The sequence below is a fragment of the Lutjanus erythropterus genome, chromosome 19 (genome assembly GCF_056507025.1).
Source record: "Lutjanus erythropterus isolate fLutEry1 chromosome 19, fLutEry1.hap2, whole genome shotgun sequence".
Classification (NCBI taxonomy): Eukaryota; Metazoa; Chordata; class Actinopteri; order Lutjaniformes; family Lutjanidae; genus Lutjanus; species Lutjanus erythropterus.
In genome coordinates this window covers 18191718-18312500 of record NC_139335.1, presented here as the reverse complement: position 1 = coordinate 18312500, position 120783 = coordinate 18191718, and the positions used below count along the sequence as shown (strand labels likewise).

Genomic DNA, 120783 nt, shown 5'->3' with positions numbered 1-120783 from the left:
GCACTTTAATTGTCAAGTCATTAAGCTTTTCCTTGATTAGCCTCTGAAGTCAATATAGCCGCCTGCTAGGTCAGTGCATGGCTGATTAGCACTAATTACTTGAATGCATAAGTGAGTGTTTTCTTCCTTAGTCAGAGAGACGGGAGAAGACGAGTCCTGAGTGCCGGGTGATGCCTTGGATCAGTGTGAGCGTGTGCAGACGTCATCATCCTGAAGTAGTGGAGCAGCACAATGTAGACAGATCCGATACACTGATGTCAACTAAAAATGGCATACAAGCTTCGTTCCATTTGAGATTACTTTACGCATTAAAATGTCAAAGAACCACTAGACCTATGTTCTAAATTTTGTTGAGCTGTGGACTTAATTATTACAAATGTTTACAACAATGTTCAAACCAAAGGAATCTGTAATTTTATTCATGGTAACGATGCTTTACTGGTTGCCTTTATCCCCTCTAGTTGCTATAACTTCCCGGGACACAAGGGAAAACACCAGCTGACACACCTGAGAGTGAAGAAGGAAGTTGGTAAATATGACTAACATTAATAAAACTTTCATACATTTCCTTAATTGTGAAAATGCTTTCTGCCTGAGTCATATCATGTAGATTTTCATCAGCAATGACATAACAATGTAGACAACTCTTCATGATACCACACTACTTCACAGAATCATCAAAGTCAGCCTTGAGAACGACCACTCCCCACTTGGGGTGAAAAAAAGCACTGTACCATAAAACCGCTGTTTTTAGAATGGAGTCTGTTTTCTTGTTTTATGCAAAGACCTCAGAATTTGTGTTGACCACCTGTCAAATTAGAGTAGTTGTTTTCACCAAAAAAGGGGCGACAGCATGACGCAGGAGCAAAGTACCCAGATTGGTCGCTCTCAAACTCTCAAAGTTTAAGTATTTGGCAACCTGTGAATGAGCCTGAAAGTCAACAATCTTCAAGTGCATGCTGTCATGTGACCAGACAATCAGTCAATCATCAGTCAGCCTCTCTATGATTAGATCAGTGGTTCTCAACCTTTTCGAGTCACGAACCCCCAAAATAATCAGGTTGGCGACCCCGACAAAAAATCCATATTGCAGAAAGTCAGGGTGATGTTTCTGAAGCTTGATGGGAGCTCAGGGCTGTTGGAAGCACTGGAGCCTTGAATTTCTCAGTTGGTGCTGTTGCTGTCAGACTCCCATGTGACCCACCTAGGGACACAATATCCATCTCTTGTCCAGTCTCCTGTTGGCCTTAGTTTTGAGAAGCCATCACTCCACAGCAGTTGTTCCATGTGATAGCTAAAACTGGCTACAGCTGCTTGGCTAAGAATAATATTGTGGCACAAGAGCGCCACATTGAGAAACTGTGCATTCCAGTACCCATACTACCATAATATTTGTTATGCCAGAAAAAGATTTATTATGTCCCAACAAATGCAGTGTGTCAAAAATACCAGGGTGAGGACTACATCTGCATCTGATATCATACAAACCAGCACGCTTTTCTGGTGATTCTGACTCACAGTCCTTTGTGATGGGTGCATGAGCAAGAGGGTCAAAGCTCAAGGCGCATTGTTATGAAGCATATAGTGTGACCACTCTCCACAATATTATATATTATTCTCTCAACCATCTGGAGACTCTCTGAAATTATCTTGCAGCCTCCTTGGGGTTTCTGAACCCCAGCTTGAGAACCACTGGCTTAGATGTTTGCATTAGCCGAGGTTCGTTTTTCTGTTTTATTAATTCCCATATTCCCCATGCAGAGTACTTCAAAATGGCGACTCCCTGCATCGCTCCTTCAAAATGGCGTCTGCCATCCCCGATCTTCCGCAGTATTAAGATGGCACGCGCCGGCTACACCCATGGCCCCCGACCCTCAAGCAAACCCGTACCCTCAACTCAGAAGTTGAGACCCCCACATTCTCATACTCCTTTTCTTCAACTCTCTCCATCTCCCCTGGGAACAACTGGGAGAGAAGCAGCTGCATCTCTGCTCAGCGCTGGCCGCTGCTCGTCCCCTCTCTGCACGCCACCCAGCAGTCGTCCTGTTGGCAGCCACCCAGCGCTTCACCGCCTGCCTTAATGACATTCATTAATGAGCTGCATTCTTTCTGGATACTAATGAAGTCAGGCGACTCAGACAGGCTATTGGTTTGCTCAGTGTTTGCTTATATGTAGAGGTGTACAGTGGTTGTATTTCAGGTTTAATGCCACACACAATGTTTGGACATTATATGTCAGCTTGGATACATATTTAGTTTTACACACAGAGTACATCAACTTGCTCCAGATCGCACCACGCCAGCTGATTTAACGCAGGTTTGCCACTCTGCTGCCAGATTGCACTGCAGATTCAAGTATGTCATCCAACCTAGACAGACACACCACTCTAGGCATTATGGGATGGGTATTAATATACAGGAGCTTGCTTATTGGTCAGACCTGGCACAGTGTGATGGACGGGACCTATCAGAGCAGAGCAAGCCCTCTGGACAGGAAGCATTTTGATAAATACTCCTCCTGGTTAATGTGTGACTGCATGAATATGCAAGAGGTGGTTACAGTACTGTACATATCAGTATATTTGGTGCACACACCTGAACTATAGGAGGATTTTTACTTTGTGTGAAAATCAGATGTTTTTATATCACAGATGACAAAGAAAGTTTAATGCCTTTCTTCATGAGTATTACTGGTAAACCATACTCATGTGGGCTAATATAAAAGTTTTGTGTGGTGCACTGACCTGGAAAAAAAGAAGAATGAATTCTCGAATATTGATGTTGTACAGCCACATTTGATTTGACTGAAAAAATTCTCAGCTGGGGACAACGATGCATTGCGCCTCATCGCTATGTCTTGTTATCGAATCTGCCCAGCTCATCTGCATACTGTAGAACCAACGTGCCACCAATTAACACCCGTTTGTAACACGAGTATTCTATTTAGCATGCACCACGCCATTTTTTCCCCTCTGATTTATTAATTAGCTAACTTGATAGCAAAATCTGTGGAGATATTTGTGCCAGTGTGATGCCTTGTGTGTGTGTATGTGTGTGCATGCATGTGTGTTGGAGATCATGTTGTGCATACATTTGTTTTTTTGTGTGTGTGTGTGTGCATGTCTACCTCGCTTACTCTCCCATCTCATGGCATGAGTTGTTGTTGTTTGCCCCCATTTGTCTCCTCCTTCCCCCCATCTGCTGTTTCTCCTCTTCTCCTTTGTTGGCAGACACCTCACCTTCTCCTCCTCCTCCATCCATTCCTTCCTCCCGCCTTATTTCTCCCTCTGATGTCAGTTTCCACCCCTGCTCTTGGCTCTGTGCCAGGCACTCAGACATGTAGGGGGGAGGGGCTGCAGACCATATGCAAATGATCCGACTTTATGCAAATCAGCCCTGCTCTTAATTAAAAGTCAGCTGCAAATTCAATTAGCCGACTGAACAGAGAGTGAGGAAGTGGGTTCGCTTGGATGGTGTGATGTGGGTTTGGTGGAAGAAAATTCCCAAAAACATTGCGTGGGTGGGGAGTCGGAAAAACAAAGAAATCACGGCTGGGTGGTTCTGGGGGAGATGAGATTTTTTAAAAGGGTTCAAAGGGGTTCAAAGGGTCACTTCATCGTGGAAATAAACTCTTCAAGCGGTCTAACTGATGCCACTGGTCATAATAAGATAATGCAGGAGTGTATGGTACTATATACAACACTGGCATGCCAGTTGACATACACACTGCTAGAAAGCACTTGAGAGAGAACGATCCAGACAGAGAAGGAGGGAGGTGAGACTGAGAGAGAGAGAAGAGCATCGAGGGTAGCTCCTGCCTCTGGCTAATTAATGTGAGTAATTAAACTAGTCAGAGATGTGTGTCAACGATTATGCTGCTGCAAGCGATCATGTGAATGTACTGTATGTATATGCGTACTTGTAACTGTGCATGCTCATGTGTATAATGTACAGAGGCTCATGTTTTCCCGTCTGGAATCTGTAGGCTTCGTGAGTTTTTGGTCTTCATCTGTTATGCTGCTCTCAACTTGGCATGGACAAAAGCGTTGATGTTTAGTATCATGGTCAACTCACTAAACTGCACAGACAAGAATTAAAGGGACAGTTTTCCCCAAAATCAAAAATGCATATTTTTTTTTATCTTATCTGTAGTGCTATTTATTAATTAGTAGCCCTTTTCCATGTATGAGTGATGGCTTGGCTTGGCTTGGTTTGGCATGTAAGCTTGACACAGCAAGGGTTTGCATTTCCATTACAGCAGGGTTACCCACTTGAAGGTGAGTCCTTTAACCTAAGACAAGCTTAGCTTGAGTTATGCGTCTGTAAAACAGCAAACACTTAATGTCCTATACACTGTTCACATTGTCAAGTCCCCATGTTTTATTGTTATCTAAAAACAGCAAAATCAGGCTGTTGGTTTTCATCATCATCAAACATGACTCCTATCCACATGAAAGCAAACATGAAACAGTAAAATTAAGCAGATAAAAACAGCGATGCTGAGAATCACCACAGCCTACGTTGAGGCAGACCCAGCATGCTTTTGCCCCACTCCAGTGAAGGTCCGTCTCAGACACAACTTGGCACAGCTTGGCGTGTTATAAGTGGTAATGAAAATGCAAATCAGCATGGCACAGTGACTGAGAAGTCAGCCATAAAGATGTCTGCCTTCTGTTGAATATAGGGAAACTAAATGATACTCAGCTTGTGGTGCTTGAAGTGCCAAAAAATTAATTTAAACAACTCCAAAAATCAGACCCTGATGGGAGCATTTTCATGTAGGAAGTCTTTTCTGTCCACTGGACTGCACCTGCCAATCGTATCACCGTGCAGAAAGAATTGTGCATCTAGTCATGGATGAAAGGTTGAGGACGCTATTAATGTTTAACTTCTACTTCTGAGATAGACAGTACAAGAAGCTGGGTGATATGACTGATTGAAAGATTGCTTTTATTATTTTTATTACTTGTAATATTAAATTTTTTCTCTGGTTTTATTTTCTCCCGCAAAGCACTTTGATGATTTTCCCTTGTATGAAAGGTGCTGGATAAATAAAGTTTATTATTATTACTATTATTAGTAGTAATAATATTATTATTATTATACGAATCATCATCAGGCAGTGGCTGATGGGTTCTGAGATTTTGAATTGTAGGACTGAATGCAAGGAAAAGCCCAGTTTGTCTGTTCTGAGCTCATCTGTAGTTTATGTGTGTGGGTGTGTTTGTGTACATCATCTGCATGCAGGACTTACCGCACACCAAAAGATCCAATCAGTGTGTATATGCGCCTGGGGACAATCCTAAATGTGCTCCTGTAGAAAGGACACGCTCGCCAGATTGGTGTTTGACTTTCCTGCTCAAGTCTCCTGACAGCCTGCAAATTTCATCAGAGATAGCACGAATAAAGCCGGCCAGCTCTCTGGAAAAGAGGGTTTTAAAGCCAGTTTGATGTATGCAGCCAGGTGAGACTGCAGGTGAATAGTAATGGATAGAAATAGGATGGAAATGATGCAAGCCAGAGCTGAAAACGGAGAGGTTGTTGACAAATGGAGTCCAGCAAAACAGTGTTTTGTATGTACATGTTGCAACAATGGAAGCTGTGACTGGACAAGGAGGTGGAAAGCAGGTTGAAGGGGAGATTCAAGTAATAAGAAATTAATTTTCCCCATGGTTGCACATCAGTTTCAGCACTGATACGGAGGAGGGAGGTGCATGAACACACACACACGAAATACTTCAGCTACATAGAATCAGCCCTTCCTCCACTTGGGTGCCGATAATTTGAAAAAGTAGATCAACATGAAAAAAAACGAATGCAGGAAAGGAAAGTGTGACAGGAAGCCTGATGGCAAAGTAGACTGAAAACTGTCTTGAGTGAGTAATCAGATACAGCAGGAAAGAAGAGAGGTAGAGGCAAATAGATGCACAAGATGAAACTGAGAGCAGAGAAGCGCCCTCGATCAATTCCAACCTCTGACCTCAAAGCTGACAACAATCCAGGGCCTGGTTACATCAAATGGACGTACACATTGTCTTAAACCCTCTTTTCAGTCAGAACGGGAGGAAACTTTAAACCTAGTTAGAAGCAGGCATAAAGTCAAAATCTAGGCTGCGTAATACAGATGTGCGTCCTTTTTTTTTGCACACAAAGACTTAAATAACTAACCTAAAGCAGTAGTAGTTTAAGTAGTAGTATATGTAATGCATAACTTTTGTAGTAGTAATGTATAAGTTTTGCCAACTATATAATAAGGCCTAAACAATTAAGATTTCACATCAGCCTGTCTATTTTATCTGAACAGCCATTCAACTCTGTAATTATTTCTCTCCGAGTCGACTGCATCTTATGAAAAGGATAGTGTACAGTAAGCAGGTAATTATTGCAGAATAAACCCTGACATGGTGATGGCAGAGGGGTTATGAATCACCCTGAAGTGGTTTACTACCTGCTCACTATACTTTAACCTGCTTATGAAGGCTACTTACTTAAAAATCTCAATGGTTAAGCATAAAACATTGATTTAAAAATGATTTCTCAGGCAAGATCGGCACTTATATCTTCAGATATAAGATATTTATATTTAAGATATTTATATCAGATATTTTGCTCCATTTTTCTGGAACAAAATTTACAAAATAGACCGCCACATTGACACATTGATACTGACAGGGCAGTTAAAAATTCTGGTTAGAGAATTTATTCATTTTATTTGTGATTGTTTTAGATAATATACTTGTCTTTTCAAATTCTTTTATACAGATGCCAAGGATATTTTAAAATGTAATATTTGTTATTTATTGTGCTGTGTCTATATGAATCTATATTTAAAATTTTAGTATTTTATTTTTATGTATTTTTCATACGTCCAATACTACTCCATTTTTATTAAGATTTTTATCATTTTATCCTACTTTTCAGTCTATACTCAGGTCTCACTTATAAATCAGATCTTGATCTCAGTGTGATTTCCTGATTAAATAAAGTGTATATTTTAGTTCTCCTCTAGTCCACAGGAATAGTCTGCAACATGCTGCATCACTAAGATCAGGATTTGTAAACTGCTGTGGAGATGACGTATTTTTGTATCCTAATCTGGAAGTTAGCATCGTTCTGGTTCCCTCCACAGAAAGCCAAAGGTATTTTTTTTCACTGGATTTTGGATTAATGCAGACAATAATCTCTGTGGCAAACAAAAGTTTCTGATACTTACATATTTTGCAGAGATAATCTTAACAAATGAATACCACTTTAATAGGGTCGTCCCATTCAACCACTTGTTAGCAGCCACCTTTTTTTAAGACAAATAAAACCTTCAAATTTACAAGTGGAGTATTTACTGACATATTTCATATAGAACAAAACATGAAAATCTCTTAAGTTTGTGGTAACCACAGACTTTATTTCAGGTATCTATCCAAAAACCCATTCAAAAAAAATGCTGAGACATAGGAACTGAAAGACCAACTCAGCAGTTTGGACCAGGCTTAATAAAGACCAGTTGGTGCAACCAGCTCCAGGTGGCACCTCCAACTTTTAACATCAAGTCTTGGTTGATTGTCTGTCAAACTTTTTGTCTCCCAGGTTATGGAACTGCTATCAGGCGACTACAGAGACACTGAGGACAAACACATCACAAACAGCACAGCACAGGTAGGTGCCTGTGTGTGGATGTTAACTTTAATTTCCCCACTGGTTGTCAATCATAAACAGCCAAGATGACTGGCATGATAAACCCCTCACAAAGCCTCCAGTACCCATCTAATTAAACAAATCTCGCCGCAGGAAGTCAATTGGGATATTAAAGGAGATATTCCTTAAGCCTAATCCTTAAACTAAGCCACTTTCACCTCCTTGGCCCCTATTATGTCAAAAATGCCGTAAGATTACCTGAAAAAGTAAACTGCTTTATTGCCATGTGCACATCTGCCCTCAGGGCTTTTGCTCCCACTCCATCAACTTGTATGAAAGGTTTGATATAGTGAGGGTTTAATATCATGTGAATGGTGACCACCCACTACACAAACATACACACACACACACACACACACACACACACACACACACACTCTCCCCCTGTGGCTGCAGCAGTCAGTCAGTCAGATATGAACCAATAAAGCCAGCCTCTCTAAGCCTGCAGTGAGAGGCACAGGGAGAACGTGCTCTTTATTAGAGCAGAAATGTTGGCACAAAGTCCCTCTGTAAATTCACTCTGCGCTGCTCTACTGATTCTCCGCCTTCACTTCGTCTCCACGGCACCTCTGTCTCCACTTTGTTCCTGTCTCTGTCTCCGCTCTGATATATTCAATATTGTTAGGCCTGGTGTTTTTTTGGTTTTTTTTGGTCTTAGTTTTCCACATGCAGCTGTGAGGTTTCCACCCACTATACTGTTGACAACAAAAGCGTTTCTGTGTTGGCTGCATTCCACTGTGAGAGGTGGGTGTAGAGCTTTCTATTGATCGATGACTGTCATATCAGGAGAGATATATTTAGATACCTGATGTTGCGCAGACAATCAGAGGAAAGGCGTTGCGCGTGCGAGTTTGCATGTATGCATATTTGACAGAAACCATGAGCAATTATGATGTTAAATAATCAGCAGTGTGTTATTGCTCATAATTAGAGGTCCTGTGATTCACCGGATTAAAAGCACAGTATGTAAATAAGTGAAGCCTCAAGTCTGGCAGTGCAGGGGTTGCCTTGGTGTGTGTGTGTGTGTGTGCGTGCGCCTTGGTTTCCTGCAACCTGAGTGTGTGCAGGCAAGAGAAGAGTGTGGAGCTGCTGAGTGACGAACTGAAACTTGGGTGGTGCTTGGTTTTGACTCGATCATCAGAAAAAGTTTGTACAACATGCACAATGGCAAAACAATGTGTGCAAATCATGCAAGAGTCTCACAAATATTCCAGCCATGACCCAGTTCTACTTGTAAGCAGTTTATAGATGTATTGGTAACACAGTTGAAAACTGAGTTACAGGTATCAAGTTCAACAGTCAATGTTGATACATTGTGAGAATCAAATGAAATGTATAATTGAATATCATCTGCATAAGAATGGTGGGAGATCCCTTTAAAATTACTTACTAACCGCCCAAGAGGAAGCAAGTACAAAGCAGACAGCAGTGGATCCAGGATAGAACCTTGGGGAACACCAGAGAACAGAGCTCCAGTCGGTAAAGCATGATAATAAGCAGTGACCAAGAAAGTCCTGTCTGACAGGTACCGATCTAAAGCTGATCCAGAGATACCCACCCACTGTCTGAGCCTCACAACAAATATATGGTGGTTTAGAGCATTAAAAGTAAAATTGTGATCCAGTTGAACCAGTTCAGAGCCAACTCCTGCATCACCCCACAGTAAAAGATCATTTGAGATTGTTTCTGTTGTGCAGAAATTAGACTGAAACTTGCCGAAAATGTTGGGCTCATCTAACACAGCTGTTAGCTGCTTTGCTACCACTTTTTCTAAGACCTTGGATAGGAAAGGCTACTTTGACATCCACCTGGAGCCTGTAGGCTTGGAGATTATGCATCATAGAAACAATGAGACTGTTTGTGCAAGAGGATTTCTCCTACTCTTTTCTATTTTTTACATTTTATCTCTGTCCATTGATTTGACTGTTGTATGTCTCATCATTATTTGGGTGTTGTTTGTCTCCTCCAGGATGTTCAAGGTGTCCCTCTCTATAAAACCAGGCTACATTTTTTATGGGACCTTGATTGTCTTGGTGGTGTTGCCAAAATGTCTGTTACATTTAATTGTGTGTGTGTGTGTGTGTGTGTGTGTGTGTGCGCGCGTGCTACATTGGCAGCCTATCCATTAACCTGGTGCTAATCTACACACTGCAGAAACAAGTGGATTAGAGGTTGCCAGCCTCAGCAGCCAATAGCATTTGACAGATGGTATCCTTCACTCAAACACAAACACATGCACAGGCATACACACATATACACACATTCACACCATCACACAAGTAGTCTCGGTTTGTGCTGTAATAATATTATAGAGTATACTCCCACATGAAATTAGATTTGTCTATTATGACTCGAAGCTGTGTGTGTGTATGTGTGTGTGTGTGTGTGTGTGTGTGTGTGTGTGTGGGTGGGTGGTGCATATTTACACCTATTTGTCTGTTTTCTCTCTGTCACCAAGACGCCCCATCTCAACAGTGTCAGCCACTGAAAAACACCCAGCTCCTTTCTGTCATTCATATCACAGGTTTTTACAGCCGTGCTAATGACATAAAAGAGAGAGAGCGGGGGAAACGCTGTCCCTGTAATCCCTGTTCAACTCCAAATGAGACTGCTTTATTAAGGAAGTGTGTGGTTTTATAATTTTAGCTATTTTCAACTGGCCTGCTCCGATGCCATTCATTACAGGACCCCTGGATGGTTTCATTCATTAAGGAGCATGCCTGTGTTCAAAGAGACACAAAAGGAGGCCACATTGTGCTTTAAAGATTGTTGGAATTGATGCAGAGATGCTGTGATACAGAGAATGAAAGCAAAAGGGCCTAATGTTCTTTATTCAGTGGATGGAAATCTACATCCTATTCGCGGCACGGCTAAAAGCATGCTGCTTAGTCAGTTAGACATTTTTCTGAAACCATGACACCTACGCACAGTATTTTCTCCTCCTTTTAATTAGATTGCTGTATTGAATAGTTTGCAGCGTTTAGATGATAAAGGTAACAAGAAACATTATGTTCTGTTTATTTTAATTAAACATACTACAAGGAGTTTATGCATGAAACTTTTATACTGATGCCTCTACATGACCTGCATAAACAAAACGTGACCATCAGTGAAAAGATCGGCTATTTCTAAACAGTTATTCCTAACGACTGCCACCATGTTGGATTCTCCTTGAAATCTGATTAAAATAAGCCTGTGTTTATATTTTCCCAGGCAATGTTACAGTGAGTCGTATGTCAGCCAGGTAAAATGAAGCAGGAGGAGATTTTTCTTGACATAATTTTATTTTTGACAGTATGTTTTTAGGTTCTGGGGTAGGAACACTGCCATTTCTGTCCACAGGAGCCTCCAGAGTCAACAAAATATGAAAGTTCCCTTTAGCACCAGAATGTTTTTTTTAGGAAAATCCACTCCACTTGTATGGGTCTGCTTCACCTCAAGTTATTTGCACAAAATAATCAATTCACTTTACATTGTGACGATGTCACAGATTTTTGAATTGCTTTTCTCAGCTCAAAGAAACTTATGGACAAATTACAGTTACAAATACAAAAAATCCATGGATCAAAAATTCATCAAAGAAAGAGTCATATTTGACTTTGTTTGCAGTCTGAGATGTCCCGTCAACAGTTTCTCAGATGTTTCTTTTATAACAGCAGCTTATTGGGAAAATGCTTTTGCAAGACCACAAGTAGGAGGAAAAACTGGACGCAATGCCCTTTCTACATCTGTCAGAGACTCCAGGAAGTTACTCAACAAGAAAACAAATAAGCCCATTTCCCAAAATGTCAAGCAATTACTTTAAATCATAACTACTGGAGTTTCCTACCACACTGTGATAATGTTAAAAAAACAAAAACAAAGCAAGTTTCATTTGGACAGATTATCTCAAGTAGGCCTCAAGTTTCACATTAATTTTCATTCCATAGTGTGATGATCTGAAACCAGTAGAGTGCATTATTCAGTACTGTAGTGCTGCAGAGATGTCCTGAACCACAGATCTTGTTCTCCAGATGTAAAAAATATATTTGTTTGGTACTGACCCCAACAAATATCACATCGTCACAATTTTAATTTTTTTTTTTTCAGTGAAAATAGAAATTGTGGTATTTGTGTTGTTTATTTTTTTTACCGTACTGTGCAGACTTAAATGATAAGAATGAATTTGATCATTATTTGCAGTTAAAGCTACTAATATTAACTTTCATATTTTGTTGATTTTGGAGGCCCTTGTGGACAAAAGCGGTAGTGTTTCCACTGTAATAACCATGAAATATAACATTAAAAATAAAATTCTCCTCTTGCTTCTTTTTGACTGACTAATGTACTATTCACTAAGATTTTGAGTGGGAAAATATATACTCAGACTCAAACTTCAGTGGCAGGCTTAACGCCAGACTATCTGCAAAAAGATCTGTTATTTCTATATAGTTGTTTATAATAAACAACAGAAACAACGGGTCTTGTTAAGTTACATATGTTACTGACAGGCATCTATAATTATTTTCTTAACAACTTGCTGTAGCTGTAAGTATAAGTAAAGCATATAAACCAAAACCACCTCATGTTTTTTAGTACCTGAATGGTTTCACTGTAGCTCTGAAGCACAGAAAGCTAATGGGCTGGTGCCGTTCTGACAGCAGTGTGTTGCAGCGTCTGTCCAACAGGACCACATGAAAGAAGTCAGGCTTTGAGAGCTCTGAAGGATGCAAATCTCTATAAAGTCAGAGAGGGGTTTGCAGAGCACTAATGTCTTGCTGTGGATTTATCCAGGATTTGGGAATCTTGTAAAGAGTGAAAGAGGATTTTCTGGCTGAGATTACGAGAATCTGAACAGGGAAGAGAAAACGTACCTCTCCTTTCTCTTCTCATCCTTTATTCACCTTCCTCTTCTTCTCTCTCATCTTCTCTAGATCTCTTGATCTTACACCGTAGAATAAAATCCCCCACACAAAAAGAATTTTACAAAACAAAGGAGTACACATGTAAGGTAAAAAAAAAAACACCTTTGTTTTGAATCTTGAATCTTTTATCCAAGCTGCATCAGCTCTCTCGTCTGAACACTACTGTAAAACTGTAGAAATCCACAGTGTGTGTGTGTGTGTGTGTGTGTGTGTGTGTGTGTGAGTCAGTGACAGTCAAGCTAAAAGACATAATATGACTAAATGGGAGCTGGTGGTTGAACAGTGTGTCTAAGATGTGCTGTGTGGGGAGCAGACTGAGGCCTGAGAGAAGTGTTTATCCTGTCTTGAAGCTGACAATATAGAGGCTTTCTCCTCAGACTTAATGGCCATGTTGGGCCTTGCTGCTGGGATACACGAACACAAACCCTAGTAAAATTAATACAGTCACAGAGGAGCAAAATTAATTAATTAAACAGACTAAATGACAGAAGAACACAAACACACACACAAAAAGGTTTGGTTAGCTAAAAAAATAACTTGGTTAGATTTATCCATAAAAACATTATGTATGTCACGTGACAAAGTTGACGTCATGTAATGGAAGTGACACGACAGAAGTCACACACAAAACAAAACTTAGGTAACTTAAAACTTTGAATACTGCTCCTATCATACTTACCACTAGAGGTTGTGACAAGAATAAATTGAAATACAAGTGGAAAGAAGTGTTTGCCCATTTGATTTAAATGGCCGTTTTCCTGGTGAGGATGAGTTGTATCATTAGATGGTATCAAACTAGCTGTTTCCCCCTGTTTCCAGTCTTAGTACTAAGCTAAGCTAACTGGCTGTTGGATGTAAGTTTCATATAAGGGACAGATACAAGAGTGTTATCAGTCTTTTTATCTAATTCTCAGCCAGCAAGTGAATATGCTGAACTTTTGCTTTGACCTTTAAAGCGCCCTGGTTCAAATCAGTGCCCTGCTCATTTTTATGGCTGAATCTAACCAAGTACATTTTTTTAATGTCGTTTTTGATGTTTTTAAGAGAAACAGCAAAAGGTAGCCACAGTACAGCTACTATAACCATATCTTTAGAAACCACTGTGACTGCAGCTGTAGCCCTGGCAATAACCACGTTCACACACAGCCACAGCCTCAACCACCGCAGCCAGACAGAACAGCTACAACTCTTTCAACATCTGGCTCCACACATAAACTGTTCCTGTGAATCAGGACAAAAGCAAGAGGCATTGTAAGTGAATGCACACCCCATTTTATGATTAATATTTGTATTTAATTTTGCGCCAACAAGGTGTTTCACAATGCTATTATAGGGTAACAATGGTAACTACTAGAGATACAAATGTTTCTAGCTGTTGTGTAAAATAAGTTTCTGTACAGTATAAGGACACCTTAATAATTACAGGCATTACACGGAGCTGCAGTCAGACACTATGGAACAACACTGATAGTGTGTATTGTACAGTATATACAGGCAACATTAAATGACCTTTACCCTCTGTCTCCACTGAGACAGGGGTCAGCTTCTTAGAAAATGCCAGGGCACAAGACAAGATGCAAGCACATAGAAACACACACGCACGCACACACACACGCACGCAGGCACACACAATATATGTACATACAGACACACACCTCCGCACCAAGGTGTAACTCAGATTCTCCAGCTTAATTAAGAGCAGCCCACTTTGGAGCTGCCATCTCGTTTAGCTAATTAGTCATGAATATGAAATGCCAGGAGTTTAATTAGCTTGCCATTGTCAGAGGGGGAGAGAGAGAGAGAGAAATCACAGAGTAATTTTCTCTCCTCGCTTGGTCACACTTTATATAAAAAAGGCCTAGTAGGAATGTGATTTGACTCCTTTGAAACAATCAGTAAGTTGTAGGCGAGTGCATGCCATTTCATTTTCACTTTTTTCATTGCGTATTTAACAACAAGGATTTTTAAATTAATGTTAATATTTGGTTCCATTTTGATGAAACTTTGATGAAAACTTGTATATTAGCTTTTGACAACATATTTTATAAATAATTCTACAATAAGCACTCAACTAATCCACAAACATGCAATAATAATGTCGATTATTGGACACAATTTGAAAAGTATTAGAAAAGTACAACATAAAAACATGTAGGAGTTAGTATGGATAGTATCGTTAAACAAAGCCAACAACCCAATTTTCCAATAAAATAATAACTAAAACTAAAAACTAAATCTAAATGTGCCTTCTTAAAATTTTGTCATCATTTGCACAACAAAACTAGAAGAGGTCACTCAGTAGAGTGCATATGCCAGCCAGGCAGCAGATGGTGAAGCACCTACTGCAATGCTACCACAACTGCCAGTCAGAGCAGTTAAAACAGAGTTACTGCCCTGCAGCTGAATGCTTCCACCACCAGTGAAGTTGCCATTTAAATCCACGTGTGCCCATAATCAAATAATTTATGTTGTGAAGTTTTCATGAAACGTGAAACATATTGTCTCCATTTAGCGACTATTTTTACAGAGGAGAACAGAGAACTGAAGTTGACCATTGACCTTATGGATATGAAATGTCATCACCTCATCATTTTATGCTATTAGATATTTGTGTGTATTATTTATTTGTGTTTGTGTTACCTTGACCTTTGACCCTTGATCACCAAAATCTAATCAGTTTATCCTTGAGTACAGGTGGACATCTGTACCAAATCTGATGAAATTCCTTGCACGCGATCCTGAGATGTCACGCTCATGAGGATGGGATGAACATGAGGTCACAGTGACCTTGACCTTGAACTTTGAACATTTACCGCACAAATCTAATCACTTCCTTCTTGAGTCCAATTAGAAGCTTGTACCAAGTTTGAAGAAATTTCTTTACAAGAACAGGATGATCTGAAAACATAGTGCCTCTGGCCGCAGCTGTTGCCAACACTGAGTCATAAGAACAGTTTTTTCAAGATTTTTAAAAAAAAATTAGGACTCACTGAGGTCCTTCAGCGTACAGACATGAATGCGTACATAAAATATAGTAACAGAGATTAGCTGTGGACAAACTACAAGGCCACTGATCACACAAACACGCACACACATCCAAGGGATTGCATAATTGATTTAAAAAAAAAAAAAAGCAGATAAACAGCAAAAACGTATAAATGTTCATTTCACCTTTCCAAATGCCTAGAATTATAAAACCTGCTCTTATTTGTGAAATCCTGCCGTCACTCCCTATCTATTTCCTCTTATTTTCACCGTAAAACCATCAGGGTGCTTTTTAATCAAGCCATACTGGAGGGGAGAGGGGTGAGCGAGATGTTTAGAGCCAATGCACTGAGAGGGTCTGTAAGGTTTTGCAGACAGGTAGATGGGTCTGGGGTCCATTCTGCGGTTGGTAATTAGATTGATTAAGGCTGAGCTGGTGCAGGAGACACGACGACAGGGAGTGGGAAATGGAGATGGATGAGCCTGCAGGGCTGCGGCTACGAGATAGGAATGGTGAATAGAGCTCATCTCGGCTAGCCGGCTGGCTGTCTGGCTGGTTGCTGTGGAGAGAAGAATGGGCCGTTCGTCTGTAATCCCCTCTCCATCCCCAGGTTGTGCCTTGACTCGACCGGACACAGATTCATTCCCACTCATGTGTCATTGGACAGTTTGTCCTTTTTCGATCAGTGGATGGACTTTTCTTTTGTGTTTGCTCTATATTTCATGCTCCATCACTGCTGTATAGACCCTTTTAGTGCCGACACCATGTTTATGTCATGGTATTAGCTGGAGGTAAAACAAGGAAACAACTGGAGACAAACACATATCACCTCAGAGTAGTACGCCACATAACCAAAAGAAAATGTTATCTCACTTCAGTTATTTCTGATATATTAGCATGAACACAAGTAAGCGTGAAGTACACGAATAGGATTTGGTGTAAAAAAATAAAAAATAAAAAATCCCACACCACAGAGCTGTACTGTAACATCAGGATTCATGATCAAAAAGTTTTTCTATCATGTGGACACCTCCGTCCATATTCACATGCTCCCTCTTTCTCTCCCTCCCGCTCTGCTGTAAAGAGTCCACACACTTTCTTTGTGCTGCAGCTCCACATCTCCTGTCCATGCCTTTTCTTTTATTCCTTTTAGCTCTCTCCAAAGAGGTCATGCGGCTGCAGAAAAAAAAACTTTGATCCTCATTTGATGCTTGTAAATCGAAACGGAGTAGCCTCAATGCGCTTTTAGTGCGCGTTCTGCCATTTAAAATAGAAGGTGTACTTCAACACAAGTGACAGGTCCTTTTAGTGCATTTGGGCCTTGAGTATCACAGAGTACTGGCTGTCACTCATATACACCATTAAATAAGCAGAATAAAATGATACAAATCTCCCCAAAACAGGGTGCCGCTATGGCTCAGTTGGTAGGGTTTGTGCACCATGTGTTGAGGCTATCAGTCCTTTGCAGCGGCTGCTGGTTCGATTCCAGCCTGTAGCACATTTGCTGCGTGTCATCCCCTCTCTCTCTACCCCTTTCTTGTCATATCTTCACCTGTCCTATCTGAATAAAGGCAAAAAGCCCCAAATATAATCTAAAAAAAAGAAAAAATCTCCCCAAAAAACAATCATCTGTAGCTGATATATTTGTCCAACCCTATTGCAATTGTCGTTGTTAAGAAACATGGCGACAAAACACTTGCTAGCTAGTGTCAGCTAATGTGTTGTGTGGGAATTTTTTTTTTGCATCCACCTAAGCTCCACCCACAAAAAGTCATAATGTTAACCAACAGAAAGGAGTCTGTGAGTGTGTATTTCTCTTGCTCTCTTGATTGCAGAGGCCAGCTGCAGTTCAGCATCTTTACAGACACACACACACACAGTGCTGTGACTGTGCGGTGAGAGCACAGGTGTGCTCAGTGTGTGTCTATCTCTCCCCGTGGAGTTAATGTTTGATCAGGAAGAGAATGAGAGAGATGAAGTATAACTCACTGTGATTACTTTCTGTCTACAGGAAGAGCTGCGACCAAACCACAGCTTCCTCAGTCAATATCAGCTTTCAGAGTTGCGACTGTTAGGTGTTTTCCACACATTTCAGACAACACAGTGGCATTTCACCCAGCTAACACAGTCAACCATCAAACGTGTGTTTACCTGTTGGGCATTTAATGTCGGGTGTTTAATGTGGGTTACCAGGGAAACAGCTCTATTTTGCATGCAGTCTCTGTCGTGGTGCCAAAACGAAATGGCAATTAATTCACTGGCCACCCAGGCCTCAGTACATTAGGGGTTAGGCAGAGCACAGAAGATCATGGCAGTACTGATTGGAGGCTGAGCGGTGCGGCATACGCTGCGTTAATAGGTTTTGTTGATGGAGGTAGATACACGGGAGGCTCATAGTCAAGTCCTTATGTCCAACAGAGACAAGACGTGACCTCGGGAAGTAGATTAGCCAAATCAATAAGAACACATTCTGTTCTTTCTATTTTTGAGACATCAGCATGATAACATGCTCACAGTGACAATGGTTTGTCATAGTTTAGTTTTATGTGAAACTGCTCCATGAACTACACCTCTCGTCTCACACAATATACCTCATCAACATCAACATTGCTGTCCCTTGTAACATTATGTTACATGAAGTTTTATCAAGCAACTCCTGGTCCATTTATCAGCTGGGAAGAGAGGGAACCAGGAAGACCCGTTGCTTGTGTGACTTCATCCCGGTATAAAAACACCATGGACATTGTAGCTTCAGCAGCTAAAGCTTTTGGAAGGAGAAAGTCATGACATCACTTACGCAACTTCTGGATGTGTAATCTTATTAATTACATACAGTATCTTTACAGTCTGATACTTTAACTGTTTCATGACAGTCTGCAACTTTCCTGTCATATGTGTAATTAATAGCACAATTCAAATGGGATCAAAAAATCATTTGTCTCTTGCCATTGACTTCATTCATATTTTTACATATATATTTTAGGGGAGAGGGGAGGGACTTCACCTCTGTATTGGACGAAATGGTGCCAAAAGTCTTTAGCTATCCTGTGGGGACACAAATATGTGTATAACATTTTATGGCAGTCCATTCAGTGGTTAGGAAGACATTTTACACTGAATCAAAAATGTCAAGCGGAGAGAAAACGGGTGAGAATGTGGATGCAGATGATCTTTGAGGGATTCTGGGTAAAAAAAAAAGGTAAAGTGAGAAAAAGCAGCTTAGAATGACTGACCACGTGCTGTCTTGAGTACAGGCGGCGTGTTTTTGCTCCAGCCTCTCTAACAGAAGTGGTGTGATATCAATCTAAATCTCTCTTAGGAACTCTTATTCAATCACCTGAGAGAGAGCTGATTTAATAGAAAGACTTCAGCCTTCCATTCATCACCAGAATGAAGGGCTGTGCAGCGCTGAAAATTAACACAAGCACAATGTGTGTGTGTGCATGTGTGTGTGTGTGCATGTGTGTGTGTTTGTGAGAGAGAGAGAGAGAGAGAGAGAGAGAGAGAGAGAGAGAGAGAGAGAGAGTGTGTGTGAGTGTACTCATTATCTGAGGGGAATACTGGTCCAAATATGCACTCCTTCTCCCACCCTTCCCCTCTCATCCTTTAACACGCACACACACACACACACACACACACACACACACACACACACACACACACAAACACACACGTGCAAACCTCTGTTGCAATGAAATTAAAACTGTAATGGGTATTGATCTGTGGCTTATAAATAACACCCATGTTCTTCATCTTCTTCACACCCTACCCTACTTTTTCACTCTGTACCACTAAAAGCCCTCTCTATAACTGCACATAGACAATCAGCAAACCGCTGGGCTATGCTGCTGAAAAGCCCCAAGGTTTGAATCATTTAAGGAAAGTGTAATCAGTGTAATCAAAATAAATTTGGCAGTTGACAGCTACAGCAAAGACTCTTTGTATAAAGACATAAAGACAGCAGGGCCTTTTATTCCAGGGCTTAAAATAATTCAAAACTGTACCCGAACACTGGTTTGGACCAGCAAAGAAGAAGCTTCAGCGAGCTTAAAAAAAAAAAAAAAAAAAAGTTTTATTGTTTGCTAGCTAACTAAAAAAAGGGGGAAAAAGACTTATTTTGTTCAGTTCACCTCAAAAAACCTGCCATTTAAAAAAAAAAAATTAAGCCTCCTCATTGTAGGTTTAATGTTAATAGTAGATCACAATTTAAATTGGAGTGTGCAGTTTTGGTGCAACAGAAATAAATGAGGTCTAGGTTTAGAAAAAAAAATCATTCTTAATTTTAAGATAGTTTAAACGTTTGGTGTGACACAAGTTAAATCACAATTTAATCAGGGTTAAAAATTAATCCTTGTTGGTAAAACCCAGCCAAAGGGTTTTTCTGCCACAGTCCATCTTCTTCTACTCTCATTATTATTATTACCATAGTGATACATTATAGGAATGAATGAACCTTGCTTTGGGCAGTCTTCAAAGGTCGTCTGGCAGCCATATTGGTTATTGATCAGCTGTTGTGAAGGTTATAATGTCATAGGTTGTGTCTGGGCTGGTCTGTCTGAAGCCCTGACCTCTGACCTCTCCAGCGATTCCCATGGGAGTCTGGGATTGACAAGGTGAAAAGTGCCTTGTATTGGCTCATGTGCTCCTGCTGTTTAAATTTTCTCTCTTGAAGAACCGATGTGTAGGAGATTTCACCTCACCCTCCCCTTCCAAGTTTGTAGGAGTAACTACAGTGACTGTGAAATTCACGAAAATAATGTTTATTCACTTCCTTGGCTAGAATTAGAAGGGAAAACTGATGCCACTCTCCTTCTGACCATTAAATATAATGATACTGTACAGCCAGCAGACACGTAGCTTAGCATAAAGACAGGAAAGCACTTAGTCTGCATCCAACATTAAAATCAACTTAGCATCTGTAAAGCCTACTAATGATCAAGTTATATTTTGTTTGTTTTGTTATTACAAAAATCAAAAGTGTAAAAATGCCAATTCTGCATTTTATGGGGAGTTATGAGGCAGACAAGTAACTTCTGGAAGTCTGTCATGATTGGCTTACTACTGTCCAGTGTCACTGTTGGACAGAGCCAGGCTAATTCTCCCTGTGTTCAGTCTTTGTGCTAGGCTAGCAACAGACGGAACAACAGAGCTCAACAGAAACTCCAGTTGTTTCTTTCGTTTCCTTCCAGTCTGTCTCCCTTTTCCACTCCACTCTCCACGGTTATGAAGCAAACTCATAAATCCACTGAAAAAACATGAATATTACACTCAAGTTTAAACATTCTCAGCTCTCACAGACTCGACTTTGCATCATTTCCCACACTAATTGGCCTCCTACATATTTCCATTGATGTCATATGCAATTTCTCCGGCTCTAAAATTCACCTTGCAGTGTCTCTAGACCTCTGGACAGATTATCTCTCTACGTCAAAGGAAGTAAGTGTTTTTCCAAAATTAGTAGGAGCTATTCTTTTAAATATGACAGTCAAGTGGATTTTAAATTGAAACTGAAATTATCTTAGTAAGTGATTTAGGTGACTGAGTGTTTTTGTTTTTGCTTAGACACTTGTTTTAGCCTTGTAACACCATTTGTGTCATACTTCTACAACCTCTACAACATTAATATGATTAATAGTTTAATATATAATACTTTACAATAAAAACAGAACACATGTAAAACATTATATACATTATGAACACAAAGAGAGTAAAACTGGGGAAAGAAGTGAGTTTCTAAAAGTAATTTAAAAGATGAGACAGAGTTTGCTGCCCTGATCTCCTCGGGCAGGTAATTCTACAGTCTCTGAGCCCAAATCACAAAGGCTCTGTCACCTTTTTGTACAAAACATTATCTAAGAACACAGGGAACTAGAGGCTCAGCTGAATGACTACAAGCTAGGCCTATTTTAAAATCAGCTCTAAAAGCAAATGACATAGAAAAAATGTTTGGGAGAATTTTGTCGAAAAGTCCAATAAACATTAGAAATTTCTGGCACTTACATGATGCACCAGGTTTTTCAGTTTAGCAGCCATCCAAGTGATTCAACAGTTTGTGAACACAGTGTATTAATGTCTTTGACACATTTAAACTGTCTCTACACACACACTCACACACACACACACACACATTTATCCTATGTTGCCAGTACAGGAGGGTATTTGATAAGGGAACCTAGTAGGAGATGAAAGACGCATCAACGTACTGTTGAAAACTTGGGCTCATTGTCAATTCATGCTCCTGTATCTTAAAGGTCATGTCATCAAATAAAGCTCCCCGAAGCAGATAACAGTGAAATGAATAAAGCCCGAGGAACAAAGAGCGGACTCGTCTCCCCTCGCCCCCCTTCTTTCTTCTCCTCTGTCTCCTCCGCTCTTTATCTGTTAATGAAGCACAATCCTCTCAAGAGCACAGGCACTGGGATTTGTCAAGTTATCACAGGCTTGGTTCGTCTGCCCGGCTCAACACTCTGCTACTCTTTAATATTACAGCTTCTGTGTCTCAGTCTGTCTGCCCATCTGTTGGAATTTTAAGTTTCAGTTTTTTTTTCACATCCGTTCACGTATTTTTCTCTCCTTCAAAATACTCCTCTCTTGTAGTTCTCCATCCTGCTGTTTGACTCTTCATCACACCCTTCTTTTTGATCACCTTCTTCTCCTCTCCTTCTCTCTGCTGCAGTTGCAACTGCTGAGAATCAGAGTGTATGGCCAGGAGCCCACCATCAGGTCAAATTTAATTTTCTGCTAAAAGTCTTGTACACATTTTTTTTCTTCTGAATCCGTTTATTTCAAAACTATTCTAACAAAAACTCACTGTATAGGATTCCACATGCGAATGATGCATAATATTTGCTGCTAATAGTATTAACTACGGCCTATGGGAGATGTCTAATCACAGAAATGTGATTTTCATGGGCTGATTTCCATAAATATAAAATACTCTGCCATTGCACCTCACACACCTCATGAATTTGATTGAGGCTGGAAATGTGTAATTTCCAACAGATATTAAAAGATGTGAAATTGCGTAATTGCGTTGCTGGTGTAACAATAGTTTGGGCCCACGATGACAATATTATGAGCATCACAATCCACCTCAGGTCTCCCCTCACCCGCCGTAATACAGTATGCTAATGATGCTACGCTAACAGCCACAATAAAAGTAATGATGATTACCGAGGCGATGGGGGTAGTAACAATAACAAATCCTGTGATGTATAGTGAATTATAAACATCCTCCCTGCTGTAATTTCATAGTTAATTTATATTTTCATTCAGGGTTAGGAAAATTGGCTCCCTGTGCACAGTGCTGTGTGAAACGTGTGTGTGAATGTGGGGGGGTTTAACAGATTTTTTTATATTGCTGCATGCATGACTTCATCTGTTTATAGTCTATGCAGAAGCACATGATCCCTGTGTATTTTCTTGTCCAGTTTATATCTGATTGACTCTGTCAATAAGCATCCCCACCAGGCGTTAAGCTGAAGCTACTGTCTGCAGCCAATCCTGCATACTACAGGACCCACCAGCCTAACAAAACTACTACTACTGCTTTGTGTTCTTATCCTAAACCTACCCAAGTAGTTTTTGTTGCCTAAAACTAACCAAACTGTGACAATTTCACATTAACCACATGTTAAAAATGCTTTCTGGCAGCATCTGGTACAGCCACTAAAGGGTACCTTGTGCTTCAGTATGAGACACAGAAGGGCAGAGACAAAACATTGGTATTTGATGAGTTGGGATGAGCTCTACTGAGTGCACTCATGTTGTTATATGAGTATTAACATTTTCTTTGACCAGAATCAAATGTAGGATCTAAAATGACTGTGAATTTCATTTGTCATCTTTCTGATGACATTGTAGATGTTATTACTGGTCAATGTCAGGGGTGGATGCAATAAACTGCAACAACTCAAATTACTTTGAAGTCATTTTTTTGGGGTACTGAGCAATGAGTATTTTTTTCAAGTCTGTAAATTTACTCTTACTTAAGTAGACATTACACTATTTCATCTACTTAATTACTTTAAATTGATAGTTCACCCATGAATAGAAGTTTGAAATAATAACCAAACCTTTTATCTGCATTTTTTGTGGCCAAGATGACCTAACGGGCCAATGGAAACCATGACGTACAGATTCAAAAAAGAAAACAAAAAAAAAAAAAACAGCTGCAACAGGCAGAGGTTTGGAGATTCGATCATGACCACTGAACAGAACAGCTCAGGAGTTGGGAGAAATTTAGGCTGAAGTTTTGGAGAAACAGACACCCCATTTGATTGAGTAACTGCTATTGCTAATGCATTGAACATCAACAGTAAAAAAAGTAGCCAATACTCTGAGTAGTTTTTGAAAAGAACACTTGGTATTTTTACCTTAATTTTTTTAACAGCAGTAGTTTTACTTGTAGTTGAGTAATATCAGTTATATGACAATACTTCCATACTTGAGTACAGATTTTCAGTCCTCTGTCCACCACTCGTCAAAGTGTGACTCACCTGCGGGTGGCAGTGTGTCTCATTGTGTATGAATGTTAATACATGTCTGTATGTCTGCATCTATATGTGACAATTTTGGAGTGTCAATGCATCTGTGCAATTACACATTCATGCACAATGTGTGTGTGTGTGTGTGCAATGAGAGCATATGCTGTGCTACAGCCTCTCTCTGGTTGGAGCGTCAGCAGCTGTCTGATCGTTTATGCAGCCCAGCGACTGTTTTGTCATGTTGAATGTTCAGAGTGTCCCGAGAGGAAAGCGCTCATGACAGCCACTGAGGACTGTCCAGTTGACTGATCTGTGCTGGGACACATACACACACACACACACACCATCGCCTCACACATAGAGAGACGTATGTGTACACGCACACGCATCTCGCCTGAGGGTCTGTCACAGATCCCAGAAGAGGCTGCTGGGTTTGGTTTTATTGCCTGTATTGATCGCAGCTTGGGCCGAGTAGTGGGATCGATATGTGGATTATAGGGGGGGAGTTAACTCCTCCGTGCTGCCTTAGAAACCCCCCGGTTCTCTGACACCTCACTGACTATGTATGTGTGTGTCAGTGACAGGGGACAGATAGAGACAGATGGATGCTGTGTCCAGAAGAATTGTAGTTAAATGAAGGTGGGCACGTCTACTCAGTGTCTGCACACCCCTACCCGGATACCCCACACTCCCTGCCTATATCTGCATATCTACAGTAATTGACATTTTCCATTTGGCAGCTTCTGCATCTCCTTCCCGATATTTCTATGGCAACCAGCAGTGCTGAGTGAGTTAGCTGCGCCCCTTGGGCCAAGCTGTCAGACCAGCTGCCTGCTCCTAAAACCTAACAAGACAGCACAGGGGATTTTCTTACTGCTCTTTTAATAAGGTAAATAGTCACAACCTCTAATCGTGCCTAATTCCATTTAGGCTTGTAATTATTAGCCAGCAAGCTACACGGTGGGAAAAAAAATGCACTTTTTAACAGTAGCTGTCACACCTGGATACATCTGCCTTACTGGGGTCAATAAAAGTACAGTGGAAACCTACTATAGTGATCACGATTGTCCAGGTCAAACTCTGTTTTGCCTGGGGCCCTGACAGTATGAGTCCACTTCAGCGTTCAGGTACTGCAAGAAAACACAATATAATTTTTCCTTTGCCAACATATTTTCATCATACTTGACAAAAAGTGCAAACAGCAGTTTCTATACACTTTTATATACACTGGGGGATGACATGGGATTTCTCACTCTTGTCCCGTCCCACTCCCACAAAATACTCCTCTCCTCTGTCCCGATCCCATGCCAGAGTGAAAAAACAAATTCATGTTTCGTCCCAATCCTGCAAGAATGGCTCCTGTCCCATCCCGCTTCCATCAATCAACAGTCCACATGACATTACACGTTTTTATACACAGAAAACTGAACAACTGTACATGATTCTCGCTCCGGCCCTTGCCTTTTTTTCTGCCCCGTCCCACTCTTCTGTCAGTTCAAAATGCCTAACTGAGTATGTGGTGAAAACTTTACCTTTGTTGCATAACTGATCATAAATGTCAGATTCTACAGAATTTGATTAGGGGTCACTCCTTAACTAATGGTTAACTTGCATGTTAGTTCTTCATTCGTTCCCTGGTAACTACTTAATTTCTGTGTACCTTATTTTTGAGTGTTACCAGCCTTTCTCCTCCTTTGTGCTTTTCAGTGCATAATGACACATAGCATACTACCCAGACAACATATTAAGTGGATTTCTTTCAGGCTGATATGAAAATGAATATAGTAATAGCACGATGTCATTTGACTTTGGAAAGATGAAGAGAGATTTTCTTTTGTGTTTCAATATCAAGCTGTCATTTCTTTTCTATCCTCGCACATTTTTCTTGTTTTTCTCACAGATTCATACTTGATACTCATTACTGTCTCTCTCACATTGCATTTGTCTCCTCATTCTCTCTCTTTACTCCCTCCCACCCCCCTTTTCATCTCTCTGTCACTGTCTCCTCCTCTCTCTTTCTCCCTCTTCCCCACCTACACCGAAATGAGTGAAAACAGGGTGAGAGTTTAGCGGGTCTGTCCCAGCAGCTCTGGCTGTAGTGTAGCAATTAGGAGCCTGAGAGCTTGTCAAGATAACAGTGGAATGAATACACACATATACAAAACACACACACACTCACACTCTTAGTGCCCTCAGACTCCCAATGAAGACATTAAAGGCATTTGTATCTGAGAGGGGGAGATAGTTGAGGAAAGGGTGAGGCCTCAGTGAGTGGATGCATTATCAGCGAAACACTTGAGCTGGAAAAATAAGCTTTTGTAGGGTGCAGAGGGTGAGGGATAATGGAAGACTTAACAGCACTTGTTACTTCTCTCATACGCGACGCTTGTCATCTTGTGGCCTTTTGTGGTGTAATGGCTGCATTTGTCAGTGTGGATTTCACTTTTCCCTCATTCTCACAGCAGGATATCATCTACCAAGATGCGTCGGTGTGTGTGTCTTTGTGTGTATTTTGCCTGCGATGAGCAGCAAAAAACAAGTTTTTATGTTATTAGGGTTCATGACATACAGTATAAAGGGCCATGACAGAAATTATTGCAAATATGGTTGTGTGGTTATCATGCATAAGCTGTCAGCACAAAATCTCATGCAGTGCTTTTCCTGTATTGAACACGATGCCACACAAGCACTAGCATGCTCACCACAGCCTGTACAGACCGAAAGATCAACAATTCCTCGTTGTCATTTGCAGCTAATAAGCAAAATATTTTGCTTTTTCCTTGCAACTCTCTGGTACTTTCCAGCACTCATCTGACCATACCTGTCACACCAGCTGCTGGGTTTTCCTTTTAAATAAATGATGCTATGAAACAACCAGTCTGCAGAAGTCTATCTCAACTGTATTAGACAGATAAACAAATAATTACAGGCTGGGTTGCAACATCAGGGGTTCATTTTTGATTAAATCATGGCTTATCTTTAATTCATGTTGCGTCAAACATTTAAACAACCTTAAAATGAAGAGAGATTACATTTAAACTGCTCTTTAAACCTCAGTTTAGTTTTTACTCTAAACCTAGAGTAGATTTAATTCTGGTGCACCGTATCTTTAAACTCCAATTTAAACTGTGATCAGGTTCATTTTAAACTTACACTTGAGGATTTTTAACTTTTAAAATGGCTGTCTTTTTGAGATGGATTGAGCAAAATAATCAAGCTCCTTGAAGAAAGTTGGGGACAGACTTATCCCAGCTCAGTTTTATGATGAGTCTCTTCTTTCTTTCACCCCAGTTAATAATAAACTCTAATTTCTCTAAGGAGGAGAAATTAGAGCTTCTCTGCCGAGCCATTATCAGTGAGTTAACTAGGCTAACTATTTTTTTTTATCTAGATAGCAATAACAATAACAATATATCTTTTTTGTTTACTAGATAGCAAAGAATATAACATTTTGTTTTGTTAACTCTTTAGCTAGTTAGCTAGTAAACACTGTTACGTATATAGTAATAGTATATAGTACTTTAGTATTGTTTTATTAAGAAATACAGAGCAGCTGAGCATTCATGCCAATTTTACCAATCTGGGTCAGCAAGCATCTCTATATAACTTTTAAATTTCAGTTTACATCACAAAACCTGGATTTACTAAACTGAGATTAGTGTTCAGTTGTGCAAAAGAGCTCATCCCTGCTTAATATTAAACCCAGTTTCTCATTAGTCGCAGTGCCTCAACATGGCGGCTTATATAATGACATAAGTACTGATTGTCTCTTTTTCCTAACATGCCAGTACACTCATGATCAAATGCAGCGTGTGTGTGTGATAAATATGTGCCTTTTCCCTACTTTGGCATAGAGACAATTCAGCCAAATATCTTAAGGGACATAAAGGGTTGTATGATCTATTGGGACAATGTCACATTGGGTTTTTCAATTCTGCACATTTGGAGCATTTTGTGTTTTCTGAAATGAATATTTAGTGGTTTTTAACAGTGTCCCATCATGACTCAAGAGTGTTGCAACCAAACACTGCAGCAGCTGATTTAGCTGATTAATTTCCCCCAGGGGAAATGAGCTGGCGTAGCTGTAATGTAATAGTGCAATCCAAACAGCCCATTTTAATTTTACGGTTTTGATAGGTAAGTAAGGGTAAGAGAGAGAGGGTGGTGGAAAGAATGGAAAGGAGAGCAGAGGGGTTTTCACACAGGAGAAATGGAAAATCCATACAGAGCTGATGAAAGACGGGAGACTTTAACATGCTTTAATTAGGCGTCTGCCTCTCAACCTTCCAACTCAACTCTCCCACCGCTGATAATATCACAGACACAGGGACAGATTTGCTCTCCAAAAGAAATCAAGACGCTCCCTTTGACCATGTGTTTGCTTCTGTCACTGAGGCTTTGTGTGTTTTTTCAATCCTCCTGCTGCACCACATGGGGTGGTCTCAGGGGATGATAAGTGTATTACTAGCTGTATGATTTAGGCGCCTGCTGACCAGAGTTAGAAGAATAGATATCCTTAGGCTGCATTTAACAGATGCTGCTGTACACACAGGGCTGTTGCATGCCAGATATGATTTCTCTGTTCTGTCTGTTGTTCGAGACCAATATTGTCATGGTTACAGTTTATGATAGGTATTATTTTGGCTATTAAAAATCATTTTACATATATATTTTTTACATTTCAAGAGCATGAAGTGTTTTGGCCAATAGTATTATTTTGCAGTTTCAAAGATCTTTTTTTTTTTTTTTTTTTTAATTCTCCTTTAATCGCTGAAACTTTGATCTTCTACACCAGTGATTTCCAACCAGGGGTACTTTTACCCCAGGGGGTACTTCTGCAGCTGCCAGGAGCTACATGAAAAGATGTTCGAGTGTCTCACTGAAGTTATCACGCTTAAGATTAGTGGAACTGTCAAATCCAAATTTAAAATCTTTTATGTATTGGAACACTGGGATTTTGATAAGTTCTCTGAGTTGGAGAGAAAGTTTGTCTGCACAGCATGAGTTTGTAAAATACACCCACCAAAGGCTTGGTGGGGTTGAATATGTTGCTGTAGCCTTGAAAAACACTGTATTCATCTTGATCTTGTATTTGTATTTACTTTAGCATCATTCGGTCCTGCTTTGACTCCAAAAAGGCTGCAGCTCGATGTTCAAGATGAGCAGAGGGCAACACGCACCAGTTGTTTGGACCATGTATTCCATTTTAAATCCATTTCAAAGAAAAAATTCAATTCCTGCACACACGTATCACTCCTGCATTGATTTATTTAAAAAGTGCAGATGTTGCGCTGCTCCCTTAGCTCAGTTGGTGGAGCGTTCACCCCATGTGCTGAGGCTGTTGGTCCTCTGCAGCGGTCGCTGGTTCAATTCCCGCCTGTGACCCATTTGCTGCGTGTCATTCTCCCTCTCTCTACCCCCTTTCCTGTCATATGTTCAGCTGTCTCTATCCAAATAAAGGCAAAAACCCAAAAAATAATCTTAAAAAAAAAAAATGCAGATGTTTTGGTCACAGGAGCTTTTCTCAAAACATAGCATAAAGTGACATAGTGCTTAAACACATAATTGCATGATCCATAGATGTGTTGCAAAATCCTCTACTAATATGGTGCATCCACAAACCTATTAATACATTGAATAAGGGGAAGAATAAATAAAAATTAAATAAATATCCAAAATAGTGGTTTATATCCACAGGTAATGGGCCAAGTCTGCAGTATTAAACATAAATCTCAAACTTTGACTTTAGCCATTAACACATAAACCTTCAGCAAAAACATTTTTAAATAGACAGGCCTACCCACAAAGATATATTATATCAGGTATGATAGTAATGTACACTTTTAGAAATGAAGATGCTAACTAGAACCTCATAGTTCTTGGGCTTGTCCCCACAGGAGGACCCCCTATGATGAGCTACAGACAACCTTTCTAGGTGTAATGGTTCCACCCAGAACTCTTTCTGGGGGTTTTATTTGGAACTTTCCACAATCTTTGGGTGCTAACAAGAATCCACTGAGGGGGTTTTACTGAGAACCCTTTTGTATGCCACAGTTTCATCAAGAACCCAAGCAGGTGAATCTAAAAATAGAACCATGTATTTAACACATGAAGTGTAATTGATTAAGGGGATTCCAGACACATCTACGTTTAGAAATACCTTTTGAAACATGGGTAAACATTTGCATATTTGAGAGTGAGGCTCTTTACCCATGCTATGCACCAACTCTGAACAATCCCACAGAACAGCAGGAAGTCATCTCTATATCCAATAGTTCATACCATAATAGAATAATCTTCTGTGCAGAACATGCAAGTCAGTCGTAAAAAGTTCAACTCAGTGTTTAAACAGCTTAATTTCATGGAATTTTATGCATGAATAATGCCTGTATGGAAGCGTATAGACACCTCACTGAACAAAATGGAAACATTCCTTGACTTATTAAAAACATAAAATTATGTCATGCACTATATGAAAATTGCCCACATCACTTAATCAGACCTTATTAAATTGTCAAACGTCTTAACCAGCCTACACACAACATGCTTTAAATCTCTAATTTAATCTATTTTACTCTGTATTATCTTGCATCTTAAACCATTTAATTTCTAGCTTCTCTGTTATGACTCTCCTCTCTCTCTCTCTCATCGGTCTCCGCTTGTCTCACTGTCTGTCTGTCTCTCTGGGGAGAGGGCTGAGGGCATTATGTGCTGCTATGAATGATTCATCACCCTCTGTGGTGTATGTGCCTGGACTAGAAAACAAGGAGGCAAAGAGAGGCTAAGGTAGATGTTTTGCAGGAAGGGGAGATGAGGTGACAGAGGAGAGAGCACGGCCAGAGGTGGAGGACAGCAGCAGGTACTATGAAAGAGGAGCACATGAAGAAATTATAAGGTTTTGTACAACACAAAGAGGATTTTCTTTGAGCGTTTTCTTTTAGCTGACATATCCTACCTGTGCACAGGCTTGGGAGGGTTACTTTAAAAATGTGTTCTGATACTGATACTGTATTACCAATTACCTGTTAAAAAAAAAAAAACACAATCTAATCAAAGTAATGAAACTTTTAGTTACCTTTGCATTACTACATATGGTGTAATTGTTTAGCAACACTTTGTACTCAAACTTCAAATAAACTGACATCTTATTTTGGTTTTACCTGGTCAGCAGCAGTAGCAGTATTCACAGGCCAGCTCACTGGATTAGTAGTTGGTCTGTGATGTTGTACCACTTTTCTGATTTAAAGTCCTTGTAAAGGAAAAAGGGAGTTTTTCCTCTAAAACATTACACATGTTAGAACAAAGTTGCTGAAAAGAGAGGAGAGAACTATGTAGCACTGAATTGTGCAGATTTAGACAGAACACTGTTGTGTGTTCAGGACTTTTTGGGTGGACCTGGAACATCTGTGACGCATCAAAGCCATGGTCCCTCAACAATATATAAACCCCCCAAAACAGACACATGAACCACACTGCCTAACCCTCCCCTCACCTTCCCTAACCGTCAGTTACAAACATACCTTAAGTGGCTCTCTCAGTCCAAATCAGCCCAGCAGTTCACTTCAGCTCACTTCAGTTCCAACAACCAGACACATAAGAAAAGAAAATACCATTTTGTCACCGTCCTCTAGCTCTGATGCCTCAAACATGTCTGGACAATAAAACTGCTAGATGGAGCGTCCATGTTTCAGGTTCTTTTCAGGTCATAGTGGTGAAAACTGCTTATTTTTTCATGATTTGGACACCTTAGACTTAATATTTGTTTAATCAGTCATGGCTAGTATGGTTAATAACACGTTTCTGTGGTGTGACAAACACATTTATTGTTTCTCTACACAATGTTTTCTGACAAAATAATGTTGAAATTTCCACACAGTGCAGCATTTTTTCAGCAGAGGACATGACTACGAATTAATTGTAAAATCAGTTGGTTTCACTTAGACCAGGGGTGTTGTGAGACTCATGAAGTGTTGTCATGTGTGAGCAGTGCACATGGTAATATATCATTAAAAAATTGCAAATACATTTTCCTAAATGTATCTCTAATCTGATTACATCTTTTTTCTGAACTGTAATAGAATACAGTGTAATCCATTACGCCGACCTATGTCTGTGCCGAGTTCAAAATAAGCTCAAAACAGCACACTTACAATGACCATTATGCTATTTCATTAACGTGTTTATGTTGGTTTGCGTCTTAAGGACGGTCTTTACTTTCACTGACAGAAGATTTCTGAAATTAATGTTCTCATTACTACTTAGGCATTCACAGTCCTCAGGGTGCTAACTGTAATTCATCATCCTTGTAAAACCAGATTTGATTCTCCCATTAATCTAAATAGATCTCAGGCTTGTTTAGTTCTTTGTCTCATCGTTTTAATCCTTCCTCTCATTCCTTTTTTTTTTTTAACCAATAATGGAAATAATTCTCCCAAAACAATCTTTCCACTCTCTTCACCTCTCATAAATTCATAACCACTTGAGCAGGAAACACTCCACAGTGAGACCCTTGAAACAACGTTATCTTTCCTTATCTAATTTCCCACGACCTGGAATAGATTATCTGCCAGATGATTAAGACCTGCTGAATAATTAAGTGGACAATAATGCTAATTCATGAATAATATATCTGTTTATGATGGCAAAGCATAGATAGTGGTTGCTGCGGTGCTGACAGGAAGATTGATGCTGTGGCCTAGATAGGATCTCTCCAGCGAGGGGATGCGGCAGACGGCGACGCTGCCCATATTCATTAAACCTCTATCATTGGCTTCTGTGCGTAATGACATACTTATGTATAATTTACAGGCACATCCCAAGGCAGAGGTGGCATACGTGATTTTTTTGGCATGAGCCATATGGAGTTTTGCTTTATAATCCCACAGCATGTTCCCGTAGTTCCTTACCCTGTTTATTTCATTTAATCTTGTCTTTCTCTGTTCAGCCTAACTATGTGTGTGTGTAGTGAAGCATGGAGGGTGTCCAGTATGTTTTCATATGTACATGTACAAGTATGTGAGCAGCAGTCTGCTGAATTGTCACCTTGGCCAGTGATTTTCAAAGTGGGGCCACAGCAAAATGCATAAAAGAAAAATTAAAAAAAATAAAATAAAATGTGCATTCATTAAAGTGCAGATCTCCACAGGGCAACCCAAAAATAATATTTGTATTGGGCATTTGCATTGAATTTGTCATAATTAGTGGATGAATTCTTGATATGGCCAAAAACATGTTTTGTGAGGTCACCGAGACCTTTGACATTTGACTACCAAAAGCTAAGCAGTTCATCTTTGAGTCCACGTGGATGTTCATTCCCAATTTTAAGAAATTCCCTCAATAGATATGTCAGATATTGCGTTCAAAGGAATGAGATTACTTGAAACACTGCCTCTGGCCACAGCTGTCCCCAGCAAGGAGCCATAAAAAGGTTTTTTGAGGTTTTTCAAAAATCGTGAATCACAGATGACCTTCAGCATACAGTCAGGAATATGCACAAAGAATCTACACTGATCAGGGCAGTAGTAAGCAAAATTAGCTGCAAACAAGCTGCAGGTCTGTTGGTCATGCAAGCACACACACACACACACAAGCACACATAGCTCACATGATTCCATCCATGGTTACTCCTGGTGGGGATAATTATAATAATGTGAATTATTATAGAATATAATTTATAATAATATTTAATATATAAAAATCTTATTTGCTGGGCCCATATTTCAGACATTATAAGCTGTCAGTGATGACCTGGACAGCCACCTGCCACAAAGCTGCTGTGCTCCTGAACTTTGGTGCAAAAATAGACACGTTTTTGAAAAGGGAAATAACTGCTGAAAAAAAACAATCCTGGCCAATACATTAAGTATGGATTTAATGATGCACATATGAATGGCTAAGAAAGAGGTGCCCCAAATGCATTTTCTACTTTGAGATCCTCTCAAACAAGTGTTTTAGAACTTAAAACTTTAAAGAAAAGCACTCAGCAAAGGCAGAACAAACAGCTGATGTTGGGTTTTTAAAGCCATAAGCTCATGCTATTTGGGGTGCTGTAGTGTGGAAAAGTTTGGGAACCCTTGACCGAGGCAGATGGTGCTCCTCTCTACAGTAATATCAGTACAATGCTCATGTGTATCAAGATGTGGTGTACTAAAAGCTTTATGCAGAAAGACATGAACATATTGCATCAGACACCTGCATATGTTTATACGGACCGCTCAAAAACAATGAGACAAATGCTTCCTTCAGCTCACCCCACCCTGCTGTAGTCCAGCCCACTGCTGCAGAACCCATAGCACCCCAGCCAGTTTGATTACATTTGCGATTAGAGCTGTGGCCAAGCGATGGTGAATTATGCTGGAGCCGTTACCTTGCTGTAGCTGCCGGGGAAATGAGGCAGCTCGGCTGCATTTGCCCCACTACCGGTGACCTTGGAGGTCAGTCACAGGAAGGAGACATTCATCACTTTGACACATGGACGCTGTGGGGAGAAGATGGTGTGTGTGTGTGTGTGTGTGTGTGTGTGTGTGTGTGTGTCTGTGTGTGTGTGTAACTATTACTATTACAGTATTATTTCCCCCAATAGTGCTCCCAATAGTATTAAGGTGTTTGTGTTGTTGTTGTTTTTCTTTTTTTACTGTATTAAACTATTCAGCTTATAAAGATTTTCCCCTTCTGTGTGATGCTGTTGTTATTTGAAATTAGTTTATGAAATTATGGTTTTACAAACATGTTTCTAAAAAACAAACCCAGCTTGGATTTAAAGCTGAAAAGGAAACAGAGTTTTCATTTATGGTGGTACGGCTCATGGCATAACTAACACATCTGTGAAGACATCAGTCACGCTGAAAGGTACAGGTTACGTCTTTTTCAGAGGTATCCCTTCTTATTCCACAAAGACAATGCCAAGACACATTCTGTACATTACAACAGTGTGGCTTCATAGTGAAAGAGTTCAGGTACTAAACTGGGCTCTCTGCAGTACAGACCTGTCTCCTATGAAGCGCAAGTGCTTTATGAAGCGCAGAGAAAGTCATGTATCAAGCAAAATTGGGAAAGAATTTTGCTTTCAAAACTTCAACAATTATTGGCCTCAGTTTCCAAATGCTTACTGGGTTTTGTTAAAAGAAAAGGTGATGTATCACAGTGGTAAACATGCCCCCATCCTAACTTTTTGGAACATGTTGCAGGCATTTATATCAGAATTAGTGTATATTTACAAAAAAGATCATTGCATTCTGTTATTACACTTTATAAACATCACATTTTTTTGGAATTGGGGTCTTTCCTATGAGTATATATGTATATAAAATAATATTTATTTATTTTATCTTGTTTAATATTTTGATCCTAGTCTATTCAAATTGAATTATTTATCCGTATTGCATGTGAGTTTAGCATTAAGGAACTACAGCTCTTATTTCGCTGTGCAACCCTGTGTTGTATGATGATAATAAATTACCTTGATACCTTGATATCTCTCTCTGTCTCTGTGCCAGTCTCCCTTTGTCACTCTGTTTCTCTCCTGCTTTCAGTGCATATAATCATGAGTGGCAGACAAATATCGACCATGGCCATTGTTGGCCCAAGTGTCTATTTGCTCACTAGAGAAGACTCATTATGTTACAACAGATTGATATCTCTGCCCCCAAGGACTTTAATCTCATCTCAACTGAAAATAGAAACAATCATAGCTGTTGGTGGGGTGACACTTTAGTACTGTAGCACGTTCACCACTCGCCACCCCCTCCCCAAACAGCAGAGTGACCTTGGCAGGTGCAGTCAGCAATGGGATGCACTGACTTTGAAGGATGACAAACAGATAAGCTTTCATAGAATATTACTGTGTCATCTCTTCCTCCCAGTGTCTTCTCTCCATGGAGATGGATGTCCTTCATATTTCTGTGTGTGTCTGTGTTTGTACAAACATGCTTAACTGAGTATACATAAGAAGGTGTCAAATTTATAAGAGGAGAGGAAAGGAAAAACAATCTTTTGGACATGACACAGAGAATTTGAAAGAGTGGAGAGAGAAATCAGAAAAAAAAAGCACCAGAGAAGGCAAATTAATGTTTGCCGGAGCTTAATTGTTCAATTGAATCCATAAAGGCACACAATTATGTTTATGCATGCCATAAATCTGATTAGCGCTGAGTGTCGCTCTGTAAATGCAACACAGTCTGTATGGGGGGCTAATGCCCACCCACACAGCTCACGTCTGATTAGCTGCAAAGCGCCATCACTCGTCTCCTTTTCTATTACTGCACATCTGTGAGGAGAAGTACAATGACGTATCTTTAAATTTAATCTGGTCTTTCTTTATTTGGAACTTAATCATTAATGACAGAAGTGTTAAAATGCCCGTCAGTCTATCAATAGTTCAGTTTGTGTTTGTCTGAATGATGTTTGGTGGAGGCACTGCTTACAATCATTGCTTGTTTTTGATATTTCATGGTTATATAAGAAATAAATGAATGGTATGACTTTAGGTTATGATAAAGAACTTTTGTTCTATAAAGTGTGGACATTCAGCATTGAGATTTATCATCAAAAAGTGGGAAGTAACAATATACAAATTCTTTGTTACTACACTGGAGTAGAAATTTCAGGTTACTGTAGTTTACTTGAGTATTCGTTTTTCTGACAACCTCAAAACAGGATTGTTACTTTAGTTTTAATGCATCCCTCAACCTAAATGGATGGGACAATAACACTTAGAAAAGACGATTTCTTGGTGTATCCACCAGTGCATATAACCAATAACAGACATAACAAAAATTATGCTAAAAGCCACCTACTTTTTACTTTTATACTTCCAAGGCATTTTAGAGTATCTGTATTTCTAAAGAACTTGTGTACTTTTGCCACCTCTGATCATCACTTTCTATTTATCTCTTGCTTCTTTCCGTAACACCAGCAATTTCCCCTTGCTTTTCTGAGAAAATACTCCCACATTAGATCACTCTGATACTTGCGGTCGTCTCCCTTGTGCACCTTGCTTAGATTATGGGGAGCAAAATGTGCTGAGCCAAGGTATGGATACAAATCAGAAATAAAATACTGTGTAGGTTCAACAAATTTGGGGTGAACAGATGCCAAGTTCAGCAAAAACACGGTCTTTTAGCACGGAAACACAAAGACCTCTTAGATCTCTGTACCACATCAAACCAATACTGACTGACTCCATGGATGCCCTCCAGTTTGCAGAGAACTGACACTGACACATGTCATCATTTACTCTCTCTAATGGACATGCTCCGGGCAACCGCACTGTCACCTGCTGTCTCAGGACACAAACATAAGATTTAGCTTGGAGTTGTGCAGCCTCCAGTGGTTTTTAGATGGCGGCACTAATGTAGGAATAATGCATCAACACAAGCACAGGAGGAGGAGATTTAGGCTCTGTAGAAATTATATCTTCATCTCTAAAGTGGTTTTATTGCAAACACCTGGCACCTTTTTGTTTAGAACTATAGACTATTGGGTAATAGAACATAATTTTACACATTACATATAGCATAACATCAAAGTGCTCTTTAGTTGTGGAAGAAGCATTCAGATCCTTTATGCAAATAAAATGAGCAATGTTGCCATATGGATATATTCCATTACAAACAAAATCCTGCATTAAAAATGTCACTTATAGTAGGAAAAAATGTGCTATTAGCTAAATGTGCCAACTATCAGAAGTAAAAGTTCTCCAAATTTAGAAGAATGCCCTCTGTGAATGCTATATGCTACTACACTGGATTATTTTAGATGATGCATTATGTTTAAGTAGAATTTTACTTTTGCTCAAGTCGGAGCAAATTTAACTTTTCTGTACAGATTACTGTTTGACAATCTCATCATTTTGGGTGAATTCACAGCCTGAAGCAAGTATTAAGAAGCTTTCAAATGGAGTAAAAGATAGTGGAGTGAAAGTATACAGTAGCATGAAATGGAAGTATTGAAGAACAGTACAGATACCTTAAATTTGTACTTAAATGCAGTACTTGAGTAAATGGACATACTGTAGTTACAACTCACCATTGATGACACTGAGCATAGATATTTTATTCTTGAGCTTAAAATATATTAATTACTTATATCTTATCATGTCACTGCAATCTTCATCAAGCATGAAGTTTAGGACAGTTTATAGCCGTCTCTCCCTGCCTATATAATTTGTCGTGTTACTCACTCAGGCTTTACCGTTAACTGAATCAATACAAACGTCTCTCTCCTCCCTCGAGGTCTCCCAGCCTCGTTCTCCTTGGGATGAAATGACACTTTGATTGACCCCCCTCGCATTTCCCACAGGGTCAGGCTGATGTGGTAACAATCTGACTGTTGAACTTTACCCTCTCCAGACAGGTCAGCTGGCCGGGGTCGTAATTGAATTTCTCGGATTCACATTGACTGACTGCGTGCACTGATCAATGCTGCTGACATCCACAGTGGAGACATCAAGGTTGAGTTTTATTTTGTCTGAACTTACCACATAATGTAGATGTATATAATGTGCATACATACATACATACATTAATACATACATACATATGCACATGCATGCATACATGCATGCATAGATACAGTATACATATATACATATGCATGTACATGACATTACATACATATATACATAGTTCAATAAATAAATAAATTACGTCAAAAAGTTTTATCAAAGGACTACTTTTATTTTTTAAGGGGGCTTATATTTCCTGATGACATGTTTATTTGCATCTGTTAAATTAAAATGAATGGGACGTGGTTATCTCACAGATTCTGACCAAAGCAGCAAGACCGGCGGTTTGTGGGAAGCGAGTGCAGCACAGAGGTGGTTTTCCTGCTGGGTTTGGCTCTTGGACCCCCTGACATCCTGCTCTGCCTCAGCTCTCTGCATATATTCCCCATTTATTTATTTCATATTTACTGTATTTATTTCATAGGCATGTTTATTTATTTAATATTGACTTAAATAGCATTCCATAATACACCACTAACAGTCAGTCTGTGAACATGTCCAGCGTTGCCAAATATCAGTATTACACTAATCTACATTAGCTCCCAGGGACTGATGCTCCATCCATGTGCAGGTCAAAAATTAGCCTTTAAAACACCTCTTTGGCTTTTGTTTACAAAACAGTATCAGTGTTACAGATGCTACAGAACAGATTATGTAATATATTATATATTATATTGCATCAATTGTATTTAGATGAGGTTGAAGGACAAATATACCATTCAGCCAAACCAGCCTCTGTATAGCTACCTAAAGTGAGACAAACTGGTGATAACAGAAGTGTTTATTTCTTTGCAAACTGAGTTATGTGGTCAGAAGTGCACTGTGGAAATATCACACACACACACACACACAGTTTCAAGAAATAGATATATAAAGAATATTAATATCTACTGCATGACGCACAGAGGCATAGTGCATGATTAGTGCCTCCACTCCTCTCCTCTCCACACACTTCTCCCCTTGCACTCCATCATCTTGTAGACTGAATAATTGTGTTTTGCCACCATCACTATAATGTATATCTGCGCGATTATCCAGATGTGGGTGACACCATAATCCATATGCCCGCGACACCGAGTACAGATGGTTGTGTAATTGTGAGCACACGCTGGTGATTACCCTGCTTTGTAATCAGATTCATAGTTATTTCTTGTGGGTGTTCACCATTTGATGTTTCCAGATTCATTTCCCCATCAGATGCCACTGGAGTCTCATTTAGAGTGGACTTTGGTGTCTGATAATGAGACACAGATAGGGGGCATTTATTCAGCTCCAGATCTGGCTCATTGAATGGTGACACACTGGCCTGGCAGGCGCTTCAGTTCTATTTGTCTCTCCTCAGTTAGATGGTGGAGATTAGGTTCCCATCGAGCCATGCACAGAGGAAATTTCTCTGTATGAAATGATAACAATATTGACTGGCGGAAGTGACTCATTTTACTGCTAGTGTATTGAAACTACATTTTTAGTGGTTTGATGCTCACCTACTGCGTTACAGCTGGTTTTTGCTGGTTTATCACAGTGAGTTTTATCATCTTTTGTCCTCTACCTCAAATATGATGTGTAAACATAAAAGACATAACAAGACCAAAATGAAACCGAAGATGTAACTACATGAGATCAACACAAAAAGACGAAAACCATGCAAAAAAAAAAATGTAACAAGATGAAAATTACATAAATAATGTAACAAGATGACAACAATGTAAAAGAGGTAACGAATCAAAAAAAGTAAACACTGTAAAAGACCTAATAAGAGGTAATAAAATGAAAATGATAAAAAAAAAAAAAACAAGACAAAAATTATGTATAAGACACAGCAAGACGAAAATTACCTTAAAAGACAAAAAAGATGTAAGACACAACAAGATGAAAACAATGTTAAATACGTGACAAGATGAAAATGAAGTAAAAGAGAGAAGACGAAAAACGACGTGAAAAGATTAAAACAATGTAAAAGAGGTAACAAGAGGAAAACCATGTAACAAGACAAAACAACTCAAAACAAAACGTAAAGCATTTGGATCCAGGAAAATGTCAGGTGACTTCTATGTGCTATTTAACACTGGTAGGATCTGGGACACACGACTCCTCTCCACTAGTCCTCGTCATGTACCACATGGATTTCCCTCAAGGTGTCTACGTGCCTGCCGGCTGGGATAACCACCGGCTAACCATGACCTTAAAAGGATTAAGTGGGTTAAGAGTATGAATGGTCTGAACATTCTTAAAGAGGCTTTCACAACCTGCCAGTGATACGATTCATGGCACAAACATTTGGCACAAACACAGCACAACATGAAGTGGCACTAAAACATTGTATTTTTATTCTTATTTTTAATTGTATTTCTGTTGATCAGTCACTCTTATCTTATCTTATCTTATCTTATCTTGAAGTACAAGTTGCCTAGAACTACCTATAGAACTGCTGTAAGTGAATTTCCCAGTGTAGGGTCACTAAAGTTTATCTTATCTCATCACAAGTAAGTAATTTTTGGTTGTACTTGTACTTAAGTATGCATTACACTATGCAATCTACTTAGCTACTTTAAAAATCGCAATTAAGTACAAATTAGTACAATCTGAATTAATAGTGTTAATATGCATTTTTGTAGCCAATAGGGCTGTTTGGTTACAAATGCAAATGAGAACCAATGAAAACCATGACATATTGCTGGGGGAACAAAAATCTCAGGCTCAGGTTTGGAGAGTTGAGTGCAGCCACTGACCAGGACAGAACATGAGTTGGGAATAATTAAGACTGAACATTTAGAGAGATAGAAACCCCTTTTGACTGAATGCTGCTATTGATAATGCATTAAACATCAACGGGTAAAGTTTTAGAGAAGAGTAAGTCTTTTAACACCAGTAATTTTAACTGAATAGCTCATCAATGTACTTGTGCACAGTGTGAAGTAAAGCTCATAGATTGGTTAATAGTAGAACTTCTGCCCTCTATTGGTGTAAAACCACAGCATGGCTTCCATGTTGCACAAACTACAGGATGAAACGCTTTTATATTGATCCCCACGCGACAATTCACTTTTCAAAAGCATTTTGTTGACTCGGGTACTTGCTTACGTTATCCTTCAGCAACATATCGTCAGTTAGGAAGAGGGGAGGGGCACGCAGCTGCACCAGTGCACAGCAGAGCAGGGACTGATGGAGACCAGAGGTACGTCCCAGGTCTCTGGCTTGTCATGTCCTGGCTCCTCGATACTCGCTCGAACTGGACGGTCTTTTGGTCCGCCATCTTGCTAGTCCGTCCCAAATCTCTTATTTCGGCTCGGAGGAGCGAGGATCGAAAATCGAGAGGGATCTTGGAAGAGCCATGAGCGAGTATTCAAGGGAGCAGCCTTCACGGAAGTCTTTTGACTGGCTGACACACCCCCTTATTTACTGATTGGACGCTGTATGTGATCAGCTTGACCGGAGTTTCATACTTTAATTGTGAAGACTAATAACAGATTAAGTTTTTCACTCCAAAGTTTTATATTTATTTCCTGATTTGCCATTCACTTAAAACTTCAGTTAATTGGAGGTCTGTGATGTTAAGGGTTCAGTTGATCTGCGGAGCAGGCAGGTCGGTTCATGAAAATTAACTTTATGATTAATAACGGATGAATCCCGGGTGTAGCGTCTCTTCCCTAGGGGAGAAGCTGTGCGCAATTGCGCACTTGGCACAGGAGCTGCGCGTAGGGAAACGTCTGTGGCAGATTCTCTAATCATTAAAGTAAATCATTAAGGAAAACACCTAGACTTTAATACAGTTAACAATAAAGCAATCACCTGAAGACTCTGTTCTGAAATCTGAGAAAATAAATGGTTCAGATGGTGCCGGGTGGATGATTTATGCTCACAGGGGGATTCGGATGAACTCACAGCCGATCTGCTTATCACTAAAAATCACCACAATCAACCTCGGTCATTTTTACATTTTTCACTTCATGATTTTCCCTGTAATTTTTTCTTTACGATTACAACCAAAGTCAGAGAGAAGAGAGTGTCTGTCAGTGAGAAACACTTTTTTTTTTTTTTTTTGCATTATTTATCGTCATTTCATCCAGTGATAAGAGTTACATCATTTTATTTTGTCTGAAACATTTAACTTGATAAATATTTTCTCATTTTCAAAATAACAATAATCATATTCTAAGTAATTCAATAATGAACTCACAATCAGAATATCAATAAACACAGACGCAATGGATAAATACATTCACAGACAGTCACGGTATAACTGGAGACGGCAGGTTGTTTTTTATGTGCAGGTGCTTGTTGAACAGGTAACAGGCTGCTGCTCTGACACTGATGACAACTGTGAGTCGTTATTTAATATTAACACATGTGTGCGGACACAAGCTCCATCAGAAGTCTGTACAGCTGTTGAGAGTGGCAGCTGATCCAGCTTCACGTGACGCTTCAGAGGAAAGGACGTCTCCTGTCTCTGAAAACAGATTTCCTCGCACGTGAGGCACTAAGGCGCAAGGAAAGGACGCAAGTGAGATGGATGCAATTTAAGAGACCTAGGACGTACCCCGGGCCCGGGCTGCAGTTGTCATGGAAACGCCGGGGGTGGAGCATTAGGAAGTGGGACCAGTTTGTTTTGTTATTGAAGGTCACATGGCACGGCGTGGCTCCGCCTCCCTCCCCCCGCCGTTACCACCGATTCAGCCGTCTGTAGCTGCTGCTCCGGTCAGTTACTACAAAATGGCTGCAGAGGCTCCGCCGCTAACGAGAACCTCCTGAACGCTTCATGGTAGGATTTATTAATCCCTTTGGGCGCTTTGCACGACATATTTGCCCCCTTATCGCTTTCTGTTTGCGGAGATACGCGGAATTCAGAGTTAAATATGGCAGCTGTGACGAGAATGAGAATATTTTCAGCTCAGCCCACTTTGACATCAGTGTTTTCTCCGCTGCGAGTGCTCTTTATGGCAGTTGTCGCTGTTATATGGGTCCTTATTTCTCAGTTAGCTAACGTTAGCACTGATTTCGTAGGTTTTCCTAATGGTAACTTGGACTAGTTAGCGTAAGCAGCACGGTAGCTTCGGGGTTGAAATGATTCAAGGGCACCTGTGTTGTTGCTTGTTGAGTTGTTGTATTTGTAGTAGCTTTGCAGGCATTGGTTGAACGCTTGCTGTTGCATTGGTGTGTAGGAGAGCTGACATGGATATTGTTGCAGCTCCAGAGAGCTTCCCTGGATCTAACATGCATCACCTGACTGGCAGTAAACGCATTAGCAAGCCCAGTTTTATCACCGTAGCCTGCTCATATGCACAGTTGTTGCCCCTGCATCCTCAACCATTCAGACATTTACTTGTAAAATAGCTGGTAGTTTAGTACCTTTTGGCCTTCACTTTAAAAGACGTCTTGGAGTGGCTGTTGTGTATGCTGAGATTACCGACCTCTACCTTAGTCACACGTTTCACCGCTTTGACATAACCTTGGGATGGTTGTTAAATTTGCAGCCAGACTGTGAAATTATTTATCAGCTGTATCTGCTGGAAATCATAACTTGTCAGTCCATGGTCCATCAGCACCACCAAAAACTCACAGTACAATAAAACCACGTTAAAAAGTCCACAATACGATTTTTATCGTAATATTAAAAAACAAATGAAGACTAGAATAATATCTCTGATTTGTGCAGCATTTGTATAAAATGTGTTTTTCTTTCTTAACTTAAAGTGCCTCTGATTTCCTTTGATAAAATAAAAATTTAAGTAGGCAGCCATGACTGAAGCATATGCAGAAAATTGGCATGAATTGTTTTTGCTAATGAGTGCTTGAATTATGTATGCCCAATTGCAAAACAAAAGCAATGCAGCCACCAGTAGCAGTCCTTTCATAAAATAAAATAAAAATAATAAAATAATTACCCATTTAATAACACAGTACCTATCGTCACAGTCTGGCACAGTATTGAGACATTTATTTATCCATTTTTATTACTAACTTACTCCTAACTGTCCACTCAGAATATGACAATATTCTGAATTTGATGCAGCTTATGTAAACGGTGTATTCCGTTTGGATATTCTGAATTAGGCCTTATTCTTAATGGAGCATTTTATGATCAAGACATGTGGGATATGCCAGTATTATTCTGGTTTAGGTGCATTCTTTGGACATGTATATAGCATATTCAGAATATGCATCTCAGGAGTCAGTCTAGTCAGGAGAAGAAACACACCTAATTTTAAACATAAAAGGCTTGAATATCAACAGGTTTTTAGATATGCTCAAATATGGCAACACTGACCTTTACAAGAAGGTGGTTGAACGAATGAAAGCGGGATTCTGTGTTTGCAAGGTTGAACAAGTCTGCCACCAGTGGAAAAATTTGTAAGAAAGGACTGTTTGACACAAAGCTGTTCCATGTTATTCCATAATCCGAGTATGCACAGCTGCATGTAAACAGGAATATTAGTGGAATTAATTTTCAGTAGCCATGTAAACAGCTTATTCTTGGTATTGTCTTATGCAGAATCAGCAAAACCTGAATAATTTATGCAAGTAAACGTAGTCAGTGATTGCTGCCTGTTTTCCCTTCACCATAGAGATGATCATCATTGCCCACCGGCTTCTGCTGCAGCTTGACATCCTGCAGTGACACATAGTCCTAAATTGAGAAGGCAGTGTGTACAGACTGGGAATGCCAGCACCCTGATGCATGTAGAGGGCAGGCTGACGTAAGCTTTGAGGCCTGCTGGTTTTACTAATGTGTTAGAGTCCCTAATTTGGGCCTGGGCCTGGCAAGGGATGAAGTGATGGTGGTGGAAAAGGGGAAGAGGGTGGGGGGTCTTTTCTGTCCCTGCTGGGTCAGGGGCCCCAGTCAGCACCCAAGCCTCTGAAAGAGGCAGTGTGTATTCACAGAGAGGCGCCAAAGGGGGCTTGATAACAAAAACAGGCCACTAAATACTGTGATTACTATAAGGCTTAGGTCGTAGCCTCACTTTCAGTTCAGAACTCTCGATGGCTATTTGCTTAGCGCCGGACTAGAGGAGGCATTTTGCCAGATTGTGTCATTTGGTTTGGCGGGTTGTTTGGTGTCAGTGATCAGATGCTTAGCTGGAGTCCTCAGTGGAAATGATGAGCTTGCATTCTGGGAAAAGCCCTTTGCTGCTGTCAAAGAAGTTTCAGTTTTGACCGTATTGTTTTTTTGAAAAGCTAGTTTGCTAGTTCTGTTCATCTCATGTTGATTTTTGTATGCTGGACAGGTAGTTGCTATATTTTTGCACAGATTACTTTAGGGCTGGGAGCAATGCACCTATTATTTTCAGTATTAAACAAAATGTAATTCTACGTAATGTTGTGTCTATTGATGATAGTTTTAGAGAAATGCTACTTTAAAGCATTTTCCTAATTTTCCTGTACAGAAATAAATATAAGCGGCAGAGTTTACAGAGTTACATATATGCTATTACTTCACACAGTGGCTTGATTTTTTTTCTTTCTGATTTATGAAGAAAAATGTGGAAATGGCAAGAAAGCTATGTGATTGGAGTTTAATAAGACATTTGTTAAAGATGTTCTTTGATCTGTTGGACCAATAAATTGCCAACTGGGCTCGTTAAAGTGTTTCCATTACTTTTGGAGCAGACAACTGACATTGGGACTGGAGGCAGTTCTTTTGGAGTGTGTCCATACAAGTTATTTTAGGGCCAGTTCAGAGTGCCAGGAGTGCAGCACAAGTTTCTCTTTTCCTTGTCGTCAGGCCGGGTCAGAAAGCATTAACATGACCACACTGAGAATAGCTTCAAGTACTTTAGAGAGTGCAATCCTCTTTGCAGAGTGCAAGGACTTTGTCAGTGCTTACCCAGCAGTTTCTAAACCCTCACACAATTCGAAAGGTTGTACTTGGTCTTTTGCTAGTTGTTATGTTTTTTGTTTTGTTTTTCGTAGAGTGTCTGAGGTTGTGCATTTGAACACACGTCGAACACTGTGGCATGTCAGATATTTTTCAAAAGCATATTGAAAAAGCTGTGTTGCTCTGAAGTGCGATTGCGCAGAAGAGCAGAGTGGGGGCTGCACATTCTGCCATAACAGTGGCGGCTGCTGCTGTGGTTGCTAGCGAGCGTTCTCCCAAGGGCTCGCCGTGCTCTTGTTTGGCTTCCAGCGATGGCATTCCTGGCTCTGTGCCCAGCGACTGCCGTCTAGCACCCCTTCCCCCATCTCTCACACATGCACACAAACCAGCCCCATCAATCGTAGCCCCCTCATCTCCACTGCTCCAATCTGGGGCAGCTCAGCATTTACATATCCACAATTCACCTTGCACACATTGACTCTCCCTCCTCTCCATCTCCACTCGATTTTCTACACATTTTACACCTGCTTTTATTAGGCTGTCCTTGGTCTCTCCCCAGTCTGACTGTTTTTTAAAAATGTCTTTTGCCTTCCTTTGTCGGTAGAGCGAGTGTCTGGTTTTAAGAGGGACATTGAGCTCTAATCCTGTTGTTCTGTCAGGAGGGTGTAATTCCACAACAGAGCTGAGCTCATTGACCTACGTCCTTCATATCGACACGAGCTGTGCTTCCCTGCCACAAACGGCTGCTCATGATGCAGCTCAGCCTGCTGTACTATGAGTAAACATCAGGTGAAAACTGCATTGTTATAGCCTCCTCTGTTTGATTTTATTTACTTATAGAATGGGCATAATGTTATAATTTTTTATGTAATTGTCTACATTTGATAGAAGGGCTCCTTGCACTTGGATTTATGATCAAATCATCATCACTAATAAATAGATGGGTCTGCGTCGTTAAAGGAGCAATATGCAACAAATTTGCATCTAAAAATTAATACGGCAGTCCAAATATCGAGTTGGAGTCATCGATGGTGTATTTACAAGGTTAAGTTTCTATTTAATAGAAATTCTATGATTGAAGCGAGTTGCTTCACCACATCCCGCTCCCACGACTCGAGGAAATTCAGGCAGGCTGCAGGAGCACACAAGTGCAACATTGTAATTTGACAATAACAAGCGACAATGAATCCTTACGCTGTAAGTTCATCAGCTGATAATAACTGTCAGTTGTCTCTCGGTGGTAAGGTAAGCTAGTTCCTGAAAACAAAAGCACAATGCTTCTAAATTACACTCTCTGGAGTTGAGTTCAGTGACTGCTGGCCGTACTGCTTTCCAGACTCCATTATCATATTGCTTATTTTAACTGTTATAAACATCTGCTCTTTCTAAAAGATTATTAATAATTTCTTATGACTCATTTGGGGAACTTTCAACATTAATTTGAACTCTATTTAATGTGAAACAGGCAAACAAGAAGTTACAGGCCAGAATATTAAGTTCAAAGGAGGACGCCATGCGTATTTCAGTTTAGCTTGTTTCCTTAATCTCTAGTCACATATCATGGTCATTTTATGATTTATTACAGTAAATATATTACAGATTTCCGCCTTTAGATATTGGTTTGATTCAAGTTTTACTTGTTGTTTGCACAGTGTCACTGTCATTACCAGAGGTGCTGCAGCATCAAATTGGGCAGGAGGTACCATTACAGCATCATCCCCATCTCACCCATCAGTCAGCACTCTGAGTCCAATGGACAAACATCTGTCCAAGCCAGGCAGATGTTTGGAAATAAAGCAGCAGCCCTCACTGAGAGAGACTCTCTCTGTCCTGCTCAGGGACCAAATGTTTCTTAAACTGAAATCATTTTGACACTTTGCTCGGCACTCACTCTTTTCATCCGGGTTGGAGGCCGACGGCGGCTCACATTAACTGGAGCATCTCTCTTATCCTCTGATCCTACATGACACAAGCCCCACTGATGCCTTTGAAAGGAGCAGCACCAGCTATATATATAGCATGGTAGCTGCACCAGCAAATTCCACATCCAGCTTCTTGGACATTAAAATAAGTGTTAATTATGTGATTTGGTAGATAGGTGTATGGATGCTTTGTGTTTTTGTGTTGAAGCAAATTACAACAATGTGATCTCAGACAGGCAATGAAGCTTCCACCAGAACTGTAAGGTTGCAGGATTAGCTGAATTCAGTTTTGTACTCAAACATTGAAGGCATTTGTTGAGCTAGCCAGGACGGCCGGTGTGCAAGTGAGTGATATTGTCTAAAAATAATATATAGATAGTTTATTACAGTTGGTACTTATTGATAGTAGTATGAAAAAGTTTATAAAACCTCGAGTTGGTGATGTCTACCAATACTGATTGGCTTACGATATCCATGGTAAAATGTTGTCTTGTTTTTATATATTTCTTTTTATAAGTTTTACATGTATGTTCGATATTAATTACAAATTAGGCAGTACCTTACGCCACTTTTCCTTTAGTAAATCAGGTGCAAAGGTGCTATTATAATAAACCCTTCTTCAATTTTCCACTCTATGGCTGACACTCCTTAAAATGCATATTCATCAGGTCTAGGGCACTTATAAATCACAATGTTATGATGATAGAGGGCCCAATGGTCAATGACTGTCAGGCAGTGTGATGCACGATGGTGATTATGGTTGGGTATTTGAGTAGGGTATATGATATTATGGTGGCATTTGTGTAAAACTTGTGTAAAACGGCTCAACTCAACTGTATACTGCGGTACTGTAGTGCTCCCATAACGTAGGCAGTAGGGGTGGGGGAAATTTCCGATTCTTAGATGCATCGCGATTCGGACGTGGACGAATCTGAATCGATTCACAAACGTCCAAATTTCGATTATTTAAATCTGTTAATTAAAGTGATACAGAAGCTTCTAAATAATGTGGAACTAAGAAGCGCGGTACGCGTCATCGCCGGGACACTTTGGGACGCGCACCTGGAGCGACACGCGCACAGCGGAAAACAAACATGGCCGACCGGCAGCCACCTCGCCATGAGGTCCGAACAGCTCCTTCTAATTTAAAAGCAGCCGTGTGGAAACACTTCAGCTTCTACAACGTCAACGGCGGAAGCGAACTGGACAAGAGCCACGTTATATGTAAGCTGTGTCGAGCTAAAATAAAATACTTTGGCAACACAACAAACATGAGAAGCCGTAACTCGATTCCACCCGACGGAGGAGTCGGGGAGACGGCAGGCTGCTGTTGCTGCGGCTACTAGTGGCTACTGTTGGTACTTTCCAGTTTGCACATATTTCCAATAGTTTAATAAAATATAATCGAAATGAATTCTTATTACAAATGCGCTGTTTTTAAAAATTGCAAGTGACGAATGCTTATTCAGTGAGACAAAAAGAAATGTGTTTGTGAAAAAGTGCATCAATATACATAAAGATGCATCAATAATCGTTTTATAATCGAATCGTAGCCCCTGAATCGTAATCGTAATCGAATCGGCAGGTGCCCAAAGATTCCCACCCCTAGTAGGCAGACCTGATCATCTTCCCATAGCTGGGAAACAACGCACATGCTCAGGAGCTTTGCTTTGCTCATGAGAAGCTGCAGCTTTTATTCATTCACAAACTCAAACCCACACTATATATTTACAGCACTGTTGCTGTACATATCATACCAGAAGGACAAATTCACTGCGTACCTTTTCCTCCACCAAGCATGCATTCACCATAACTCTCTTCCACCACAGACAGTAATCAGTCTGACGCTCGCCCTCTCTTAAACTTACTAAAGTTACACACTCGATGTCATGCCACTCTGACCAATCAGTAGTCTGCAGTGTTTGCTGTCTCATCCTTATCACTGGGACTAAATCCAATATATTCCCAAACAGATGCCTTTTTCCTGTTTACTAGTTAGTCCTGTAACTTTATCTCCTAGGTGCCATGTTTGTCTGCTCAGCTGTGCTGCTGTACCGACCCCAGACTGACCCCAGGTGGTGTGTGTCTCTGCTTTCTTACCTACCTATTTTCATTATGAAAGGGAAGAAAATGTTGTCACTCTGCAATATTTGAAAGACAACTCTAGAGCTGTACATGATTGTCTCACATTTCTTATGTTTTTTTTTCTGTTTGTTTATTTTTTAACAAAAACATTTATCACGCTTTTAGTAGGGCTCAGATAATAAACTTAATAAACTTATCTGAATCCAGAGTAATAGATTGAATTAGCAATATGAAATATTAGCATCCAGCTAACTTATAATGGGAAGCGCTAAGTGCTAATTACTTAGCATATACAAAATCAATTTGGCAATAAAAAAAAAAAATCAATTTTAAAATATTTAAAGAAAGAATCATACCACTGATGAGAATTTCACAAACTCACTCATGCACTATACACCAGAATTTTCCTCAGTGTTGATCTCTTTTTTCCGCTTGAAAACTTTTGGCTCCTTCTCCTCCGAGTAGGCTGGCTAATCTGTTTCTGACTGCCTCCTTCCTGCTCGTTAGACACTTGCCGTGTCGGGTTGCTATAGTGACGGGACTGACAGCAGAGCGGTGTGAATGAGGAAGAGACATGGGAGAACATTAATTGAACTGTAAGCTTGAATGTTGAATTAATAGTGTTTTGCTTTACATCGTCTAAGTGTGATTGATATAGCAACTGGACTTGATCCAAAGCAAACACGAATGCAGCATGGAATAAATGCATAGGGGGCTGGGAGCGTGTGAATCCTTGTCATTTAGAAATGAGATCATTTAAGTATGTGAATGGGGATCGTGATTTTTTTCAGTTAAAAAAAAAAAGGTTTCATCATAGTCTAGCCAAGGGTAAGCTTGGTTGAATTCATGAATTCTTCTGCAGTGGTTGTTGTTTTCTAACTTTTTATAAACATCTGACACATTTTTGGTTGTGCTTATTACATTTGTCATCAAGGTCAAGATAGAGTAATTAGGGCAGGGAAAAAAGAAATTGTTTTCTTTTGCTGGTTTGCTGGTCTGTTTTTGACTATTCAGACCCCTCTTTTGAACCCACGCTCTCATGACATGCTCCAAGCCTCATCGCTATTAGTTAATTATAAGCTCAGATTTGTGCTTTAGTTCTTGATAAATGTCAAAAATCATCTTTCTTCTCATTTTACAGTTCTATTATTGAACTTCCTCAACCCAACTGCTTTTAATGCAGTGCTTAAGGGCGCTGTCTGTCTCCACCTGACTGCTCACCAGGGCCTCGGGGAGCGCTTGTTGCCAGGCAATGGCACACACCGCTGTCGCCTGCAGCAGCATAGGCATGGCAGCAGAAAAGGCTGATGGTTTCATGTACAATTTCACACTTAAGGTTCAAGGAACTTGACTCCAATTTTTGTATTTTTTCCAGGCTGGTTCCTCTTCCCTCAGTCCTTAAAATCCTGGCCTCTAGTTTTCATGTATTTGTTTTTCTGTGGAGAGGATTAGGATGTATAGAGAGTGGCTCTCAGCTGGATGCACTTGCATATAAAACAACAGGTTTGTGTCAGTTGTGAACACTTTTCCTCTCAGGTCTGTGGAGAAAAGGTGCTATTACCAGGCACATGTAGAGACTTTGTCAAATGGTGAAAGGCGTGTATAAAGTTGTCTACATCCCAGAATACTGGCATGTGTTGTTTTTCTGTGGTCTGTCCACACATTAGTTGTCGGGTTCTGTTGCCCTGGCTGGGTGTTTAGACTTCAGAACGGGGGCCGCTTCTCATTGGCCCCCACTATACAGTCAAGGCCTCCCTAATGGCTTCCAGAACCAACCCCAAAGACCACCAAACTAAAACACACATGCACAGTTTGCATGGCTGGAAACACCCCAGTTTATCAAGAAATATGCTGCTTAAGAGGGAAGTGCAAAACCCACATTCTTGTTCTGGTAGTTGTGTGACCCCTAAGCACGTGATCTTGTGTGTTACAACAGCAGCCATCAACAACACTGACTTTACCTTGTACAATTTTTCCACCAAAATTAGTGAGTGTGGTGTGGGTGCAGGAGAGCAGAGAGAAAGGTGTTTTTAAAGTCTGTTTGTTCAGCTGTCTGTAGTTTTGTAGCTTCTAACTGAATCTTTATGTTTTGAAGTTTAGTTTCTCTCCTGTGTTGCTGTTTTTCCTTTCAAATATCTGCCTTATTTTACTGTTTCATGTGTAGAAATCAGTTATTCACCTGCTGAGATGCAGTACCTTTCTCTTAAGTAGGTGTTGGGATAAAAAAAACCTTCTCTCTCTCTCTCTCTCTCTCTCTCTCTCTCTCTCTCTCTGTTTTTAAGCTGTGAGAAGAAGCAAAAAACACGAGAAGAGAACCATTTGATGGAAGATAAGAAAAAGAAAAAGCAAGAAGAAAAGAAAAAGAAAGACGCTGCTCAGAAAAAGGTAAGCTTGTGGCAGGCCCTTTCATTTGACATAGATTTACACTCATCTTTTAGCTTTAATTGCTTCTGCCTGTCATTTAATTAATTACTTAGAATTTCAATAAGATACTGTAAGTCCCAGTTCATTGCTGGTAAATGTGTGTTCAACACCTCCCAGATGAAACAGTTACTGGTTTCACAATAAACTATGGTGAAATTCCTTATGATAACTGTTTCAATTTTTTGATTTGCTTTGAAAAACTGATATTAAATACTGTCCAGCATCAAAGCATGCCATTGCAAAGGACATGACATTTCAAATAGCTGAGAGGTTTTGAATGTAAAAGTTAGTAAAATTATTTCAGTGTGTGTATCAGTACTTTTTGAACACTTTCAACTAGGAGCCCCAGTCACATTTTTTTTGTTACTGAGTCCAATTGTTGATAATATATGAGCTATATCATCTGATACACAGCTGATACTCATCGCTTTTTGTTTTGTTATCAGCTTGGATAGCAGTATTAAAAAAAATCAACCACTGGAATGTGTTGAAAATGACCCCTTTTAAACAAGTACTTAAAAAGTCCTTGAAATTCAAATGAACCACATAAAACTATTTTAAATCTTGACCAAAGTTTTGTTCAACAAGGCATTTCAAAAATAAAAACAACATCTACCTAGTTTGTTGCAGGCCACATTTGGGTCTTAGTCATGGCTCAAACTGACATCCATAGAAACTTTTGGTCTCAACTTGAACCAGGGGTTCTGCAGATGAATTCCATACCTGATGTGATATAATCCACTAAAGTTAGACACACCGTGAGCTGAATTAATCCTCTGTTTACATTTGCTTCACCACCATCTTGACAAGAAGGGAGCCTGCCGTATGTCACCACTCCACGTGGTCGCCATATTGGAGAGGCCAAGATCCACAAGTAAACAAATCCCTATTTTCAGCACATTTTAATAATTCCAACTTAAAGGAGCAATATATAACAACTGCATGTCCAAATATGAGTACAGCAGTCCAAATAGCAAGTTGGAGCTGTGGACGGTATATTAAAACCAGTTATTTTTCCTCGTCCCCGCCTCCTCAGACTCAAGGAAGCTCAGGCAGGCCACAGGGGTTATGACAGAGAAGTGACTATTTCAACTTGTCTTTTTCTTAATTTCTGATGATATATCATGAACATTTTATGATTTCTTTCAATAAAAATATTGCAGATTTCCTCTTTAATACTGATGGACGTAAATTTTTTGTCTCTATAATTGTGATGTGAAGTATTCATATCATTCCATCTTTACCCAGCAATGAAAAGAAATCCTGAATAAACTTCCACTTTGTTTTTACTCAGCCAATCTTAGAGCAAGCTGCTGTAAAGTCATATGTACTATTTAAAATGTTAGATGGTGCATAACCACACGCAGCTCTCCAGTATGCTCAGGTGTTTCTGCTGCACAGCACATTGATCACTTGCATATTGAGCACATGCATTTCATCATGCTTGTTTCCCCAGATGCTTTACCCCAGAACTTTACATAGTTGTCACCTTTGTCTTTACCCTGCAGACCCCCTATACCCCTTTCTCCTCCTCACTTTTTCCTTCAGTGGATCATTAGCTTCAGTGTTAGCTTAATAGGTAGCCCGCTGCTCTCGGGATCACCTTTTTTTATGTCCTTTTCATTGGTGCTGATGAAAGCACAATTTTGCATGTTTCTTAATGTATTAGAAGAGCATTGTATTATCTATTTTACTCCCTCCCCAGCTACAAGCCCAATGAACCCTTTCACCCTGGCGAGCAGTAGGAATGAACATGAACCTCTTAGCATTTCAATAGATGAGCAAAACCAGCCCCTGAACATTTTGTTCCGATTGCCCTGGCTAGTTGCTCCAGCACTGTCGTGCAGCTGGTGAGCCAGCCAATGCAACTCAGATGTTGATGCAGCATTTACATTTAGGCCCACAATTTTCACTTATGTGTGGAGAAGCCACTTATTGCTTCATTAGAAGTTATTCTGAGTCTTCTTTCTATTGCTAACAGTTTTTTCTCTCCTTTTTTTGCAGGCCACAGAACAGATAACCAAAGGTGAGTTGTGGATATTTGTATTAAACTTGTTTAGTCAGTGTAATCTGCCAAAGTTAATGTCTTTATTAAGTATGTTTGTTTTTTGCCAGCACTGATGAATCTTCTTTTGCGTTCTTGTTTTACAATGTGTTGCATACTGGATGCATTAACACAAAATATCTCAGAGTCGGCAGAGTTATCTGCTGTGAATCTTGGAATGAGTTTGTGACATGATGTTTTTAAACTGTAGTGAGACTCATCATGTGGGTGCGTTCAATTGTGTATCCTCATAATCAGATGGATAACTCGTGCAAGATTGCTTTTTTGCCTTAGTCTCAATTTGCCCTCTGTTCACTAGTGTTCAATATGGATATGATAGCGTTAGCGTTTACTAAAGTAAAACATCATCTGTGAAAACATTAGCAGCAGCCAGGTGGTCCATACTACCTGAGCCAAAATGGAGGCCAGGTGCCCAGACAAGACTAACAAGGAGCATGGGGATGTTGCAGCTGCTCCTCAGGCCTCCCCATGGGCTCCTCAGGCATACCTAGGAGGGTAGAGGTGAGGAGAAATCTCAGAAGAGAAGAAAACAGAGCAAAAGAACCTCAAAACAAAACTGTGAAAAAGAGAGGTGAATAAAGTTGTCTGAAAAGTGACTTCTGTAGAGAAGAGTCTGCTTAGAGGAGAAACGTGTAATACGTTTATTGTACTAAATCATAAAATGATGTTGATATGTCATCAGAGATTAAGGAGAATGTGCTAAGTTGAAATTGACAGGCAATTGACAGTGATAACCAGCTGATCATCTAACAGTGTGAGACTTGCAGTTGCTTGTCATTGTCAAAATATAATGTTGTGCTCCCTTATGCCCCTTCAGCCTGCAGGCAACCTGTCTGAGCTTTGAGTCTGGGGAGGAGGGGTGGGGGGTAAACAGTTTGTTTCAACCATAGATAGTGTATTACAAAGTGATTCAAACTATTTAATATGCTGTTTTTGACTCCAATTAAATATTTGGACTGCAGTACTCATTTCTCAACATTATGGACTTAAATGGTTGTCCTTTAATGTGCATGTTTTGAGCTCCTCCTCTGTGGCAGCTGCAGACACACACTTCACTTTGTCTCCCTCCAGCCAATACTCTTAATGACCAGAGAGAGGTGGGCAGACAGTGTTGGACAGTCAGTTAGCCCAGGAGCAGATCTCTTCGTCGAGATGAACAGGCAGATGGGAGAGGGACTTAATGTCTCTCAAGGGATGGACAGGGCGAAATCTGATTAGAACTTCTGGTAGACTTTGGCAGCATGGCCTCAATGGCAGCAAGAGGACACACACCTAATTACAGTGTGACTGTCTTCATGTTTTTGTGCCTAAAGCTGTGTTCAGACAAATGTGTTTGTGCGTGTTTGGTGGCTGATTTTGTTTAGATCAGTAAAGAGTTGAAGTGTGTTCTCCTCTTGTGGGTGCATGCAACTGTGAACTCCCCATCATCAAGGGTCAGTGCCTCGACCTCCCACGGCCTCCCTGAAGGATGAGTTAATGAGACTGTAATGTCACAGAGGTGCCCCCTCCCACCCCTTACTCTTCTTGTCTGAGTCACCCTCAGCTCCTCACAGTTTGCTGCACTAATGAATGTGATCTGGGTTAGCTGTGTTAGTATTCTCTTTGTCTCTTATCTCATTTGTGTTGTTTCACAGCATCCGCAAATTGACCTATATACTATGCTTTTCTCCTCATCTTCAAACTAGGCTGCGAAATGCACAATTATTTTCTTGGCTGCCGCTCAGAACAGCATCATGCCATGACCTCATTTTACTGTGATCTTCACCCCCTTAAATGTCACACTTGACTTTTTAGTACTTTCTATATATTTGTGCTTGCAGATGTGCTGATATCCATCGTCTTCCGCATGTTCTGTGGTAGGGCTGAACAATAATCTAAATATGACTGAACCTGCAACAAGGCCAAGTGTAATATTGAAATTGCAGGAGCTGCAACTTTTGATAAAGGTGAAATGTCAATTTTTGAAACATTTATTCGTTCATTTAATATACATTGAAGTGACTGGTCAATAGCGCAGCATTTCAAAATCGCATTTATTGCAACAGCCCAAGTCAAAGAGTATTTATTTTTGTATCATTGTGATCCCGGAGGTGTTATTTTATTTTTATTTTTTATTTAATGGTGTATTCACCCATAAGAAAATACAGAACTGATTTACTGGCTAATCAGCTAATAGAGGCAGATTGTCTCTGATACTAAGTCAGGATACTCTGGGAACTAATTAGGAGAACAGGGATAGTGCGGGAGCTGAATAAACAGACATCCATACACAGGAGATCTCTGGGAAGACCCTGAGCACCATAGTAAGACTACACCACCTCCTGTCTGGTTTAGCAGAGAGGCCCTCCCTGGGACCAGCAGGAGGGAAGAGGGAGCAGAAGAAGGTGGGCTGTAAGAAAAGAGATGGGATGAGTTGTTGTGGTTAAATTTGTGCAAAGTGTAGGGAGGTGGCTGCTAAAACACGGTGCCTTTAGTTGATATGAGAGGGCTAGAAAAAGGCATGCGAGAGCAAAAGAAACAGACGGAGCAATGTGAAACTGTGAGAATGCACTGCAGTTTCCTGTTTGCCGGCACAGCTGAGGGGGCCCTTTGTAGGATACATCTACTGGCTCACACACACTCTCTCAGTCTACAAGCCCCCTTATGTCACAGTTAGACACCAGCAGCATATGTACATTGTGTGCTTGTGCAAAGCAAATGTGGCTTTACCCTTAAAGTTTTACATTGCTCCTCACAAATCCTGCACAGAGAATATTGTGGATTAAATTAGCAAGCACAGCACATTTACCTCCAAATTGTTTCAGTTAAAGCATTTTCTGGTGCATTTGCCAGGTCAGTATGGTTCGTTTGGGCTGGTCTGAAAGCTGTCTGTTGAACTCTTGTTGAGGACCAGACAGTGAGTCAGAGGCTGCCTAAAAGGTGGGTCTGATCTGCTTCAATTCGTTTTGTGGTTTGAGAGCAAAACGTACCAACCACTGGATTTCATGATAGTAGATACGTGATTTTAGCATGAATGTGTTCTTCATTAAAAGTGTGTAAAACATAGTTACCTAAAAAGCTGGGCAGTATATCGATATTATAGCAATGTCATGATATGAGACTTTATATTGTTTTAGATTTTGGATATCATTAGCCTCTGTTGTGATATAACGTGTTGTCTTTTCATTACAGTTAGTAATTGGATTTTCTGAACTTACCACTGTGTGAGCTGTTCTGTAATTTATCTATTTAGTCATTATATCCACATTAATGACGATTATTTATCATATCATATTATTTATGCGTGAAGTTGAATTTGTTTTGTAATGTGCAACTGTCATAAAACACATGTCAGCGTTTATTTAAAAAAGAAAAAAAGCTTGTTGAAATAAAATTTTGATGGATCGGACATTTTGGAATCAGTCCTCAACCGAAACTGGTTCTCAGTTTCCGTTCCTACATGTTTCCCTGCACTAGTGACTACTCAGTAAATCTAGAAATTCTGCAAAATTTGCAAATTTCTCAGATGTGAAAACCTACTTTGCAATAAAAGTGATTCTGAATGTGATCACTCTTCTGTAATAGCAGCATGAAGGAGGCATGTTTGTTTTTGTATTTTCCTCTGTATACCTGGCCATCAAAGCAGCAGCAGTCTCAACAAATGATCAGTTATTTCTTCATGCACTCTTTGTGCAACGAGAGACAATAAATAAACACAAAAGGCACAGTAAAGTTCAGCATGAGTTGCTGTCACTTACCAGAATTTGGATTTCCCCTGTGGGTCCGTGTAGCACTGCTGATGCAGGATGACAGAAGCCAAGTCTGTCCAATCAGTGAGTTACCTGTCAGTCCATGTAGCGTCATGCTTACAGCGTTTGGCTTCTTCATAAAATACAATCTAAGCACATACAGGACCAAAACTGAAAATCAACAATATATCATGTTTATTTCTCGTTCCAGACCATCCTTAAATATACATAGACAAATATCTCAACATAACATGGTAGTTTTTGTTGGCTCTTTACCCAGAAATCAGTGGTTTGAAGAAGTGTCACTTCCCTTTGGCATTTTTCCATAGCGGAATATTTTATCACCCTGAAATATTGTCATCCTAAATTCACTGCTTCTTCTACCTCTTGTCTGTGATGCTGTTTGTCACCACTGTGTCACAGTATAGTTCAATGTCACAATAAACCAAACCTTAATAGTAATAAATATTAGCCTGATGAAAGCTATTGTGTACCACAGGAGAGGCCTGCCACCATCAACAAGCTGTACTAGAGTTAATTTCTAAGGGTTAATGAGCTATTGTGTTTCTGTTCATGACATGCATTTATATCCCTATCAAAGATAGAGCACAACATACATACACATCGAGGCGCACATTTACATAGTGCAATAAAAGATAACATTATTATAAAGTAGTGTCGCGGCAGTAATTTCATAACAGATTAATTTGCCGTTTCACATTCGCTTAATTACGCCCAGCGCTTTGTGTTGGAGAGTCATAAATTGCGGTGCGATCAGGGGGGAATTTATACCAGCGTGCCTCTTGTCATCGTCACCGCCTCTTTTACACGTGTTATCCCAAGGAGCACTGCTGAAATGGGTGCAGCGGTGATAAACCACATTTTAAAGAGCAACAGAGGTGACACCTGGATTCTGCTGTTGTGGAGTGTTATGCTATAAATTGTGCATGAGAGATCATTGTCATTTAATTTATTGTCACTTTAGTTATTTAAATCATCATTAACGCAGGTTTCAGGAGGGTTGATTTTGACATAAGGTCTTCTGAGGGTTATCTGCAGGGCTGGCTCAAGCCTACTTACTGCAGCAAATTGAACACATCCATTATTAGTTTTATTAGCTGTGTGTGTTGTTTACATCATACCCAATATCAGCCTGGCATGTTTTTACCCATCTGTGGGGAGGGACTAGTAAGTAAAGTAGTAAGTTTGATTTAAAAGGTAGCAGACTCAGAAGACTGATTTTGTGTTAATTTGTGCTTTAATATTCAAAGTAATGGGCTTTCACTTTTTGCATGAATGTGACACCAGCTTGCACTAGTATTTCCAGCAGTATTAGCTACTCAGCCCGTTAACATAATTTTGTGTTTTCGTATGTTGACCATTGACAATAATATACCAAAACCCTCTTGGGGGCCCTCTGGTGGCCTAAGCAGGTGCTTAGTTAGCTATTAGTTATTCCTCGTGCTGGTTCTGTAAACTAAGATGGACCAAAAATTAGCTTTAAGGCAGTATTTTTCCTACACATAGAATTACAAGGCAGTTGCGTCCGTCAAATTTTGTGCCGCCTTGAGCTCTCAAGATGGGTGTCTTCATAGAAAACACTAGCAAGCTTTGCTCTTGGTGGATTTCTGTAATTTAACTGCAACTGCAGCATTGCGCTGACATGATGGTGGCATGGCGCTGTATTGTAATCTGCACAGCGCTGCTAAAACGAGGATGAGTCTGTGTCTTCTTTTCTGTGAATTTTCATGCTTGGTGGCATGGCTGTTCAGGTGAATTTAGTTTCTTTTGCATCCAAGAATGTTCATTTTCTTAAAACAAAAAACAAAACAACAGTTTCCTAAATTAAACTACACTTCACTACTTACAGTCCTGACAAATTTACCACATCTGAAGTAACATGCATTATTACTTTTTAATGCCAAAATAATTAGATATGAATTAAAGAGTGATATGAGAGTTTCTGGAGCTGGGTTATAAAGGGAGCTGTAATGTGGAAAGATATGCTGATGTATGGCAGTGAGAAGTTAGGTGGCACAGGGCTAATCTGTGGTTTGACAGAAAATGGCAAAAAAATATACTGCGTTATGGACCATTTTTCATCCCTCTTCATTGCAGTAAAAGGTCAAATTCCTACATGGAATTTTCTCAGTTTAAAAAAAATGTAACCACTGGCCTATCTTGTATGATAACGTTTGTGTGTGGCATTTATCCCAAAATTGCAACTTGCAGTTTCTTTGCTAAGCTAATATTGCTGTCTCAATCATTTTTCAATGAATTGTGTCGGCCCAGCATGTGCTGCCCAGGTCAGGAGGACAGGACGTTCCACTCTCTTTCACACATCACTTCCTCTAAATCATAACAGACAGTGGAATCTGGTCTGCCTGCAGCTGTTGGCACAAAAGGCCAGGGACAGGAGAGTTAGTCTAGAGAAGCTGTCTGTCTCTGTCCTCCACCTGTCTTCTGAGAGCAGCGGGCATTCAGGCAACCCTCCGCTAATCTGTTGTCCCGCTCTGCATGTGGAGAATAGTGTTGTTTGGAAACACAGATGAGAGTGATAGTAGTAGTGTTGTGTTAACTTAGAGTATTTTACACTACTCAGGTGTGTGATTATGTTGCATCATTTAGATATCGAGCTGCTGTTTGATAAATGTTCTGACCTATATATTCTTGTGTTCTTCACACTGTACTGTCAGACATTAAGTGCATTTAAATATGTGATGCAGGCAATGAGGGAGGGTTTTCCCTCTTAAATTCAGTGTCATATTTATTCACTTCTAATTAAGCCCTTTAATCTTCTCTCTTGTGAGGCTCACTGCTCACATTTTAAAGCCCACAGGAGGAAAGAGATGGAGAACCCTAAAGACATGCCTCCCCTCCTCGCTCATGATCCATTCTTACTCTTTCTGCTGCCTCCGCTTTAAATGACATCCGATAAGGATGTAGTAATTTCCGTGTTTCCTTTTTTTACTTCAATTACAGCAGTGTTCTGTGACACTTTGGCAGCAACACCAGATATATGATACACTTGAAATACAGTGTTCTTAAGAAATGGCATGCATCACAGAGGATTTTGTCAAACTTGGATACACATGGATGAAAGGGCAAGGATACACTTTAGTGTTTATGTGCGGATTTTTATTTAGTGTGGGAAACTGAATCTACATCCGTCAGACTTGTTCAGATTTCTTTGTTGTATTCTTGCACTGTTTATACAAAAGACCATGTCTATAAAACAATGTACCAGTGATTCAAAAATGGTGTGCCAAGGCCATATATACATGCTGCATTGTACAACTATCTAGAAAGCTCTGAATGGATTTTTTTAAGATTATGTTTTGTGCTTTAAGCCTTTAATTGAGAGGACAGCTTTAGATAGAGAGGAAATGGGGAAGAAAAAGGGGTGAAGTCATGCAGCAAAGGGCCATAGACAGGAATCAAACCCACAGCTTCTGCTGAGGACTCTACATAAGCCGTAATCATTTCCCAATACAGAGGCAAATTCTATACCCTTAATAAAATTCTGGGTTTCTAAAGATTTTATTACATTACAATCAAGACTATTTAAGACCTTTTTAAGTCTATTACAGATCCAATTTAAGACCTGCTTCACATCTATACAGTGCAAACTTGGCTGGGTGTGGAGGCCATTTTGAATGGACATGAACACAGGAGACTTTGGCTTGCCCTGTGTCCTACCTTGGGCACAAATTGTTTTAAAACTATGAACTGACACATTTTTTGGCTACTAAACTACTAGAGACTATGTCTTGTGTTTGGCAGAGTGGTGGTAGATGAAGCCAGTGAACCTGCCTGCTAGTGGAGTCATGCATCCTACTGGATATTGAGCAACAGCATCAACATGTTCTTTACATAGTTTGTTAAAGCTTCATTCAGGCCTTAACGTGGCTGATTAACGGCTCAGCAATGGAAAGCTTATAATCACTCACAAACAGAATTTTTGCATATCTGTGTACACTCCACACAAGAGTAACAGCAAGATCCACGCCAATGAATGGAAAGCAGTCAGTATGGTATGCTGATAGGCACCAATGCATCAGACAAGAACTTTTACTTTGGTCCAAATTTGAAGCAGTACTACTATCAATAATTTAATTGCATGCACTCTGCACAATAATACATTGTAGGAAATGTTTTATGATGAATGTTTTATGTTTTATGTTTGCTTGCATTTGAAGTGCAATCAGGAGTGTGTCATTTGATAAAATTAATGTATTTAGCTTGTGAAATTATTGCTGTAACTGTTTTATAATCAGTGATTACAAGCAATTATGGCTGATGTAACTGAACTAAATATTACAGGTACTTAAAATGTTAAAAAGCTCACTCACAGAAAGGATCATTTATCTTCAATGTCATGTGTTTTTTTTCTGCTTTCATCCAAAAGGGAGACAGAAAGGTAGAATCAGTGTACTCCTTCTCTTCCACTAGGGCTGGGTGGTATGAACTAAAATATATATGTTACTGTAAAATTTGAGGCACAGACACTAATGGTATATATTGCTGTATATTTGTTTTTTTATTAAAATTTCAACATAAAAGCTTCTGAGGGAGTGAGGCACTGTTATGGCAACTGCATGGCAGCCATTGCTGCACTCTTAACTGTATTACAAAGATAATTTTTAGGGATATTGGATTCTTGCTGATATCCAATATTTTCTAACTCATTTCAGCTAATTGCAGATACCTATACTGATGTATGCATGTATTTTTTTTCACCCAATTGCAGAGAACATTGTGTGTCTCCTGTGGTGAATTAACATATAATGCTTTTTAAAATGGGCACATTTGTTCTATGTCTCATGTCATTAATATTGACAATATTGAAAAATCAAACAAAATGCATCTCTAATAATTTCATACACATGACAGAGCTATTTTAAGAACATTTAATATGCAAACCTGGAATAACAGAAAAAAATATGAAACTTTTTCTCAAGTGTATCAAGTATTATCACCCTTTGTAACCACTGTCATCTGATATGCCATGCAAATTATAGTTTTCTGCTCGTTGTCTGACTTGTCAAACCTTAACCATATCCATATAGATGAAGATGCACCTACCGTTTTACCAACTCCTCCTCCTCCTTGCTGTGTGCACTGTAGCAAATTGTTACAAACATGTTAGTTTGCCGTATACCACCATGGTACCGTAGGGTCAGTTTATACCGGTGCACTTTCTAGACCATCCACCCCTATGTTCCACCTACCTTCAGCTCTCTGATATCTTTCCAGACAACCCCCCCAACCTCCAGGACTTAAACAGTCAGGCAAGCATGCTATCATCTTTTCTCTCAGAAAATTAAGACCCCTTTTAAAGTGGAAAATGGGATGTCTTCCTCTGCGTGAAGCGCACACAGCCCCAAGGCCACGGTTTGATGTGCATCTTTGATGAACTGGGAATTCTCCTGTGCACCCACACAGCTGAGGACTGTGTTTTTGCAAATAGGCTGTCAGCAAGTGGCTCTGATCTCTTTTTACTCTATTTCACTTTTTTCTGCAAAGTGCTGCTGCCTTGTGAGACTAGTGCTTAATAAGCCACACCTTGTTGATGCCAGAGGTTTATTTGTTTTTGTCTCCGGTTCCCCTGTATGATTTTCAGCATCAACATAAATGCAATTATTGATACATTTTGCAACACATGAGCTACTTTGATGTTACTACATTTGCAGGACTTGTGTCATTCTTTTAAAAAGGAAGAATCCAGCGCAGCGTGACTTACTATGGGCAAATAGTGTTCTAATTGTAAGCGGATTTAGATCCGAGCTGCTTTCCGGCAGAGAGACTCGAGCTCACAGTGGAGCGCGCAAGGGGGTGGAGACTGTCTTTCACACACACCATTCTCTTCATCACTTACCCTCCCTGCGCTACCTCCTTCCCTTCCTCCTGTACGTCAGCTCTCTCTTTCGCACTCCCTCCCTTTCCCTCTTCATCTCTTCCCTCTGATTGGCTGACAGAGCAGCCAGCCAGCTTCCCCCTTCCCCCAGCTTCCAGAAGAATCTACGTCACACACCAGAGAGTCCCAACTGTATAACGATCGCCTTCATAACCATTATTATACTCTGTGGCACAACCACAAAGTCCTCTGTTTTTAAGAGGAAATCACCTCTTAAAATCAGTGGGGAGAATTGGCCGGGAACTATTGTGTCCATCTGTCGCCCCTGATACAGTAATAATGACAAGAGGATAATAGTAGATCACAGTGAATGACGGAGAAATGTGGAGAGAGACGAGCACAGGAAGGTGGGGAGGGATGAAGAATGGAGAGTAGCAGATGTAGAGAAATCCGATGAGAGGCGAGCTCAAGCTCTGGAGCTTCCCCCCTCCGATTCCTGAGCTGCAGGGAGAGGGAGACACACAGACAGACACGGGTGAAACTGGATCAGACCATGCATTCGAATGCGGCACTGGGGGGCAAAAATTACATAGGAAATCCCCCCTCCCCCCCGCACACATGCATGACAGACATAAACATACACAGGAAAATGAGGAAGAGAAGGTTGTTATATTTGAGTGAACATGTCTGTCTGTATTTACAAGGCTGTGTGAATGTATTCTACGACACCATCCTGTCCTCTCCCCTCAGTGTGGGCCTCAGCATTACATAACTCTTTGTTTTTGTGTGTGTCGGGCTGGCCGCATGTGTGCGAGTTATTCATTGCTTCACTGCACACACTCGGGATGGCAGCCAATGGCGAAGCACTGCTCTTTATAACTCATTTAGGCCACACAAAGATTTTCTTTTTCTTGCTGCCTTTACAAGTTGTTTTTTTCTCCATCTCCCCCTCCTGTGTTTTATGACCAGCAAGAACTCCAATAGCATTTTAGCCAAGTGCACATTATGTCTGATCAGCTGATATTTGGGTTTGTTCTTGTGGAGTATATGTGGGTTTAAAAACATTTTTTGCATCCTGTTACCATTCTAGTTTACCAGCTTATTCTATTATGTAATAAAATGTTCTGAGGCGATTATCCAGTGTGCTTTGTGTCCCATAATGCATCTCACCCAGCAGCGGCTCTGTGAACCCGAGGTGATCATCCTGTTTGACTTAGCGGTGACCTCTAACCTTACACTTCCACATTCAGCTGCAGTATATTAGCCTGCTGAGGATTTAAACATTACAGCTTCTTCTTTTTTGCATCATCTATAAAAGAAATAAAGTGACAGTTACAGCAGACAGATCTGAATGTGGAGCTGTTTTCATAGTTGTTAGAATATACAGTAATGTAATATAGTAACAATTTATTGAACGATTATGTGTAATGTGAAAGGCATTGCTGGTGGTGAACTTACAGTGAATTATAAACCTGATTAACGTGCTTTTAAATAGAGAAGAAAGTCTCATCTAATATTTTCCAAGAATAGCTCATACAAAGCTAATGCTAACACTGGTGTTGTACTTTAATAATGTTGGCTCTGATGCGATTGTATCCTTTTCAGCTGTCCCTGTCAAATAAAGACAAAAGTGCCTCAAAAAAAAAAACCTCCCTACCTGCATAGGACCAAATGGCAAACAGACCCAGTTAGTGACTAGCTGGTGAATATAGTTGAGTGTTTGGCAGCTAAAAAGCCAGATATCCCCCTTAGGAGTTGTTAAACATCTAAAACAAAGCTAAAAGAGAGTGAATATTGGTTTTACATTCATCAGACGACCATGAACACAGCTCCATGTATCATAAAGGTGCTCTGTAACTGTTCGATGTACAAGTGATTAGTTCACCAGGTCAACTTAAAGGTAGAATCAGTAGGAACTGTCAGTTACTGTTTGTAAATGCACCAGAGAGATAGTTGATTGTTGAGACTCATTGCCAGGACATCATATACCAACATCTTGGTCTGGTAAAGCATCCTGTGAATATGCCTTTAAGGTATTTATATGTCAGCATTGTGTTCACAACTTGTTTCCAGTGCCCCCAAGTGGCCAAAAAAATTCAGGTTTAAGAGAGTGCCTGTGTGTGTGTGTGTGTGTGTGTGTGTGTGTGTGTGTGTGTGTGTGTGTGTGTGTGTGTGTGTGTGTGCACACGTTCGTATGTATGAGAGAGGGAGAGAGAGAATCACGCTGTTGCTAGGGGTAACTAAAGCTAGTGGGATATGAGCACTTGGCTTCAGCAGCTGTGCGAGCAGTTATGAACTAACAGCTTTAGAAGAGCACTGAGAGATGATCATTTCAGGGGCCATAGCCTGCCACAGACCATGACTATCTTATGCTGATGGGCCCGAGCACTCTTTACAGTACTGTCCTGATTGAGACAATTGTCCCCAATAATGCAGCAGGCAGATCTAAGTCCATTATCTGGTAGTTGACCTCCTCATCACTTCCGATCTGTGACCAGGCACCATGGCAGACTGTGAGAGTTGTGTGTCTTGGCCATTCCTAAAGGCTGAAGGTTTATTACAGTACAGTACCACCCTGAGATTATTACAGTCCTCTGCTTCTCCAAAGAGAAGCCATGTGTTTAGACTGACCACCGCCTAGAGTCAAGCCTCAGGCAGCCAGGAGAGACGACGAATCTTGTGCATTTATAGATGTCTCCTCATTTGCCTGTCTGAATTTAACATTATGATCCTCCTCATCTAAAAGTGACCGTGGCTTTGAAAAGAGGCAGTGGAGGAAATGCTCAGCCACAGCAGCTTTCCAGAAAAGACTTGAACTTGTGATTGTAGGGGTGCCCAAAGTAGGGCCTGCGGGCCATATGTGACCTGCCACTAGGTTTGATTCGCCACAAACAAAAAACAAAGATAGGGCACTTTTATTTGTCACTGTGGGGAGAGCTGCAGCAATTAGTCTATTAATGGATCCTAAGAGAACTAACGATTTTGATAACTAATCACTCATTTCAGTTTTCAGCTTTTCTCTGTCATTTATGATATTAAATGAAAAGTTATTTTTAGACTGTTGGTTGCAAAAAAAGAAGCAATTTGAAGACGCTAATCTGGAAAATTCAGATTATTTTTTTGACATTTTATGGACTTAACAGTTCATCGATTAATTGAGAAAATTATGTTGGTAACTCTTGGAGACCAGCAGCAATATAGACAAGTACTGACCCACTGCGTTTGCACACATTCCCTTCTAAAAAAAATTCATCCTAATATTACTTAATATTACAATACAATAGGTGTATTTGGCTGTTGGCCCACCATTAAGTTTCAGTTTTGGCCCTCCAAAGGAAAAAAGTTTGGGCACCCCTGCTATATAGTGTATAAAACACATCAAGTAATAACTTTTTTTTTTTTATATGTCAAATATAATGACAAGTGTAATTAAACAGTCGTTAAAAGTGCAACTCATTAACTAATGAGTCAATAATTGTTTTGGCACAAGTGTGCATTCAACAGCTCTGCTATGCTTAATACTCCTTTACTTCCCTCATCCCTGCATTTCTGCTTTCTTGTTACCTGTCCCCCCACCACCCTCCCCTCTCCACAGTGCCAGACTCTGCCAAGCTCGACCCCACCCCTCCTCTTCCCCCTGTCAACCCCAGTGCCGTCCCGTCTGTACCCCCAAGCAGTGGCAATGGCAAGCGCGCCCCCTCCGGAGGTCAGCCGCAGACAGCACAACAGCCCCAGACTCCGCTCCAGCAGCGCTACCCGCCCAGAGAGGTGCCCCCACGCTTCCGCCAGCAGGAGCACAAGCAGCTGTTGAAGAGGGGCCAGCCTCTGCCCGTCGGGACTCTGCCTCTCACCACCACGGGACGTCCCACCACTACTGAACCTGCAGCAGCAGTAGCCATACACTCCTCTCCCTCCTGCTCCTCTTCCTCCACAGCCAGCCTGCCTACAGGTCAGCCTACACACTGTGTTGGCGAGTCACTACCTTTTTTTTTTTTTTTGCAGAAGATATTAAAGGGAATTGCTAATAGGGTAGTTGTAAGCTGGCCAGACACTGAATTTTCATTAGTCTTGTACGTCATATTAACTCACAATATAAGTTTTAATCTGCCTTTCTGCACAGCTACAGCTCACACTGAACACAAGCATAGATCCTCAGTTCACTTTTGTACAGAGACAATTCCAAAGTTTATTCAAGCAAGATGACTGAGTCCTCAACAATGTTAACAAACACAGAGAAAGGCAGTTCTGCTGTGATTGGAAGGAAAAAATATTCTGTGCTGAATTTCAGTTTTGTATCACTGCAGTCTCTGTCAAGCCTACAATACTTCAGTAATATTGTAACTGTGCAACTTTTACAGGGATTTATCAGCAAAATAAGAAGAACTGGAATATAATATGAGAATTAAGAATTGTTGTTTGTGTCAGAATGGACAAACGAAAGACTGGCTCTAGATAAGTCTTTTGTGTGAGTTTTACTACTTCTACACCGTGGGTCTTCAACAAAGGGTCTGTGACCCATAGCAGGGGTCCACAGAGTCACTGCAAGTTACTGCAAATTATTAAGTTCAGTTTTTTTTTTTTTTCTGAAAAACACACATGAACCTGAATCCAAGATAAATAGGTCTATTTGAAAAACAAAAGCAAAAAACCCCCACAAATATTTAATGTACACTGACAAAAGGTAACCAGTGAATTCTTGTGCAGTCATGTGAGCTGGTTAACCGACTGAGTCACTGTGCAGCACCTATCCATAACAGTGACCTAGATAGCCAGGTATTATTGTATTGAAAAAGCTTTTGACGTACCCTCCACCTCAGAAACCATCACCAGTGGTGCAGAGGATGAGGCCAATTTACCTAGTGGCTAATGCTAGGTAAATTGGCTATAGCTGTTGCTGACTTAGCAGCTAGAGGTAATTGCCAATGAAGGAAGACCCAAAATTATTCAATGCAATATTTGTAATAGAGGGTTGCTGCTCCATTCCTCTATAAACAAAGGGGTCCGTAGCCTGAAAAATGTGTTTCCAATCTGAAGCTCACCGCTAGATGGCACAGAATCCTACACACTAGTCCATTAACAAAAAACTTCACAGTCTTAAGTGACATTGGCTGTATCTACTCCTATTTTTTGCATGGTGCTGTGATTGCAACAGAGAGGGGTACCTGTAGAGCAGTGCAAAGGCATCACAGGTGCTGCTGACTGTTGTTTATTTGCAGTCTGCCTCTGCCTGGCTGGGAATTAGAAATGGGGATAGAGGAATACTGGGGTAGAGGATGGAGAGTAAACACAGCTGGCTATCTCTGCATGTGTGTGTATTTTTCTTCCTGAGGCTCCGCTTGTCACATTAATCGGATTCTCGTGTATTTCCAAGTGGTCTATTCTTTCTTAATAAAATATCATCAGCTCTTTGAAGATGATAAAACTCTTTTTAGGGCACTTGGCACTTTTCATTGTCTGGGAAGGAAAACAAATTTTAGCATTAAGTGTGTGTCTGAGTATCATCGAACCCCTCTGCTGTTTCAGTGCAGTCCTATCTCCATGGCAATGAGATGTTTATCCCGTCCTCCTGTGTTTCTCCTCCTCCTCCCTCTCATCGTCGTCCTCCTACTCTTCGTTGATCATTGCCGACTGGCCCTGCAGTATTTCGTGTTTTTGGAGGAGGAGCCATATGGAGCGAGCTAGTTGGCTGGCCGCCTCAGTGGGCCTGTCCTGGCACTGATAGAAAGACTGAGTGAGAAGGAAAGAAAGAAAGAAGGAGAGAGCTAGCATGGCAGAGGTCCAGTACTGTGGGCTGAAGTGACTCATGGCTTACGGTAAAAGCTGCTGCTTCTCTCCGCCCCTATCTGGCAGGCCTGCTCTGCTCTGCTTTTGCTCTCTGTGTGTCTTTGAACTGATTGATTGCATTAAGACAGACAGACAGGAGGACCTTCCAGACTGAAAGACAGGAGTCCAGTGGGAGGTTTTCATGTTCACTTTCAAGGCAACTCAAAAGTGATCAGAAAAGTTTTGCACGTGACTTTCCACTCTATGTCCGTTCATGGTTTTTCATGCACCTCTTCGACCATCGAATATCTCAGTTTAAAACCTCACAGCTCCGTTTCTGGTTTGTATGCAGTAGTGTCATTTATAAGTGGCACTTCCAAAAAGTTGGGATCTTGTGTAAAACATAAATAAGAACAGAATGCAGAACATTTTTGACTTATATTCAATTGAATACAGTACAATGACAAATATATTTCATGTTCAAGCTGATGCCTGCAACATGTTCCAAAGTTGGAAGAGATTTACCACTGTGATACATCACCTTGTCTTTAGCAATACTAAGCAAGTGTTTGGAAACTGAGGATTTCTCCCATTCTTGCTTGATCTTCAGGTGTTCAGCAGTCTCTGCTGTTGTCTTTTTTTTTTTCACTTCATGATGCACGGCACAGTTTAAAGGGAGACAGATCTGGACTGCAGGCAGGCCTTGAAAAGTGAAAAGTTTTTTCTATTTTACACAATGTCCCAACTTTTTTGGAATTGGTTATTGTAGCACATACAGAGCTCCAGAGGTAAACCCACCTCTATCACTTTGTCCCTGCAGCCTTGTCTGCTGATTGTCTCCCTCTCTGCTTTCATTTCTTGCTGATAGCTAACAGTAGAAGCACACTAGCTACATTCATTCCCCCCCTCCCCTCTCCCCTCCATCCGCTAACTCCCCCTCACCTCACCCCGTCTTTCATTACCCGGTCACATGTCAGCTCTCTTGAAAAATTTGGCTGATCAACGTGGTCTTTGTGTTCATACTTGTATACATGTGCTTGTATGTAAACACAAACATTCTCTTCCTCTGTGGTGTTAACTGTGCGTGTCCCTGCTCAACTTGACACACAGCAGCATTATTTTGCTCTAAAGGCAAACAGTTGCAACCACAGGTGTGTTTTAATGTTCAAAATTCATGACTTTAGATTTCATATCAATATAGATACCTTTAATGGAGATACAAGTTATCCTTACTGAGGGTGTTTAATGTGAAGTCCAGAGTGTTCAAATTATGAGGCTTTAATGTCAGAATATGGCAGAAATGGAATATGATATTATTATATTATTATATTATTTTTTGTAAAGGATTTTTTTAACGACTTAGAGTTTATTGCCAGTTTCCACCAGTCCTTAAAATATAAAATGAAAATATTTTAATATATATAAATTAAATAAATATAAATTAACATAATTAAAATTAATAAATACATAAATATATACATATTTAAAAGACATATTTTTACAGGTAAAACATTCATTTGGATTGATGAAGCTAACTTTTATAAAGTTGCTTTAACTTCAGTCTTGCTTTTTTTGAAAAAAAAAAAAAAAAATCACGCTGTTGCATGGGCTAAGGTGGCATCCTCTCTCAGAAAAGAAAAAGTTAATTCTAGTAGTAAAAAGTTAAAATTGTTACTGTTAACATTACTTTTCATATAATGTGGGTAAGTGCAAGTTCATTGAGAGATGCCTCGAGAGCGGCAGAGTGCTTGGTTGAAAAGCTTGCTGAAAATGTAGGCACCTTGTGCAAGAAAACCCTCAAATTAGGAACTTAAAGAAAAAGTCCATGTTTCCTGATTCTGACTTTGCTAAAAGCTTTGTACTTCATTTTACTTGTATGGATGTGAAAAAGGTCTTAAATTGCATTCATATCGGTCTTAAAAAAGTGTTAATAAGTCTTAAATTTAACTTGTTGAAACATGCAGAAACCCTGGATATAGTAATTAAAAACTGATTCATACATTTTTGTACAGTTGTATAGTGGAATAATAATGTATGGTTGTCATCAAATCCCAAGACAAACCTGGATTTGATCATGGCACACCGTTTGGGAACCACTGGTCTAATACCACATAGTTAAAGCCAATAAAGTAACAATCAAGGTTTTATATACCCATAGGGATTGTACTTGCTCAGCACAACAGGGGCCGACACCAACAGAAACACATCCTAATGTAAACAGGCCTTGTCTAGTAAAAGAACAGTGCAGCTAATGTGCTAATAGCTTGTCTAGTAGAGAACAGCGAGAGTGTGTGCATACTAGACTTGATGTGCTCTTTAAGTCTGCTGATGATGCTGTAAAAGAGCCTTGGGAATCCCCTCAAAGAGGACTGGGACGTCTTGTGATGTGATTAAACATCAGCTCTCTGTTAACCACAAATGTTCGGCATTCGCTCCTTCTTTTTTCTATCTCGTCTCTCTCCGGCTCTGTGCTCCTGCTCCCTGTGCTCTTGCTGCCGTGCTCGCTTTCTGATGCATATGTGTTCACCTCCTCCAGCTCACACATACTCTCATTAGCCCCAGGGCAGTGGGGATAAGTCAGGCTGCACATACTATATGTATATCTGTCAATCTTGCAATAATTACAGCCTTCTCCCAGTGTTGCCTTTTGCTGGGCTAACAATCCATATCCCAGGGCCCTTTCATGTAGAGGAGGCGTGAGAGAGCAAGCTATTTTAAGACTGGCATGCTGGAGAAAGCCCTTGACCTGATTTATCCTTTAGAGGAGGAGGAGAAAGGGGATACTCGCAGGCAAACATGACAACCAGATGTCTTAGATGTGTACTTTTTAAAGACATGTTTTGTCCCTCTGTTAGTCTTTTCCCTTGAGATAATGTTGCGATAATAATATAGCATTAACAGCAAAACAGCGGCGAAGAAAGCATCCATAAGAAACAGATTTTCTTGCATATATTTCTCTATAGTCCCTGTCATTAAATAGCTGCTGTTTATTCCAGCCTAGAATACTATTTAGCTAACATACAACAAACTGTCTCTGCCACCTCAGCATATGGCCAACAGTAGCAAAAGTGGCAAAAGCTGTCGAGTGTTATGTATGTGCTGGGAGGAATATAGAAGTCTCCCCATTCGGTGTATGGCTGTTGGCAGCTATTCTGCTTTGTCATATTGTAGGCAAACAGGAAATGCAGGCCACTTTTACAGCGCTGCCCTGACCCTGCCTCACTCGCAGACCCTTAAATAATTGTGACATAAAAATCCGCTGGTTCAGTAGAGTATACTAGTCATTACTAGTCTTCTTCATCAGGCAAATGGTGTTTTGCGAAGATGTTTCACATTAGTGATTGTACAACCTAATAATCATGATTATTCATTATCTCATTCAGTGCTTAAGATGAACTCTTTTGTAAAAGAAAAGAAACAATTTGTGAGATAATTTTCAGTTTCACTACCATATGCATTATGTAAAAATACATTGTTATCAACTGCAGTTTATGCTGAAGTGCAAGCACATTTTGGACTGAAAATTTATATTGATTAATCCACTTATTTCTTGTTTTGTCAATGAAATGTCAACAAATTGTGAAAACACAACCTTTCACTGTGCGTAAAAGTATCCAGCCCTAAAAGCAACAGAGGGAATGTAACTTCTAAGTAATACTAACTGGATTTAAAAGACTCACAGATGCTGCTGTCCTTTTGTAGTACTTATTTACTCTCTGTTATTTTGTGCAGAATTGATCAAAGGTCAGCAATGGTTGTGACAATTTCAATATTAAATTGAAAATCAATTAAAATGAGCTTTCAATTTCAATAATCAAAATCAAAGGTAGAATTGACAATTGTCCCAGTATTTTTTCCCCTTCACCTATTTGCAGTGATTTTCCAGAGAGGGAGAATGTCCTCCATCAGGATAGGAATAGGTGCAGTCTGGTGCATGTCTGACAGTGTTTCCCCTCCCATTGTTTTGGAGGAGCACCTCACAGCCCTTAAAAGGAACAAATATTTTATTTTATGTTGTGAATTCTTCACATTCAGATGTTTTTGTTCACACACTTGTATTTTGAGATTTTATTTTGAAAAGTGCACAGTTCTGCACTCTTCGTTCATTCTCTGCTGTGGTTGTTACAGAGCCGAAATCGCAGGTGATGTGCTGTCAAGCTCATGTAGTACAGTGACTCGACTCTCTCAACGATGTTGCACTGTCTTGTCAATCTTGTATTGTTGATGTATTTATTATACCGCTGTGATGTCTGTAAAGACTTGTTTCAGCAGTTAGCCTGCTAAGAAATTAGCGGGCTGAGCAATTAATTGGCTAGCCAGCTCACTTGCCCTGTACTACTGTGTATACACAGTTAACACGGTTACTGCAACAGTTGTTTAATATTCACAGAGTATGCTGAACTCATTTTACAATCTTTAACTGCTTAATGCTGGCAACAAGTCAGATATGACTCTATTCTCTGAGCCGAGACATGTAGTTCACCACGTCGTAAACTTATTGACAAGTATATATATGGTGTATAGACATATTTGTAACGAATCAAAGTAAGAACCATTTTAGTGCTGCAACCACCACTAGATCAAAAACTAAAGGTTAGCTCTGGTGACCTCTGTTGTCTCATTAAAGAAAACTTCATCCATTTATTTGGCAGATGCAATCCTTGCTTTCTCAGGCTGTTCCCTACACAGTTATGTGCTGTTTCAAAGGCACCAAATCAAAAACAATTGGGATTTTGGTCATTAAACACAGAGGTACTGTAACACATTCCTGGGAAGTGCATATTCGTGTGTGTGTGTCTGTCACAGAGCTCGTTCATCTGGCTGGCAGCATGCATTGTCAGCTCTGTACCATACCGTCTCTCTGCCCCTCGGGGACTTCATTAAGCCAGGATCAGTCCAGCTGAGGCCCACACAGCCCTCCTAGATTACTTCCTCCTTCCATCTCTCAACATCTATCTCTGTCTCACAATTTCTGTCCTCTCTGTCTTTGTACTTTTATGCACCATGATCCTACTTTACCTGACCCTTATATCCCACCCCGCTCACGCACAGACACACACCTTGCTACACTTGCATGTCGTACATATGTGTCCACTAGTTATGTAAAATGAAAAATGCTAGGAGGCAGAAGGAAAGCATGAAAGGAAGTTTTGCCTGCTGATCTGAGCATTCAGGAAGTAGTGTGTGTTTTTTTTCTGTTTGGCGGTGTGCATGCATCAACACAGTAGATGTAGTGTCTGCACTGTGTGTGCGTTAAGACACAAAGGAGCGAGTAGCCATGCAGTAGCACGACATGACCTCACTGCATGTTAGGTCCTCACAGTGGAGAGGCACAGTGGGCCAAACCTTAGCCATAAAGGGACTCTGTTCTCGACCAAACATTGACTTATTGTGTTGTTGCGTGGGTGCCAGGATCATTTGTAAACAATACCAGCCTTGATCCAAAGGCCTGCTGCTCTTTTTTTTTTCTTTTGCCGAGCTCCCAACCCCTGCTATCCTCCTCCCTTCATGACTTCTATTAAATCTCATGCATGTCTTCCTCTGTTGTATCTGTATACAACCTCTTTCCTCCTGTAGCTCCTGGGTCATGTTTGGGACCAGACCAATATTCCCTCATCATGCACTGTGATAGGATCCATATGAGTTTGCTCATTTTGTGTCCTTGCCCTTTGACCATAGGTGCCCCATGAAGTGACACATTTCTATTTAAAGCTTGGTGCTGCTGCTCGTTTCCAGCTACAACTAGAAGAAGTTACTCAGTAGGGAACAGATCTCTGTTAGGCAGCCCAAATGGAATATTTGGATGTAACTCCTTGTAATCACCAATATTCTGATTAGTAACTGTAATTTACTTAGCAGTAACTGTAAGAGATTCAAATTACATTTATTTAGTAGTTTCCTCACATATAGGCCTAACTAGTTACGTAAATAGTACTTGGAGTAGTAAGTAGTCACTTTCCAGAATTAGTTTCTGTTATACATTAGTGTGGAATGTTGTTGTAATCAATGCATGGGTTCTTAAATTATGGCCAAAAATGTTTTTTGTCAGGTTACAGTGACCTATGTCGACGAAAATCTAAGTAGTTCATCCTTGAGTCCTAGCGGACATTTTTGTCAAGTTCGAAAAAATTTCCTCAAGGCGTCCTTGAGATATTGCGTTCACAAGACTGGGATAAGTCAAAAACATAATACCTCTGACCACGACTGTTGCTGGTGTGGAGACAGAATCACAGAGGTCCGTCAGCATACAGTCGTGAATATGCACAAAAAGAATTTGGTTGATAGGCCCAGTAGTATCTGAGATTAGATGCAGACAAGCTCCAGGCACGTTGGTCACACACACACGTAAGCACACTCACATGCAAGTGATCACATGATCCCTTCCAGGTTTACACCTGGCAGACATAACTAGTAGTCATTGATTTGACAAAAAAGACATTTGTCATCAAGTGTGACAGGGCTAAACAATTAATTGAAAATTGTTCAAAATGGCAAAATCAGGAGCTGCAATTATTTGATAAAGGTAAAATGTGTCACAACATACTATTATCAATGAAGCATCGTGGTGCAGCTGAGATGCCTCAGCCTACAAATCATGTTCTCCAGACATAAGGGAACATGCTTGTTTGGTACAGATCCCAGCAAAAATGACATCCCCATCATTTTTATATTTTCTTAAGTGAAAATTAAATGCAAAAATTGTCATTCCCATTGAAATCGTGACTCATATCACAATTGCAATATCTGTGTTAATGATTGCAATGTGATTTTTTGCATATTGTTCAGCCATAACATTTGATCTGATGAAATGCCTGTTCATACATAAACACGCGCTTGTGTGAGGAAATTGTCATTCCAGCACCAGGGTTGCAGCCGGCCTTTGTGGGGTTTCTCTTCCTCTCTCTTGCCTGCCACTGCTATTCAAGAGGCCTTCCATTGTGGACAGCAGTGCTAATTGCAGATGGAGTGGTCTTGGCTAAATATTTAGTGACAGTTCTGAAAGGTTGAAAGATGTGAGGGTGGGGGGAGGTTAGAGGAGTCCCCCTTTTGTTTTGTTTTACCTCATGCCTCGTGAGTGCATAATGAAAGTCTCCAGGCTTTATCGTTCAGCTGTTAACCAAACCCCCCCACCACACCGATACTGCCCCCCATCTCTACAGCGCTCTCTTCCCCTCCCCCAGCCTGCTGTCTTTCAGTGCTTTTCCAGAGAGGGAGAATATCCTCCATCAGGATAGGAATAGAGCACGATATAAATAAAGCCAGAGGGAGGCAATAGATAGAAGAGGAGAGACCCAGCCAGAGCAGTGTTGGTGGGAGGGACTGAGCATGAGGGGTGAGGAAGGAAGGGAGGAGGGGGGGTTGTCTCATGCCGCGCAAGAGCTGTGCAACTTCTTGGCAGCATTTCAGAAACGAGCCTCAGAAGCTTGGCGAGCCGAGCAGACATATTGAGACAAGGATGGTCGCTGCGTCGCACAAAAACTAGCTCTTTACAGGATGGTTGGGAGGCACCTCTCCACAGGTATTTCACTACCGTGTTTCCTTCTTTCCTCTTCCAGCTCCCTGTTTTTTCTCTTCTCTGTCTCTTCTGCGTTGTTTTGGTGGCTGGTATTTACACACTGTGTGGATGATCACTTTAAGCATTAAAGCTGCAGTGGCAGTGCATTGCGGGCATGCAGTGTTGAGTTCTTCTGCTTTGTGTTTATTATTGTGAGTGAGACATGCGTGCAGAAAACAGCAATGTTGGAGATACAGACGGTAGCTCAGAGCCCTTTTGGCTGTAGTTCAGGACTGAGAAAATGGCGGTCCTGCACTTCTCAGTGGAGTGACGCTACAGAACGACAGCGCTGTGTGTGTCAGAAACACAGTGCCCTCTTTTTTCCCTCCTACTCTCCCACTGCCTCCTCTCCCTCCTTAGTTGCAAGCATTAAAGTAAGCTTGAAAACAGGGGGTGGTACACAAATGCTGTCACTCCCCTCATGTAGTTGTGACACAGTCAGTCACTGCATACAGACTAAGCATGCATGTGAAGGCAAATGTAAACAACAAGCCGCAGCAGCATGAGGAACAGGAGAAACGAGGCAATGAGGCGGCAGCAGGTTGGTCAGTACACCAATCATGATCTGCAGCGGGGCTTAGTTTGTACCAATATGATGCATATGCACACTGGAACTCCAGGGAGCTCGATCAACTCACTCCACAGGGATCTAAGAGAAATAAGCCAAAGCAGTACTTTGTGTAGTCCAAGCAGTTGTGCAGACAGATGGAGATTGATATCTTGATGAGGAGACAGGCAACTGAGGGTTAGTGCAAAGTTTTTGTGCTTCATGTCAAGCAGAGGTCATAACTACAGTGGCTAAGAGGTCAGAAGTCAAAGATGACTCGGATATCATTCATTACATCCTCTAATGTGTTTCTTTGACATGACAGTCCTTTTTTTGGGTAACTTGTTATGAAGATGCTGAACAGTTCTTGGCTTCAAGAGCTCCTCATTTCATACATGACATAAGCGTGTATTATTTAATGAGTAAGACAAGATTATTTTAAATGTGGTACAATTTTCCATTCGGTTCAGTTTTAACCGTGTTTGCTCAAAGGTGCTGTATACGACATTTACTTCCTCTAGTGGTGACAGAGACCACCAGCATCTCAGACCAAAACGAATGCACGCTTCTTTACTCAATCAGGGTTGGAAAAAAGTGTTGTCTGAACGCTCACTGTTCACAAAACTGATCAAATTGTCAAACTAGGCAGTGCTGATGAAATATGGATAAAGATTATTTTACTGCTTTGCCTATTTCTCATGTAAAATGTTTTTAGTACACTGTCTCAATTTTCAACGGAGACTCATGAAACTTAGATCAAATTGTCAAACTATGATGATTAAATATGGCTGAAGATTCTGTTTTTACATTGCCTGTCTCTCACCTAAAATGGTGTCAGATGTGTATTTTAGTTTACTGTTTACCTGTTACTCACCAAGCCGCCATGAACACAGGGAAGACAGAGACTTGTATGCACAAACACACACATCCACGTGCACACTCACAAACATCCACTAGTAACTGTCCTGGGTAAATGGAGAAGCTTGGATAATAACATATACATGAGGAGTGAGGCTTTATTCTCTGCTCAGGATGGCATTACTGTCCTGTATCTTATATTAAATCAAGCAAGTGCTTTTTCTGTAATCCTGCTGACAAGTTGACAGACAAATGATACAGAACACAATAACAATGTCTGCAGTGATTGCAAAGTAGTCTCAGGGATGTCTGACTTGTTTAATAGGTCTTCTTTTTGAGATTCAGTTATATCTGGTTTTGATAATTCAAATGCAGAAAATAGACTTTTGAAGTCATCTGTAGTTACATTGTAAATATATTATCATCTTATCTTTGTTACATGATGGCAAGCATTGGTCCTGTCTTGAGTGCATATTTCGAGACAAATGTGTGAAATCTATGTGTGACCTGTCAAAACGCACTCAAATTGAGTGCATAAATGTTGAGCACATTATTTATTACTATTTAAAGCTTTCTGCGCTCTCATATGCTCTCTGTGTGTGCATTTTCAGTATGGGTGGTATTTATTTTCATTAATAAAGCACCCTGTGAAATCTATGTATATAAGACACCTTAGATGTTGCCATGGTATTTCAACCTTACTAAGCATGTGTGGGTGTGATGACGTGCATGACTTATACCTCTCTTTTCTCATCCTCTTGCTCATGCTCATGTCCTCTTGTTTTCCTTTCCTCCCATACAGAACTGCCCCCACAGAGCAGCCAGGGAGCCCAGTATGATAATCCCCTCTGGGGACACCTGCCAGCCAACAGGAGTGCCACAAGTGCTGCATCTTCCACCAATCTCAGTGGCTGGGATCAACTGATCATTGACCAGAAGGACACAGAGGCTTGGCCTTCTATTACCCTCAGCCAGAGCCAGGCCCCTCCAGGAGGATGCCCTTTGGACACTGACCCTGGTCACCTGACCAGCAACAGCAGCAGCAGCAGCAGCAGCAGCAGTAGTAGTACTAGTAGTAGTTGTAGTACAGTGAGTATGGCCACAGGGGCCAATAGCCAGACAGGCCACTTCCCTGCCAACCACCTTAGCAGCAAGGCCAACAGTGGGTCCAGCCCTGCCAATCATACTGGAACCAGCATGCTCTCTAGCCAGGTTGCAGCTAATCGCAGCTGGGGCTCTGGGCCTGGACCTTCCCATTGCCCCCCTCAGCCCTCAGTGGGGAGTGAAGGGAAGAGTGACAGCCCAGTGGGAGGAGGAGGCAACAGGGCCTGGGGCTCTTCTTCATCATCCTCCACCACCAACTTTAACTTGAACCTAAACCCTAATGCCAACCCTTCTGCCTGGCCCATGTTGGGGCATGATGGGGGTGGCACAGGGGGAGGCAGCTCAGGGGGAGCCAACACCATTTCACCTCCTCAACCTACACCCAACCTCTGTAATCCAGCTGGCCCCCCACCAGCCCAGACCAGCACCTGTACCGGAGCCAACACTAACAGCAACTCCTCGGGGATTGGCAGCGCCTGGGGTAGCATAATGGCCTCTGACACGTCAGAGCCACACCCCTCCCCGTCCACGAATGTGTCTTTCAGTTCAGAACCTCAGAACCTTAAAACTGATGGACCAAATCACACTAATAAGCAGGAACCCCCCAGCCCCATCCGCAACTTGCCTGGCTGGGGTAGTGCACCTGTAGGCCTGGGCTCCATGGGCCAGCCCTCACAAGGGGGCCCACAGGTCAATGGAGAAGATGGTAGCTCAGTATGGGGTAACAGTGGCGACTCAAAGGCACCTTCATCGAAGGAGGCACCTGGCTGGGACTCTGGCTGGGGCCATGGAGGAGGTGGAGCAGGAAATTCTGGAGGCTGGGGCGACCAGTCCGGCGGAGGCTGGGGGAAGCAGCACACTGAAGAGGCCCCGGGAAACTGGGATGCCCCCAGCTCTCCTCCCCAGGATCCACAGGCTAGTCCTTGGAGCAGAGCTGTGAGCACAGCTGGTGCTAGTGAAGGGAGCAGTGACAGCATGGAAGGACATCCCCGGCACAGAGACCACTCATCCAGAAGTAATCCAGCTCCTCTGCTGCCTGCTCAGGATCTGGACCCCAGGGTGTTGTGTAACACTGGCTGGGGACAGACCCCTGTTCGCCAGCATACCTCCTGGGACATGGACGATACTAAACGCAAGAATGATGTAGGCACTGAATCGTGGGGCTCTGGCTCAACCACTCCAAGCGATGCCCAGGGGCCCTCCAACACTAACATCGGCCCCTCTCAGAGGACTGACCCTGGGAGCAAAAATGATGTGCCTGGTTCTCAGGGAGCTTCAGGTTGGGGTGGAAGCATACCTGCTACCAACCAGCCTAGCTCTGGTTGGGGAGAGCCACCCAACAACATTAAGACCCCAGGTGGCCCTGGTGGCTGGGGGAACCCTCCAACAGGAGGTCCCACCACCAGCATGCCCAAGAATGGGGGTCAGTCATGGGGAGAGGAGAAGTCAACTGGATGGGATGATTCTCACATCAAGACAACATCCCAGGGCTGGGGAGATAAACCCAAAGCATCCCACAGCTGGGGTAATAGTGGAGGGAGCAATAATGCTGGTGACTGGAGAGAAGCAGAAGAGAGCAAAAAGAGTCCCACTACCCCTGGATGGGAGGGAGAAGCAGGAGGCTGGAAGGAGAAACCACGGGGCTGGGGAATGCCTGCTTCAGGACCTGGGATATCTGGAGCTGGAGGAAATGGTGGCTGGGGAGAGCCAGTTTGTCAGCGTCCCAGTGGCCCTCCACAAGGCTGGGGTGGCAAGCCTCAGGATGGGCCCAGTGGTAACAGTGGAGCAGGGAGCATGGGCTCTTGGGGTGGCTCAGGCTCAGTGAAGCAGAGTGGAGGTTGGGGTGGCAGTAAGCAGGAATCCTCAGCTGAGCCTACAGGCTGGGAAGAGCCCTCCCCACCTTCAATCCGACGTAAGATGGAGATAGATGACGGGACCTCAGCTTGGGGTGACCCTGGTACCTACAACAAGGCAGTCAACCTGTGGGACAGGAACAATCCAGGAATGTCCCAGGCTAAAGTTACCACTGGAGGCAATAACCCCCCGGGCCCCAGCAACAACCATCCCTCCTCTCACAATCACCCTTATCATGGGCCGCCTGCACCTTTACAGAACCACACCCAAAACTCCCAAAACCCTGGGCCCACCAGGGAGCCCCTTGACCAGTCTGGGCCGTCTCACAACAGGGGTCCCCTGATAGCCCAAGGTAAGACAACATAATGCTCTGAGTTTGCAGTGTGCATACATAGCCCACACCTTTTGTTTAGTGAAGTTGGTCAGATTTATTAGCTTATAGGTTATAGATCTACTTTAGTTTGTCAACATTCAGACTTTAAAAGTGATTGGATTTCAGATATTCAAAAAAGTTTGGACAGGGGCATGTTTACCGCTGTGATACATCACCTTTTCTTTTACTAACACCTAGTGTTTAAGAACTGTGGCCACTAATTGTTATAGTTTTGAAGAGGATATTCTTTCACATTCTTTCAGCATTAATGGGGCCTTCACAGATGTGACAGTTACCCATGATGCCTGGTAACAATCTGGTCCTTTTCCTCTTCAGCCTGGAGTTCATGCCGTGATTTTTGAAAACAACCTGAAATGTGGACTCATCAGGCCACAGTGCACTTTTAACTTTATGACAGTCCATCTCAGATGAGCTTGGACCCCTGAGAAGTCACTTGCATTAACTTAACTTGCATTTGTAGATGCAGCAGATCTAAGATGATGATGTAAATACAAACATTTCTCTGGATTTCTTTTCTGTATCTTTTAATGATATCATGGATTATAGATGGTGAAATCCATAAATTCCATATAGTTTTGTGTTGAGAAACATTGTTCTTAAACTTTGACAATTTGCACATGCTGTTTTTCACAAAGTGGTGAACCTCACTCACCATCCTTGCTTGTGAAAGACTGAGCCTTTCAAAGATATCCCTTCAATAACCAGGCATGATACTATTACCTGTTACCAATTAACCTGTTTACCAGTTGAAATTTAAACAGGTTGTTTTTGAAATGTATTGTAGGAATCAAAATCAGAATGAGTGTATATTTACATAAAACAATCAAGTTAATCAGTTTGAACATTAAATGTCTTGTCTTAATACTGTATTCCATTGAATACAAGTTTAAAAGGTTTTGCAAATCATTGCATTTTGTTTTTAATTTATATTTTACGCAGTGTAGCACTGTTTTAGAACTGGGGTTGCAGATTTATCTTGTGTTTTTTAATTTCATGTAGTTTTTCTCTTCTTGTTAACTGTTCAACCTAAAGGTGTCAAACATGAAAGTTGGTTGGGTAGTTAGCACAGTGCACTGTTAAGCTTCAATCTGTTGATCCACTTAAAGGTAAAATCTTGACCTTGTTTGCCCTCTTTGGATTTACATCTAATCAACTATCCAAATGAGTTAAGCAGTGCCAGGCCCGTCCCTCCATGAGGCTCCTCTCACATTTCACAACACCGGACACGTCTGTGCGGGTAACCCTGGCAACCTCTCATGGGTACCCAAAGGAAACACAAGAATGCTGTTTACAAACTGTCTCGTGAAAATAGCGATTCACCACAAACTGTTTGAGATGGATCGGAAGTGCGTGATTATATGGGAGCCACCATCTGTCAGTAGCTGAAGGGAGGAGGCGGAGCAAGCCCCTCAGAGCAGAGTGGAGTCAGATGCCCCCTGCTGTCCCTCAATTGACCCTGCATGCTGACTCCTCACTGGATTAATTTAGCTCCCAATAAAACCTGATAGCAGTCCATATTGCTGGCATAATGGCTGTTGAATATAAAAAACAAGGAGGGATAACTCCTCCACACAGGGTTCTTACGGGTGCTGAAAGTCCTTGAAAACACTCAAAGCACTTGAATTTAATGTATTTTTAATGTTTGAAAAGTGCTTGCATTACTTTCATATTAAAGTGATACCTGTCAATTAATGCTATTTCTAGACTATCAATTAATACATTTTAAACATTTAAATTCTTAACGGTAATTAATCAATTTAAGATTAATATCATTGTGTTGGCTTTGGAAAACAATGATCAACATTTTTTCACTATTTTCTGACATTTTATAGATCAACAACTAATCGGACCCTTGTCGATACTTTTCATAACTAAAAAAGTGGAGGGAAAAAATACCAAGTTTTGTCCGAGTGTACCACATTTTAGATGGGTGTCGTGCCTCAGCCAGGCATTTGAGAAGGTTGAATGTTAACTATAATTTTGGAGCAGCCTTTAGGACTTGACCTCTCCCTGGAGAGAGCTAAGCTGAGCTTGGCACTGCCTCAGGCCCAGAGACAGCACTGTCTCTCTCATGCCAAGAGGGACGGGGCTGTGCCAAATCTTAAATGGGCATCTTCTCCCTCTGTCAACCATCCTGCTAAGCCAAGCCCAGGTTTCTGCCATCTTGCACGAGTGGCACTTCACACACAAAACAGAAGGATAAACGGGGTGATGGTGGTTTACCAGAGGCTCAGTTAGATTTAAGGCTCACTTTGTATCAACAAATAAGAAACAAACAGGAAAACAAAAGAAACTTGTTTGAAGTTTGTTTGCGGATAGCCATTTAGCAAAGAACAATGAAGAGAAGACTCCTCCTTTCTAGGAGAAAGAGCTGTGGTGAGGGCTGTCACATTAAATAAATAAGGATTATTTAGTCTCAAGGAGCATTATCTAACAATTGCATGTCCAAAAATGAATACTGCAGTCCAAATAGTGAGTTGGAGCCATAGACGGTATATTAAATAGATTGAAGTCATATTTAAAATATAGTCTGGTTGAAGCCCCCTTCTTCCCCAGACATGAGAAAGCTCAGGCAGGCTGCAGAAACACTGTAGAAGCGCAAGACAAGTGCAAAATCATAATTTGACATTAACAAGCAACGACAAGTCATATGCTGTCAGTTGATCAGCTGCTTATAACTGTCAGTTGTCTGTCAATGTAAACTTAAACCCATTATCTTGAAAACAAAAGCCCATTCCTCTGGAAATACACACTCTGAAGTGGAGTTCAGTGACGTCCTGCCTCATTTGCCTGCCAGACTCCATTAACACATTCCTTAATTAAACCGTTATAAACATCTACGCCTTCTAGAAGACTATTTCTGATTTGTTACGACTCATAAACAGACACTTACACTTTCAGTGAACACTCGACATTTACTTGAACTGTAATTAATATGAAACATAGCATGTTTCATGTAGCATGACACATTATTGTCATTTTATGATTGATTAAAGTAAATATATTATAGATTTCTCCTTTTAAATCCAGAATTTTGCATTCAAGAGGGCACAAGCATCAGAAACTTGAAGCACAAAATTATGCTAACACAAGCCAGCACAAACAACATTTCATACTTTGCCATTAAAATTTGCTTGTCCAACAAACATATAGTAAATTCAACAAACTGGTGACAAAGTGTTGTAACTTCAGACTTGGAAAAGGCAGCACATTTTTTCTTCAGCTGTATTTCTCAGTACTTCTGATATTTCTAGGAAATTTGCATTTGGAAAAAAGAGTCTAATTAATTTCTCTTGCTGAAATAGTGTTAGTTTGTAATAAAATTTAGGTTTTAACAGTATATCTTTCTGCCTCCATATGAGAAAATCTAAAAACACAGGCAAAGGAGAGAACTTATTTTAGATGCTGAAATTTGTGCGATGAATTATTTTTATTGACAGGCACTTGTCCTTGTGTGTCCTCCAGGTTGGGGAGAGATACCCAGCTCCCACACAAAATCAGAGAGCTCTTGGGGGGAACCTGCACCCTCTCCAGTCAGCGTGGACAATGGGACATCTGCCTGGGGCAAACCTACTGGGAGCTGTGGAGGCTGGGGAGACAGCAACCCAGACAACTATGGCAGGGGCAACCCGGCGATGACATCTGCATCTTGCAAACCTGGTGAATAGTTTAACCCTGTGTGGTTTTATTAATTAGTCTTCGTCAAGTATGTATAACTTTGAAGAATAGTGATACAGCATGTGTGCTCCACTGCTGAAAAAAAGTTCAGCAAATCTGCCCCGTGAGTCAAATCAAGGACATCGGTATGATACAGGGGAAGCAAGGGTACTGGAAGCTCTACCCAGAAATCCACACTGACACCTAGTGGCCAGATTTTTATTGTGCTCAGATTCCAACATGTTTTGTTTTCAAGTTTATGTAACCAGTTCTAAATTAATGATTTTTTTTTTTTTTCACTTTTATTTTCCTTCACCAAATAGTCGTCTTAACCTTAACCCTCTGTTGCATGAATTATTACTTAACCATGATAAAAATGTTATATGTTTTCATTACTTAAAATTTCCTAAATAATGGAAATATTTGGACGCTATTTTTATTTATTTATTTTTTTTCATTTGTTCCCCTGCAGCAACAAATGCACAATCTTGGAAAGTACCTTAAAATCTAATTTATCTCTAAAAACTTGCTTTTATTGACAACAAGGAAAAACAAATCCAACTTATATTTAGTGCAATGCATAACCCAATGTTTATACAGTTAAGGTCATTTCAATTGTTATTCAACATGTATGGTATTAAGATAATTACATTAACCTGCAATAAGACATCTTTTTCTTGAGAGAAGGCAATTTTTTTTCTACCTAATTTCATTAACATTAAATTAACATCATTGTTATTATTATGCAACATAAATTAATATTATTACTTAATATTTCTCCTGTTTAAATGTAATCAAGGCTGCAAACATAGTCTCAAAGTCATCTAGTGCTATGTCAGTCAGTTACAGTCAAATAGATTGAATGCACCCACATAACGTCCATATTTGCATATAGCTGACGTTGGCCAACAAATTGAGTTTTGCAAAAATGGCATCAGTGATCCAAAGTTGAAGTTTGTCTGTCTCAGATTTCTTGAAGGAATTAAATTATCTCATAAGGCATGTGTCACGGTATATGTTCTCAGTGCTGCTTTGTTTACATCCTTGCTTGTGGTATGCTTGTTTTCCAGCCCCCAAACCTATGCAAGACGGATGGGGAGGTGGAGGTGAAGAGCTGAACTTATCTGGGGGTCAGTGGGATGCTGAGGAGGGAGACATGTGGAACAGCGCTGCCTCCCAGGAGAGCAACTCTTCCTGTAACTCTTGGGGCAATGCATCTAAAAAAGTCTCACAGAAGGTGTGAAGCAAGACTCATTACAGACAGAATAGTCTCTTAGACCATTGTAAATAACTTGATATAAGTTAATGTGGTAATAATAATTTCCTGTTACCATCTCTCCCAGGCAAAGGTCCCAGGGAAGCAGGAAGACGCTTGGATCATGAATCGTCTCATCAAACAGCTGACAGACATGGGCTTCCCTGTGAGTTGAAGTTGCATTAAACTGTTGTGTTGCTGTTAGAAAATACTAGGAACTAACGCTGGGATTTTTTTTTAATTACTGTATTTTATATATGGATAAAATACAACATACCATTTATATCTACCAGTCTATCAGTTAGTCCTGCACAATTAATTGAATATTAGTTAAAATCAAGTATTTCCTAAACTAACAGCAAGCCGTCCTGCAGCGGCAGCCTGTGCAGAATTTCTTAGTCACTGCTGCAGAAGAGTAACATGCAACAAAGACCATGATCTAAATATTGAACAAAATAAGTGTGGTTATCATTTTGACCATAATCGTGCAGTCCTGTTGAAAGGCTAAACTTTCTGCTTTATTCTCCAGAGAGATCCAGCAGAGGAGGCTCTGAAGAGCAACAACATGAACCTGGATCAGGCCATGAGTGCCCTGCTGGAGAAGAAGACGGAGCTGGACAAGCGGGGGATGGGGATAACCGGCCACGACTACAACAACGGGCTCATCAACAAGCCCATGAGCTGCCCTCGGCCTCCGCTTCTTTCCAAAGACCCTTCGGCAGACCCCCGCTTGCCCTTCATGGATAAGGTAATGCATTCATTTACTAACTCAACATGAAATAGTTCTGAATCTCAATGCTGGTTAGTGACATATATGCTGTAGAAAATATTTAATTGGAACAATTTGTTGTAAAAGAGAGTTTAGAGAGAGACAGAAATCTGTAATATATTTACTGTGTTAAATCCTAAAATAGCCATGAACTAGTTGTCGCTTATTATTGTCAGATTGCAATGTTGTGCTCATCCTGCACTCCTGCAGTGTTCCTGCAGCCTGCCTGAGCCTCCTCAAGTCAGGGGAGGAGGGGGCAGAGGGAAACAACTCATTTAAACCATAGATTGTACATTAAATAGGATTTCAACTCTTCAGCTTTTGGACATGTAATTGTTACATATTGCTCTGTTAAAGACAAAAATAATCAGTTTTGATCCAAAAAGGTTAATTAGAAAGAATAGTTTTCAATGCTGATACAAAGGAGACACCTTATATTTGAGCTGTTTTCCCAAATTATCAATAAAATATTGTCCTTTTGTTGACATTTCAATTACATGAACTTGATAATCAGTTTCAAGTCTTTTTAAGAACTTGGTGGCACTCTGTGGCCTTGTCAGCTTCACTGTGCTGGATTTAATGTGAAGAAACTGATAAGGAAAATTGATAATGTAACAGTGTATGTATCTGTCTTTAATAGTGGAGCCCTTCCTGCCATCAGTGAGGACTAATGCTAAAAGTTACTGTATTTCAATCAATCGGTTTATTTGATTAAGTTGGGTAAGGTGAAAATTGAGGCAGAAAGTTGAAATAGTCAAGCATTTCAAGTGTATCACTGAAATATTTAAAAAAAAAAAAAAGAAGAAGAAGAAGTGTAGGTTTTGGTAAGTACTCACTTCATCCTATCACTTTTCAGACATGAATTGTTTATTTCTGCTCAACATTTGCTGTAAAGTCCATTTGTTTCTTTTCTTCTGTTTTTAATCTTCTAACTTGCATGTTTTATTTTTATTTTTAACATGTTTAAAATAAGATCTAATCTGATCCAAAATTATAATCTAAAATCTTTGTCCAGCAGATGCAGAGTGGAATGTTTGGCGGTGGTGGAGCAGCACAAGCCCGGGCCATGCAGCAGCCGCAGCCGCCTCCTCAGCCGCCAGTGCCGCCTCTCAGTTCCTCTCAGCCTAGTCTACGTGCTCAAGTGCCTCAGTTTCTCTCCCCTCAGGTACACACACACACACACACACACACACACACACACACACACACACACACACAACCTCATTTCTCTCTTATTACGCAAAAGCGGTTTAATGTATGCAGTTATAAATATTTTATGTTCAGATTACAGTCTTTAAAAACATCTCCACTATGAGTTTCTCATTTATTATTTATCAGTTCAGGCCTTATATTGAGCTTATATGTATATCAACAAAGGCCCAGATCGTTTTTGTGATTCAGACTTCCATGTTCGCATAGATAATGTATGTGTACCACACAGAAACACTTGCTCTGTTCTACATTTAGTTAAATTAATTTAAAGATTGTGTTTTTAATGTTGACACTTCGCCCACAGGTTCAAGCACAGCTCTTACAGTTTGCAGCAAAAAACATTGGTCTGAATCCTGCACTTTTAACCTCACCAATAAACCCTCAACATATGACCCTTCTGAATCAACTTTACCAGCTGCAACTGGTGAGTCTCATTTCTTCCTTTTCTGCTTTCACTTTTATTAGATACATCAGCTATAGCTGCCTGTATTGGAGCACACATGGAAAATATCTCCTACAAAGACCAAATGCATTAAGAGCATTTTTAATTTGACTTTAAATTTGTACTTTCATCTTTTTAGTACATGTGGATTAGCCCTTTTTTATTATATGCCATTTGTATTATCCTTGGGCTTTATTGAGTTATAACTGGATTTGCAGACACAGTGACGTCTTTTGACATTAAAACCATGCCTTATACCTGATACACAGGCATACCAGCGTTTACAAATTCAGCAGCAGATGTTGCAGGCGCAGCGCAACGTTTCTGGCCCTATTCGACAACAAGAGCAGCAAGTAAGTTTAACTTCTTTACCTTCATCTTCTCTTTTTTCCTGCTCTCTGTTACTCACTCCGATTACTGAGTTCACCTGAGTTAACTTCAGTCTATTGTAAAAACAGTCCAGGCCAATGTTTATTTCAGTTCTCTTGCACATTATAGATCCTAAATATGTCTCCATTGTGATGTCATCCCAGGTTGCACGTACAATCAATAACATGCAGCAGCAGATCCAACAGCACCAGCGTCAGCTGGCCCAGGCTCTGCTGATGAAGCAGCAGCAACAGCAGCCGCCCCCCTCCCACTCGGGCCTGCATCCTGGCGGGGCCAAATCCACCCTGGATTCATTTCCAGGTCACCCCCAGGCTCCAGGCCTCCCTGACCTGCAGACCAAAGAGCCGCAGTCATCTCCCAACACCTACAGCCCCTACTCTCTCTGTGAGTGATGTTAACCTCTCTCTTTTAATGGCAAATAAATGACACAGCGTTGATCTTTGTGGGCTTGTGTACTAATATATATCCCTCCTCAGCTGGACTGAATCCAAACATGAATGTAAACTGCATGGAGGTGGGAAGTCTGTCTATGAAGGAACCCCCCCAGCCTCAATCGCGCCTGTCGCAGTGGACGCATACCCACTCCATCGAAAGCCTCTCTGGAAACTCCTCTCCTCTAGAGCCCAACCTGGGCAAGCATGGTGAGAAATGTCCCTGTACAATGAAAGTCTTCCTTTGCCTTCCTCTCTGATTGTTGTTAAACAATGAAACAAACATAAGAAAAGCAAAAACAATTTATAAAATTTCAAAAATATGAAAACACAAATAGAAAAATACAAAATACCTAAAATATCAGGACAGATAAAGTGAAAAGAACATAAATAAAGTAACCGAGGAATGCTATGTACAATCACAATATATAGTTGCAAATATACAGTACATACACAGTTATATACAAAAAATAGAAGAAAAGAAGAGAAAAGGAATCCAGGGTAAATAATATCCCCACCAGAGAGTGCTGTTTTATATCTAATGCAAACTGTAATATGATGACTGATCATTTCCCTTCAAAAACAACAATAACATACAATTACTTTTCATCTTTTGCACCTTATACCTGTGGAACAGCCAGGAATTATAACTATATTTGCAAGAAATATGTCACAAAACAGAATGATGCATTAAAAAGTATTGTTGTGTTGTTTCTTATTTACTTGATTGGGAAAAAATCAAAAACACTCGACTCATTTCCCTGATATCAACCTCTACACATTTAATTCACTTTTCACAGGTCCCAACCTGGGCCCCCCTGGTAAGCCCCATCAGCTGGAGGACTCTTACAGCCCCTACAACCTGATGTCCAGCTCAGAGTCTCCTACCAGCCCCCTGGTCCCCCCAGATAGCTGGGGGCAGGGCAAGAGCAGCAGTGACAAGATGGCCAATGGGACCAATATCAACTGGCCACCAGGTAGGGAGCCAGATGCAGATCAGCGTCAACCAGTCTGCTTCATCTAGTTAAGCATGTTGGCAAAAACGGGATACTGGCAATATGTTTAGCTGTGAATCATTAAATAAATTTTCCCACTGGGAAAAAGCTGTCTAATCTGATCTACAAACAGTTGAAATACTGCAGCCATCCACCAGCTGGTTGATAGCTCTTAGTTAATGACAAATTTTACGTTGTCAGTGGATGATTTTTAATACTACACTTTAATAAAAAAAAAACAAAACATTTTGATTTTGATTTTCAGAGTTCTGCCCCGGTGTGCCCTGGAAGGGTCTCCAGAATATTGACCCTGAGACTGACCCCAACGTGACCCCCGGGAGTGTCCCCAGCGGGCCCACCATCAACACCAACATCCAAGATGTCAACCGCTACCTGCTGCGGGACAGGAGTGGAGGTGAGAGAAGTAGCACAGAGTGTCAGAGTGAGAGCTGCAAAGTGTCTCAGTAAAGAAACTCAGGAAGAAGTTTTTGTGTCATGGTCAAGTGCCATGTCACAGTGTAGCGAAATACTGTGACTCCAAGCAGAATTAGAAAAGGAGATTTTATGAAACAAGCTGTGTCCTCATGTATTGTCCACTAAAGTGGTCTGACAGTATCATGCAGCTGCTGCCACCAAAGAGCCTGCTTCTTATTTTTTTGTTCTTCATTTTCCTACCTTTTAACTGCCTCTGTAATCATTGTCATTTACCAGATTATCCTCTTCTCTTCTTAATGAGCTTACTATCATCATTTGTAGTGCATTTTTCCTTTACTCCATTTTCTCTCTCTGCCTTTTTTCCTTTATTTGTTTGTGTCTGTCTCTTTGTTTGTGTTGATGGCATCGGCTTAGGCTCCTCTCCCACTTCATCTCAGAACGAGGCTCTGCCTCCCTCCACTGATTGGCCAGTCAGTGCCTACACTAGCTCGTTCAGTCTGTCGTCCCCGGAGACGGACGATGCAGGTACATGGTTCATCCATAACGTCCTCCCCTCACATTGCAGTGGCTGAATCACTGCAAATCAACATGATCCTCTCCCTCCTGTTACTGTAACAACCAGAGCGTCAACCACTCGCAGGAGAACCATGTGTCTCCTGTCCATTCAAGTCACTGCCCCTGATTGAACATAAACTGAGCTCTCTCCCTGTCCACTTTGCCTCTCATGCAGTGCATATTCCCCCTGTGGTGTTAGTGTATCTACTTTATCTCCTTCCTCCTTGTGTGTAGCATGGGAATTGTTGTCCTTTGGGCATAAACAAAGAACTTTTAAAGGGAAAATTCTGCACTTCTCATTTGGATGACCAGGCAATGTTTATGGTAAATGTAGTCAGTTGAAGCAATGCATTCGTCTATGTGAGTTTTCGTGCTCATAGAACCGTGCAGCAGTGCCTACATGTACCAGGATGCATTGCAGACAAGCTTGTATCACCACCCCAGCCTAAAGATATTACTTTGTTGTCAAAACATAGTTTTAGATGACAAAAATACCCATCTAGTATGCACACTGGCTACCCAAGAACAGAGACTACATCTGCATCTAAAATTCCATACTAACATGCTATTTGGTACACTAAAACAATATGAAATATTTTTTTAGTAGTGATGACAACAGCAACAATGTAACAGACTAAGGCAGATAGCAGACAAGGCAGCTCCGGTGTAATGTTAAAACAGCTTCAGTTTAAATGTAAGTAAGGTTTCACTTTGCTAGACAACATATATTTTTCAAATTAGCTCTCAGGAAGTGACGTGATTCACACTGAACAGTGTGTCTGAAAACATATAGTTTATTCACACAAAAGTATGTTGAACAATGGTCCACATTTTGGATATGCAGTGCATAGTATGTGAATTTTGATGCAGCATCAAAATCCAAACTAAAACAGCCTGTAGTTCTCTTGGATCCAGTGATGTCACAGTGATGTCACTAGATGCAGGAAGAACAATAGATATCCACGTGAAAAGTGCCAAATTTTCCCTTTAAGTGCAATGATTTTGCTCTGCAGGACTCCCTCCTGTGGAAGCAGCTGTCTTTCACTCACTTGCTTCTTCAGTTCAACCTTTCCCTCACTCTTTTCCATCCAGGCAAACTGTCAGAGATGAAATCTACTTGGTCTCCAGGCCCCATTTCTCACAGCCAGGCCTCTCTGTCCCACGAGCTGTGGAAGGTCCCGCAGGGCCCCCGGAGCAGCAACACGGCCCCCTCCCGCCCCCCACCTGGCCTCACCAACACCAAGCCTTCCTCGACCTGGGGGGGCAACTCCCTGGGTCTGGCCCAAGGCTGGAGCAGCTCTTACACCACAGGTAGTCTTATTGTTAAATATTTAGGATGCCCTCCTTAAAGCTGTAACATCAGACATATGTTATATATTTTTTGTGGCATATGTAACATTGTTGCAGTTCTACTTGCAGACCGTTGGGCGGCAAAGACATGTAAACATATTGCATATAAGCTGATGTTCCTTGCCTTCATGTGAACATATTGAGTATAAAAATAAGAAAGTATAAAGTAGTTAAGACACACAGCATAGCTATGACACAAATATCAAGTTCAGTTTATGCTGTCATGAAATCTAAGTTGTCTGAAGGTCAGATTGTGGGGCCATGGGGTTGAAGTTTGCAGTATGAGCGTACTCAAAGAGCATGCAGCACTTTGATGTGGTGTACAACCACAGACCAAGTTTGAAAGCATAGAGTAGGAACGTTTGGCAGCGAGTTAAAAGAAATCTTGCTGTGGTTGAAGAACTGTCAACTGACACTGGGTGTTTTTACATTTCTCACAGCAGAAATCAACAACGCCCATTAAGTTTTACAAACTGATTTTGGTTTCAGGTGAACTCAGTAAGCATAAACCTCATGCTAACAAATGTCTCTCTTGTATACAGCAGGTACCACATGGAGTACAGACAGCTCCACCAGGACCAGCAGCTGGCTGGTTCTGAGGAACCTCACTCCACAGGTAATAATTTACAGTGAGCTAGTCTTTAAAGGGACAGTTCCCCCAAATCCCCACATCAAAAACACATTTTTATTGTCTTACCTGTAGTGCTATTTATCCATCCAGTTTGTTTTAGTGTGTGATTCTGAGTTTTCGAGAAATTGTCTGTCTCTCGAATATAATAAAACTAGGTGGCTCTCAGCAAAAAAAAAAGGACAACAGCAATCTTTTCCAGAAATCATGAGCCAGTTACTCAAACTAATCATAGAACTTGTGAGCAGTTTCATGTAGGACCTACTTTTTTGGTACACTTTATAATGACCATCATTAATAAATGGTAAATGTATAGTTAAACTTTAGTTAATAGTTGTTTTGCTGTTAACAAACATTGATATAGTGTTTATATATTCTTAATGAACCATTTATTAAGCAAATGTAAATTTTTATAAACGTCAGTTGAAACTTTAAGTTGGGGGCTTTGTTGTGTTCCAGATTGATGGTTCGACTCTGCGTACGCTGTGCATGCAGCACGGCCCGCTCATCACATTCCACCTCAACCTGACGCAGGGCAGCGCTGTGGTGCGCTACAGCTCCAAGGACGAAGCTGCCAAGGCTCAGAAGTCCCTGCACATGTACGTCTCCTCATGAACCACTTCAAGGTGCTCATCTCAAATCATTTTTAAAAACTTTTAGCCATAACTCATCCATGTTTTTCCTCTCATCCCCGTTCAGGTGTGTGCTCGGGAACACCACCATCCTGGCAGAGTTTGCCGGGGAAGAGGAAGTGAACCGCTTCTTTGCACAGGGCCAGCTGCTTGGCGGGACAACCAGCTGGCAGGCCACTCCCGGCACCAATCAGACGGGAAGGATGGGTGGGACCGGGTCCGGAGCCTCCCATCCCATTGGTCACTCGCCCCACTGGAACAATAACAACAGCGGCGGCGGCGGCAGCGGCAGTGGCAGCGGCCTGGCAACGGCCGGTGCAAAGACAGGCGGAGAGCTGCTGTGGGGCGGCGTGCAGCAGTATTCCAGTCTGTGGGGACCCCCGAGTGGAGAGGAGGGACGAGTCATGGGGAGTCCCACCCCAATCAACACGCTGCTGCCCGGGGACCTGCTGAGTGGGGAGTCCATGTAGGCTTGACGAACACCAACTGGAGGAAAAACTTGCAAATCATTGTGGAGATAATCAGTGTGGGTGTTAACGGTGAAAAGGAGAGACGAGAGGAGGACGAGGCTACATCCTCGCTGCTCACCCTCGCCACCCTCCTCTGCTCCTTTTTGGTTTTTAACGACATTTCAGTTGCAGTTTCTTTTGTGAATCTCGGTGAGAGATTTTGGTGACACAGGAAGAAGTCTTTGATTCAACAAAGAAAGAGAACTTTTTACAGAAATGTACTTTTGAGAACTCGCCGTGTAAAACATGTACTTTAGTCAAACTGACACAATGACGAGCTGCCATCTTTAAACTCGCGTGATCCCTCTCCGCCTTTTTTGAGGCAATCATACTGCACCTCAGAGATCCATGAAAAGGCATCATTCCCAAAGTAAAAAACCCTTCAATCAGAGTGGTTGTCGAACTTTCAGCTGGTCCAGACTCAACATTTGTTTCTTCTCAGCACTAATATTAGCCTTAACCTCTTTCCTGCCCTGCTATCCTCACTCACTGTACTTGGTGAAGAAGCATACGGACACTTGCACACCCTTATTTCTGAGCCAGTGAAACCTGAGTGGAGAGTTACATGCTGCTGCTGCTCAACAGAAGCAACCACAGCTCACAACTTCAGTGCATTTTTTTGCAAGCAGATCGAGTTCCCCCACATGACGCTCAAAGGGAATGATGCAACTCTGTTCGCCGTATTCAAGCCATTTATTTTTGTAGTGGTTTTGTTTTTATTTTTCTTCTTAAAAACCATTGCAAACAAAGCTAAGAACTGATATTATTCAAATGTGACTGTCAATCTTACCTGGTGGGGAGGGGGGCGGGGAGTTTCGGGGGTCGTCGCGTGTACAGTCAAAGACGTGATGGATGACAAAATGAACCACTGCTATTACTATGGAACTGTAAAGACAAATACTTCAATGCACCTCAACTCATCTGCGGGGAAAACTCGCAGTTTGGTCTCAGTCTCGGACCCTCTCACTGATGTTGCGGAAAAAAAAAAAAACCTCAAAGTCGTAAATGTTTCCCACTGGTGTGTGTAGTCAGTGACCCCACCCCCACCCCCCTGCTCCACCTGCAAAAACACCATTTCAAGTGATGTGCAATATACGCCACAGACTCTACCGTCCAAGCACCCCTACCACGACCTCTCGCAGAAAGAGAGGAGACTATAAGGAATGATTGAACTGCAAAAGCTCCCCCTCTCACACCCTTAAAACTGCCACTACTACCCTTCATCATCACCCCTCAAGAGTGTGTGCTCAGGAGAGTAGCAAGCTGGTCTTCAACCACCTTCTGTCCGAAATAGGAGGATGTACACACAAAGCACTTCTTCAGCCAGCCTACTCTCCACACTTATGCCAGTGACTAGTTTGGGGGAGAAGGAGGGAAAGATGTGTGTATGTGTTTCTGTGTATGTTTGTGTGTGTGCGTGTGCGTGTGTGTGTGTGCGTGCGCGTGCTTGGGGAGAAGGCATCAAACCAAAACGAGAGGAGCCTGTTTTTCCTTTTTACCCAGAAGACCAGATTTTTTTTTTCTTTGATGCCCAAATTCACATCGGTAGAAAAGTATGAAGCAAAGATTTGTGAATAGATGGTCTATCATAGCACTTAGCAAGAGCGTCGCAGCTCGTTTTTACCCTTAATGCCAACGAATAGAAGAAAGGAGAAGCAACACTGGCAAATAAAAACTGAAAAAAACAAGGACAAAAAAGCAATCTGCGTAGTGGCTTCTCTCTATACTTATTTTTTAACTTAACATGGATGTGAAGATGTTTTTTTTTGTTGTTGTTTTTTCAATCCTTCTTCCCTCGTGTCGGTGGGACCAGGAAGGATGTCAAACATGGTAGCAAAGTGAAGGGAAATACAAAGAAAGACTCAACTGACGATGGGTGCAGCAGGGAAAGACCCCAAAGCACTCACCCTCTTTATCAAAGTAAATATCACTGTTACATTGCATACTTTGAAATCTTTAGCCTTGGTGTCTGGAAAACGCTCAACGTGTTTATGTTCTACTGGGTCCAGCAGGGAGGATCGCCATCTTTTTCGTCCTTTTTTTCTTTCTATTTGGAGGCCCTGCCAACCTGTGTGATAGTGTGGCCACTGAGTGCCTGCCTGCTGCAGAGTGCAGTGTTCTGCAGCAGCCCTCACCCCACCCACTCTCCCTCCCGCTCGCTGCCTCCCTGCGGATCCCGACAGACTGGCTTCCCTCCTCTTCCTCCCCCCGGCCTCCGGGCCAAGAGCAGCTCTTTCAGAACTGGCCCACCTGTATTAAATTTACTACTACTGCTGCGCCAGAGTCTGTCCTCAGCAACCTCCAACTCCACTCTGTCTCTGTCTCTCTCCTGCAAGGATCACTTTAGCCAGAGATGGAGGCATTTGATGTGTGTTGTTTTTTTTTTTTCTTGGTTTCACTTATGGAATTGCCAGTGTGCATTTTTATTTTATTGTTGTCATGAAGTTTGCTGATATTGTTGCTGTTATCATTGATGATATGGATAATGATTGTTTTCTGATGATGATTTCATGGCTTTTTAATATTGGTCTTTATGCAGTGTTCAGCTTCTCTCCTGCCCCTCCCACTGCCTCCAAGGCAGAAGCAGTGTGTAGTTTAGAGCAGTGGTTCTCAACCTGGAGGTCGTGAAATAATTTCTCGGGCTCGTCAGATGGTTGTGGAGAAAAATAAATAAATTAAATATTTTGGCAAGTAGCTCTTAGCGCTATCAGTCAATCAGAAATTATGCAAAATGCAGCTGGCTTCAAGAAATGTAACAGCCACCTCACTCATGGTTAAAACTAAACCAGCACTGAAATGACAATTACCAAGATTAACTACCATGTTATGAACAGACACAAAAAGTAACATTTGCATTTCATAACATAAAATAGCAAACTTAACAAGTAACTGAATCCAGCACTAGGTCCTGAGAGAACTCGAACTTTTATTTAAGTAAGCAAGCATCTTCATATTGATTCATCTCTATTTAATTTTGGTTTCCATCATTAAACTCGGATTTACTAAACTGAGATTAGTTTTAATTATGCAACAGAGTTCTGCTTAATTTTGAATCTGGATTTACTCATTTTAAACCTAGTTTTCCTACTCTCTGATAAGAACAAATCTTAGATTAAATTAATCTTTGTTGGTGCAACCCAAGAACCTGTTTTTGAGAGTCAAAGCAATGGTCTTCATTGGTTTGAATGTCTCAGGCAGATGAGGGTGAAGTGGGGGTCAAGATCACCAACGTGATTATCCTTGGGGGGGGGGGGGGGGGGGGGGGGGGGGGGGGGGGGGGGGCGGCGGCACGATTTGAAAAGGTTGAGAACCACTGTTTCAGAGGTACGCCTCAGCCGTGCAGCAAGGCCATACGAAACACTGCAGATCTCAGTAGAAAAGGCTGGTGGGGGACTTCTCCATGTGGAATCAGACGGGGGGTTTGAGGAGTCAAATCAAGTGGGGAAAGGTGTGTGTAGTCAAAGGTTCCCCAGGATAGTGAGCCAATTTCCTCTGTCCATCCTGGGGCACCACACCTCCGCGTTATATTGTCTCATAAATACACACATCCTTTAGTGTTGATGGGCCTCACTCACGCTGGTGCTTTATGTTTAACTCTGGGAGCACTCAGTTACACTTAGAACCACCTCAACTGATAACAGCCTTCCATTTCTATGCAAAGACAAGGAGGTGTTCGTTCACAGCCATCTAGAAAATCACAGCCATCCCCCACATCTGCCAACCGTCACTTATCTTTCAACCTTTACTACCAGGCAGCTTCCCTTAAAAAAAACAAAAACAAACAAAAAAAAAACCCTGGATTGAATGAAAGGGACACTGAAAGAGCCTCACTGTGTGGACAGAGCTACTAGATGACACTAAATGACCTGCTGGAGGCACTAGTGGTTGGCAAACGTCTTCAGTCTTGTGCCAACTGATCTACAAATATCTACTTCCACCTTGCCATATCCTAATTTATCTTAAGTTTCTTGTATTGCTGCAGGGGCGTACACCACAAGCTCCAGCTGTAGGAGGCTCGAGGAGTAGAAGGGCAGGACAGATAAGTGGTGCTGGTCTTTTCACCAACAGGGGACTGGAAATTTAGGCTGCAGGAGGAGGAGAAGGGGAGGTGGGGGTGATCCCTGTATGTGTCTGTGCACTGTTTATGGGTCACATCGGGTACATCTCTTTAAAAACCAAAAACATCTTTTTCTTTATCATCAAGGTTTTCGCAAAAACTAGAAACTACAAAAAAAAAAAAAAAAGTCTGTTTCAGCTGTGCACTCCGAGGCTCAGATGTTCTGTTTCTCTGCAAGCTGCCGCCTTCTCACCCCGCCACATGTGGGGAAGCTGTATCCAGGTGGTTCTTTCACGGGCCTCCAACCTGAAGGTCGCGCCAGCCGACATACAACAGGTCACTTCTGGACATCTGGCTTTGGGGTCAGGGTCCAAGCAGGGGCCCGGCGTATCAGCAGAAATATGGACACACACCTCAAGTTTGGTACCAAGTCTTAAAACTTTCGGGATTTGCCCTCTTCCAGAGTCGCTTTAGACTCGCATCATTCAACAAAACAATCACTATTGCCTGTTGTTGTCTGTTTGCGTGTTCGTTTGTTCCTGAAAACCTGCATTTACTCCACACTGGACTTGAATCAAGGAACTGGCGTCGGAAGTCAAGCAGAGTGGGAGGATGGGTGACTGGGACGGAGGTCGAGTCTCAGATGTGCCCTGGATTTCTTGGCGCAGCACCAGCACTGAGAGCCCCGGCCCCTCCCACACCCGTCGCCCGCACTCTTATCTACCTGTCTAGTGTTGGAAATCAGATGCTCTCCCTTTTTTTTTTTTTTTTTTTTAAAGTGACACGGACTCAAAAAGGCAACTGGAGCTCGAGCAAAATATGCTTCTCAATCATGGATCAGACAAGGGTGCGGGGGCAGGGGAAAGAGTTGAATTAGCAAATCTCTCTTTAAAGAAAAAAAAAAAAAAAGGCCTGGGTTGAATATGCACATGCTAGCTCATATACAGCATACAGCCAAGCGTACATAATGGGTGTGTGTGTGTATATGGCTAGATCTCTCTGTTTTCCACTTAGCCTGAGCCCCCTCCCTGCCCTGCCTTCAACCTTCACCCTGTGTGTCCTCCTCAACATGATATTTCCCAGAAGACAAGATCATAAACATATCAGAGTAATACAAAATAATGAAAACAAATACTTGAATCAAAAGAAGCGCCAATAATGTAATGTGAACACTTTTTGTAGTGGTTTTTTGTCTCATTCATACACTTCAGAGATTTTTGATAGCATCAGTTCAGAGTGAATTAAATTTGAAATACGAGTGTTGTTGAAAACAAAGATCGATATAAAGGCAAATTTACATCTGTCGTATTTGAGTGTTTGCACAAGGCTGCTTGTACTGTATGTTGTGTGAATGACTGTTTTAGTGTGTGTGAGGTGAAAATACGTGTGAGAGCTTGTGATTACAGCGGAGGAATTTCCGCCTTGTGATTCTTTTCAATTCAGTATACTTATGTTGTTGATTTGTTTTGGGTTTTTTTTCTTTTTGCTTGTCAAAAATATATTCTGATGTTAATTGTTACTAGCCTCTAGCGTTGCACTGAGTGTCGGCCTCACCCCTCATCCAGCTAAACGAACAACATGATACAAGTACTGAGGGGAGACGGGGACAGTTCATGTGTAAATGTTTACTCAAGGACTAAAATAAGTGTGTTTTTAAAATGTAATGTTTATCTACCTTAGTGGCTTTCATTGTGGAATAATCCAAGAAAGTATGGATCATAATTGAGTATTGCACCATTTTTCAGACTGTAAACCTAAAGAAAAAACAAGAAAACTGAAAAAAAAAATCACATATGTATAAAAAAAATGCAGCAAAAAAAGTATTTTGCAGACCTGTGGCCATAGATTGGGGGTAGAAGGACTTCAGCTCTCCCGAATCTGAGCAAACGGAGAGAGTGAAGGACAAGACATCAGACTGAGCCTTGGCTTCTAGGGCTCACTTCAGAGGTGCCTACCTTTTTGGTTTGTTAGCTTTCGTTCTGTTTTCACTTATGTTCGATTCACTCATGTTGTTTTTTTTGTTTTTTTTGTTTCCTGCAAGGCCACTGACAGTTTACAAACACTTTGTTTTTTTTCTGGAGTTCAGAAAAAAATCCACAACACAAAAATAATTAAACCATGGGAATGTTGGAAAAAGAAAAAAAAAAAGGACAAATGCTTCCATTAAAAAAAAAAGTGCAACACAACACTTCACAGAATGAAGATTTATTGTGCTACTTTCAGAACTCTGGGATTGAACAGTGTTGTCTTGTTCTGTTTAACCTTCTTTGTTCTGTGTTAATGTTGACTTCATGGACTATCTGAAGCCTGTATGTTTTATGTTGATTATATATATTTTTCCTTTATATAAAAAAAGAAAAGAAAAAAAGACATAATTGCTCACTATCTTGCACACACACGAAAAAGTGGATCTTGTCTCAGGAAGGCCAGGGTTCCAGAGTTCCAACTCCACGCCATTTTAATGTACATTTTTATGATGAGTTAAGAAAAAAAAGGATGATTTAAAAGAAACAATTCTAAGCACTGAAAGTTATGGATTTCAGAAGAAGAGAAAATACCTTTTGTTTCTAAATCCGTAGCAGTTACATAATAACCAAATAATGGACTTTAAATGAAAATGGAGTGCTTTATATATAAATCTATATATTAAAATTGCTTTACATTTAAAAACAAAAAAAAAAGGTCAATGATTTTGATTGTTAAAAAAAAAGACCGTGAATAACATGCAAAATGCTGTATGTTTGAATCTTTATTGTGTTTTCTTAATGAGGTCCCGTCCTGACTGAATCAGGAACATTGTGCATTACTCTTTCTTTCCTCTTTCTCTCTTTCTCTCTCTCATTCTCCCACAGCGGGTATTATTATTATTACGATTATTATTATTATTATTACTATTATTATTATTATTATCAATAGATAAATCAGACTTTTGTGGAACATTTTTCACATTTTGGAGGATGTTTTTAAAACATGAGCTGGTTGTAAAGGATCATGAAACTATGCACAAGTGTTTGGGGAGGGGTGGAAGATGGGGATTTTATGGCCTACTTCTACGTGGCTGATCTATTGCAGGGGTTTTTGGGATCCAATGTGTTTTTATTTTGCTTTTGTTCTAATTTTTTTATTTATTTTTTTTTTTGTAAAGGGGGTGGAGGAGGGGTGATTCATGTTGTGAACCCCCCCTGCCTCCAGCTTCCTTCCCCTGATTCAGATTGACCTAGCGCTACATCGCCATGCTGTGTATTCCTAAAACCAATGAGCGTCTCACTCTTTAGCACTGTGGGATTCTAGCCTGTCACCCTCAAGGGTTTTTTTGTTTTTTTGTTTTTTCTCTCAGTTTTTACGGTTTTCTTGAGGGGTGGGGTGGGGGATATGGGATTAGGGCTGCTTTTTTTTTTTTTTTTTTTTTTTTTTGGCCTTTTTTTTTTTTTTAAATATTAAGTAAAATGTCTGTACTGAGATTTAATGAAAAGTCAGTGGCTTGTAATGTTTTATTTTTTCTCTCTGTATATCTCTTTCTCCTCATAGAATGTGATTGTTAAATGACATGCACCGAAACAAATGTTTTCATGAACTATGGAGCTTCTTTCAAATATTAATAAAATAGCTTTTTTTCTTGGCTGTTAAAAATGTGTCTCTGCCTTTGTTCCACCAGACTCTACTCAGATCTTTCTTATTTCCTGGAACGAGAAGTCGTCTCTCGCCGTGATATCATATTTCTGCAGTTAGAGCCGGTGTCTTTTCCTGTGCATGCTTGCTGCGCTGTAGGTGACATCGTGTCAGGCTCTGAGGGTGAGTTGTCTGGGACAGGCGTAGTAGTTGTCCTGTGGTTGTCTGATGTTGGGGTTGGCGTACACGGGGAAGTTGACTTCCTCCAGGTGTGAGTGGGCCTCATGGTTATTTTGAGGGTTTCCGGCGCTCTGCTGCTTCCTGGTCATTTCCTCATAGATAGGAGCAGGAGTTTGTGGTTTGTCATGATGCCTCGCCTTCACCTACGACACATAACATTATTACTTTAGAAATCAATTTATGTTTAATACGGAATATTAACGAGCTTGTGCACAAAATATTTACCCTTTGTTCAACCCTGGTGCCAAAAATTTGGGGCACTGTGTAAAGAAAAAATTATAATTTGCTAATACTTTTTGTCATGCATTTAATTGAAAATAGTCCAAAGATGATATATTTAAATGTTTTACCTCATGACCCTCATTAATTTTTATCTTCATTATGGCAATGTGCCAATGACAAAAACTCAAGGTACTATAATATCATGATAAAAAAAGTCCATGGTGCAATATTTATCACAGTTTATTTTCTTTAATGACAACTTGAATAAATATGAACTTTTTTTAAAAATTGTGGTTGCATGCTTATCCTTAAGGCCTCAAGCTCCAATATGTTACAGATGTGTTGTCTTGGAAACTTTTTTCTTCTATCTGACCAACATTTCAAAACCAAGATATTCAGTTTACAGTCATAAAATGTGAGATTTCCACAAGCATTTATATTTGAAAAGCTGGAAACAGAGGATTTTTGACATCTTTGCTTCTAAAAATGATGAATTGATTCTTAAAATTGTTGCAGATTAACCTTCTGTCTGTGTTTAAAGGGAAAATTCACCACTTTTCATGCAGTTGTCGAATCAGTGTTGATGTTTTTTGCAAATTCAACTTTTTGATATATTGTATTGATTTGAATAATTTTCACTTTGCCTCTTTAAATAATGTTACACTCATGCATTGGACTACAGAACAAAATGAGGGGGACTTAGAAAGGGTTTATTATGTGTCAAGAGGAAGAAATAGTACAGGTCAACTACAGAGGAACTGTGACACTGCAAGCCTTCGCAACAACTACTGTAGAAAACTTGTTGCACCACAACACGACAGACCTCAGAAATGACACATTTGCTGAGTGAATACTCACACGTTTGTCTACAGCCAGCCAGCTGAGTATGAGCAGAAGAAGCCCTGCTGATGTAAAGACGGTCAGGAGCAGAGGGGTGTAACTGCGAGAACACTGGCACGACCTCCCTGCACCAGAAATACACCAAAACATGTTAAAATCTGAGCAGAGGTACTTGGGTTTAACTGCAGCAAAGTGAACTGAGCCACACACCTGTCCCTTCAACCAGTAAGAAAACCTTTTGTCTGCTGAGGATGATTCGGTCAGAGCCATTTCCCTCCGTGTAGCTCAGCTCCCACATGTAGATTCCGGTGTCATGAGGCTGTAAATGAGATATGGTCACATTGACCTGCAGGGAGTCCAGTCCTCCACAGAGCTGCAGACGCCCCCTGTGCTCAGGGTCGACCTTGAGCTTGCCATCCTCAGCCATCGTCAGCAGGGTGGTCTGGCTCTGGGCACTGCGGTGGTAAAGGTGGAGGCCCTTCAGGCTGTTGTGCCTCTGCTGAGGGGAGCAGGAGAGCTCCAGTGACTGGCTCTCCGTCCGCTTCCTAAAGATGAACTCTGCATACGCTGGAGGAGAAAAAATGAATTCAAGTTCTAGTAAAACATGTAATTAATGACAGATTTTAGTCATGCAATGTGTTCTTTAACCACCAAAATCTAATCAGTTCACCTTTGAGTCCAGGTGAACATTGGTGATAAGTTTGAAGAAATTCCCTCACAATGTTCCTAAGATATCATGTTCACAAGAATGGGAAGGACAGACAGATGATGAGAAACCATAACGCCTCCAGCCAGAAAAAATAAGTTTTTCAAGAACCACAGAGGTCCTTGAAGATATACTTATAAATGTGCACAAAAAAAAAAGACTGAGGGTCCAGTTTTATTTTAGATTAGCCGCAGACAAGCTGTATCGGTATTTTACTTGAGTATTAATTGTTTTGATTTTGATTTTTTTTTTTTCCAGGTATCTTTATTAAGTTTTAAGTTTTTGTGAACACACAAATAACAAATAATAAACAGCTCAGCAGAAACATTGGCCTACACAATCAACATTAGTAGTGATCAGAGAAATACATTGATGCTCTTTAAAAAAAACAAATAGTTAAAACAGACTACATATCATAAGCAAAAAAAAAAAAGGGGGGGGGGGGCATGGGGATGAGTCCACAGTCAGTCAAACATAACGTAAGCAAAGAAACTGGGTTGACACACAAATATATACCAAATATTTTTCCCATGTCTTGTATAACATCCATCCAATATGCTTGAATTTTGGGACAGGACCACGCGCAATGAGTGTAGGTCCCCCCAGAGATTTTACATTTTAGACATAAGGGTGAGACCTGAGGTTTCATTTTGTGTCTTTTGTTGGGAGAGATTTGCAAACGGTGCATGATTTTAAATTGCAACAGCCTAGCACGGTTACACACGGAAATCTTTTTTGTATGATCTCATTATCACTTCCCATTCATCCTCATCAATATTTATTGATTAATTTTTTTACTTTTAGTACCTAGATTTTAACATGAATATCTAAACTTTCTACACTTTACATGTTCAAAACAGTCATGTTACTGTTGTTGCTATCCATCAGTCCATATCATGTATAACAGATGAAAACAACTTAAAATAAATAAGACAAAAATGATGGAAAAGACGTAACAAGACAAAAACAATTTAAAAGAAGTAACAAGGCAAAATACATAAGAATATGAATCAGACGGAGAGGGAGACTCAGCTGTGGAGAAAAGATTCAGTTAGCTTTGCACAGAAACATCCAGAAGAAATGTCCAATGTCTTTTTTATTTTATACTCGGAGTACGTTTCAGAGGCTGTACTTGTTCACTTTTACTTGAGTAAAGAAGCTGAATTAGTACTTCTTCTTTCACTAGTCTTTACTTACACAAGTAAGAAAGAAATGTGTGTACTTTTGCCATCTCTGAAACATCTCTGTAAAGAAAATCTACCCTGTAGTATAAAAACAGTTACATTACAGTACAGTCTGTTCACTAAACAGCAACAAAGATCAGTTTGCATAGGATTAGTTGTAAAATGTGATTTTCTCTTACCTTCAAAGAGCTGAATGAAAATGAGAGTGCATGCCAAGCTTGTCTTCATGGCCTTTTCAGTTATAAAAGCACAAAGATATATCAACGCTCAGTCATATTGCAGCCTCCTCCTCCTATTTTCTTCAGTGTCTTGTGAGACTTTGTGGGGAGCCTCACTGTGTTTATTGTTCATCACCACAAAGCAGGAAGTAGACCTCAAAGCTTCAACTGCCGTTAAGATACTACAGTCGCTCTTCTGCACATCTGAGATTGACTTATTGAGTCTGTAAATATTTCTCTGGCTCAGGATGTTAAGCACCAGACTTCGGACACTAGATGTGTACCCCTTATGTATAAATGAAACTAAAAATAAAAATAAAAAGTCTCTTTAAAGGGGTTACTCAAGTATTTGTAAGTAATATAAACACTGTTCCACCAGCAGATTTGAACTGAGGGTTTTGTTTCATATCCTCTTAGATCTGAGCAGTGACTCTTCCTTCTTTCAACAAACAAGGTTCTGATATTATCAGGTATGAAGAGACAACGTGATAATATTAGCTTCTCTTTCTCCGTCACCGGAAATGTCTGGTCTGCACTTGCAACCACAAATGCCTGCAGCTGTTTCAAGCTGGGGTGGTTTGGTATTTGAATATGCATGTGTCTGTAGATGCACTGACTGACAGTCTGATACAGCAGCCCTGTTATAAAGATATAATATAAAAATAATAAAAAAAAATTTGGTTTGCATTTTATTTTACAGTGAACTAATAAGACATAACAAGCTGTACTTAGTATCAAATTAGATAAAACCAAGAAATAATATGTTCTTTATTAGATAGTATTAAACCTTTTTATTAAACCCTTATTTATAACAGTATTATAATGAATCAGTGCAGTCACTCATAGACAAAATATTACTTGGTACATCTGGTTTACATATAGCTTCTGAATGGGGAAGTAGCAGCTTTAGTTTGCAGTACAGTTCTGTTATAATATGTCTGTTGTAATTATCCTCTAATGAAGTGTATTAATGTCCAATGCTGTCTAATGAAGAACATAGTACTTCTAGTTTTTGTATAATTTAATACAAAGTGTAGCTTGTTATATCGTATTAATGTACTGTAAAATAAAGTGTGACCTATGTTTATGTGATATAATACAAATATATATATCTACCCCATATAAAAAAAGAAAATTATTACACACACACACACAAGTACCTAATTAAAGGTGCAGTGAGCGATTCTGGTAATACCAACACTCAATGTATGCACGCACACACACAACAGTTAAAACTTCCATTACAATATGCTAAATCCTTATTGTGGAATTTTTGCCCAATATGACAAAAACAAACTGCCTGCTCCAGCTCTAAGTGAATGTTTAATGTTTAATTTAAAACAGAACTGAAAAAAAAAGAAAGAAGAAACATATGTCAGTAACCAAGCTTATGAGGCTCTAGAGGGTCAACAACATGTCCGTCCTCAAGGTTGGAAAGAAGTAAACAGATAAATAGTTTCTACAGGTGATTAAGAAGTATTTCTACTGTCTGTTCTCTTGTAGGGGTGATACTCAACACCACCACTCTGAGATTCATAAGATTTCTACACAGGATGTTTTGTGCTCGAAGCCAAAGAGTTCATGGTGCTGTGATCACAATGACTACAGTATACAGAAAGACACTGGAGCTCCCCAAAAGCAAAAGCATCTCGATCCCCCCCTGGTGGTGGGATGCAGTACAGACAAATAATTTATTAATAATTTAAATATTTGTATGTATGTTGTATTTTGTGTGTCTTATGAGGGAACTACACCTCTAATTTCATTGTACAACCTGATCTGTATAATGATAATAAACAAACACAAAACACAAGTAAATGGCTGAATATAAGCTGAAGGGTTGTCCACATTAGTTATGCTGAAAGAAGTCACTGAATCAAGATGCTTCCTTTCTCATGTATGAGTTAAAACTCAACAAGTTTATGCTAATTGTAATTATACTTTTTTTCTCACTGTCCCAAACTCACTGTCTGCTTTTGTTAAGCGTCTTCCAAAACTGGAACTCGCAAAGAACAGAAAATCAAATGACTGCTGGCTACCAAAGTGCAGAGGCAAGAACAATAGATGAAAACAAAAGAAAACACGAGTTCCCTGAACTTTTGGGGCAGCATGAAGTGGATTTTCAGTGTGCAGGCTGCTATAATAGTAAACATTTACTAAATCCCTGACTACTGCAGCTGTGCACTCTATGGATTTATATTTTTAAAAACTTACTTAATTTAGTTTAAGATATTCTTTTATGTTGACCTTGTAGAAGCATTTTCAGCGGTTTTCTTTGTTTGGACTAAATGACTGCTGTGATGGAAAATCTGAAAATGAAAACCAAGATTGTCTTTGTGGTGTTTTAATAGAGCTTTGCAAAGGATCAGTACACAGTCACACAGAGTGTAAAAGGAACTGATAATGAGTCAAGAATGTAAATCTGTCTTGTAGGGTTAGGATGGACCTGAAGTGCTTATTGGGAGGGTCAGGATGTGATTGTGTTATCAGAAGTTGTTCTTCCAAAGGGAGAACAGCTGTGTGTTCAAGGACGAGTAACCAGTTACTGCCTGACAATACGTGAGAAGTGACTAAGAGGAACAATAGTGACCAGTTCAGCATATAATTTTCCCACTACACTGCATTTCTCTATTGCTTTTCTTGTGTCTTTTGACATTTTGATGCACTGTAAACCTATATGTATGTATAATATTTGTTATTTTTTTAAACATAAAGCCTAACTGTGGTAATTATGCAAAGGATAAAATTGAGAAAAATTGCTTTTAAAGTTATTTCACTGGCCAGATTTTGTAGTTATTGTAATTTTTAAACCGCTTTTTCTCTAAAACAACTAAAGATGTAGTTACAGTGTCAAGTCTGTGGATGGCAGTGTGGTACCTGCTGAAATCAGACTGTTGTCATGTGCCTCAGCTGGAAGCTGATCAGCAGATGATTGGACTCAGGTGTACAGTGCTGCTCTCTGGAGGCTGATTGTCTTCATAAAGTTTGAAAAGCTCACACTGCTTTGTTTCCTCGTGGGTCAGACAGGAGCCTTTGCATTCTGGACCGGTTTGAGTTACAGTCATGGAAACCGTGTATTTTTGTTTTAACCTCCTGGTTGGACTCTTGTTGTCAGATTTATGTGCCAAATCATCTTTTGCTTTTCCAAACAAACATGATTATTTTCAGGGACCTGAGGTCAACCAACACCCTGTACAGGAGCAACAAAAAGCTCCAGCTGAGGAACGAGAGCAGGTGAACACTGTCAGAGTGACCTGCCATCCAGACTCGATGGAGATTCTCATCAAAGCCGACATGTTTGAGGTTGGAGCTCCAGTTAATAGCAATGAGTTACGCCTTGGAGTGGAGCACGATGATTTCTGTAGAGCAGCAGCATCTTCAGGAAATGAGTACAGAATCATCGTTGGACTGCTGGACTGCGGCACCAAACACTGGGTAACTTAATTTATTGCACTTCAAGCACTTATTGTACACCATAACTTGTAGATCTGAACATATCTGCTTTCCACAGATGACTGAAGACTCTCTGGTCTACACCAACCTCCTCATATACTCTCCTGCAGCCTCTCCAGATGGCCTCATTCGAATGGAGGAGGCTGTGATTCCAATTGAGTGTCATTATGAAAGGTCTCTTCCCTTTTAAATGTAGTGTTTTTTGTCCATCTAGATTATTTTGGCAGCAGAGATGTCTGCCTTTTCTCTAGTGTAATGAGACTTGGATGGCACTCTGTGATCAAAGCAGTAAAAACATGCATTTGGAAAAACTCAGCAGCAATGTGTCTCTCCAGAAATCATGACCCAGTTACTCAAGGTAATGCAGATGATGTTATGAACAGTTTCATATAGGAAGTGCTTTCTAGTAGAAACTAGTCCTGGTAGATTCTACCACAGAGAGAAAATGGTTTCCTTTCTGGAAAAACAGATTTTTTTCAAATGTGTGGGGAGGGGATTTTAGCTATGCACCTCAGAATATCATTAGGTCCCATCATACTGAAGAGAAGCCAAACATGTCACTCATCTACTTACACCAAAACTGTCTGGATGGAAAATGGCACAACAGGCCAGTAGAAAAATCTGTTTTAGATTGTGGGATGAACTGTCCTGTTTTAAAATGCTTGTTTTCTATTTCTAAGGAAGTACAGTTTGTCCAGTTCTTCGCTCACACCTACATGGATCCCCTTCACGTCGACCCAGGCTGCAGTGGAAACCCTGGAGTTTGACCTGAGAATCATGACAAGTGAGTTTCATTCGCTTCTTGTATTGCTTTTATCTTTGTCTATGCTTACTAGTGTGTTTTGTGTGCAGATGACTGGCTATATGAAAGAAGCTCGAACGTGTTTTACCTCGGTGAGCTCATCGGCATTGAAGCGTCCGTCAGAGTTGGACATCACATAGGGCTCAGAGTGTTTGTGAGCAGCTGTGTGGCCACACTTCACCCAGACATATACTCTGTTCCCAGATACGTCTTCATTGAAAATGGGTAAGCACTTGAAGGCAGAATTATTTATTTAACCCTACCCTTTTGGTCTTACTGCCGCATCAACAAAAATGCGGCTTGACAATCCATGATGACTGACTTTCAACAAGAGCGCTCATTAGCGTTGACAAGGACCAAGCAGCACATCCCTGCAAAATAGAACCTATCAGTTCTATTTTTTAAAAAAGCAGTTATTTAGGATAAAAAGATTTTCAAAAAAAATGCAGAACAAGATTTGAATCAAATATTTTAAATATAACCATTGTTTCAACAGCAAAGTCAGTCTATAAACTCATTAATAACTCACTATTTTGTCATTATGGTATTTAAGTCTGTGAAAGGATGAGAAATTAAGACCTTTGTTTTTAAGATTTTGACATTCAATACTTGGAAGACATCCTGCAGGGTTGGGAAGGTTATTTTAAAAAATATTATTGTATTATTATTATTCTGATACAATTGCTAATTACCTGTTAAATGTGTACACCAAAATATCTTTATTAAAGTAATGCAATTTGATCACTTTGTTTGCCTAGATTCTTAACATGGTGCAATTATTTAGCATAATATAACTGGTATTCTTGGTGTACATTTAAGAGATAATTATAACAAATGACTCATAACTGAAGTGTACTACTTATTCCTGAATGGGGAGCAGGAGAACTCAGATTTCTCAGTCAATATAGCACACTGAGTTTTTCTTTAGTTGATTATATGTACATGTGAATTTTCCCTTAAGATTTTGGTGACTTTTTTCCCCTTCATAGGTGCTTGGTTGACTCCCAACTTCCGGGTTCAAGGTCCCACTTCTTGCCCAGGACACAGGATAACAAGCTGCACTTGGTCATTGACGCCTTTAGGTTTCATAATGAGGAGAGAGGAGAGGTGAGGCTGTGTTTCAGTTGGCTGCACATGCAGGGTTTTTTTTTTTTTACTCATTTTTTCCTCTCTTACAGCTCTATGTCACCTGTCATCTGAATGCTGTGCCTGTAAACGATGCAGAGGCACCAAACAAAGCATGCACGTTTGTAAATGGAAGGCAAGTGCAATCCAGTCTGAAATGTGTCCGATTACACTCAGCAGGAAACGTGTGCTAAAACATGACAATCCCTTCCAGATGGAGGTCAGCCGATGGCAATGACTACTTATGTGGCCACTGCCAAAGGCAAAATAACGCTGACCAAACCCCCAGTAAGTCCAGCAGCTCAGGTGAGTTTGGTCCTCGTGCATTTGGGAAGCAGGATGAACCTGATGGCTTCTGGAGGAGCGGCCTGAAGACGACTCACGGTTTGTTATTCAGTTTCATTATGACAAGTCCAATCTTTCAGTATTGGAATTTTAGCTGAGCGGTTAATGTTTTTCACCACTGGATGTCAGGATTTACACATGGCGGCTCTGTAACGATGTCTCGTGCTTCTCTATTCAGTGTTGGAACAGGAGACAAGTGTGGGTCCGCTGTTGGTCTTACCAGCCATGAAGAAAAGTGGGCCTATCCCTGTGGAAGAGCTTCCTCCTGTTCTCACCAAAATCAGCAGACCTTCACTGTACGGCAGCCAGTGGAGAAGTGGAATAAGTGACAGAGTTGGTGAGTTATAATCTCTATCAGGTAGAGAAAAAGAGAGGTATGTAAAATTTCTAGAACTGAAGGCCCTTATGCCTACTTTTATATTGTGTGCAGATTGCTTTAAATTTATACACTGAAATTACACATGTATATTCATACCCAAAAGTCCCAAACAAATTAATATGCACACTAGTGGAATACCTCCATTTTATATTTGGTGATATTACTTTAAAATTACATGCATAAATATATGCATTTTGTTTTCAGTACTATTCCAGAGATTAACTCCTTATTGTTCTACGTCTTTTTTTACACTTGTTCACTCTTGTTTGAAAAAACCTCTGGACACAGCCTGGAAGAATTTTATTTTTTACTTTATGCACCAATTTTCATTCTTGAACACATTTGGATATAGAATAAATATATTAATACCCAGAGTTTTGTTTTTAATTCAAATGTTAACATTTTCTTTGCCAGTTTAGAGCCTCTTTTTTGTCCTTATGACTTTGCCCATAATTTTTTGCTTAGATGGGTGGCTTCAAATTCCTTAGCAAAGGAGAATTGCAATGGTGAATTGTTTATTTAACCTAGATCTGGAGAAGGGACTGCTTCCTGATCCATCCACTCCAGATGAGGAGGAGGTTGAGACTGTTCCTTCTGAACAGGATAAAGACAAAGATGTCAAAAGTGAAACCGATCTAGAAGGTAAATTTTTGAGGGGGAAAAAAAGATTTTAAAATGTCACTTGACATGTGGATTAGAAATTTCTCTAATTTCAGATGACGACGAAGAAGAAGAAGAAGAAGAAGAAGAAGATGAAGATGACGACAGTGAAGTTGCTGCACCTCTAGAAAAGACTGCGTCGCTGGACAATAATGGAACAGCAGCCCTGAGTGACGTCAGCCCCACTACTCAGATTCCAGTCGATGTGACAACATTATCAAATGTAACTGTTACACAATCTGACCTTTCAGACACGAAAGACCCAAAGAGATAATAAACAATTAAAACTATACTTGCTGGCTTTTTTTGACTGCAGACTGGATATGAATCAACTGTCCACCCCAAGAATCAACTATAAAAAATATTGTAAAAAACTTTGTCTCCACTGATCTTTTCATCCTGTATCTATGTTTGGTAGATTAAAATGTAGTGTGTTTTTTTTTTTTTTTTTATTAGTGCTTATTTAGAGCCAAATACCAGCTGTGAATGTGACAGGTGTTCTCATTTTACTGTGGACTGGGTCTCTTACTTTTGTATGTGCAACTTACCTTTGTATTAATTTAACTCGTCTTTTACTTCCTACACCATGTCTTGTAATGTCTAAACCTGGAAAGCATGTGAAGTTTTTCTTGCTGTCATGTTCCAGCACTGTCTTAGAAAATCAAAAAAAGGAACAAAATGTAGCAACTGCATGTGGAAAAATGAGTACAGCAGTCTAGATAGTGAGTTGGACCCATAAACTGTATAATAAATAGGTTGAAATCTTATTTAATGTACCATTTATGGTTGAGGTGAGTTGTTTCCCCAGACTCATGGATGCTCAGGTTGGCTGCAGGAGGGCAAGACAAGTACAACATCATAAATAAATATAAACAAGCCCTCGCTTGTGAGTGCTACACTGTAAGTTGATCAGCTGTTTATAACTGTCAGTTGTCCGTCAATGTTAAGTTCAGCCCGTTATCCTGAAAAAAAACACACCGCTCTGAAAATACACGCTCTGGAGTTGGAGTTCAGTGACTGCTTGTCTTCTGGCTGCCAGGCTCTCTTAACATATTGCTCAGTTTAAGCATCTACTCCTAAAAGATTAATGACTTCTCACAGCTAAAGCAGACACTCATCTGGTGAACATTCAACATTAATTCAAACTACAATTAACAGGAAACAAAACAGAAATTTCACAGGGGGACACTGCAGCTGTAGTGCTGTCAGATAAGCCAGTATTTCTTTTTTTTTTTTAACAACATATTTCCTGATGACATAGTATGGTGATGTCACCAGTAGGATAAAATGTGGGAACATTTATAGTGATGATCCATGAAGCATGGGGGTTTAATATGTATCTGTTTCAATACTGATATATAAGAAAGGAGCACCAGTGTAAATTCTCCATCCTGTGGGACAATCATATGCAAGTATCTCAGTGTTACTGCAGCTTTAATGATTGTTCCACATCAGTTAATGAATGATTGCTTCCAGCTGTCTTCTCCATGTGACTGGTCTAAACTGGGAAGTGTTTGAGATACTGGGAGGATTATCTCCAGCGTTTGAATCTTCTGCATCTCGGTTAAAATACAGGAGAATTTGGAGTCTCTTGTTGTTATGAGATAGGAGCATGGCAGTGATGGTCGGTCACTCAGCCTCTCTGGCTCTGCTGCTGTCATTTGCTGTTGGTGTTGCAGATGCCATTCGATCTTTAAACGGGGGAACCATGATTGATGCTGAAGGGAGGCAATATAAATCTGCTGCGTTAAGAACCGATGCAGAAAACATCAGGGGGCCGCAACTCAGCGGTGGATCCACTGTCCGTGTACATTGCACGGAAACATCCATGATCATTGGGGTGAAAGCTGACCTGTATAAAAATGGCCGTCTTGTGTCTCCTAGAGAGCTTTTTTTGGGAGAAGCAGCAGAGCGCTCACAGAGCAGTCAGTGCCGAGCTGCTGCTGCTGCTGGGGACACTGAATATGTCATTGAAGCTGGACTGCAGGACTGTGGCTCCACATTAACTGTAAGCTGTTGATGCTTGATAGTGTTACAATGAGGGACTTAAGAAAGTTCTCTGATTTTAATGTTTTCATTTCATCTCCAGGTATCTGAGGACTTTGTGATCTACTCAAACAAGCTGATCATCTCACCAGCTGCCAGTTACCATGGCATCACAAGGACGACTCGTGTAGTAGTTCCTGTTTCCTGTCACTATAAAAGGTGAGATTTTATTGCTGTCTTGTAGGATGAGGACATTTCTGCTGTTTAAGACTTCCTCCTAATGGCTGACATGCTAACTTTGTTGGACAGAACACACTTGGTGAGCAGTAACTCTCAGCAGCTGACCCTGTCTGCTTCAGCAAAGTATTCAACAGATCAATCAGCTTTCTCTCTGAAGCTGGTGACAGGTATGTGTGGGCTCCAATGGTTTTTCTTGATAAGTGTGCAAGTAGTGATATTTGTGTCCCCCTGTAGACGACTGGACAAGTGAGACCTTCCCAAGTGTCCTCTACCTCGGAGACCTCCTGCACCTCGAGGCGTCTTACACTGGTCCTGATTCAGGACAGAGACGACTCTTCATTGACAACTGTGTTGCCACTCTGTCACCTGACGCAGCATCAGTCCCCAGATACTACTTCATCCAAAACCATGGGTAAGAGTAGCTCAGTATACAGTATGACTTTGACTTAAAGGACCAGTGTGTGAGTTTTACGCTGCTCTGTTGGCAAAATATGGCAGAAATTGACTATGGGTGTTTTCAGTAGTGTATAATCACCTTAAAGTAAAGCTAGTTGTTTTAGTTTATATCTACAGAAGGCACGAGTCCTCCTCCAGCTGCCATGTTTCTACAGTAGCCCAGACAGGACAAACTAAACACTGGCAATGCAATTGTTATGCCTAAGTCAAAAAGATTTATAGTTTTATTTTTAGCTAAACAAAAAAGTAAGTAGAAATAAATGTTAAATAAATCAAAAGATTCAGTTTTGAAATCAAATCTCTACAGTAAACATATGCAACTATATAAAAAATTCCTTCAGTTGAAGGGAATAACCTTGGTGCATAACTTAGTGATTGATTAAGGTACATTTAACCTTTTTTAACAATGCAGAAATATCCGTTTCCATCACATTATTTGTTCTTACATCCATACTCACTGCTACATGCCACTAAATCCTTTTTAATTCTTCAATATCGATTTCAAGATCTGCAGTAGATGGAATGCAAAAATACACACCTGTAACTGAATGACTGGCCTTTTCTATGCATGTTTTTTTTTTTTTTGACAGGTGCCTCACTGATGCAAAGGAGGGAGGATTAAACACTCTGTTCCAACCCAGAATGAGATCTTATTCTCTTCGGCTTCAGCTTAGTACTTTCTTGTTTCACCAGGACTCAAGGAATTCGGTGAGCCACTTATACCCTGCGTGATCTAAAATGTTTAGAAATGCTACAAGATTGTATAACGTCATTTCTGTGATCTTTAGTTATTTATCACTTGCCAGCTGAAAGCCACCTCTAAAATGTGGAAGAGCAGCCCCATCAACAAGGCCTGCAATTATGTGCATTCAAGGTGAATTTTATTTTCTTTTGCAGCTCCTCACTTTGAGAACAAAACCTGGTACAGCTTCATTTGCACTGTTTATATTTATGTGCTGACTCTGGTTTCCTGCAGAGGATAAATATCCGGCCCAGAAAAACAAATCTGTGCAATATAGTGGCCATGATATTTCTTTCAAAATTACAGAAAACAAGTATGTTGACAATTTTTGTAAATCTGACATAAGTGAGATCGAGTGCTCAAATCAAATTAAGTTTAAGGTTGCTGTTTTGTTTTGTTTTTTATGACCACACAAATTAGTCATTATTTCTCTTAATGATACTAAAACTGAAAGAGCAACAAAACTGCAGAGAAACCATGAACTGTATATTTATGAATGAACTAGTATACACTCAACTACAGTGTGTTGTACTACAAATATATTAAGGCTGGCAGTCAAATTGTACTGTACAGTTTTTATTAAAGAATTCTGCATCTTTTCCTCATCAGATGGAGAAATGTGGATGGGAGTGATAATGTGTGTCAATGTTGTGACAGCACTTGTTACAAAACTTCTCCCAAATGGAACAATGAGACAAATCTGAGACGTCTGATCCCTGAAGGTATGCTGTGGTAGAGTCATAACTAGTGTAAATGTGTTATTTTTGTGGAAATGTCCCAACAAAATGCTCTTCTATTAATTTTTTGGTAATTAATGTTTCAGATAACGTGAATTGTGGAACTGTAACTCTTGGTCCGTTGATGATTTTCCCCAGCAAGTAGGCAAAGAACATAAATCCAGACAATAAAAATAAGTCAATATTTCAGTTTTGTCATTTGAATTTTCTTGGCATGGCACCATTAAAATCAACCATCCTAACTGTGCTTTCAATGATTTTATTATACAATGTAACAGCAGATCAATCTACAAGGACAACAAATGTGAACTTTGTGAATATTTTGTTCATTTGTATTAACACACTTGGCACTTGACTATTAAAAAAACAAGTCTTTTTGTTTTTATTTTGAAAATTTACATTGGAAAAAAGTAGTATGGTGGTGGCAGGTACAGTACCTGCTTTAACCATCAGTCAGTGGCCTTAATTCAGTAGTTATTTAGAATCATGAGTGTTCACTGCCCTCAGTTGGTCACAATGAGAAACTGCAACATTAAATTAAATAGGTCAATTATGTATCACTTTTAAAATATGTACACAAACCAAGCTGATAACCACTGTGGCACTTACTAACACTTATAACACCGGTATCAAAATTGTAAGTATAAGTATATTAAGTTAAATGAGAAAGAGCTGTTTTAATGTGTTTTTTCTGGTGTGGAGAGACCAGACAGAGGAAGCTATGACACTTGTAGCTAAACATTAGGACAGTTTTTGGCAGCATTCTTGCTAGCTAGTCTATTCATGTTGTACAATTCATAATGTAAAGGAGTTAATGGGTGAATAACCATGTGATACAATAAACACAGAAATCAACTTGCCATGTCCGCCAGTATTTGAGCTGTACTTTTTTCCCCAAATCAAGTTGTTGGATGTTCAATTTCTAAGTGATGAGAGTCAAGAGAAAGCAAAAAAGCACCCCTTAAAGCACCCCTTTAAAAGGCTTTTTTATGGTGGATGTCAGAAAAGCCTTAGCGGGTAACTGCAACCTTAAAATGTCAGTGCCTATTCAATTTAAAGTGTGAAGTGTCACAATTTTGAGTACATATATGAGATCTGTGATTCCTAACCAAATAGAGCAGTTTTTTCCCCCTCAAGATAGATTCTAGCAATTCAAGATTTTTTTTCTACATAAAGTGTATTAACTGTATACAGAATTTAGATGGTCCTAGAGGGTCTCCATTAGTACTGTTAAGACTGACAGAAGCCAAGATTTATACGCAGTTATGCATGAGTGAGAACAGAGGAGCAAATTAGCACAGCAAATTATCCTCATTTAAAAAAGTATACTGGTGTTTTATGGTTGATTTATTTGATTTTATTTGCCTTGTTTTTAGGATTTTATCATAAATGTCAGGATTATCTACTTTATGTTAACACTTTTTGATGCATTTTATTAATATATTGGGCTAGATTCTTCTTCTTATTATTATTATTATTGGTAATAATAGTAATGGGTGAAAGTCCTTGCTGAATCTTATCACTATCACCCTCATATTTTTTATCCCACTTGGACGGATATTACCAATAGCAAGCCGTTTTAACATTTAGTAGCTAGGCTGGATATGTATTGTAGATATTCGTAATTCAAAAAGTGACGTCATTTGTCGTGGTAACAATGTTACTGTGGATATCTGAAATGTTATTTTTGAATAGGAAGAACTGAATTACGGATATCTGCAATCAGGTGAGTCTCTTCTCTTGGGGCGGACAGGTAAGCCACGGCCTGTTTCCTTATTTTTCTTCTGGTCTGTTTTTCTTTTCAAGGCATCATTTTTAATGACAAACCATTTCTTTTTCATCTGAAGCACAGTCCGTTTCTCCTTGGACACAACACAACATGCATTGCTTACTATCACGAGTCGTAAAAGTGTAAAAGTGTTCCGTATTTTCATAATGTCTGTCACACACACATCAACACTAAATCTAACAATAATGAACAAAATAAAACACAGGAAATACTAAGGCCAGCAAAATTGTCGTGGCGGGATCTACGCAGGACCCCCCGCCTGGCTGTCCCCGTTGCCTAGAGACGGACACCACACAACACCCGCACCTTTTAAAAAATGTCCACTACACCACGATACTCCACCATGTCCTCAAAAGCGAAAACGCAGATAAACAAGTTTACAAGTGTTTTTGTTGTTGTTGTTGTTTTGGTTTTTTTTTTAAGTAAAAATATCTCCAGACTTCACAAAGACAATCCCTACAGCAAGAACAGTTATGCACTTTAAAAGTTACATTAAGTTCTCGGTTTATTTAGTTTATATTTTAAAAGTTCATTGTTGCACCCTCCACACAAATAGATCTCCTTTAGGTGCTAGTGCTACTGCCATGTGGTAGATCATACAGTATCTCATTAAATAGGTTAATTGATTGACATATTTAAATCTGAAGATGTAATTATAATTATTCATTATTCCAGGTGGGCTTTTAAAGTTGGATTGTTTTTATCGGGGTGAAAAATACGACATAATTCATGTATATATATACTGCCTCTGAAACCAGACAGAAATCTCAGTTATTTAGCTAACCGACTTGGAGAACTCCTTACAGTTGGCTTCAATCTAATTATATGCTGTGATTTTAATACAGTTACATCAGAAAATGACAATAGCTGTCCTTTTTGTTTTTGATTGTATTTCTATGTTGAAGTTTTTATAGGTGTTTTTATAGACTTTGTGTAGCAGAGAGGTTCTACAAGCAGGTCAGATCATCATTAGATGGTTTCAGAGAGTTACAAGCTTCTGTAAATGCATCATGAGAACAATACAGCATGTATTGATATTAGAAAATGTACTTTGTAATTTGTACTTTTGAATACTTAAGTATTTTTAAAAACATATACTTTTGAATACTTAAGTATTTTTAAAAGCAAGAACTCTAGTACTTTAATTCACATATCTGACAAAATGCTACATCTGTGGTGTCCTTATAAATTTC

General features: G+C 40.5%; 4 protein-coding genes across 7 annotated transcripts; 3 read left to right on the top strand and 1 right to left on the bottom strand.

The window, feature by feature from the left end:
- The first annotated feature begins 43214 nt into the window (after nucleotides 1-43214).
- On the top strand, nucleotides 43215-98442 carry tnrc6c1 (trinucleotide repeat containing adaptor 6C1). Of its 3 annotated transcripts, XM_084743705.1 has the most exons (21): nucleotides 43215-43330; nucleotides 52674-52776; nucleotides 54820-54841; nucleotides 68061-68414; nucleotides 79991-82498; nucleotides 86006-86200; nucleotides 87268-87434; nucleotides 87541-87618; nucleotides 87982-88200; nucleotides 89240-89386; nucleotides 89738-89857; nucleotides 90145-90228; nucleotides 90409-90649; nucleotides 90742-90906; nucleotides 91497-91673; nucleotides 91957-92106; nucleotides 92541-92651; nucleotides 93774-93992; nucleotides 94574-94647; nucleotides 95119-95258; nucleotides 95359-98442. In XM_084743705.1, exons 2-21 carry the CDS (start codon nucleotides 52714-52716, stop codon nucleotides 95759-95761), a joined length of 5637 nt encoding a protein of 1878 aa, XP_084599831.1. In that variant the 5' UTR covers nucleotides 43215-43330; nucleotides 52674-52713; the 3' UTR covers nucleotides 95762-98442. The 3 variants fall into 3 exon arrangements, with proteins under 3 accessions (XP_084599831.1, XP_084599832.1, XP_084599833.1); XM_084743706.1 differs by lacking the exon at nucleotides 92541-92651; XM_084743707.1 differs by lacking the exons at nucleotides 43215-43330; nucleotides 52674-52776; nucleotides 54820-54841; nucleotides 68061-68414 and adding an exon at nucleotides 77633-77747.
- A 3424-nt stretch (nucleotides 98443-101866) lies between these two features.
- LOC146309630 (uncharacterized) lies at nucleotides 101867-107017 on the bottom strand. The gene is made up of 4 exons (XM_084744805.1): nucleotides 106838-107017; nucleotides 104979-105335; nucleotides 104787-104893; nucleotides 101867-103849 (listed from the first exon to the last, which is right to left on the bottom strand). Exons 1-4 carry the CDS (start codon nucleotides 106884-106886, stop codon nucleotides 103637-103639), a joined length of 726 nt encoding a protein of 241 aa, XP_084600931.1. The 5' UTR covers nucleotides 106887-107017; the 3' UTR covers nucleotides 101867-103636.
- A 2841-nt stretch (nucleotides 107018-109858) lies between these two features.
- LOC146309629 (zona pellucida sperm-binding protein 3-like) lies at nucleotides 109859-114076 on the top strand. Of its 2 annotated transcripts, none has more exons than XM_084743630.1 (10): nucleotides 109859-110311; nucleotides 110388-110503; nucleotides 111010-111113; nucleotides 111182-111356; nucleotides 112121-112238; nucleotides 112310-112392; nucleotides 112471-112640; nucleotides 112780-112938; nucleotides 113509-113622; nucleotides 113727-114076. In XM_084743630.1, the coding sequence occupies exons 1-10, from the start codon at nucleotides 109940-109942 to the stop codon at nucleotides 113912-113914; spliced, it is 1599 nt and encodes a 532-aa protein (XP_084599756.1). In that variant the 5' UTR covers nucleotides 109859-109939; the 3' UTR covers nucleotides 113915-114076. The 2 variants fall into 2 exon arrangements, with proteins under 2 accessions (XP_084599756.1, XP_084599757.1); XM_084743631.1 differs by having other exon boundaries at nucleotides 109860-110311; nucleotides 113730-114076.
- A 1113-nt stretch (nucleotides 114077-115189) lies between these two features.
- On the top strand, nucleotides 115190-118206 carry LOC146309628 (zona pellucida sperm-binding protein 3-like). Its single transcript, XM_084744358.1, has 8 exons — nucleotides 115190-115648; nucleotides 115730-115845; nucleotides 115936-116033; nucleotides 116101-116278; nucleotides 116913-117030; nucleotides 117111-117196; nucleotides 117674-117786; nucleotides 117888-118206. Exons 1-8 carry the CDS (start codon nucleotides 115253-115255, stop codon nucleotides 117944-117946), a joined length of 1164 nt encoding a protein of 387 aa, XP_084600484.1. The 5' UTR covers nucleotides 115190-115252; the 3' UTR covers nucleotides 117947-118206.
- Nucleotides 118207-120783: the final 2577 nt, after the last annotated feature.

Bases quoted from the DNA above. Each gene is read 5' to 3' on its own strand.
- tnrc6c1 (XM_084743705.1), top strand. From the start codon at position 52,714: ATGGAAGATAAGAAAAAGAAAAAGCAAGAAGAAAAGAAAAAGAAAGAC. The intron at 54,842-68,060 runs GTGAGTTGTGGA...CCCTCTCCACAG, and splicing joins CACAGAACAGATAACCAAAG to TGCCAGACTCTGCCAAGCTC. The intron at 90,907-91,496 runs GTGAGAAATGTC...CACTTTTCACAG, and splicing joins GCCCAACCTGGGCAAGCATG to GTCCCAACCTGGGCCCCCCT.
- LOC146309630 (XM_084744805.1), bottom strand. From the start codon at position 106,886: ATGAAGACAAGCTTGGCATGCACTCTCATTTTCATTCAGCTCTTTGAA. The intron at 104,894-104,978 runs GTGTGTGGCTCA...TTTCTGGTGCAG, and splicing joins CTTACTGGTTGAAGGGACAG to GGAGGTCGTGCCAGTGTTCT. The intron at 103,850-104,786 runs GTGAGTATTCAC...TATGTGTCGTAG, and splicing joins GGCTGGCTGTAGACAAACGT to GTGAAGGCGAGGCATCATGA.
- LOC146309628 (XM_084744358.1), top strand. From the start codon at position 115,253: ATGGCAGTGATGGTCGGTCACTCAGCCTCTCTGGCTCTGCTGCTGTCA. The intron at 116,279-116,912 runs GTAAGAGTAGCT...TTTTTTTGACAG, and splicing joins TACTTCATCCAAAACCATGG to GTGCCTCACTGATGCAAAGG. The intron at 117,031-117,110 runs GTGAGCCACTTA...TGTGATCTTTAG, and splicing joins ACCAGGACTCAAGGAATTCG to TTATTTATCACTTGCCAGCT.
- LOC146309629 (XM_084743630.1), top strand. From the start codon at position 109,940: ATGGAAACCGTGTATTTTTGTTTTAACCTCCTGGTTGGACTCTTGTTG. The intron at 112,393-112,470 runs GCAAGTGCAATC...AATCCCTTCCAG, and splicing joins TGCACGTTTGTAAATGGAAG to ATGGAGGTCAGCCGATGGCA. The intron at 112,939-113,508 runs GTGAGTTATAAT...TATTTAACCTAG, and splicing joins TGGAATAAGTGACAGAGTTG to ATCTGGAGAAGGGACTGCTT.